The sequence below is a fragment of the Bos javanicus genome, chromosome 5 (genome assembly GCF_032452875.1).
Source record: "Bos javanicus breed banteng chromosome 5, ARS-OSU_banteng_1.0, whole genome shotgun sequence".
In the NCBI taxonomy this organism is placed as follows: Eukaryota; Metazoa; Chordata; class Mammalia; order Artiodactyla; family Bovidae; genus Bos; species Bos javanicus.
The window spans coordinates 26,785,200-26,907,095 of NC_083872.1; the positions used below are offsets into that span (position 1 = coordinate 26,785,200).

The 121,896-nt window shown below is 46.9% G+C and overlaps 3 protein-coding genes and 1 pseudogene across 6 annotated transcripts; 2 read left to right on the top strand and 2 right to left on the bottom strand.

The window, feature by feature from the left end:
- Positions 1-46,748: 46,748 nt before the first annotated feature.
- CALCOCO1 (calcium binding and coiled-coil domain 1) lies at positions 46,749-60,909 on the top strand. Of its 2 annotated transcripts, XM_061415860.1 has the most exons (16): positions 46,749-46,857; positions 48,985-49,164; positions 49,505-49,607; positions 50,544-50,734; positions 52,179-52,337; positions 52,771-52,919; positions 54,570-54,660; positions 55,615-55,770; positions 55,973-56,227; positions 56,686-56,811; positions 57,296-57,391; positions 57,738-57,846; positions 58,046-58,248; positions 58,796-58,902; positions 59,326-59,379; positions 59,877-60,909. In XM_061415860.1, exons 2-16 carry the CDS (start codon positions 49,009-49,011, stop codon positions 60,052-60,054), a joined length of 2,133 nt encoding a protein of 710 aa, XP_061271844.1. In that variant the 5' UTR covers positions 46,749-46,857; positions 48,985-49,008; the 3' UTR covers positions 60,055-60,909. The 2 variants fall into 2 exon arrangements, with proteins under 2 accessions (XP_061271844.1, XP_061271846.1); XM_061415862.1 differs by lacking the exon at positions 59,326-59,379.
- Positions 60,910-72,541: 11,632 nt separating this feature from the next.
- LOC133247289 (uncharacterized) lies at positions 72,542-89,873 on the bottom strand. Of its 3 annotated transcripts, none has more exons than XR_009736359.1 (2): positions 74,110-77,984; positions 72,542-73,420 (listed from the first exon to the last, which is right to left on the bottom strand). XR_009736359.1 is itself a non-coding variant. In XM_061415863.1 (2 exons), exons 1-2 carry the CDS (start codon positions 89,397-89,399, stop codon positions 72,786-72,788), a joined length of 816 nt encoding a protein of 271 aa, XP_061271847.1. In that variant the 5' UTR covers positions 89,400-89,873; the 3' UTR covers positions 72,542-72,785. The 3 variants fall into 3 exon arrangements, 2 of the variants coding, with proteins under 2 accessions (XP_061271847.1, XP_061271848.1); XM_061415863.1 differs by lacking the exon at positions 74,110-77,984 and adding an exon at positions 89,219-89,873; XM_061415864.1 differs by lacking the exon at positions 74,110-77,984 and adding an exon at positions 88,757-89,873.
- ATP5MC2 (ATP synthase membrane subunit c locus 2) lies at positions 88,594-96,898 on the top strand. The gene is made up of 5 exons (XM_061415865.1): positions 88,594-88,672; positions 93,095-93,164; positions 94,236-94,313; positions 94,820-95,019; positions 96,632-96,898. The coding sequence occupies exons 2-5, from the start codon at positions 93,126-93,128 to the stop codon at positions 96,744-96,746; spliced, it is 432 nt and encodes a 143-aa protein (XP_061271849.1). The 5' UTR covers positions 88,594-88,672; positions 93,095-93,125; the 3' UTR covers positions 96,747-96,898.
- A 5,095-nt stretch (positions 96,899-101,993) lies between these two features.
- On the bottom strand, positions 101,994-102,724 carry LOC133247290 (large ribosomal subunit protein eL19-like; annotated as a pseudogene).
- Positions 102,725-121,896: the final 19,172 nt, after the last annotated feature.

Here is a 121,896-nt window from a genome sequence, read left to right on the forward strand (position 1 = left end):
TGCAATTTTACATTTAATTACAATTCCTACCCACAACTCTAACCCATATCCTCTAGTTTGACTTTTAATGGAAATATATAATAGGATAATATTAATACATCTATGTGCTTAGTCACTCAGTCATGTATGACTCTTTTCTACCCATGGACTGCAGCCTGCCAGGCTCGTCTGTCCATGGGGATTCTCCAGGCAGGAATATTGGAACGGGTGGCCATGCCCTTCTCCAGGGGACCTTCCTGATCCAGGGATCAAAGCCAGGTTTCCCACATTGCAGGCGGATTCTTTACCAACTGAACCATGGAGGAAGCCCAATACATCTCTAGATGTCTATATGTCACCCTTCTTTTTTTTGTTTGTTTTAGTTAGTTTTTTTTTTTTTTTTCTATTTTTCAGCCATGCACGGCATGTGAGATCTTAGTTTCCCCACCAGGGATCAAACCCATGCCCCCTGCAGTGGGAATATGGTGTCTTAGCCACTGGACTGCCAGGGAAGTCCCTATGTGTCACCTTTCTGAGACTCCTTTTATCATACTATTCCAAATCTTTTCTGTTTACTACCTCATTCTTGAGAAGAACAAAACCATCTTCAGTTCAGGTTAGGAAGAACTAGAGAAAGAAATGAAACCTTATTCTCTTTGGCTAAAGGAAGATGAGGGTGGGGAAACAGACAATTTTTAAAATGGGAGCCCAATGGCAGGAAGATGGTTGCAACTTCCCTGACAATCTAAATACCTCCAGATTTGGCCTTCCTAAACCTCAACCGTCACCCAAGGCTTCCAGATGCTGCCGGCACACACCATTAAGAAACATCTGTCACAAAGGACAGCCCCAACTGGGACAAAGGAGAACAGGAAGGCAGACGGTGCCAGTTTAATGAGGATGGTTTAACAAAACGTCTTTTAAGCTTCCTAATTCACTTGGCCATTTGCTCCCTAGACTTGGCTGCCAATCAGGAGCAGACTGGAAACGTTTGCCAGAGAACAGCAATCTCTTCCTTATCCTTAACCCAGAAGAACCCAGGATTACAAAAATGTCAACATGTCGGTCACTCTAAAACATGATTAACCCCACTCCAGAGCTACAAATTCATGATGATTCTGGGGGAAAGGACTTCAGCTACATCACCTTGATCAGGACAGTTAGACTGTTGGTGACCAGAGATCAGACTTGGTAAAATATAAAAATGAGCATTAGTGTTCCCATCATAACCCACGTCTGTGCCCAGCTCTGAGCTCATAATACCTAGAACATTCTTAATACTTATTAATCATCCATAGAAATAAGCACAAAGGCCGATGGACTTCAGACATCAGCATAGACCTCTTGGTCTTTATATGGATCTCCTCATGATTTTGTAAAGGTTATTATAGGGTATGGACTCCAGATGAGAAATAATGGGTATATGGAAATGCTATGAGTATAGGAAGATCAACAGAGAAAATAAAGGACTGTCTTTCCATTTTAGTTTCACAAGGAAGAAGGCGCCAGATATGCCCAAAGACAGGGCATTGGCAAAGCAGCATCTAAGGATCCTAATTTTATTCAGGGAAATTGCATTAAAATTTAGATTAAACCTAAGGAATTTTACCCAAAATCACTGGTTTCAGATATTTGGGGATCACCAACCTAGCTGTCAATTCAATTCAGCTAACATGAAATCACTTAAATACTCAGCACCTTGTCCCCACTATCTATCCAGTAGGTTCCTATAGCTGGCAAATACTGTGTATCCAGGGCCAGCCTCCTGCCAGACTCTCTGGTCCACCCTCCTGGTCCATAAAATTGGTCCTTCTAAACGATGAGCTGCTCTCAGATCCCACTCAGATTCCCCCAGCAGCCATCAGAGAGTGCTGCCCTTCCTTGAAGCAGACGACAGCCCTAAATCACGACTGCCCTGACTGCTGCATTGCAGCAGATAACTGAAGTGTGAGTGCCCTCTACCCTCCTTCTAGAAAATGACACGTTCTTCAAGTCTTAAAAAGACACACACACACACACACACATACACACCCCTTCTCCCAACCAGACCTGCAGTTTCCTGATCTCTGCTAAATCTGAACTTCTATAATGGTATTTTCAGGACTTTCTTTTTGTTGTTCTTCTATCATGTAGTCCTACTATTAACCTTCTCCGTGACTCTCTACTTGAATAGGACAAACCTTTCCCACACATGAACACTTCGCTGTCACTCGCAGGACTGCCCTCGCACAGACTGTCCCTCTCTGCCTCTGCACAGAATACCCTCCTTCCAAACCTTTTTCAACATGACCCTTCTTCAGGAAGCTTCTCTAGCCACACCTACAGGCATTTGATCTCACCAGTATGTTCTCTTTGCCCTGTCTCTCCCCTCGTTAGGGTCCAGCAGTATAATTCACTGGCCTAGAACTTGGCACTGGGAGAACACCCAGTTGGGGGAAAGAGCAGGAGTCATGAATGGTGACATGGAATAGAGGAGCACAGCTTCTGCCTGAGGAAGCTTTCCGCTGACTTCTCCTTCCCGCTAAAGCCTGAGGTACAGTCAACTGGGCACTGGCAGGGAAAAGTGAATTCCCATGACAAAGTAAAAGTGCAAAGGGAATAACCCAAATTATCTGAGACAAAGCATATTATCTGTGACGTTTTTTATTTGCTCCAGTGTCATCCCCTTGATGTCCAAAGACTGAACAGACAACGGAGTTTTATTACTTTCATTGCTTTACTTAATTTGGAAAATAAGTCATCTAGTGCTTTGCCAGCAAGCAGCATGATATGATACTCAAACTGTAATAACTAAGTTTAATATTACACTATAGTAGAGAGGAGTGGTCTAGTAGTCAAATGGCTGGATATTGTTTAGAATAGATTTTCCTTGTTTCAGGAGGATTGTGGAGGTATGCACAAAAACCCATGTGTTGTAGGCTCCCAGAGAAGAGAATGTTCTGAATTGGCTATCATTTATCCCATACTGTCTGCTTATTAGTACACAGATGGATTCTGTTACTTTGGGGTTGGGTCTAAAGTGAAAAACTGGACAAATCCTATATGGATTTTGGTTTCTTATAGAAACCACAAAAACTTTCCATGTGAGAAAGACTGTTTTCAAACTATTAAAACCCAGAGTTCAACTAAGTGTAAATGAATACAAAGACAAATTGCAAGTTAGAAAACTCAGGCACCAGAATGATTCTTTGTGCAAAAGAATTCAGCCAAAACCAATGTCTTTTTCCCCCTAAATCATTAACAGAACCTTCATCACCTCCAAATCACCACACACTCATTTATACACAGTGCGAGGCAATGGTGACAGAGGATTCTCCCCTCTGGGAATGCACAATTAGAGGCAGTTTATAAATGTTTCCCCAACTCCCAAAATAAGTAAAAGATACATAAACCAGAAACCGGAAAGGGTATTCCTAAATCAGAAATGAACAGTATGATATTTACATCAGAGACAAGGGCATGTCAAGACCCCAGTCAATGTTACAGCTGACAGAAGATAACAGTCGTAGGGCTTCATTCTCCAGTGTTGGCGAGATTAGGGTGTCTCTTCTGTCCATCAAGGCACGTCTGAGAAGGCTGCATGTAAGAGGGGGAATTGCTCCATCTTGGCCCTTTGTTCAAGTTTTCCAGGGAAACATCAGTTCAAACTACATCTTCATAATGGTGTGAAGCCTGGGCTATAATTCAATAAATCCAGCCTTATTGAGGCCTTTCTTTCATGCCTCCCACCAAAAATACAAGACGAAACAAAGCAAACTCAACAAAACAAACAAATCCAGTTTGCTCAACTATTCAGATCCAGTTTAATATACACACACGAATACAGACCTCAGTACTAAAATACAACAATAATTTTTTAAAAAACCTCAGTCTTGGTCTGTGAAGAAAAGTAAGAGTCTATCAGGGAGAAACCATTTCAGTGTAATAAGTCTGTTACATCTCCCCTGAGGAGAGAAAAGTCAAGCTCAGGAAGTTCCCCCTGAAAGTTTGGAAAGAAAGCCAAAGTGACCAAATTCAACTCTTACCGAGGGAAATACATATGCAGTCTTCTCTCCCAGAAGTCTTCCAAAAAGCAGCCTCACCAAACTGATCACTTGTCCCATGCATCTTCCCTCCACCTATGGGCTTACTCTGTGCTGCAGTCTGATTGAATGCTACTTGGGAGAATACTCTGTCTCCCTTTCTAAAATAGAAACTCCTTAGGGTAGAAGCTGCTTCATGTTCTCTCACTGAGGCTAGAAACCATAATTCTGCAAGTAAATATTGCCAGTTGCAACCAAGACTTGAACTTGAAAGCTGTGGCAGCCCCCAAACAGCTACCTCATCCAACTCAACTAGCTACCCCACCACCCACAGCACTACCCCTCACAAATCCCATCCCAGTCTGACAGAGGCTGAATTCGAAGTAGTGAAAACCTATCCTGATATAGACCAAAACATTCCAAATTTATACCAACCTGGTGTTGACAAAATCCACCTACCCAAATATAATCCAAAATCCATGTAGATGTAGACCAAAACATTTTGCTTCCTTCCCTCAATATCCATGGAGCCAATACTACGTGCAGACACTACATGAGTATCATTATACCACTCTTTGGGTAAACTGAGAGCCAGAGCCGCCAATGTGAAATCCAACATTCCTCAGCCATGATTTGACATATTTTCAGGTTTAATTTCGGTCAGAATCCATAATAATCCATTCTTAACCTTTCTATCATATCAAATAAGATCATCAACTTGACAAATGCAAAAGCAAAAGCAGAAGCCTCAATCCCAAAGAAGGACAATACCAACGAATGTTCAAACTACTGAACAACTGTGCTCATTTCACATGCTAGCAAGGTTATGCTCACAATCCTTCAAACGAGGTTTTAGCAGTATGTGAACCGAGAACTCCCAGACATACAAGCTGGGTTTAGAAAAGGCAGAGGAACCGGAGATCAAATTGCCAACATTGTTGGATCATGAAGAAAGCCAGAGAATTCCAGAAAAACATCTACTTCTGATTAATTGACTATGGCAAAGCCTTTGATTGTGTGGATTACAACAAACCGGAAAATTCTTAAAGAGATGGGAATACCAGACCACCTTACCTTCCCTGAGAAACCTAAATGCAGGTCAAGAAGCAACAGTTAGAACCAGACACGGAACAACAGACTGGTTCCAAATTGGGAAAGGAGTACTCAAAGTTGTATATTGTCACCCTACTTATTTAACTTATATGCAGAGTACTTTATATGAAATGCCAGGCTGGACGAATCACAAGCTGGAATCAAGATTGCTGACAGAAATATCAACAACCTCAGATATGCTGATGATATCACTCTAATGGCAGAAAGTGAAGAACTAAAGAGCCTCTTGACAAGGAAAGCTGGCTTGAAACTCAACATTAAAAAAACTAAGATCATGGCATCTAGTCCCTCACTTCATGTCAAATAGAAGGGGGGAAAGTGGAAGCAGTGACAGGTTTTCTTTTCTTGGGCTCCAAAATCACTGCAGATAGTGACTGCAGCCATAAAATTAAAAGACCCTTGCTCCTTAGAAGGAAAGCTATGACAAATCTAGACAGTGTACGAAAAAGTAGACATCACTTTGCCAACAAAGGTCCATATAGTCAGAGCTATGATTTTTCCAGTAGTCATGTATGGATGTGAGAGTTGGACCGTAAGGAAGGCTGAGAGCCGAAGAACTGATGCTTTCAAATTGTGGTGCTGGAGAAGATTCTTGAGAGTCCCTTCGACTGCAAGGAGATCAAGCCAGTGAATCCTAAAGGAAATCAACCCTGACTATTCACTGGTAGGACTGATGCTAAAGCTGAAGCTTCGATACTTTGGCCACCTGATGCACAGAGCTGACTCACTGGCAAAGCCCCTGATGCTGGGAAAGATTGAAGGCAAAAGGAGAGGAGGGCAGCAGAGGATGAGATGGTTGGATAACATCACCATCAGTTTTGAGCACTCCAGAAGGCAGTGGAGGACAGAGCAGCCTGGTGTGCCGCACCATGGGGTTGAGAAGAGTCAGACACAACTTAGCGACTGAACAACAAGAATCTTTCTATCATATCAAACAAGATCATCAACAGGACAAATCCAAAAGCAGACGCCTTTGCTTCTGGAGCTCTTCAGTGACTAGATGGGCTACTACAAAGAATCAGATTTTCCAAACAGGATTCAGAAAGAGAGCTGCAAAAAGCCAAGAAGGATATGAAAAGGATTAAAAGGTGATGTGATATGTTGATGTCAAAAGTGAAAGTCAGTTCCTTCTCTCCTTCTCCCTGCGATTCTCTATTTCCCTTTTCTCAACCTATCAACCCAAAACTTCTAATTACAGTCCTCAGATGAAAACAGGGGAAGGAAATCCATCTTCCTGTCCACCTTATTTTCCAACCTACAACTGTAAGACAGGAAGGCTTTTGTCTCAATAGGCACTAATCCACACTCATTTTTTCTAAGAAGCCTTACTAAACAGCTTTAGTTTTGTTCCCCGCTTCCCCAAACCTTCCTTTTCCTGTACACATAGAATCTAGAAATCCAACCAGGGATCCCATGTATCACTGTATGCTGTCTCTACTTTGAGACTAGCAGTTGTGAGTAGCCAGAGCCCACAGGCCCTTCTACCACAGACTTCCTCCCAACACCCATGATAACACACTGCATATGAAGTGGCTTAGGAAATACCAACTACCTCTCTGGTTATCTTCTGTCATATCTTTAAAGGTGTCCTCTGTCCACCCCATGTAAGTAGATGACCACCTCTCTCTCTCTGTCCTCTCTCACCAGACTTTGCTGAGTTCCTCTTATAGCCCTAGGTTGCTACTCCACATCCCACCATCTCCCTTGGAGAGTTAATTTGTTTTAGAAAGACACCAGATCATCCGAGTTATAAGAAGGTTGTATCATACCTCAGAGTCCTGAGTTCTTATCCAAACATAAATCAGTGTGACTTCTCCACCAAGACCCACCCAGCTCACGCCATTAGCATCTACAGCAAAGAACCTTCACCACCATGCTTTTTAGGAGATACATTCATTCCCTGATCTCTTCTTGCTTTTTTTTTGACATGCCTCCTGCAGTGGAAGCACAAACTGCAAACATCTAGACTGCCAAAGAATTCCCTCCCTGGTTCTTGCTCCAGACTGCCTTGTGACTTCTGTGATAATAAAAAGGACCAAAGAATAGAATCCAAAAATAATTTTTATGAATTTGGAACAGAGTTTTCAAAGGAAGCTAGCCTTCCCACATGATTTTGCTTACACTAAAGTTAAAATGAATCTGCCTTCTGGGGGCATGCGTCACATGTCGATTAATAACAGAGAGAAGCTGCCCAAGAGCTGCTGGAGGGCAAGAGAAGACAGTTTAGAAATAAACACTTGCCACAGCCAATCAATAAAACAGGTGTCATGCATGGGTAAGTGTTGTCTGAGCTTCTGGTGTGGGTGGCAAGTGGGGGCTTCTCTCTAGTTGCAGTGGTTTCTCTTATTGTGGAGCACAGGCTTTAGGGCACTCGGGCTGCAGCAGTTGCAGTGCACAGGCTTAGCTGTCCTGTGACATACGGAATCTTCCTGGACCAGGGATTGAACTGGTGTCCCTTGCATTGCAAGGCAGATTATTAACCACTGAACCACCGGGGAAGCCCCTACCTCAGCTTTTTTAAATTAGATAAGAAGGGGAAAGAGATTACCTTCAGCAGTTGTAAAAACGTCTGTCCAGCTCCTTGAGCATCCAGGAAGAAGCCCACCCAATCCTCTCTCATTCGTGTGGACCACCTTGTCAAACTGGACTAATGCTCTGCAGAGTCCACGTAAATGTCCTCCCTGAGATGATGAGATATGGAGACTTTCAGAACCACAAGTGAGAAAGGTGAAAAACCCGAAGGAGACAGCAGACCCAGGAGGAAGAATCTTCATTCATTCAAAGGTCGTGTCTAAGTACACTATGTGGCAGGCCATGCTGCAATAAAGCAAGGCCCTCACCAGTCCAAAAGGCCAGGAGCAACAGCGTGGCAGAAGAGGGAAGGATGCTGAGGAAAAAGAGCCAAGGACTAACTTCCCCTAACATATTTTCCTAGGACCCATCTACTGAGGACTTGTCTTGTTTGGTGGAGAATGGAGTGTAGGCCTTCAAATCACTCTGGCTCTAGCAAAGCTACCCATCCCCTCAAGCTCCCAAGGCCTCTGATCTACACCCCCTCTAATCTAAAGTCCTACCCTGGCACCATGGAATACTCTCTGCTCAAACCCCACAGAACTTCTGTGGCCAGCAGCTCTCTGGGCCCAGGCTTCTTCCTTTCTGGCTCTGGCTATTTTCTTACCAAGGCTACAACCACAGAAAACCACTTACCCATGGCCTTTTTCTACCTCAGAGGAGAAAAAACTGAGAAGAAAAATACAAGCCAAACCCAGGGAGAGGTAAGGACGGGACTTGGCCAAGCAGCATCAGGAAGAAGGCCAGGGTGCCCAGAGGCGGGGCTTTGGGAAGGAGTGGGAAAGTGTGAAAGAGATGGTTTAGCCTGGAATCCAGGAGGAGCTGGAGGTGGGCAATGGAGAGCAAGATGAAACCAGTCATTCCTAAAGTGAAAAGATGGTTTAGCCTGGATTCCAGGAGGAGCTTGAGGTGGGCAATGGAGAGCAAGAAGATGAAACCAGTCACTGCTAAAGGACATCAACTTTGAACATACATTGGAAGGACTGATGCTGAAGCTGAAGCACCAATACTTTGCCCACCTGATGCAAAGAGTTGACTCACTGAAAAGACCATGATGCTGGGAAAGATTGAGGGCAGGAAGAGAAGGGGGTGGTAGAGAATGAGATGATTGGATCACTCATCCAATGATGAGATGTATCACTGACTCAATGGACATGAGTTTGAGCAAACTCTGGGAGATAGTGAAGGACATGGAAGCCTGGCGTGCTGCAGTCCATGGTGTCACAAAAGACTGGACATGACTCAGCAGCGAATGAACAACAATGGAAGCCAACCAGGGCCCTGTCTGTGTGAGGAGGCAAAGTGTGTTAAACATTCAGTCACGTCCAACTCTTTGCAACCCATGGACTGTAGCCTGCCAGGCTCCTCTGTCCTTGGGAATTCTCCAGGAAGAATACTGGAGTGGGTTGCCATGCCCTCCCCCAGGGAATCTTCCCAAGCCAGGGATCAAACCCAGGTCTCTCACATTGCAGAGATTCTTTACCATCTGAGCTACTAGGGAAGCCCAAGAATACTGGAGTGAGTAGCCTCTCTCTTCTCCAGGGGAACTTTCCGACCCAGGAATAGAACTGGGGTCTCCCAAATTGCAGGCAGATTCTTTACCAGCTGAGCTATCAGGGAAGCCCGGGGAGGCAAAATGAAACTTTAAATGGAGATTGGCTGGAGACTGAGCAAGAGGCTATGGATTAAGAAATAAACATACTTTCTAGGGTCCTGTGTAAGCAAGGGGGGTTGATTGATTGGAGGAGAGTCTGGGGAGGTGGTGGAGCCCCACATGTGGAGATGTGGGAACCAGTCCCAAATCCAGTTAAAGGACCTCGACTCAAGAGTCCTCTAAACAAGGATAGGAGAAAACAACCCCACCAGCCTCTCCCAAAATCCTCCCACCAGGCTGCTCTATGCCCACGACCCATCCGAGCCCCCATCATCCATATTCCCCATCACTCCAGAAATAAAACTAAAAGGAAACTAGTTTAAGCTTTATAACAAAGTGAAAACTGAAACAGTCATTCAGTCAGTTCTAGAAAGACTCAAAGAAATATCTGGAGTCAGAGAGACAGACAGACAGATGGACAGATATACTGACTATATTACAGCACTGACACTGGGGCAGAAAGAACTGTTCCAGATCTCAGAAAGGACTCCCAGCTGAAGAAAACCTCAAAGCCACCGACCCTGCCCTAATACGTCTCCATCAGGCATAGAGCATTAATTGAACACCTCCTTTATTCCAGACACTATGCCGGGTAGTGGACAAAGGGGTCCCAGTCAAGGGTACAGAACCCAAATTCCTAGAGGCAAGGGAGACAGGCAGGAACTGGAAGGATGGCTGCAATGACAGAACAGTTGGGGAGGGGCTTCTGGGTGTTTGATTTATGTCTGTTCCAACAGTCCTAGGCTGTCTTCCCCTGCTGCAAGCTGGGGTTTTCCCAGCTGTGCATCTGCTGGAGGGAAAGAAGGGCGGGTACAGGGGGAGGGTCCACGTCCTTGCATCTGGTCCCAAGAGCAATCCCTTCTCCTTTCTCCCCGGCTATCCACTGCCTGCTGGGCAGAGGGTGGGGGCTGGGGGAAATGCCAGGGCCCGAAGATAATCACCAGGTAATGAAAAGTACTGGCCCAGGGCTGGGGGGAATGCAGAGGATGCGGAGTTGGGGCCATAAATCTCTCTGGGAGGAGGGGGTACAGAATGGGGGGGGGACATGACAGTTGGAGCCCATCCAGGTGATTTCACATGAAGTATCTGAACCTTGAGGGGTGGGAGGAGGAAAAACGAGAGGTGGGCAGGGGTAGGAGCCAGAGACAGGGGAAGAGGCTGAAAGAGACCCAGATAAGAGAAGCAAATGAGAGATGGAAGGGCAGGCGAGAGATGGAAAACAGTGATGGGGGAGGCAGCACAAGGAGCCAGATGGGAGGAGGAGGAGATGGAGATACTAAAAGGCACACACGGTGAAACTCGTAAAGATGTGATGGTCCGAGCGACCCTCAGAGAGAGGCAGGATGGCACGAGGGGGAGAGGGAGAGAGAGGAGCTGATGGCAGAGTTCTAGAAAGACTCGGACCAAAAAATACCTGGAGTGAGAGAGACAGACAGACAGACTGACAGACAGTCAGTCAGATCTGCCTGACAGAGATGAAGGTGAAGGAGGCAAAAAAGAAACAAAGAAAACAGGGATGCGGTGAGGAGATGGGAGGGAGTGAGACAAAGAGAGAGCAGAGGCAAGTGTAGAGCAGGAGGAGGGAGCGAGGCCGAGGAGGAGGATATATATTTTCTTTATGATCCTCTTCAATCTCACTCGGCTCACTGCTGAGCCGGTTCCCCTCTCAGGTGCTGCTTGGTGGTGGATGTGCCCAGAAAGCTGATCAGGTGAAACCGCTGCTATAGCTGCCCCCGGGCTCCCTCCCAGTGCCAACTTGGGGGATCTCAGAGACCCCTGCCCGAATGTGAAAACCTGGCCTGCCTCTCCTTCCTACTTCTCCCCCTAAATACTGCAATCAAAAGAGTCCTGAAGCTTGGCCAGAAATTCTGCAGAGCTAATGGACCCTCACACAACCAGTACGAGGGCTAGTGGGGCAGAGGAGAGAGAGAAATAGAGGCAGGCAGGCAAGATCCAGCAGAAGGGACATATTTTGGTCACGTGTCGCTTGGAGAAGAACCAGTAGAGGGAAGGACTGGGATGATGTCTGCCTTTGAGAGCTAAATGAGCAGAATGCAAAGGATAAGTAAAATAAGATACTAGTGACTGTCCATCAATTTGGGGTCGACCATTTAGACACCTTCTGAGCAATTACGATCAACCCCTTCAAGCAACTCTCCACTATAAAAGGCCCCCACAAATATACACAGGAAATATGAAACCCACAAAGAGGAGAAACTGAGACACAGAATAAAGATCCTGAGGCTAGTGTATATGCATGAATCCAGATTTTAAGGGACCAGTGATGGAGCAACCAGCCAAGCTTTGAAGACCTAAGACTTAGCACTGCAAGCTGGACCCTGCCTTGAGCTGAGCTCTGCAGACACGAGCTCCCCCAGCTTCTCTCAGGGCAACAACAATCTGAAGGGGAACTGTTCTCCCCAACCCCTTCTCTGTCAGCCACCTTTAAAGGTCCCAGAAGCCAGATGTCTGATTATAGGTAGAGCCCAAAGAGTCTCTTTAGCAGCAGGAGGAATCTTATCCCAGATTGTTTGGGTCTCCCAGAGGTAAATTCAGAGGCCGCAGGACAACAGCTGAGGTCACCTAACTCTTCCTACAGCCATCTCAAAGAGGTATGGGTGGATGGCCACTATGGGACAGGAAGGGAGGGACTTCACAAACCCCGGAAAAGGAGGACCCAATACCCAGAGTGTCTGTCAACAACTAGGTAGGTCAGTACTTCTGGTATAGGAACCAAGGCTGGGCAGCCCAGGCTCCCAATCAGCTTAGGGACCCCGGAGGCAGCTCCAGGTCGGTGTCTTGGCTGGGTCAAGCAAAGCTGCAACTCGGAAGCTCTGCAGTACTAGAGGGGACCGCTAGGGAGTGCGCGCCAGCAGTCAGGCTCTAGAGAGGCCGAGTCGGCTGACGTGGAGGAGACCGGAAGGCAATCGATCAGAGTCGCCCTGGCAACCGGGCTGAGCCTGAGACAGACAGCACGTCGATAATGAAATCATCGTTAAATGACTTCAAGCCCTAATTAATAATCCGGGCCAACCGAGGCCATGCCTGACTGGGGTCGGGGGGAGGGGATGTCATTGTTGGGGGAGCATTGGAAGCTTCTGGACAATTAATCAATTAATCCACTCACTCAATAATTGGCTCCTTTGTCCTCTGCTGTGCCCCCTCCCCCACCGCATCCACCTCTGACTGTGGAGAGGGTAAGAAGAGATGTAGGGCTAATCATTTCCAAGGCTCACAGTCCCTCCTTCTCTTTATTCACACGTCTGTTTCCTGGACCATCTCACTGAAACCTTCCCCAAGGTTGGACGTTCCTATGCTTTTATTAGACTTTACCAAAGGGTGAATATTTCAGGACCTGGAGCCTTAGCTATCCAGGGACTTCCCCATAACCCTCTACTCCTTATCCTATTGCATCCTCACCCACCCCACCCCACCCCCCCCACACACACACACACCCCGCGCGCGCACACACACAGGTGCACAAACAGACTAATCACCCACCCACAGCCCACCCTGACTGAGGAAAGAGCCCTGAACTCCAAGCCAAGAGTCAGGTTTATCCCAGCCACACAGGCCCACCTTTAAATATGTGCCCTTGGGCAGATTACATGTCCTCTCCAAAGATAATCAGTTTCCCCATCTGTTACATGAGGGGGTCCAACTGATTCGCAAGATTTTCTAAGATTCCTTCCTGTCCTGTATGCAGTCTCCTATGATGCTAATAATGGCACCTGGATCACCTCCCACTCCTCTCTACTCAGTTTCTTTACCTTTGGGAGATAAGGGAGATTGGAAGGAGTGCCAGGCACTGATTTATCAAATTCCCCATCCCCAAAGAATTCACCTTGAGACCTGGATAAAGGGAGATGGCAGAAGAGTGTATGGAAGAAAGCTTCCCCCAGCCCATCCCCCACCTGCCCAGTCTGTCTGGTCCCCGCGCCACCCACCTTGCTTATTGCTCTCCACAACCCCCAGCAGGAAATGAAAAAGGTACAGGAAATTGCACTTTAAATCCCCCAGCTCCTGGCTCCATCCACCAAGCCAGGGAGCTCGGGACTGACTAACCTCACAAACCAGGCTCTCTCTGTTTGTAATTAGTAAGCCACTTAAGAAGGGAGGGGCCTCCCTGCAGAAAGAGCCCCTCCCTCCACCACAACCAAGTGGGCTATTCAAAAAAAAGGGAGTGTTGGGGACAGCACATGGGTTTGGAGAGAAGGAACCAGGAGATATAAGAAAGAGTGTCAGTGAGGCACCTAAGACTGGGCAGCACAGGTCAAAGTTTCTGGGAGAGCTGGTTTATAGCGCCACCTGTAGCTGGGTGACCCGGGGTGTAGCCAAAGGCTGGGATGGGGATGGACGGTGAAGAGGGAACCCTCCAGAGAAACCCTGCAGAGAAGACCAGGGAACAAAACCCACCAGGTCCACCCCACCCCCATGGACACTCAGTAGTTTAATAAAGTTCAGAATGTCCAGGGCTTATGTGTAATTAAAGCCAGGAGCTGGGTAATTACATTTCTTCTCCGAGTTCTACCCTTGACCTGCTTCCTCCCCCCACATACACACATCTTTTATGAAAGACACTGAACTTTAGAAAATATCTCCACTAAAGAGATGGGCTTCATTTCAGCAAAAGAAATTGAGAGTACACTTTGAAAAGAATTTCAAAGGGGAGGTAAGTGCTAGAACAAATGAGAAGTACAAGCGCACACGCACAGAAGTACATACCCCCAACAGGAAAAGGAAAGCCTGCTCTTGACTGCCATTTCTTTTCATGTGTGATTGACCTCCAGATGATGTGTCTCATATCATGCACCAAAATACAGTCTCTCTAAACAGGACAATAATTCCCCCAACCCCTATCTCCAGGAAGCCAATGATTGTTCCCCTTGGGGTCATGGCTACCATGCCAGCAGAAGGGTTACACAGGCCACAGGCAAGAGCCCCAGGTGGAGGCACCTAGCCTGGTGTCCTATCCCCCAGGCCCTCCGTCTTCTGTTTTATCTCAACCTCTTTGTACCTCTCAGCATCCATTCTTTGAACTCACCCTGTGAACCCCGTTCTGGGAAAGGGAAAGGGTCCAAAGAGAGGAGAAGAAGGGCTCTGATCTCTGGAATGTGAGAAGAGAGACACACAAGACAGGCGATCCAGACAGAAAAAAAGTGCATGTAAGTTAATAGAGTGTAGCCAGATCCTTCAGGTGCCGATGGGCCTATGGAAAGGGGAGAGGAAATAAAGAGTGAGACTCTAAAGCAAGATCAGAGAGGAGTAAATGCCAGGTTTAGAGGCTAGAAGGTGCAAAGGGCTTGGGAGGCAGGAGGCTGACGTGCCCAGTGGGTATGGAGAGAATAAGCTGGGAAGACATCAAAGATGCGGATGAGGACGATTTAAATGCCGAGTACATTCATAGTTATAAATCTTTACAACTGTACACAGTTATTTTGCATAAATTTCATTTTATTCTCAATAATAGGCCACAGGCAGGTACTGGTATCGCTATTTTATAGACAATGAAATTAAGGCACAGAGAGGCTGAGTAACTTGCTTTGGTTCACAGAGCTGGTAAGTGGCAGAGCAAGAAATCAAATTGTGTGTATCAACTCCTGCTGGTTCTGCTTCTTGGGCAAGTAGTAAAGGAGAGACTACCTCCCAGAGGGCAAAAGACCTGCCTCCTGGTGCCCTTCTCAGCATGTTCTGCGCAGGAGACTCTGGGTAAGTTAGTCAACTTGTCTAGGCCTCTTGCGTGAAACGAGGAAGTAATATCTTAACCTCTGAAGATGGAAGGTTAAACCTGGTAACTGACTGAAGATTTTTAGCTTTAAAATGCATAATTCAATCCACGAAAGGGGTGCGCTTCCTCTCCTTCTTTCACTGATCCCCAGAGGCCTCTTCTCCACATTTCACAGTTTGAGCAGCTGTCTCCACCCAGCCATGTCTCACTAGCCCATGAAATCCAAGCTCATCGGGCTGTAAGAGGACATATCAAGGTCAGGGAAGTCAACCTGACTTCCCAGCATCTCGCCCATGCAACCCAGGGTCACTGTGGAGCTACAGCGTGGGACATTCACACTGCCGTCTCACAGCCCACCACCACTGACACCCTCAAAACATCCAGCCCCAGAGGGATGGTCCCCGGGACTTCTCAGCCCAAGCTCTCCGGCCAAACCCCTCCCTCCAGCAACCCTGCCCTCCAAACGCTGCCTCCTCCAGCCCTCTGCCTCCCCAACACACACTCCTTAAGCACACATCCACATGCACAGACGCAGACACACAGACACACACACGTCTACACATTTCTTCCTCATCTGCCTCCTGGGTTCACATTCCCTACCCTAAGATAATGCAGCTCCTGAGAGTTGCCTCTCCTCTCCTTTCTACTGCTCCCTACTAACTAAAGGAGTGCCATTTTCCTTGTCTTCTAGGAAGTCTTCTGGACCTCCTCCTCATCTTCCTCCATCTTCCCTCCTTCAGTCATTCCCAGTCTTGTCATCAGAATCACAAGAAGGTATGATCCAGTAGCTTTTGACCAACTCAACTCACAAGCTCTTGCTGAGGGGGGGTGCCCAGCAGGCCCCTAGGCCCTGGCTATTAGCCTCACGTTACCATCAGCCTAGGAGTGCCCCCAGGGCAGGGCCCAGGGTCTTCCCCTCTGGGTCTCCCTCCAGTCCATTCAGGCAGTGTGTGACTCCCGGTTCTGCTCCCTAGGAGTGAGGAGCAAAGTCAGAGAGAGCAACCCAAACAGGGATAGAATTCTGTGCCCACGCTTTGCCCTGTAAGTGTTAGTGTCAGAGCACAGGCAGCTGGAGGGGACTGATCTCCAGTGTGGTGCTGCTTTCCTTTAGCAATCCAGGGCTCCTTTGAATGCGTGTGTGTGTGTGTGTGTGTGTGTGTGTGTGTGTGTGTGTGAGAGAGAGAGAGAGAGAGAGAGAGAGATGTGAACCTGCATGGAGCGGAGAGGAACATGCAGGTCTGAGGCTCCAGGAGTCTAGTTCCTGCCTGGGGTTGGAGTATTGGGGAAACTGGACTCCTAGGCTCACTGCAGCCTCTCAGCAGATCTAGTCCCACACCTGCATCTACAGAGGGCGGCAGCTGCAGGACTGACACAGCTTAGGCTCTGGGCATGCCTCCATACCCCCTGGGTTTGCATCTGCTCAGTTCAGTGCACCAATCCACATCGTTTCCTATGCTCTGCGGTTCAGTGCGGTCCCCATCTTCCCTTCTCGTCCACACTCAGGGCTCGGAGCTTAGAGCATCTGTTAGGATGAACCATATAAAATTCCTGATATTCGATTGGTTTGGGGCCTATAAAACCTGCTTTGGGTCTTCTGTCCTCAAAACATTTTTTTTTTTTTTAACTCCAGGCTAAGGAGACAGAGGAGCAGATTGAGGAAGGGTGAAGAATAATAATGGTCTAATATTTATTGAGCACATACATTGATTATAGGTGTGTTACATTTATAATCGCAGCGCTAATCGCATCTACGGTTTATTTCCCACATTTTACAGGTGAGTAAGCCCAGCTTAGAAGGTTACACGGTGAGGAATTAGGGCTGGGATTCAAACTCAGCCCAAGAGCCACCGCTTCACAACTGCCACCCGCAACTAGGGAAGTCCAGGAAGAGAATGGGAGCCAGCGATCCTTGCGTGCAGCTTCACAAAAGGAAGGCAGGGGGAAAAAACAGACCAAACTCAAACTGTCTCAGACCAGAAGAGCCCCAATCAGAGGGGGGCGGGTCAAAGCCCCAGGGACCACACCTGAAACCTAAGGTTAGACGGGTCAGAGAGACAGAGGGCCCGGGAGGAGGCTGGGAGACTCCCGCCGCCGTGGGCAGAGCGCGGGGGAGCGGAAAGACAACGTGGAGGAGGCCAAAACCGGTGCAGATGAGCTGAAGGACAACGGCGCGGAGGAAGCGGGCTACGTTGTCTGCGAAGCGAAGCAGAGATCGATGGCGGCAGCAGGGGGAGGAAAGATAAAGTTCAGGCGAAAGTGTGGAGAGTGGGAGGGAGGGAGAGACCCTGTGGAAGAGACACAGAGACTGCGGCAAAAAGAGGACCCGAGGGTTAGAGACAGAGCACGGAGAAGGGGGAGCCGGACTCAGCCGCAGTGAGAGCGAGTGGGAGGGAAGGAGGCAGAGAGAAGGGAGGACGAGATAGACCCGGAAAAGAGAGCCAGAAGCTCACTCTGGCCGTCTGGTGTGAGAAGGGACCTTCATCTCAAGGACACCGCAAAAGACAGATGGATGGTGGAGAAATGGGGGAGCCACGACCCCGGCAGGGCGGGCACCGGCCCAACCGGCCGCGCCCAGCGGCGCGGTCCTCGCCCCCGCCGCCCCCGCGCCGCGCCCTCCGGACCGCGAGCGCCCCACTACCCTGCCCACCCCCGCCAGGCCCAGCCCGTGCTCTGCGCGGGCATGAAATTGGCTGCAGCCGTAATGAGTCCGCGCCGCGCGGAGGAGGCTGAGGGCCCGCCAGGGAGCCCTGCGCGCCTCGTTTAGCTTGTTTATTGTTCAGGCCTAATTAAAACGTTCCACCGCTCTGCGTTTACATCCGCCCCCCGCTAATGAATTCTCGGCCGCCGGGCGATTTCGGAAACTGCCGCGGGCCGGAAGGGGGGTAGGAGGTGGCGGGACTGGGGAAGGAGTGAAGGGGAGGGGGACGCGCACAAACACACACACGCACCAAACACACTCGCTGCACACACCCACACCCCTCCACGGCCAAAGAAGCAATTAGACATCCGATGATTGACTCCGAGGTCCGAGTGAGCGCCCCCAGCCCCGTCGCCCCAAACTCCGGCAAGCAGGCGTTTGGAGGGGATGGAAGGCAGGGTTTGGACGAGGAGTGGGGAGAGGGAGGTCATGAGTGAGTGTGTGTGTCCTGTGCGTGGCAGGCCTGCGTGTGTCTGTGAGCGCACCTGCTCCCGGAAGCGCGACCGGGGAGGGGCCTTGTGCGCACAGGACTCTGTGTCTGTCTGCCTGTCTGTCCGTCCTTCTAGCTGTTCATGCCGGTTTCTGTCCCACAGAGGGAGCCTGCTCTTGGCTTGCAATGTTTCTGGTGGCTCTGGGCGCAGCATTTTGCCATTTTGCTGTTTGCCTCCTTGTCACGACCTCAGCGAAGGCAGATGGAGCCAGTGGAGGGAGAGAGACAGACGGTGAAGCTTGGGCAGCCAGGGCTCCCTGCCGGCCCCTTTCCTCCTGCAGACACACACACACACTCAGCCCTCCACTGCAGGTAGTCAAATAAAACAAAAAAAAGGCAACCGAAATGCCATTCACACTTGACCACATGGAAACACACAAATGAACAAACACTCGCAGACAGAGCAACTTGCCAATCACACATGCAGATTAAAAGACCACCTGTATGAACATGTTCCCCTGCCACGCGCGCACATATACACACACACACAAGACATGCAAACTTGGGTACACACATCTTCAGGCAGTTGTGCGTGAACTGTCACTGCCTGACACATCTGTGTACCATTCAGTGGGCCCCAATTCCTCTCATAGAAAATTCAGATCACCCAGCCCCACCTTCAAAATCTGCCCCTCTCCATTCCCTTTCATCCTGGTTCCCCAAACCAACTTTTTATTCCAGGCCAGCAAAGCTATTCCCTGCCTGGATTATGGTTTGCTCCTGCTCCAGAATCATCAGAGATGTGTTCTTCTGTTTTCCTACTCCATTCCATGCCTCGTTGAGTTTCTCCTTCCACAGCCCACATATAATTCTCCTCCTCCAGGCAGCCTTCCCTGATGAACTGACTCTGAATCTTCCCTGGTCAGTTGCACTTGTTGATCTGTGCAGTGGTGTCACCAGGTTACTTTGATAGTACGTTGTCAGGGAGAGAGACTGTAAGCTCCCCAAGGGCAGGGCCACTTGACCAAATATTTCAGGCCAATGTCAAGCTGAGTGTGCCAGGCTTCAGTGCCAGGCTGGGATGTTCCTGAGAGTCCTATTACCTGGTTTTAACAAACAGAAAAATGAAACTAGTCCTCAAGAAGCCATCAGGAAAGTCTCCTTCTGTCATATCTTGCAAGTATCTCCTTCAGAATGACCTTTCAGTGCCACTTGGGAGGACACACCCTCCACTGGGCCTTCCCACATTCACCTTGTTCTTAACTGGAAATACTGCTTCCCATCTGGGCACTACCTCATCCTCCAGTCTTGGAGAAAACTTGGCTCTTTTGAAAAATTAGATTCATCCTAAAGAATAAAATTTTGCAGTACAGCTCAGAGCTGTACTGCATGCTTTAAAGGTGATTCCCCAAAGAGGAATGTCAGAAAGGACCAGGCAACTGCAGCAGCAGCAGCAGCAGCTGAAGATGCTACTTTGAAGAAGATGGCATGCATTGGATTAATAAGGTTCTTTGTATTAATAAAAAGACAAGGTCATCCTAAAAATCCACTCGTTGACTTCCCCCCCAACTCACCCGAAAGGTTGTTTTATCCCAGCCCAAGCTCTCTGAAGAGACAGGTGCCTGCCTGCTACTCCCCTGTCCCCTTAGTCTGCCTTCTTCTCAACAGCCAAGTCTCTCTCCATGCCCCTCTCCCTCCTGCAGTTAAAGGCTGCCTCCCTCTCCATGTCTTTCATCCAAGCACGCCTCAGTCATATTTCTTTCTTCACCTCTGTCTTTCTCTGTCTTCTGTCAATTTCCCTACTGCTTTTTTCAATATCAGTTTCTCTCCCCGATTTCTGTTGAGGCTCTCCTTCCATTTTCTGTCTCAATCTTTAACTTCCATCTTTGCTCTGCTCTCGCCCCCATGCTGCACCTCAACTGCTCAAGCAGTCACTTGGAGAGGGAGGACGTGTAGAAGTCTAGTTCAGCACCAGATGATTCTGGCATTTTGAACAGAGCTCTGAATTGCTGTGTTCCTACACACACACACACACACACACACACACACACACACACACAGCCTCTCCTCGTAACCGAGTCCCAGGGGGCGAGACACCAGCAGAGTCTAGCCTCAGGGTCTCCATCATGCTCTGGCTTCCATCTCCTCTCTTCCCTTCCCTCTATTACTCTCTCTCCCTTTCTCATCATTCTCTCTGTGATCTTCCCTCCAGTCGCAGGTGGATCTGTCTTTGGCTCTGGGTCCCTGACTTTCGGTTTTCCCCTGGCCTTGGGTCCACTTCCTATCTCTGAGTCCCTGTCTGTGTCGGCTATCTCTACCCTCTGGGTGTCTTGTGTTTTTGTGTCTATCTCCCATCTTTCTCTCTGCTCTCCGCATGCGCCTCTCTCTTCGCTCTCTTCTATCTCTGACTCTGTCTCTCCCCCGTCTCTCCGTTTCCTCTCTGCCAGTGCCTGTCTCAGTCCCCTCTGTGTCTCGGTCTCTTTTCATCTCCAGGGGGCCGTGACCCACTCGGCCCTTTTGGTCCCACAGCGTCGATCTTGGCTTGAATTTACTGGGCCTTTCTGTCCGCGTCAGTGTGTCTGTCTCTCTCTTCTCGGCCTCTCAGCACTGCCCGGCAGTCATGGGTGGGCTGGCGCGGAGGGCTTCGAAGGGGCGGGGGCGGGCGGCCCTTTGTGTGGAAGATTGACGGCCGCGCGGCGCAGCCTCCGCAGCGCTGATTAGGATGCAGCGCGGGCGCCGACTGCAGCATTCTCCTCCCCGCCCAACCTTCTCCGCGGCTCCAAACGCCGGCCCCTCCCTGCCCGCTCAGGGTCGTGTGGCTCATCCCTCCCTCGCCCCAGTTCGTCCACTGGGAGCCACTGGAAATTCTGGGCGGGCACCTGAGGGCCCCCTCTCTCACTCAAGTATCCACATGTCTTGGGTATTTTAAGAGAAAAGGAATGAGGAGAGGTGGGAGGCCTCCTGGAAGTGCTTTGTCCGAGGGGGGCAGGTGTCAGGAGCACGAAGAACAGAAACGCGCCCTGGGACTTGGCCTCAGCATCGTCTCGGATCGAGAATGGCCTCGCAGCTCCTTGCGCCCTTCCGACAGGCACACGCGAAGCAACAAGTCCGGGGAGGAGACACAGATGCGTGCCCCTCTTTCACCTCCACCCCTTCATAGGACCTGTAACCCTTCCTGGTGCCTAGGAAGCTCCCGATAAAATTACTGACATATTTCACCAGTTCTCCCAAAATTAGCACCAACATCTGTGGAGCTCAGTTCCTTTAATTATGCCTCCTCATTCTCTCTGCCCACTCACCCCCCCCCGCCCCCCGCAACTCAATATCTGCTCTCTGGACAATTCCCCCTGCAAAGCCTTCCAAGTACCCCAAGTGATTATCGGACCTCAGCTCCAAATCCCAGTTATTCCAACCACTCCACCCCAGCATCTACATGGTGTTCCTCCCGCCTCCTCTCCCTCCCTCATCCACCCCAGTGCAACCTGGCCCACTGGGTTTCTCCCCAAAGACAGTCAGTCACTAACGAGCACTGAGTACTAGAAGGGGGAGGGCCAAGGGCAGCCTGGTGGGTGGGAGAGGATTCCAGAGCTAGCAAATAACGAGCCCTGTCAGCATCTGTCAAATATGCCATCTCCCTCCATCATCCCTGCCTCCTGCCTCCTGGCTCCTGCCAATCCATCTCCCTGCTGACGACCGAGCTCAGGTGCAAATTCGCCGAAGCCCACACGCATAATGCCTGGTCCACTCCAAACCCATTTTCTCCAAGAATATCACTAGACTCCGATGTCGTTCTTTGAAAACTGACGATCCTAGGAAACTGAGTTGTAGATGAAACCCAAAGAAAAAGAAATTGTCCTCTCTGATCAAAATCTTACCCTCAACCCCTTGTCTCCACCGCACACCCCCAGAAACAAAACTTAAAATATCAGGCAATGGTACGGAAGGTCAAATCTCAGGAAGACCTTCCCAGCTTTAAGGAAGTCCTGAGGGCCTCAAGAAACTAGGGAGATGGTGAGGGGGTAGGGGGCAGTTCTTGGACAACCCCAAATCGCTTCTTGTAATATAGTCAATTTCCACCAGGGGGCGAAGGACGCGGCTCTGCGTATTTAATAGGAACCGTCTCAGCGGAGACCTGCAAAGAGTTCGGCGGCCACAGGAGGGCGGCAGAGAACGGCGCTCCCTGCCGAGCCAGACCCCGGCCCTGGGTTCTGAGATGGGGCTAGACTGAACAGGCTGGGGGGGAGTCTTGCTCCAGAAAGAACCCTTGAATTTCCAAATTCAGGAAACCCCTCTTGCCTCTCTCTCCACCAGCATCTCTTCTCTGGCTCTCAGGCCCCTGAAAGGCTATCACCCACCCTGGCCCCCTTCCATTTTCTGATCCCCCAGCACTGGGTCCACTGGCACAGAAGGGGCCTGTGGCTTTTCCATCACGATTGTACAGCGAATGACTCCAAAACGCAAAGAAGTGATGTTTCATAGGGTTTCAGCTGACAACTCTGAGAAGGCAATGGCGACCCACTCCAGTACTCTTGCCTGGAAAATCCCATGGGCGGAGGAGCCTGGTAGGCTACAGTCCACGGGGTCGCTAAGAGTCGGACAGACTGAGCGACTTCACTTTCACTTTTCATTTTCATGCATTGGAGAAGGAAATGGCAACCCACTCCAGTGTTCTTGCCTGGAGAATCCCAGGGACGGGGAAGCCTGGTGAGCTGCCGTCTATGGGGTCACACAGAGTTGGACATGACTGAAGCGACTTAGCAGCAGCAGCAGCATCTGACAACTGAAGCCAGACTAGAACCCAGGTTTTCTTAATTCTCAATCCAGGGCTCTATCCCATTGTGCTGGTTGCCATTTCTGAGAGAAAAGCATACTCTACAGATCCCAATGGAAAACCAGCTTACAAATCAGTGTCAGAAATTCTCTGGAGGTCCAGTGGTTGGGACTTGGTACTTCCACTGCCGTGGGCCTGGGTTTGATCCCTGGTCAGGGAACCAAGATCCTGAAAGTCAAGTGGCTTGGCCACACACACACACAAAATCGATGGCAAAGCTACACTGTTCCCCCTGTTTACATATGTAACTGGTGCGTATGGGGCTGTTAACCAAAGGGCACAGAGATGTACCTTCTCGTCCTTAGGCATACACACTCCTCCACCCCTCTCTCCCTACTTCTGAAGTACAAGAGAAACTTCTCTTCATTTATAATTTGCAATTTTCATTATATTTGCAGAGGCTCCTTAAAGTTGAGTCAGAGAAGCACTTTCTCCGTTCTAACCTCGGTCCTCCCTACCACAGCCCTGTTCGGGTGGAGGAGAGGGGACCCTCCAGGTCTCTCCCAGTGATCCTCTGTCCCAAGCCTTTCACTGCCCGCTTGCCTCTCCCACCTCTCTGCTGACTAGCCTCCTCCTCTTCCAGATCTTTCTTGCCACTAGCTCTCCTTCAGCCTCAAGAGCTGAGTCACCTAGGAAGGTGAGCACAGAGAAGGGACAGAAGGAAAGGTGGGAGAGACAAGGAAGAGAACCTAGTCTCGAGTCAGGAGAGGTCTCTGTCCCCCTCCCTTTACACTCAGCTGGAGTACTACCTAGAGTATGACCCCTGCCTTCTGGCCGGTCCTCACTCCTTCCACTCTCCTTGGAGGTAAAGAGCTGATGAAGGTGAGAGGCAGTGAGGAGGGATGGGGCCTGTCGGGGAGGGGTGGGAACTCATGCAAACTCCAAAGTCATGGGCTGAGTATGTGCATACGGGGGTACCACACCCCTACCACTTCCACAGAGCCCCCACATGTGCATTCCATGTCATTCCCTATCCAGGACTCATTCCTTATAAAACAAGAGGAGAAAAACTCCCCAACCTCTCAAACACCTTATTCCAACTTTCATCCTCCAGGGGAGATCTGAAAAGACAAAACCCTTCCCTTGTCTTCCCCGCTCCCCACGTGCCTCCTTGTCCACTCTGGCTTTTGAGATGTCCCCCTAGACTCTTGGAGGCAGCCCCCACCTTCCGCAGAATTGGGGAGGCACTAGCCAGAGCCTCCTCCCCACAAAGGACTGAGACAAACGCCAATCACGTTGGGGCCTCTCACGGTACCCATTCTGCTATGAATTCCCAAGGTCAAAACCATTCTGGTGTTATTAAAAACATAAATGTTGCATACCAGGCAGCAGGGGAAAAAATTATAAGGCAGCCAGACGAGAGGGAGATGGAGGGGCCGGTAATTGTCTTCGTCTTCCCAGAGTCAAGCTCCACGGGGCTGGAGCCGCACACAGAACATTGCTTTTTAATTTAACTCAGTAAGGTCAGCAGCAGCAAATGAGGCAGGGGAGGAATAGCACCTCAGAGGGAGGGCGCCGGGGCACAGCCCCCCACCCGGAGCCTGCAGAGCCAGGGCTCCTGGCCAGGATCTCCAAACAGTGCCAGCAGGAGCAGAGGGAAGATGGTGGGAAGAATTTCATGCCTCTCAGCCCACCACAGAGGGAGAAGGCAATGGCTACCCACTCCAGTACTCTTGCCTGGAAAATCCCATGGATGGAAGAGCCTGGTAGGCTGCAGTCCCTGGGGTCACGAAGAGTTGGACAGGACTGAGCAACTTCACTTTCACTTTTCACTTTCATGCATTGGAGAAGGAAATGGCAACCCACTCCAGTGTTCTTGCCTGGAGAATCCCAGGAACGGCAGAGCCTGGTGGGCTGCCATCTATGGGGTCGCACAACGTCAGACACAACTGAAGCAACTTAGCAGCAGCAGCCCACCACAGAAGGGAGCTGCACTAGGGGCTGCAGGAGAAGGGACCATTGTGAGGGCTTCTGAGGAACTGGGATTTAGGTGCAGGGAAAGAAAAAGGCTCCAGAGGGACCCTAAGTGAAACCTAAGGACTCAGGCCGGTGGAGACAAAACCTTCCCCCAACTTGCCTCCCCACAATACCCACTCTACGGATGACAATAAGGGCCGTGATTGAAACTCAGGGGTTTGCCTTTCCCCAGCACCTGTGAATCCTGAGGCCCAAGCAGAGAGAGTTCTCCTGTGGACCACTTTGTCCCATCACCAAGGGTCCAGTAGGACAGGGGAGTGGAGGATGGAGAATCCGAGGCAGAGTTGCCCTCCCTCAGAACCTTCCTCACAGGTTCCTTTCTCTGGCCACCTTCCCCTCTGCAGCCCTACTAGCTGTGTGGTGGTTCTCTCCATTTCCAGTGCTATAGAAAGGACTGGAATTAGACCACAGAAGGGTCTTTCCAGATTAACCTCTTGGTTATGGCCACAACACAGGCCAGGGTAGCAAAGGCTAAGAAATCTAGGCTTTTCTGAATAGGCCCAATGAACTGAGCATGATGAAATCAGGGAATCCAGAGAAGATGGGCAATCTCCTGGGTATGGTGGGCTTGGAAAGACTATGCAACTATCAGAAGCAGTGACATCCAAATACACATTGGGATTTATTGGGAAGTTCTTCTGAAGGTCAGACCTGAAATCCTCCAGCTTTAGTTTCAGGCTATTTCTCTTTTAAGGCTCTTTCGGGGAGGGAGAATTTGAATAGTAGGTTTGAGACTGATGACAGAGTTTCCATTATCTCTCTCCATCTAGAAGTGACCTTGCCACTTTCCTCCCAGATTTCAACTCCCCTGCCAATTAAGAATCCAAAGCTCCCTGAAGAAACCACCAATGTCAATTAGGAATTCTGAGGCCTGCTACCCTCACAGTGCACACCCCTACCGGCCTTCCCAGCTCTCTTGCCAAGGAGGTCCCATTCTTGGCACCAGGACTCCATCTCTGCAGTTCTCAGTGCCTGCCACAAGGTGGCAGCCGACACATCGACTGGTCTAGAACTAGAGCTGGTGCCTCACCAGCGCCAGGACCCTCTCCTCCACCCAGATCTCCACTCACCCCACCCCCTTCTCCCTAGGCAGGGTGGCATCACAGTGGAGCTTCCTGCCACTCCCCACACCAGGCCCAGCATCCCAAGGGCCCCAGGACAGTAGTGTAGAGGGGCCTGTTAACTGGGCCAGAGGCAACCAAGAACAGGAAGAAGGACAGGAATGAGGGGTGAGGCCTAACCCAGAATAAAGACCAGGAAGGGTCTGTATTGCCACCTCCCTCCTCAGGAGGAGATCCAGTTGGACAGCATTAGCTCTCCCATCCCCAGAGCACAGAAAGGGGACAAGGTTCAGTCAATTCTCCACTGCAGTCCTGACCTTTCTGGTGCATGGAGAGGGGTCCTGGGAGGGAAGAGAAATCAGTCCTGCCATTGAGGCACCTTCCATTCGGAAGTGGGAGCAGGGACAAGGTACACAGCTGGAAAGAGCAGACAGAAGAACCAGGAGAGACTTGCAGCTACCCTGGCAGTGGTTTAGAAGAACATTTGGGATCCAGAAACAGGAGGATTAATCAAGGAAGACTTCCCAGAGGAGGTGAGTATGAGGTGATATTGCAAAGGGTTGAGAGGCTAGTCTGCCAGAAGAGGAGGAGAGGAAATGGTTTAGACTGGGCATAGACCATGAGGCTAGGAGAAGGCAGGGAGGACCGAATGACGTGAGGGCTGCCCCTGGATGCATCTAAGAGAGCAGATGGTGGGGACCTGCGAGGGGATGGGAAACTGAAGGAACAGGTGTTGGCGGGTGAGGGGCCTCGAAGCCCAGCTGGGAAGACTGGGAAGGAGTCGCTGAAGGCTTCAGCAAGAAGAAGGGGGACAGCCTCCCATTAGCTGAAGTATTCCTCCCTCTCTCCCCAACTCCATAAAACCAAGAGAAGAGAAGCAGAGTTCAGGGTTCCCCACCTCTGAGGCTCCAGCTGCTGTCTGTAAAGTAAGTGAGCTGGAACCTATGGTTTCCAAACTCCTGTCTCTGATATTGTCCTGTGATCATTGCCTTCCTCTCTAAGAATGATCTGACCCATCTATGATCCTCCAGGCTTCAGTCCCCCATTCTCTGAGTGTCCCTAAACTTCAAACCCACTCCCCTATCCAGAAGAAGCTACTTCCATGCCAGGGGGTGCTAGGTTCCAATTTCACAAACTCAGCCTGGGCTTACTGGGCACATGGTATAGCAAGAGGAAATAAGGTTAGACCCAGGAAGAACTTCCCAGCACAAGAGGTCTGAAAGCCTCAGCTTGGATGTCTCCAAGAGACAAGGACATTTGTTTTGGACCTGCCTGAGTAGTGCTAACTAGAGAGAAGTGTTCTCACTGTGGTTATGGATCACCACCACCCCCAGAGCCAGAGACCTTCACATGAAGACTTTCGAGGACTCTACCACCCTAAGGCAGAATGGGTGGAGCCTAGAGCTAGGACTTGCAGCCTGGGTAGAAGACACTCCTAAAATCTGGTGGGCGAAGATGTGCAGAGAATAGGCCTGACCCCTCCACTGCCCAGGCCCCTGTCTGGGCCCCACCTCCTCACTGCCCTCCTGGGTCAGAGCAGGGCCTCTGAGCACTTCCAATTCAAGCCTGGAATGAAGACCTCAGGGCCCGGGTCTCCACCCAGCCTCAGACCCGGGACCCTGACACCACCACCCCCATGCCTGGTAGGGCACAGGCACCCACTGTTCAGGCTACCCAACCCCCCGCATCCCTAGCAAAAACAGCCTTCCTCCCCTGGCCTCTCACCTCAGCCCCACCACATACCACATCCTGGAACCTGTTAGAGATTTCAGCAATCGAAAGATATCTTCGGCTGCGAGGCTCCCCCGGGACACGACACGCATTATACACCTATTCACCTGCATAGATGAAGATACACACACACTGAGGCACACATACATACACACAGACACCCTCAAAATACACACACATCCACACATCACATTCTCACACACACGCAACACAGACACATGCTCATGAACTCATACATATACAGACAAGCATATACACACAAACTTACACATATTCCTACACTCACCAAACACATACATGTGTCTCCACTCCTTCCTTCTGGCTAAGGATGAAGAGGCCAGCCCTCTAGATTCTAGAGGTTTAGAATGCCCCAGGGGAAGCTTAGAAACCCACAGGAAACCTATTTCCAGTTTCCTGACCCAAACTGGAGCTCCTATGCTGTGTTCCCTTTCCTGCCTCCAGAATCTCTGGGATTCTCGTCCATTGAAATGGAACCTGCAAAGCTCATTCATTCATTTATACAACATACATGTTTGCGCACCTGTCTGCCACACACATGCCTACGTGCCTGAAATTGAGGTGGACATATACGAGTGAGACCTCCCCAGTGGTGTGGTGGAAAGACCAAGAGTTCAGGAAGCAAGGACCTGAATGCAAATCCTAACTTTGCCTCTGAATAAGCTGTGTTACTTAAGACACAGTACACAACCTCTCTAAGCTTCAGTTTCACCACCTGTAAGGTGGGTTAAATACAATTTACCCAATAATTCTGTGACGATTAAGACAGGGAAAGCCTCCATCAGCATCGTGTCCACTGTGGAAAGTCACCTTCTTTCTTTCCCAGTCCCCCTGGTGAGGGTCTCCCCAACACTCTCCCAGTCCTGCGTCCCTTGAAACAGAAACCCAGCCTCCTTCCGCCTCAGACCCCCAGGTGCGCGAACCTGGGGAAACTTGATCTCGGACTTGGCCGGCTCCATCCGACTCCCCCGCCCCCACCCTGGTCCCCGCCCCTCCCGGTCCATCATGCCTCTCGCCCGTTTGCAGGTCGCGTTTTCCGTAATAACCTTTAATGCGGCTGGCCACGGCCCAAATGTTCGCGATGGAGCGCTGGGCCCCGCGCATCAGATGGACGATGAAGTGTTAATCATCCCCCAGGGAGCAGTCCCGCGGAAAGTCGTCATTAATTTCTCTGAATTACACCAATTCCGAGACATTCTTTATGGACAGACAGTGCGGGAGACAGTTATATGACAGGACTTGCTGTGCTAAGCAGATGTGGGAGAGATTGCGTCGCCCCATGAATACTAAACAATCGCTCGGAAGAAACCCCACCAGCTTCTGCTCTCAGAACTGGGAAGCCGCCCAATACACCCCCACCCTAATTTGCGCACCCAGCAGGTGCCTGGGGCTGGGGCAGGGAACAGGATCGCACCCCTACCCCAGCTTCTTAAGCAGCCTCCTCAACGCCCCTCAAGAGTCAGGCCTCAGCCTCAAAGTGGGAAGCGGCTCTGAAGGTCTGACGCTCACCTTCCTGGGACCCTCCAAGGACCCACAAACACCCTAGCTTTCTGTATCACAGCCTTTGCTCCCTACATTCCTTCCAGAGCCTGACCTGCTTTCTGAACTGCTGTCTGTCATCCCCACTCTGAGCCTCCTCTGGCTCTCCTTCTAGACAATTCACTACACTAACCATATCTGAACTTCCATCAGGCATTGTCCCATCCTGGTTCTTCCACCTCCGCACCCTACCCCATGTCTCTCTACCACTCCATCCTCCTCCATCTGCTCCATCACTCCACCTCCTCGCCCATCTCCAGCTCTCTGACCCTTTCATCCTGCCCACCTCCCACTCTGGCCCCCTCCTCTCCTCCTCATTCACCTCCCCAGCCTGATCACCTGCTTCTCTTGCCCACCTCCCCAAACCACCCCACCTCCCAGAGAGCTCTGCTTTCGCATTACCTCCATCTCTGCAACCTGCTGCATTCTACCATTTTTGCCCCACTTCAAGTTATTGCCCCTACATCTGCTTTCACATCTCTGCCACTCTTCAGAATCTAGAGGTGAAGGGAAAGGTTCAGAGCAGAATAAAACCAAGGGCCGTACTCCCCTACTCCTTTCCTCTCTCCTCAAGCCCTCTGCCTGCCTTTCTCCCTCTCTTCCTTCTGGCAGACAGGACAAGTGTAAATGAGAGCTTAAGAGACTTCTCCCCACGAGTAAAGCAGTGGGCGGGAAGTGGGGGAGGTGGAAGGTGACCAGGGAAAAACCTGCCGAGGCAATTCGGCCACACCTGAGGGAAGCCCCGCCCACTAGGGCGCGCCCCGCCCCCTCCTCAGTGGCCTCGCGAGGCCTGGCCAGCCCGCAGCTCGCCCCGCCCCAAGTCAGAAAGGACCCTGGGCAGCGCTGGGACCTCGGTCGCCCCAAAGCCACTCCTCCTCAGGAGAAGGCAGAAGGAAAAGGGGGACTGTTCCCCCATCGGGTGGTCTCACCACCCTCGCCTTCACTCGGGCTGGAGGGAAGAGCTCCCCCGCTGCTCCTAGCTTGGGATTGGGAGAAAAAGGAAAGTGCGCAGCCTCTGCGTCTTTTCTTCGCGCAGATAATTTATGTCTGAGAGCCGAGCAGATGGCGGGTAATTTAGCAATTACCGTGTGCAGGAATAGGACTCGCGCCTCCACACGGAAGCCGCAGCCTCATCTTCTTTTCTGCCCGTTTTCTCTGTTCTGTCTCCCCTTCCCCATTCCCGCCACACCTTGCTAAATCCCACCGCTCAAGGGGAGAGGATATCCTTCCATCGGTCCATTTTCCTCCTGACCCCTTCCTGGATCGGGCGGAGGATTTCTGCCTCGGGAAACGAGGAGAGCTGGCTGCTCCCTGGAAGTTCTTCCTCTCCTCTCACCTTAGTCTTTCTTGCTGCTATAAATGACCGTACTGTCCCGGGAAATTGTGAGGCTCTCTCCCAACCTTCTCTCCTCCCCCTGTTTCTTTAGGTTTTTCATGGTATTTCTTCCAGGTATCTAGGTTCCACATCTCAGGCTACAGAAGACACTTCTGGGCTCTTAAGATAGACCCAGGAGCTGAGGAGTCTGAGTCTCTGTCTGCATGGGCAGCAAGGAGAAAAGAAGGCAGTGGTTATTAAGATGAGAACAGGAGAGAGCCTTTTGGAGCTCTGTGCACACTGTGAGCGGGTAATAAGTGTGAAATGGCTGATTGAGAAGCTGGGCTTAGTGAGATGCGAGAGGGTAGAGGGGACAGGAATGAGGCTGGAAGGGTCTCGAATGTCTCCTCCCTGTTCCACTCCCTTCCTCTCTGGGCCACCTGGAGAAAGGATGCTCTAAGACAGGCCACGAGCCTGGAGACTGCTCTAAGCTGAAGGGGCTGTCCCCCCTCCATCCACCTCCACCAGCCCAGCCCAGGACTCCAGAACACCCACCACTGAGAGCCCAGGCCGCCGTACCCCACACACCCTCTCTTCAGCCAGGGCTCCCAAGTATGTGACCCAAACCCTGCACACCAGCCTGATGCCCCTATTCTGGCAGAACCTTAGGTGACCTCTGGGCTCTGAACAGCTGGGCTCTTGGGCTTTGAGACACCCCCACCATCAGCTCCCCCAGATCCTCTTCATTCCTCGACACCAGAGGAGCCCTAATTAATTAGCGTGTGCAACCAGCCATAGGCACGATCTCGTTACCCACCACAGGGACCCGCTGTTAACACACCAGACCCCTGAGACGCGGGCACACACTAATTACACAGCCAGCAGCTCAGCTAATCACATCTCCTGGTGACACTGTGGCTCACAGAGGAATCCCCAGCTTTTCTCTCCATTCCCCATCAGCCCCTCCCCCCAACCCCTCCACGCCCGTCCCCACCCCACCACCCCACCCCTGCCATGCTCCTGCCTCCTAGAACAGGAAGCTGGAAAGGAGGAGGAAAAGACTGGTTAGAAAAAAGTTGAAACCTGCTGGAAAACAGGAGGCCAGCCATGGAGTAGCTGCAGGGAGAGTGGGGATGAAAAGTTGGGAGGAAAAGAAAATTTTCCTACTAATCACTTTGGGCTATAAACAGCCACTGTGAAATTAGTAACTACAGCAAGAGGGAGTGGTGGTTAGACTATAAGAAGGACTTCCTGAGAAGGTGCTAAGGTAGAATTGAATCTGGGAGAGAGCAGCTTTCCCAGAGGCAGGACATGATGGCCACTGAGGTGGAGGAGGATGGGAGAGAGGGGCAGTTCCAGGAACTCAGGTATTGGACTCCATCCTGTCTCCAGCTGCAGTTCAAGGGTACAGAGAGGAGGCTGCCTCACTGCAGACGCAGATAGACGGCTTCCCCCCACACATGTCCCATTGACTTTGCCATTCTGCTGTCACTCCACAGCTTCTCCAAGATTTAACATATTGACTCTTCGAGCTGCAGAAAATTGAATTTTCTTCATTACGACTGTCTCCCGACAAAAGCAGCTCATAAATTCTCCCATCTTTTTCAGGCTTCCGACCCCCTCACCACCCAACATTTCTCGAGGGGATTCACATATTTGAACACACGGTTCACATAGGTGGAAAGACAAGGCATAGCCAGCACGCTCCGGAGACATAGCTCCCACCAGACAATCCCCGACTGCCCATGACCAGAAGCAGTCTACACCCGGGCCAAGCCGCTGTGCTCAGAAAAGAGGGCACATGGGTTCCACAACCAGGGGCCAACGATGTGATACTCAGTGCCCCATAGCGCAGACACAGTTGGTCTGTGCCAGGGGACTAAAAGGCCCCATGCCTCTGTCACACGTGTACTTCTCCTGTACCCTAACAGCACTCTCACAGATGTCATTCCCGCATGCAACAGATTCATACAGCCTGACATGCAGTATTCACGGCAGGTTCACATCTGCGCTGCCTGGGCAGAACTAAAAGCCCCTCCCCACAGCATCAGAGCCCTGTGCATGGTCCCATTAGGGGATAAACCCATAAGCAGGAAACATGCACCAGCTCACATGATTTGCACAGACACAGAAAGAAGGGGAACATCTCCCAGGACCTAGAAGGGCGTCTTCCTTCACACCCAAGCAACCAATGCTGTCTCCTCCCAACACTGCCCCAGCCCATCCCTACACTAAGGGAGTCCTCCATGGACTGCAGCCTGGCGTCCACCCCAAGGTCCAGATGACCCTTTCCACTATGGAGGGTGGGGTTGACACTGGTTCCCTACCCAGGGTGCTCTCTCTCCATCTGATTCTCCTTCACTTTGGCCCCAGCCACAGAATTGGGGGAGGGCAGGGCCGAGTAGTAGTTCCTTTGGATACCTGTGCCAGTCTGGCAGCTGAGGCTATAATGGATGGGCAAGAGGCCAGGCTGATGGCCAGCACCATGTGGCTCATGCCCAGGGCCAGATTGGGGCGGGATGTAGTGGGCTGGGTGCCCAGGCACTCCACCCTCCAAAATGCCACACAATCTGTGAGAGGAAAGAGACAGAAAAAGGAACCCAGATAGATACAGACAAGGACACTCCCTAAGACCAGACTAAGCCAATCTCTCCCCCAATCCTGGCCCCTCAACAGCTGCTCCCTCCCCAACAGCTCTGACCCAGGCATAAAGGGAAGTTCCCCTGAACTGGCAGGAGGGAGGCCAGCCAATTCTTTCAGGTAAGACAAGTCCAACCTTACACAACAGGAATTAGGGGTTTGGGGTGCAACCAGAAAAGAGAAGGACAATTCCTAAATTAGGAGCGTGGTTGAGATTTGCAGGGGGAGTCTTGCATAAGCATTTTTATGTGCGCTAATTAATGTGCAAATGTTGTGTATGAAGTGCAGAAGAAAATCTATTGTCTTTGTAACCCCAACCTGCTCCTAATGGTATCTACACATACACACATGCTCTTTATTTCATCTGTGATTGACTCCTGTTTCTGAATTTCTGAACCACCCTCTGTCTTCTCCTTTAAGAGCATGTCTGGAGCAATAGAAAGATTGCCAGAAAGGCCTAGCTCCATAATACAAAGAATGACTCTCTGGAGACCAGGAAGTATTTCAAACCATCTATGTCCAGAAGGAGAACAAATTCCTTCACCCAGCCTCACCCTGACACCTGCTCCTTCCAACAAGTTCCCCATCTCAAGGAGGAACTCCCATCTACTGAGCCAAGAACCCGTGATCAGCCATGACTCTTCCTTCTCCCTTGCTTAGGAATAGGACAAGGGAATCTTTTTTTAAGCTAAAAGTCAAACTTTTTTAGAGTCACATTCCATTGGCATCCAAATGACTTCAAAAATCAAAATGTCCTGCTTCCCTCTCCTTCACCCTCACACCCTGTCCATGACACCTCCTAAAGAACTTTTCTGGGCTGCACCAGATGGTAAAGAATCTGTCTGCAATGCAGGAGACAGGGGGTTCAATCCCTAGGTTAGAGAAGGAAATGGCAACTCATTCCAGTATTCTTGCCTTGGGAATCCCATGGACGGAGGTGCCTGGTGGGCAACAGTTCATGGGGTCGCAAAGAGTTGGACACAACTGAGTGATTAACACTTTTTCACTTTGAGGTATGTGGGATCTTAGTTCCCTGACCAGGGATGGAACCTGTGCCCTCTGCAGTGGAAGCACAGATTCTTAACCACTGGACCACCAGAGAAGTCCCTAAATAACTCTTGAACCTGCCCACTTGGCTCCACTCTCTCTGGCAGATGAGGAGCTCTCAGCAAGATGACTGAACTGCCTCCTTACTGCTTTCCCAGGCTCCGGGGTTAACCCCCTCTATTCTGATGGCACTGGGGAGGCCCAGGAAGCTTAGAGGACATTCCCACCCACACAATTTCCCAGAGAGAAGTATTCTGAAACTGCTAGAAAGGTTATAGAATTGTCAAATGCATGAACTCAATGACTAAAATTATGACTGTAACACACCTTTGTTTACTTTGTGATACTGTAAAAATTTTCAAACTTTTCAGCAGAGTATAAAAATCATAAAAACTACAGAAATAACTCTTTCTTGAGGGGAAAAGACCACTTCTATCACTAGTCACCTTGGGCCCTGATGCTTCACCAACATTTGAAGTTCTTCCCAGAGGCTTCTTTTCTTCCAGGACAACTCTTATCAAATCTTGAATGTTGACTCAACCCCATGTTGATGGAAAGTGGAAATGGCACGTGGCTAAATTTGACCCCCAGCCCCTTTGCAGTGAGGTAAAGTCATAGAACTGGTTATCACCAATGGAATATAAGCAGAAGTGATGTGTTACTTCTGGACTGAAGAGGTTAATAGTGGTTACATTTTCTCCGCATGGTTTCTCTTCCCCATCTGCTGGCAGGATGACACCTCGGCAACCTGAGGCCACATAGTTAAGATGACAGAGCCACAGCATGAACAGATCCAGATTCCTGAGTTACTTGACCACAGACATCCACACTGGATTATGTGATACTGAAGTCTTTATCATGTTAAGATGCTGAGATCGGGGGGTTGTCTGCTACAGCTGTTTTATCTAAAGTTACAAATTAAGGTAACAAGGCTGAAATAGCAAGAAACCAGGCCTAAAGCACCATAGAATTTGCACTGTAATGAATGTAGAAGGTAGAGGGGAACACTTGGGATTCAGAAATTCTTTATTTTGGGGGCGTGCTTTACAGCATGCAGAATCTTAGTTCCCTGACCAGGGGTCAAACCTGTGATGCCCAAAGTGGAAGCGCAGAGCCCTAACCACTGGATCACCAGGGAATTTCAAGGATTCAGAAATTCGTGATTTGAATATTATACCATCTCTGTGACTCTGTGACTCTGGTCAAGTTATTTAGCATTTTAGTCTTTTTGAGCCTTGGCTTCTTCATTGATAAAAATTACACAGTAATAAACAGGGGCTTCCCTGGTGGCTTAGTGGTGAAGCCGCTGGTGGCTCAGTGGTGAAGAATCCGTCTGCCAACGCAGGGCACATGGATTGGATCCCTGATTCGGGCAGATGCCTTGGAGCAACTAAGCCTGTGCACCACAACTATTGAGCCTATGCTCTAGAGCCTGGGAGCTGCAACTACTGGATCCCACAAACCCAAGAGCCTGTGCTCTGCAATGAAAGAAGCCCCCACAATGAGAAGCCCCCACACTGCAACCAGAGCGTAGCCCCTGCTCACTGCAACCAGAGAAAACCCCATGCAGCAGTGAAGACGCAGCACAGCCAAAAGTAAATAAATAAATGTTTTTAATTACATAGTAATAATACAGCCCACTTCACAGTATTGATTGTAAGGATCAAATCAGTCCAAGAAGGTAAAAGCCCTTTGAAACCAGAAAGCTACATTGTCATTGGCTATTATTCCAGCTGTTGACATATAATCCTTATTCAAAATGTTTAATAAATAACTATAAATGAATGAGAATAAATGTATAGGTGAGTTCTCATAGCCACATCTTCTCACCACTAATAAAGGAAGGACTGATGTGATATGAACACTTTCAGATTAGAGTGGGTCTGAGAGTCAATAGAGTGAAGGGGAGCTCCAGGACCTGAGTATTACTGAAAACCCTGGATCACCCTTCCACCTAGCCTGAAGAAATAGCGTCAAAGAACTAAGAGGACAAAAGAAAATGGGCCAGGGGTCCTAAAGAGAAGTCCAAAAGAATCCAACCTTGCCCTAAAATAATGTTTATATTTTCCTGCTGGTATATACTGTTTGTGTCCATTCAAAATTCATATATTGAAACCCTAAACAGCAATGGAATATTTGCAGATGGGACCTTTGGGTGGTAATTAGGGTTAGTTGGTGATGGACAGGGAGGCCTGGCATGCTGCGATTCATGGGGTTGAAAAGAGACATGACTGAGCGACTGATCTGATCTGATCTGATCTGAGGTCATGAAGGTGGGGCCCTCATGATGGGATTAGTGCCCTTATAAGAAGAGATCAGAGAGCTTGTCTTTTCTCACTCTCTTCCACATGAAGACACAGTGAGAACTCAGCTGTCTACTCACCAAGAAAAGAGTCCTCTGCTGCTGCTAAGTCACTTCAGTCGTGTCCGACTCTGTGTGACCCCATAGAGGGCAGCCCACCAGGCTCCCCCGTCCCTGGGATTCTCCAGGCAAGAACACTGGAGTGGGTTGCCATTTCCTTCTCCAATGCATGAAAGTGAAAAGTGAAAGTAAAGTCGTTCAGTCGTGCCTGACTCTTAGCGACCCCATGGACTGCAGCCTACCAGGCTCCTCCGTCCATGGGATTTTCCAGGCAAGAGTACTGGAGTGGGGTGCCATTGCCTTCTCTGAAAAGAGTCCTCACCAGGAACCAAATCAGCTAGAACCGTGACCTTGCACTTTCCAGCTTCCAGAAACATGAGAAATAAATTCTTGTTGTTTGTGCTACTCATTCTATGATATTTTATTATGGCAGCCTGAGCAGACTAAGCAGCAGACTAAGCAGACTAAGACACCTACTTCCCACAGAGTCCACAGTTTGGATACACTAGTAACAGCCTACAATGTCTGATGCACCAGCTGCTTCTGTATGTTTGTAAAGCACCCAGCAGAGCGCCTGGCACTGGCAGGCACTCAGTAAATATTAGCCATTATGATTTTCTGAGAAAGCATCTTGTTATAATGGAAAAAGTATGGGTTTCAGAATAAGATTGTTTTTTGAGATCTTGGGCAAGTTACTCTCAGAGTTTCAGATTCTTGATCTGTAAAATCTGACAGCATCTTGCAGGGTTTTTGTGATGATTCAGTGGGTGAAAGGACTTTCTTACACAGTAGGCACTCAACTAGTGGTAGCTCCTCAAAGCATTCCAAGAGTACAAGACTAACTTCCATTCAACATTTATAATGTATCAGGCACTGGGCTAGATGAAGCAATGCCAGAGTTAGGACTTTTACCAAAGAGAAAAGAGATTTTAAACTTCAGGAATATAGGATTCATTTTGTAGCAGCTCCTTCCACAGCCTCTAGAAAGCCTCCCCAAGATCATGGCAATCTTCCCCCAGCCCAATCAGGAGTCAGCCTGTATTCTGAAAATACCAACAGTCCCAAGATCTCACAACCTCACTCAGAAGGATTCTTCAATCCCTACAACTGTAATTTCCACTGGTCTTTTCTTTTTTTTTTTTTTTTAGGTTGCACTTGGTCTTCGCTGCTGTGCACAGGCTTTCTCTATTTGCAGTGAGCAGAGGCTACTCTTCTTTGTGGAGCACAGGCTCTAGGCACACAGGCTTCAGTAGTTGCAGCTCAAGGGCTCTTTAGTACAGTCTCAGCAGTTGTGGCACATGGGTTCAGTTGCTCCAAGGCACGAGGAACCTTTCCAGATGAGGGATCGAATCCATATCCCTTGCATTGGCAGGCAGATTCTCATCTACTGTACCACCAGCAAAGTCTAAATTGCCATTGGTCTTCACAATATTATTCCCTTTGTTAAAAAAAATTCTCAGTGACTAACTTCTTACTCCTAATGGGAATCAAGTCCAAATCTCTTAATCTGATGGAAAAGACTAGCTACTATCAAACATAAGTCCCCAAATGTTAGTGCTTTTACAAAATAGAAATTGATTTTTTTCATCAAGTGAAATCCAAAACACATGTTCCTGATTCAGTTCAGTTCAGTCACTCAGACCCCATGGACTGCAGCAACCCAGGCCTCCCTGTCCATCACCAGCTCCTGGAGTTTACTCAAACTCACGTCCATTGAGTCGGTGATACCATCTAACCATCTCATCCTCTGTCTTCCCCTTCTCCTCCCACCTTCAATCTTTCCCAGTGTCAGGGTCTTTTCAAATGAGTCAGTTCTTCCCATTAGGTGGCCAAAGTATGGGAGTTTCAGCTTCAGCATCAGTCCCTCCAATGAATATTCAGGACTGATTTCCTTTAAGATGGACTGGTTGGATCTCCATGCAGTCCAAGGGATTCTCAAGAGTCTTCTCCAGCACCACAGTTCAAAGACATCAATTCTTTGGTGCTCAGCGTTCTTTATAGTCCAACTCTCACATCCATACATGACCACAGGAAAAACCATAGCCTTGACTAGACGAACCTTTGTGGGCTAAGTAATGTCTCTGCTTTTTAATACACTGTCTAGGTTGGTCATAACTTTTCTTCCAAGGAGCAAGCATCTTTTAATTTCATGGCAGCAGTCACCATCTGCAGTGATTTTGGAGCCCCCGAAAATAGTCTGTCACTGTTTCCATCTATTTGCCATGAAGTGATGGGACCAGATGCCATGATCTTAGTTTTCTGAATGTTAAGTTTTAAGCCAATATTTTCACTCTCCTCTTTCACTTTCACAAGAGGCTCTTTAGTTCTTCTTCGCTTTATGCCATAAGGGTGGTGTCATCTACATATCCGAGGTTACTGATATTTCTCGCAGCGATCTTGATTCCAACTTCTGCTTCATCCAGCCCAGCGTTTCTCATGATGTACTCTGCATATAAGTTAAATAAGCAGAGTGACAATATATAGCCTTAAGCACTCCTTTCCCAATTTGGAACCAGTCTGTTGTTCCATGTTCAGTTCTAACTGTTGCTTCCTGACCTGCATACAGATTTCTCAAGAGGCAGGTCAGATGGTCTGGTATTCCCATCTCTTTCAGAATTTTCCACAGTTTATTGTGATCCACACAGTCAAAGGCTTTGGCATAGTCAATAAAACAGAAATAGATGTTTTTCTGGAACTCTCTTTTTTTTTAATGATCCAACGGATGTTGGCAATTTGATCTCTGGTCCCTCTGCCTTTTCTAAATCCAGCTTGAACATCTGGAAGTTCACAGTTCAGGTATTGTTGAAGCCTGGCTTGGAGAATTTTGGGCATTACTTTACTAGCGTGTGAAATGAGTGCAACTGTGCAATAGTTTGAGCATTCTTTGGCATTGCCTTTCTTTGGGATTGGAATGAAAACTGACCTTTCCAGGCCTATGGCCACTGCTGAGTTTTCCAAATTTGCTAGCATACTGAGTGCAGCACTTTCACAGCATTATCTTTTAGGATTTGAAATAGCTCAACAGGAATTCCATCACCTCCACTACCTTTGTTTGTAATGATGCTTCCTAACTTGACTTCCACTTGACCTCGCACTCCAGGATGTCTGGCTCTAGGTGAGTGATCACACCACTGTGATTATCTGGGTCGTGAAGGTCTTCTTTGTATAGTTCTTCTGTGTATTCTTGCCACTCTTCCTAATATCTTCTGCTTCTGTTAGGTCCATACCACTTCTGTCCTTTATTGAGCCCATCTTTGCATGAAATGTTCCCTTGGTATCTCTAATTTTCTTGATGAGATCTCTAGTCTTTCCCATTCTATTGTTTTCCTCTATTTCTTTGCACTGATCACTGAGGAAGGCTTTCTTATCTCTCCTTGCTATTCTTTGGAACTCTACATTCAAATGGGTGTATCTTTCCTCCTCTCCCTTACCTTTCACTTCTCTTTTTTCACAGCTATTTGTAAGGCCTCCTCAGACAACCATTTTGCCTTTTTGCATTTCTTTTTCTTGGGGATGGTTTTGATCCCTGCCTCCTGTACAGTGTCACGAACCTCCATCCATAGTTCTTCAGGCACTCTGTCTATCAGATCTAATCCCTTAAATCTATTTCTCACCCCACGTATAATCATAAGGGTTTTGATTTAGGTCATACTTGAATGGTCTAGTGGTTTTCCCTACTTTCTTCAATTTAAGTCTGAATTTGGCAATAAGGAGTTCATGATCTGAGCCACAGTCAGCTCCCAGTCTTCTTTTGCTGACTTGTATAGAGCTTCTCCATCTTTGGCTGCAACTAATATAATCAATCAATCTGCTAATTCCTGATTAGCAGACAGTTCTTTGCTGAGTAGTGATTCAGGGATCTAAGTTCCTTCCAACCTGTAGCCCCGCCATCTTTAACATTTAACCTTTGGATCACTGTGCATAAGGTCCTATGCGTGAAACTAAAAAGGAAAGAACATGAAGGGTTTCCCTTGGGAGGTTTCACAAGCCAGGTGTGAAAGTGCAACACATCAGAGAGAAACCAAAAACTGCGGTCCATCTTTATGTCCAGGAAAAAGAAGGAAAGAGATTCTGATAAATACATAGGAGGCTCTGCTTTACCTGGCATTCAGGGTTCTCCACACCCTGGCTTAAACTTACCTATCATACTTGATACCATTACCTAGACATGTGCATTAATCAGCTTTGCTGCTATAACAACCAATCTCAAAATCTCAGCGACTGACAGCAACAGAGATTTATCTCTAACTTATGTACATGTAAGCCAGCTCTTCTCATCAGGGACTCAGGCAAAAGGAACAGCCCTCATATGGGATATGCCCATTCCAGTGGCAGAGAAGAACAAGAAAGTATAAATTCACACGCTCAAACATGGCATGAGTCACATCTGTTCACATTCCATTGGCCAAAACATGACAAATGATCAAGTCCTAAGTCAGTGAAATGAGGGGACTTCCCTGTTGGTCCAGTGGCTCCATGCTCCCAAAGCAGGGGGCCCAGTTGGGTCCCTACTTGAGAAACCAGTTCCCCCATGCTGCAGCTAAGAGTTCACATGCCACAGCTAAGACCTGGCACAGCCAAGTAAAAAATGTAAACACTAAAAAAGCAAAGTCAATAAAATGAGGCATGTACTCCTTCCACAGGAGATACTGCAAGCCACATGGCAATGGGCAGAGAAGGAGAAAGTAAATAATCTCAAATAATAAAGTCAATCTAATATGGCCATCTTCCACCTAGAGTACCTGACAGACATTACTAATTAATCCTAGCTCTGTTTCCTCAGAACCCTCAACACAACATTTCAAGCAGTCATTACCAATAATCTGAGTTTGGAGGAGAAAAGGTGAAATTGATGTGCAGTTCTTATGTGACTTCCTTGCTGTGCTGTGCTTAGTTGCTCAGTCATGTCCGACTTTTCGGGATGGGGATTAGCCAGGCAACAGTACTGAAGTGGGTTGCCATGTCCTCCTCCAGAGGATCTTCCCAACCCAGGGATCAAACCCAGATCTCCTGCATTGCAGGCAGATTCTTTACCACCTACCAGGGAAGCCCATGTGACTTCCTAGGCTCCAGAAAAAGTTATACATTCCCACTGCCGCATCTTTGCTTCAGCCTGGCATAAGCTTATCCTTTTCAGATCCCATTCTATTCAACAAAATGTACTGAATACCTAGCACACTACCTGACACAGCTGTTTGCTGAATTAATGTTTCACATCACCTCACACCGTGTACACAAATGTTCAGTAACACTTGTCCACTGAATAACAGCACTGTTCATTAGAACCAAGGGAGTTAGTACTCCAGGAGTTGCTGGGGTGGTAATAAGGTGTATCGACTAGTTTTGCTTGAATCCTAGCCCTACCACTTACTAGTTGGATGACCCCAGATAAGTCCCTTAAATTGTCTGTGCCTCAGTTTTTATCATATGGAAAATGGAAAACGGGGATAATAATAAGGTCTATATATAAGGCCAAAAAAGATGTCCTTTTCATTATAGGGGACTGGAATGCAAAAGTAGGAAGTCAAGACACACTTGACGTAACAGGCAAATGTGACCTTGGAATACGGAATGAAGCAGGGCAAAGACTAATAGAGTTTTGCCAAGAGAACACACTGGTCATAACAAACTCCCTCTTCCAACAACACAAGAGAAGACTCTATACATGGACATCACCAGATGGTCAACACCGAAATCAGATTGATTATATTCTTTGCAGCCAAAGATGGAGAAGCTCTATACAGACAGCAAAAACAAGACCAGGAGCTGACTGTGGCTCAGACCATGAACTCCTTATTGCCAAATTCAGACTTAAATTGAAGAAAGTAGGGGAAACCACTAGACCATTCAAGTATGACCTAAATCAAATCCCTTATGATTATACAGTGGAAGTGAGAAACAGATTTAAGGGCCTAGATCTGATAGATAGAGTGCCTGATGAACTATGGACAGAGGTTCCTGACATTGTACAGGAGACAGGGATCAAGACCATCTCCATGGAAAAGAAATGCAAAAAAGCAAAATGGCTGTCTGGGGAGGCCTTACAAATAGCTGTGAAAAGAAGAGAAGCGAAAAGCAAAGGAGGAAAGGAAAGATATAAACATCTGAATGCAGAGTTCCAAAGAATAGCAAGAAGAGATAAGAAAGCCTTCTTCAGCAATCAATGCAAAGAAATAGAGGAAAACAACAGAATGGGAAAGACTAGAGATCTCTTCAAGAAAATCAGAGATACCAAAGGAACATTTCATGCAAAGATGGGCTCGATAAAGGACAGAAGTGGTATGGACCTAACAAAAGCAGAAGATATTAAGAAGAGATGGCAAGAATACACAGAAGAACTGTACAAAAAAGATCTTCACAACCCAGACAATCACAATGGTGTGATCACTCACCTAGAGCCAGACATCTTGGAATGTGAAGTCAAGTGGGCCTTAGAAAGCATCACTACGAACAAAGCTAGTGGAGGTGATGGAATTCCAGTGGAGCTATTCCAAATCCTGAAAGATGATGCTGTGAAAGTGCTGCACTTAATATGCCAGCAAATTTGGAAAACTCAGCAGTGGCCACAGGACTGGAAAAGGTCAGTTTTCATTCCAATCCCAAAGAAAGGCAATGCCAAAGAATGCTCAAACTACCGCACAATTGCACTCATCTCACACACTAGGAAAGTAATGCTCAAAATTCTCCAAGCCAGGCTTCAGCAATATGTGAACCATGAACTTCCTGACGTTCAAGCTGGTTTTAGAAGAGGCAGAGGAACCAGAGATCAAATTGCCAACATCCGCTGATCATGGAAAAAGCAAGAGAGTTTCAGAAAAACATCTATTTCTGCTTTATTGACTATGCCAAAGCCTTTGACTGTGTGGATCACAATGAACTGTGGAAAATTCTGAAAGAGATGGGAATACCAGACCACCTGACCTGCCTCTTGAGAAATTTGTATGCAGGTCAGGAAGCAACAGTTAGAACTGAACATGGAACAACAGACTGGTTCCAAATAGGAAAAGGAGTATGTCAAGGCTGTATATTGTCACCCTGTTTATTTAACTTATATGCAAAGTACATCATGAGAAACGCTGGACTGGAAGAAACACAAGCTGGAATCAAGATTTCCAGGAGAAAATATCAATAAGCTCAGATATGCAGATGACACCACCCTTATGGCAGAAAGTGAAGAGGAACTAAAAAGCCTGTTGATGAAGGTGAAAGTGGAGAGTGAAAAAGTTGGCTTAAAGCTCAACATTCAGAAAACGAAGATCATGGCATCTGGTCCCATCACTTCATGGGAAATAGATGGGGAAACAGTGGAAACAGTGTCAGACTTTATTTTTTGGGCTCCAAAATCACTGCAGATGGTGACTGCAGCCATGAAATTAAAAGATGTTTACTCCTTGGAAGGAAAGTTATGACCAACTTAGATAGCATATTCAAAAGCAGAGACATTACTTTGCCAACCAAGGTTCGTCTAGTCAAGGCTATGGTTTTTCCTGTGGTCATGTATGGATGTGAGAGTTGGACTGTGAAGAAGGCTGAGCACTGAAGAATTGATGCTTTTGAACTGTGGTGTTGGAGAAGACTCTTGAGAGTCCCTTGGACTGCAAGGAGATCCAACCAGTCCATTCTGAAGATCAGCCCTGGGATTTCTTTGGAAGGAATGATGCTAAAGCTGAAACTCCAGTACTTTGGCCACTTCATGCGAAGAGTTGACTCATTGGAAAAGACTCTGATGCTGGGAGGGATTGGGGGCAGGAGGAGAAGGGGATGACAGAGGATGAGATGGCTGGATGGCATCACCGACTCAATGGACGTGAGTCTGAGTGAACTCCGGGAGTTGGTGATGGACAGGGAGGCCTGGTGTGCTGCGATTCATGGGGTCGCAAAGAGTTGGACACAACTGAGTGACTGATCTGATCTGATCTGATATATAAGACTGTTGTATTAATTGGAAAAATCCTTAGCATGGTTTTGTTGTTGCTGTTGTTCAGTTGCTAAGTCAAGTCCAACTCTTTGAAACCCCATGGACTGCAGCACCCCAGACTCCTCTGCCCTTCACTATCTCCCAGAGTTTGCTCAAATTCATGTCCATTGAGTCAGTGATGCTATCTGACTATCTAATCATCTCATCCTCTGCTGCTCCCTTCTCCTTTTGCCTTCAATTTTTCCCAGCATCAGGGACTTTTCCAGAGTCAGCTCTTTGCATCAGGTGGTCAAAGTATTGAAGCATCAGCTTTAATGTCACTCATTCCAATGAATATTCAGGGTTGACTTCCTTTAGGATTGACTAGTTTGACCTCCTTGCAGTTCAAGGGACTCTCAAGAGTCTTCTCCAGCACTACAGTTCAAAAGCATCAATTCTTTGGCACTCAGCCTTCTTTATGGTCCAACTCTCACATCCATACATGACTACTGGAAAAACCATAGCTTTGACTATACAGACCTTTGTCAGCAAAGTGATATCTCCGCTTTTTAATACACCGTCTAGGTTTGTCATAGCTTTCCTTCCAAGGAGCAAACGTCTTTCAGTTTCATGGCTGCGGTCATCATTTAAACACATTGTAAACACCAAATAAATGAAGTTATTATTTCTAGCTCCAGCTAAAACTGAGTTTTCCTATAAGCCTTTATTCTGGGTGGAAGACAAAAACCAAGAACTACTGAGACTTGAGTCCCTGGACAGGCCTCATTCTGCGTCCACCCCAGGACCTTGAGCCATCTCAGCAACCAGCAGCTTGTTCCCTAACTCATAAATCCTGACTAATGACACAGACATGTCACTTTAATGTTTGTGAAGCCCAATGACTTATTGTTAAGTGCTTGGACATCTTCAGATGAAAGGCACCCAAGGGCAAGCACCAGATATCCTTTTCAGTCATAAAAGCAAAATACTACCCCCAAACTTGGAAAAGGCAGAGGCTCCATAACTTAATGCAGGAGAGAATTAAAGCAGGCACCCAGAAAGTGCAAATCAATTCTTAGACTGTAATTCCTTTATACAGAGACAGACACAGAGAGATCATTCTGAATGTCTCAGACTACTTGGAGGGTCCAGAGTGCACAGGGGAAGCAGGATACCCAAGTCTTCAATAAAACTCGGGGTGTGGAAGGAGTGTGAATCTTTCACCTCTCCTAAACAAAAACAGGAGCAACAATATGTCTCTTATCCTAAATTTAAGCCAGTTAAGAGGCTTGGACAAAGTAGTCCCCTAAGTGGCTTTTTCTGGTGTGTGTGGCCCGTCCTGAACTATGCCAGGTTTCCTTTCCAACTTGAACTTCATCTTACCCCCTACTCCCCCAACCACCACGTTAGACAATGGATCCTCCTGGACCTAGAGGCCATTCCAGGGATGCCAGGCCAGGATTGTATTGGCAGACCTCTGGCACTGAGACCTTAAAGTTGGAAGAAAAAAAAAAAGTCGTCAGCGGTGCCCAGCACATAGTTTTTGCGGGGCTGTCCCTGATGTTGAAGCAGAGAAACTACTGCCATAGATATTAGTTTCCTATCCCCTAAACGGTAGGGTCGCCGTGATGTAATGGCAAAGACACTCGGAGTCGTGCAATCCTAACATCTCATAGCTTTGATACTTTAGACCGGTTCCGTAACCATTCTGGGCTTTGGCTTCTACATCTGTAGAGAGTGGATAACAAAACTTCCTATCTCACTTGTTGTGTTAAAAGTAAACGAAAGAGGAAAAAAAAGTAAACAAGACGGTGTACCAGAACGCTTCGGCCGGCTCTCAAGAATTGTACAAGGGGCGTCAGAGCCGTAACTCCTCCCCACCCCCTAAACACGCACATTACCAACCAGCAGTCGCCGCTAATATAGCTTGCCCCCTCCCAAGGCATCTTGGGCCGTGAAGTCCTTTGGTGGCCACACCCTCGTTGGCTGCAGTGGAAGTGAGAACTACGCCTCCCAGGATGCAGCGGTGAGGCAGCCACCAAGGCCGCCCTCTACTCCGCCCTCCTTACGCACAGCCTCTTGGGATATGTAGTCCCAGTTCTGCGCTGGTTCAACAGGAAAAAAAGTGCAGGAGAACCACAAACCCCAGAAGCCCTCGCGCCCACTCGTCTCCCTCCCTCTCGGAGTCCGAGTGCTGTTTTTGTTGTTGGTGAAAGGTGAGGGAACAGCTGATCCGTCTGTGGGGTAAGAAAACTTGGCCTAATTTGGGGGCGATCTTATGGGGGGTCACCCCACTTTCCAATCTGTGAAAGGATCAAAGAAGGGAACCGTAGAAGGGGGAGCAGGAGCGTTTGAGCGTTAACACTTTCCGTACTGGAGAAGCCATCCCCACTGTTTCGGGAGTTCTTGGTCTCATGGGGGGCCTGATCACGGGGGTGCCCTCTTACGGCTCTTGCCTCCCTCTCAGTCCTTCTCTATAAAGCGTGATACGCTTAAGGGAACTCGAGGGAGGCTGAAGTCCGCTCGTTCTCGGCCCAGCAAGACTTGGCCCCACAAACCTTCCCTTTCCCCTTACCCTCTACGCTGCTCCCCTCAACCAGTCCAAAGGCCTTCACTACGCTGGATCCGTGGGGAGGGAAGCCTTCCAAGATGTAGAATGTCAAAGAACTCTAGAGCCCTACAGCGTGGTGGGGGGATGGGAACCCCCCACCCCTACCCCCGCAAACACCTGAATCTGGCTACACATACACACCTTAGGTGCCCATAACTCTCTTTCAAACCTGGGGGATATTTCCAGCTGTTATGAATTTTGTGGGGAATATTGTCTTGGGTGCCCAGGACAATGTCTTTGAGAACAATTCAGCCCCTTTTAGAAAGCCAGAATTGTATTGAAGGGGAAAAAACATAGACTAGTTTTCACTAGGGATTTTTCAGAGATGAAAATAAAGAGACACCTCTTGTCAATTAAGTCTCCATTTTGGAGGGAGAAGTAGCTCCACTTTATAGAGCTGGCCCACCTTCCCTTCTCTACTGAGTTTCTGTCTTTTAAAATCCCTGCCCACCTGACTTAAGCCTGGTGTGGGTTTGTGATGTTTGAGGGTGTGCACATGACTAGTGGCTGTGGTTGACACAAGACTCAGTTCAGTGGGCTGGAGATGAGAGTTGACGAGGGCCATCTCACAGTCCTCCGCTGCAGAGTTCTCTTGATTATTGTTACCTTTCCTCACTCTACCCTCACATTTTCCAGTGAACTCTCCTCACCCAACTTAGAACACCTTTCTTCTTAATCCCATCCTATAGCATGCCTCCAACTACCAGTCCAAGCAGATGGAAGGGTTCAGACATTTAGAATTGAGGCTAAGGGGAACAGAGAAAATGAGGGGGAAGGGGAAAACTAGAGATGGGTTAACAGTCAAACCCGTAGGTTTTGAGCCCTGCTCAAGACCTGAAGAAAAGAATGTGAGGTTCTTTTTGAACTGTTTCTCTTCCTCTCAACATTATGTGTACATTTCCCCGTTCCAAGGGCCCATACTTCCAGGCTGTCTCTACTGGGGGTGGGGCCCCCGCATTCCATCTCCCCACAGCACCACATTCCTACTGAGTGTTCCACCTCACCCTTGAAGCAGCCACCTCCAGAATTCTTGACTTTCTGGAGTAATAATTGAGGGAGAGAACCTGTATTTCCATCCTTTCCCTTTGTCTCTTGGATAAGAGTACAGGCTTTATTATTATTATTATTATTCATGGCATAAGACAGGCAAGAGATGGGAAGAGAGGGTGAGAGTTCACAGGCTTCAGGATTGGTCAGCCACATTCCAGCTCCAAAGACTGGCTTGTTACTTTCAGAGATGGCTGCTGTTTTCAGGTGTCATAAGTCATTTCTGGGTACAGCTGGAGTGAGCAAGGAGACCTGCTCAGGATGAGGGAGGGCCCACACCTCAGTTGGAAGTTGAATTCAAGAGCCAGAAGATGTGAGGGATGGGGTGAGGAGATGGAGGCTGAAGAATTTGGAATATCCAAGGCTATTAAGAAATGGAAAAGAAGGGACTGACTTCAGGAAGCAGATTCTGGGGTACTGAGGCTTGGTCAGTGGGGCTGTGAAAAGGGAGCAGAAATTAGATCTTAATTCTAGGAAAAGCTTATGACTCAGAGGGTGCAGTGTGAGACAAGATGTGTACCGACCACAAAGGCCAGGCCAATGCCCTAGAAACAAAGATTGATACCTTTAAAGAGTCCTGTAACTCACAGGGGTTGGAAACCAGATACACCTTCATCTCTAGGGGCAAGGGCTGTGGGTGGGTAGGGACAGAGTTGTGGGACAGAGAGGTAGAGGGGAGAGACTTTTTAGGATATTAAATCTTTGTTTCACAGGAGGGCAGATAGCTCGAGACCAGAATGGAAGAGTCATCACTAAGCCGGGCACCATCCCGGGGTGGAGTCAACTTTCTGAATGTAGCCCGGACCTACATTCCCAACACCAAGGTGGAATGTCACTACACACTCCCGCCAGGCACCGTGCCCAGTGCCAGTGACTGGATTGGCATCTTCAAGGTATCCCTAGATCCCCTTTGGGCTCAGGTTTATGGGTCCTGGGTGGTTTGGAATAAGGGGAATGACTTGGTTTCTGGATTCGCAACCTCGTAATGATAGGGAAGAAGGGAGAAGGATGTCAGAAATGGCTAAGGCCATCTGTGTAAGCAAAGCCCACCTTCTCCCTATCTTAACCTTGCTCTCCCCTGACACACTAGCATCCCTCCACTTTCCCTGTCTCTCAGCATCCTTGCCACAGCCACACCATCCTGCCCGCCCCCATTCAGTCCCTCAGCCCTTTGCACTATCCAGAGCTGGGAGGTGCATCGCCATACCCCTCTCCCACTGTGGGCTCTGACAGGTGGAGGCTGCCTGTGTCCGGGATTACCACACATTTGTGTGGTCTTTGGTGCCTGAAAGTGTTACTGATGGTTCTCCCATCCACGCCAGCGTCCAGTTCCAAGGTACAAGGAAGAGGAAAAATCGGGAGGGAGGGGTCAAAGGGATAGAGTTTGGAAGAGGGTAATGGGCTCACCAGATATATTAATAGAATCATGGGCTTTTCACAGCATCAGGGGTTCAGACATGAAGGGAACAGTAAAGGGCCAATAACGCTGCCTCCTAAGAAAAAAGGAGGGGACTCCTCCTGTGGAATTAGGAGGTAGGGAAGAGGGGAAAAGTGGCTTCGTATTAAGAAGATGCTCATTAGATTCTAAAAGTGTCAAATCTCAGCTCTAATACTTACAAGCTGTTTGACCTTGGGCAAATTACTTACCCTATCTGTGTCTGTTATCCTAACAGTAAAAGGGGATGCCTGGCTTATAGGAACAATATGAAGATTTAAAATGATACAGATAAAGCTGTTAATACAGTGCCTGGCACATAATGGGTACTCAAAAAAATGATAACTAGTGTTGTTACTGGGTTTCCCTAGTGGCTCAGTGATAAAGAATCACCTGCCAGTGGAGGAGATCTGGGCTCAATCCCTGGGTCGGGAAGATCCCCCGGAGGAGGAAACGGCAGGCCACTCCACTACTGTTGCTTGGGATGTCCCATGGACAGAGGAGCCTGGCGGGCTATGGTCCATGGGGTCGCAAAAGAGTCGGACATGACTTAGCAATTAAACAGCAACAACAGCATTGTTGTTGTTGTTATTAAAGAGGGTAGGTTTGGGCAAGAGAGGAAAGAGAGGGCGAGGCAGAAAGGAGGGAAAGAGTATCCCAGGGATCAGAAATAGCCTGTGGGAGACGGAGAGGAGAGAAAACAGTCTATAGAACAGGGAGCAAGGGGCTGGAGCCAAAGACAGTGGCTAATAAGACACACCAAGGGGAAGAGGGTCTGCTGAGCACCTGAGGGCCTGGCATCATACTGGGGTCCTGGGTCTGTACTTTTCCCCACAGCCAGCTACCTGCCCAAACCTGGAGCCCAGCTCTACCAGTTTCGCTATGTGAACCGCCAGGGCCGGGTGTGTGGGCAGAGCCCCCCTTTCCAGTTCCGAGAGCCACGGCCCATGGATGAACTGGTGACCCTGGAGGAGACTGATGGTGGCTCTGACATCCTGCTGGTTGTCCCCAAGGCAACTGTGCTGCAGGTGAGAAGAGAGCAGCAGAGCTGCTCCCGGGCAAGGGTGTGGGAGGATGCAGGGGGCCCCTCCCACTTCCCTGCCCTCACTGTAGCCTCAGCTGTGACCTCATTGGGAGTTACCCAAAGCCTTGCCTACAGGAAAGTCTCAGTCCGATACTCACAAACACGTAGGATAGGAAAGCAGACCACCCACAGGCCAGCATCACTCAGTATTTCCTAAGAACTTTTTGAACCTCCTCCTTCTGGGGCTTCATCCTTCCCTGGACTCTGGAGGAAGCTGCAGAGGGTGGAGGGAGGCTCCTTGGGGAAGGAACGTTCCAAGGGAGGGAAGGATGAGACCCATTTCCAGGATGAGTGAGGAGGGAGAGCAGATGGGTAGGGCCCCAGACCTGTGGAGCAGCTACCCACGTGTGGCTCTTCAGCACTTGAAATGTGACTGGTCTAAACTGAGATGTTCTGTATGGATAAAATAGACACTGGGTTTTGAAGACCTAGTATTAAAAAAAGAATGTAAAAGATCTCAATAATGGTTTATATCAATTCCATGTTGAAATGATAACATTTTTGATCGACTGGATTAGATGAATGAATTCCATCTGTTTCTTATTATTTTCCTTAAGCGTCTACTAGAAAATTTTAAGTTATATATGTAGCTTGTATTATTTTTCTATTGGACCAAATAGAGAAGAATTAGGGACAGGAGGCAGATGTTAGCAAGGAAGACTTCTGAAGGAAGGGGAAAGAGAGGGCCTGATGGGGAGGACGTCCATGCCCCAGACAAGAGGACAGGCCTGGGGAAGGCTCAGAAGGTGGGAATGAGTAGTTTGAGATTTACGCAAACTCCTGCCCTCTGGAACCCTCTAAGCTTATGGAATCACCAGAAGGATGGGAAGAAGATACTCATATCTTACGTAAGTCAGCGGTGGGTGAACTCCTACCCACTTTCTGTTTTTACATTCATTTTTCTTATTTAAACCTTCCAACAATCCAGGCTAGGGAATCACATGACAGATGAGGAAAGAGACTCAGAGAAATTAAGTACTTTGTTAAGGTCACCTAGCTAGTAAAAACAAAAATCATACTGGAGATTTAAACCCACATCTGTCTGACTCCAGAACAAATAGGGTAAAATTAGGGGAGCCATCCCTTTTGTCTGTGTGGATTGAGAAAGACTTCTGCCAGGTGAGGAGTTCCTGCCATTGCTGGGCAAAGAAGGGGCAAGACCTCGGGGACAAAAGAGAAGAGGGGTGGGCAGTAAGAGTTCGGGGAGCCCATGTGTGATGGGAGGTGGGCAGGATTTGGTAGCACACCAGGCCTCCCTGACTCTCCGCTTTATAGGCTGTACTGATGTAACTTCCCCACCCTGACACGCATCTGCAGAGTGGTGGGGACAGGACCTTGGAACGGGTGCTTTGCAGGCAGAACCCAACTTCTCATCCTGTCCCCCGTAGAACCAGCTGGATGAGAGCCAGCAAGAGAGGAATGACCTGATGCAGCTGAAGCTACAGCTGGAGGGGCAGGTGACAGAGCTGAAGAGCCAAGTGCAGGAGCTTGAGAAGGCTCTGGCAGCGGCCAGGCAGGAGCATGCGGAGCTGGCAGAGCAGTATAAGGTGGGAGCTGGGCCGGTGGGGGGAAGGTCCTGGCTGCCTACCTGGGGTCCAAAATCTAAACCCAGTAAAATGAAGACAGTGAAAGGGAGATGTTAGTGGGCTCTTAATGGTTCTGGCATCAAAGATACAGGCTGAAGGGCTCACAAGTAGTAGTAAACTGGCTGTGATGGGAGACTTGTCCCAAATTGGTAGTGAGACCAGTTCTCTGAGTCATAGGAGTGCTGAGATAGGGTGGAGGTGGCCATCTTCACTGGAAGGGGATGTGTCCTTACAGTTTCTTCTTCAAGGAAGGTGACTTGTAAATGTAAAAGATTTTACATTTACAAGGGTAGATGGGTAGGTAGTCAAACTTAGGATTCTACTCCTAAGCCTTTAGTCCACTCATTGCGAGGTGAGTCTCAGCTTCTCTCTTCTTGGGGAACCTTAATTCCAGGGGCTTTCCCGGTCCCACGGGGAGCTCACAGAAGAGAGGGACATCCTGAGCCGACAACAGGGAGACCATGTGGCCCGCATCCTGGAGCTGGAAGAGGACATCCAGACCATCAGTGAGAAAGTGCTGATGAAGGAGGTGGAGCTGGACAGGTGAGGCACCCTTTCCGCCCCACTACTTCCCTTCGTTTCCTGTGACCCTCAAACCTCAGCCTCCTGTGTCAGGCAGGCAAGACCTGCGTGATGGTTTCTCCTTCCCTTCTCAACTTCACTCAGGGTATTCCAGTTCCTAAAGATATCTCTGTCTGCCAAGCTCTCTTCCATCTTTCAGAATAGGAATACAACCTATTCTGTATTCCTTACCTTTAGAAATAATCATTAGTATTTATTGTGCAGCGAAGGTGAAGCAGGAGCTAGGAGTGCAGGATTTGGAAGAACGGAATGGATAGAATGGTCCAGGCAAGATAAGAGAGGGTGGATTTCAGATTTTACTTCAGCAAAGCATAAGATTAGACTCTGTTCTCATTATTAGGAAATGTTAGAACTGGTGATCAAGAAATGTTATGGGATCTTTGCCCTGAAAACAGATACAAATCATAGAACCTTAGCATTGGGAGAAATGTAATGTATTTAAGAGGGTATGTGAGGGAAGATCACTGCCTCAGAAGGTGGCCTCTTTATCAGAAAGCCATCATTTTTTTTATCTCTTGTGTCATATTTACTCTGCTGTAGCTTTCCTGATTGGTCCTGGTGTAGACCTCTGGAGCCACATAGAATAAATTTCTATCTTCTGCTAGACAACTATTCTCTGTACCATATAGCACAAATATTGGCCACCTCCCTTGCCTCTCCTTCAGATTTTCACCAGGAGAAACACTTCTTTCATCAAATGACATAATTAAGTTTCTTTCATTCAGTGCTGGTAGATTTAATATCTTTTTAAAAACTCTTTGGAGAAAAGCAGCATGCTATCCAAGACCCAGAGTAAAAAGTGAGTTGGTCCCTAAGGCCTCTTCAGTCTAGGATGTGTTAGTCTTGCCCTAGGGAGATACTAAATGTCTAGGTTCTAAATCATGGAATAGAAACGTTGGGATCAAACCAAGCACCTGGAAAAGATCAGGGACTGTCTAGACCAGGGGTCAGCAAACTGTGGCCCACATGCCAAATCCAGCCTACCACGTGGTTTTGTATAGCCCTCAAGGTAAGAATGGTTTTGACAATTTTTAATGCTTGAATAACAAAAGAGTAGTTATATTATGTGACATGTGAAAATCAAATGAAATTCAAATTCCAGTTTTCATAAAAACTTCATTGAGACAGCCAGGCTCATTCATTTACATCCTGTCTATGGCTGTTTCCACACTCCCGTGGCAGAGTTTAGAGGTTGCCACAGAGTCCACACAGCCTGCAGAACTAAAATACTTACTCTCAGGCCCTTTACCGAACACATCTGCTGACTTCTGACCTAAATCAAAAGTTTGTCATTAACGATGACTGGCCCCAGATGTCTACAAAAATCTGGGTTCCAGTCTCTTGATTGAGTGCAGACAACTGGGAAGCCATCAGCAGAGCTTCCCTCAAAGAGACACACAGAGAGGAAGGAACAACTGTCTACCCCCAGACTGCACTCCAAAGCCAGCAATCTCAGATACCTGGGGCTTAGACCTAGAATTTGGGTGTCCCAGAGAGGTGGTGTTCTGGGCTAGACGAGCCCCAGCAGAAGGGCTGATGACAAAGTCTGAGTCTTTTTGTTCCTTCTCTGGAAACCGATAAGTCACCTGACATTGTGTCCACCACTCACAGGGTTAGAGACACGGTGAAGGCCTTGACTCGGGAACAAGAGAAGCTCCTTGGGCAGCTGAAGGAAGTGCAGGCAGACAAGGAGCAAAGCGAGGTAAGGCTCCAAGTTGGTTTGCTCTCTCAGTTGTCCATCCCATGTTTTACTATAAACTTACTTCTACAAATTCAGATGTATAACATTTCCTTATAAAATGATGAAAGCAATTAGATAATTTTGATGGATACCAAACTTTGAAATTGGAGGTTATGGATGACAGTTTTGTTGGCCTCAGCAGCTAACCTGTTTCTGTATCGTGTGTGGTTATACAGTATTGAGTATACCTTGAGTCTCACATACAGACCAGTACAAATGATCATTTTTAAGCTTCTGCCTTGCAATCTCAGTTCACTCTTCACGTCAATAGAAAATACAGTTGAAATTTTATTCTGAGGTTTTCACAAAAATGGATTAACCTGGAAGCACATGTCAGTGCCTGGGGCTCTCCAGTGTGCTAACATGTGAGTCTATACATTGTCTTCCAACATCATTTTTCATAATTTGGAAGAAACTGAAACCAAATATTGAAGCTTCCAAATGGCTTCATCAGAACCCAAGGATGGAGAAGCATCCATCCTGTGGGCTGCTAGGGAGAGAACAGAACTGCACATGGCACCAAGGTGTCCAGCCTGAACGACTTGGGACGGAGTTAGTACCATGGACAGAAACAAGTGGCAAGGACGGGGTGGAATGGGAGGTGGAATATGGCGAGTGTGAGAGCCCACACCACATCCAAGTTGAGTTTTGGTCTAAAAGGAAGCGTAGGGGAGCAGACATGAGGCATGGGATGCCTAGATTCACATAAGACCCCAGGCTGTGCCACTGGAGATGGGACGTTCAGGATTGAGTTGCTTTGTGCTGAGAACCCAGGAAGGGCTGGCCAGAGCTGACAGTTTGAGTTTGTGTTAAATCTGAGGAGTGGAACCTTGGCTTTTCTCATCACAGAGGTCCATCTGCCCAGTCACCCCAAATATGTATTCCCTTTCCTTACCTCCTCTCCACCTCCACCAGGCTGAGCTCCAGATGGCACAGCAGGAGAACCGCCGCTTGAATTTGGAGCTGCAGGAGGCCAAGGACCGGCAGGAGGAGCAGAGTGCTCAGGCCCAGCGACTGAAGGACAAGGTGGCCCAGATGAAGGACACCCTCGGCCAGGTCCAGCAGCGGGTGGTGAGTGAAAGCCCTGGGCAACAGGAAGCAGCAAACGTTCCAGGGCTGGTTGTAAACAAATAGGGGGAAAGGCATGGCTCAAGACTAAAGAACCCAGGCCTGAGGTCCTGATGCAATGGGGGACAGGAAGGAACCTAGTTGTCTTCCTGGCTCAAGAGATGACTGCTGGGAGCCCTGATTCCATCTCCTCCTCTCTCCCGAGGCTGAGCTGGAGCCCCTGAAGGAGCAGCTTCGAGGGGCCCAGGAGCTTGCAGCCTCAAGCCAGCAGAAAGCTGCCCTTCTTGGGGAGGAGTTGGCCAGCGCAGCGGGAGCCCGGGACCGCACCATAGCCGAGCTGCACCGCAGCCGTCTGGAGGTGGCCGGAGTCAACGGCAGGCTGGCTGAGCTCAGTCTGCACTTGAAGGAGGAAAAAAGCCAGTGGAGCAAGGAGCGGGCAGGGCTGCTGCAGAGTGTGGAGGTAGTGGGATGGGGGATCTGCAGGTTCCTGGTCACTACTGCCCCCACCTCAGTGTGGTCAAATCCCCTGGGGGGACAGAAACAAGGGTGAGAACCTTCATGGACTTAGGGGTGAGGAGGGCCCATGAGGGAGGGATATTCACTGTCCCGGTGTGGCCCCTCCCTGCAAGGAGTGTCCAGTTCCTGATCTTCATAGCACCTGCCTTTGTTAACATCTTGATTCAGATACATGTTCCACCCTACGCCCCAGCCCTGCACGATACCCATTCCTACTCAGCAAGGCACCTTGCTCTCAGAGCCCTTCCTTCTTTCAAGGAATGAGGAAGGCAAGAAGGGAAGATGTCTCTAAATGGCTCCAAAACATTCAGTCCAATAAAGAAGAGACACAGTGAGGAATGGCGCTGTTACCAGTGGCATCCCTTACCCTTAACGTCCCGTTTGCTTCTTCGGCATCTCCAGGCAGAGAAGGACAAGATCCTGAAGCTGAGTGCAGAGATACTTCGACTGGAAAAGGCAGTGCAGGAGGAGAAGACTCAGAGCCAAGTTTTCAAGACTGAACTGGCCCGGGAAAAGGACTCTAGCCTGGTGAGGCACCCAGCCTCCCCAGAGCCCCAGGCGGGGCCTCCCAAGGCATCAGTGCCCCTTCCCTCTGCCTTGGCTGTGGGCTCAGAAGTGCTGAGCACTCACTTCCCTGGTGGGCGGCATTCCACTTGCAGGCCTCCCATCCCTCATTGGTCGGAAGCCTGCCATGTGCCTTTCTGCTCTCGGCACACATTCTGGGCCCAGTGGGGATGACTCAGGAGAATTCTAGGGTGGCCCTTCTCTGACCACGGCCTCTGCACCCCAGCCCAGAGGCAGTCCTCCCAGTCCCCACTTGGGAGGTGGAGGCAAGGACTCGGGTGAGTCTCCTGTGGTTGAGACGGGGCTCTCGGAGGAGGAGAGTCAGGCCTCCCGTGTGTCGGGGCAAGCGAGGAGTGAAAGCATGAGGAGTCGTGGTTCCACGTTGTGGCATCCAGGTTCTAGGAGGCACGTTCTAGGCTCCAGATTCCATCTGGCCCTTTCCCCCCAGGTGCAGCTGTCAGAGAGCAAGCGGGAGCTGACAGAGCTGCGCTCAGCACTGCGTGTGCTCCAGAAGGAAAAGGAGCAACTACAGGAGGAGAAGCAGGTGAGAGCCCAGAAGCGCCCCTGGATGCCTGAGAGGAGGACCGAGGGCTGGAAGCTCGGTGTCTTCTTGTCGTCTCTCGACTTAGAGACGGGCATCAGTAAGAAGGGCCCAGAGGCTAAAAATGGGACCATGGCTCCTCTTAGAGGCCTACCTGGCAGGATAGGGGAGGGTTGCTGGGGGAAGCAGGGTGGGCATGGCGGGGTGGAAATCTGCCTTAAACCCTCCCACCTTTTGATGAAGGCATCAAATTCTCAGGAGCTCAGAGATCACCCTGGACGAGGGGAAGGCTTTGTGGGGCTGCCTGGTTCATACCTTCTCAGCCTCTCACACTTCTCCCCACTTCCAGGAACTGCTGGAGTACATGAGAAAGCTGGAGGCCCGCCTAGAGAAGGTGGCTGATGAGAAGTGGAGTGAGGACCCTGCCACAGAGGACGAGGAGGCCGCCGTGGGGCTGAGTCTGTACACCCACAGTCTTGTGACACCCCCACCCAACTCTCCCTCCCCATGTGACCCTCTGGGAGCAGCCTCTGCCCTCCGTGTTTTGCCTTCTTCCTTCCCAGACCCTGGTCCCTGATTTGCTAACTATATTTTTCCTCCAGAGAAGCCAAAGCTGATCCAACCCTCTTTCTTCTCTGCCTGCTCCCTTGCCTACAGGCTGCCCAGCAGCTCTGACAGACTCGGAGGACGAGTCTCCAGAAGACATGAGGCTTCCACCCTACGGCCTGTGTGAGAGTGGGGACCCGGGCTCCTCCCCTGCCACGGGGCCGCGAGAGGCTTCTCCCCTCGTGGTCATCAGCCAGCCAGCTCCCATTGCTCCCCAACTCTCAGGGCCAGCTGAGGACAGTAGCTCAGACTCGGTGAGCAGAGAGGAGAGACTGAACAGGGGCAGGGACAGGGGTAGGCCCAATCCCAAGTGGCCCAGCCTGCAGAGCAGGGAGCTTTAGCTATACAGGGCTCTCTTTCTCTTGGAGGAGAGCAAGGAAGGCCCAGGCTGTCTTTAAGGCCACCCAGTAGACACCACCCCAAAACCCAGTGTGACCCAATAGCTCACTGCTGCCACCCCCTCTTCCCATGCCCGTTTTCTTCCTGTGCACCAACCCCCATCCAAATGCTTCTCCTGGGACTTCCCTGGCAGTCCAGTGGCTAAGACTGCTCACTCCCAGTGCCCAGGTTCCATCTCTGGTTGGGGAACTGCGTCCTACATGCCATGATTAAGGCCCAGTACAGCCAAATAAATTAACAAAAATAAACATTAAAAAAAAAAATGCTTCTCATGCCCCATTCTTACTGCAGCCCTCTTAACAACCTCGGCCTAGTCTGCTCGTCCCTTACCTGCCCCAGCACTCTGCTCCCCCCGTCTTGGGACATTACCCCAAGACTCAGCCCTATCCCTTTGGTGCCCAGGAGGCTGAAGATGAGAAGTCGGTCCTGATGGCAGCTGTGCAGAGTGGGGGTGAGGAGGCCAACCTGCTACTTCCAGAACTGGGCAGTGCCTTCTACGACATGGCCAGGTGAGTGCTCAAGGGGGCAGACAGAGGGAGGATGCCCGTGGAAAGGGCACCCAGGTGAACAGTCCTCATGCGCTTCCACCACCTCCCTCTTCTTGGCCCCAGCTAAGAAAAGGAGATGTAGCTGTGTTGACACAGAGAATGACCCAGCACCCCAGATCACTGGTGCCTTCAGGCAGCCCTCCCCAGTCCTATCAATGCACATGCGCACTCGGGCCCTGCCTTTAACTGGCTTCTGTGTTGTTCTAGCACCGTCCTCTGCAGAGCCCAAATTGCCCTGCATCCCCCCTCTCCTGCCCCTACGCCTTCCCCAGCCACCAGGTAAGTGCCTAGGCTCTGTCAGGGGTTGAAGGGAGGTGACCAAGGCCCCCAGGGACAGGAACAGAGAGAAGACTGGGGTCCAGCATCCCTCTGATCACCCCGCAGATGCTGTCGCTCCTCTCTGACTCCCCTGGGCAATCCTTTGGGTGGCGGATTCAGGTATCAGATTGTGCCCCGCCTGCACCCCCCGCCACCCGCCTTCCCTTTTCCCCCCGCAGGTCAAGAGGGGAAGGCAGGGAGGCAAGAGAGGTTTTATCGTCCAGCCCCCAGCTTCTCCTGGATATGAGATGGGCTCGGGGCAAGGAGGAGGTGATGCTGTCATCCTTCCAGGCTGGAGCAGGAAGATGAAGGACGATGTCAGACTCATTTTCAGCCTCATTAGGCAGCAGACGGAGATGGAGGGAGGAGAGCAGGGGGTTGGGGGAAGGGCTGTGTACTGGAGCAACCAGCAGGGACTAAAGAAAAGAGGGCACGGGGGAGCCTGGAAGCTAAGGCTTCCAGTGCTGTGGGGAGAGGGGACTGTGAGAGGCTTGGAGAGGACGTTAGGAACAGGGTCATGTGGGAGCCCCCGTGTGTGGGTCCCCCTCCCTGAGATCCAAAAGCCGAGAAGGCAGCAGAGCATGCTGACCCTCTCTTTCCCCTCTGTCTTTCTCTAGTGGCTTTGCTGTGGGTCCCTTGACAGAGGCCAGCACTGGGGGCCCTGCCACCCCGCCGTGGAAGGAGTGTCCTATTTGTAAGGAGCGCTTCCCAGCCGAGAGTGACAAGGATGCCATGGAGGACCACATGGATGGACACTTCTTTTTCAGCACCCAGGACCCTTTCACCTTTGAGTGACCCCACCCCCCACTCCCAGTCCACACACAGACACACACTTACACACATACACACACTCATGCATAGACATACACTTAGATTTCATGCCTCTTTTCCAACACCCTCCACTCCATGATATTCTGTTGCCTGAAAACACCCCAGGCTCCCCAACATCATCCTCTCCCAGCTGGCTCTTCTGTCCAGGCAGGGGTTCCTTCTTGGAAGCAGTGGCTGAATTTACTCCCTGAAAGCGGTTTTGGAGGAACCAAGACGGAGGAGGCCTTCTCTAGGGGGAATGGAATCACCCCCTCCTGGCTCCGGTTGCTTCTGTTAGTCACACCAACCACTGCACCACCACCACCACACACACTCACACTCTCTGATGCCCCAAAGCCAATTCCTGGGGCACGCCCCCCCCCCTTTTGTTCGGGGTCTGTGTTTGTTTACCTGAGTTTTCTCTGGGGCCTGCATTGACATCATGACCTCTTTAGGTCTCTTCCGGTTCTGAGCTTCTCTGGTTCCTCCTCCTGTTCCCCCGCTGCCTTCCATACCCCAACCCAGCCTTTTCCATACCATTAGATATAAGTTTGGAGGTTTCTTTTGTATTTTTGAGGTTTTCTGTACTTTATCTCCTGTCCCTCTCCACCACCATCCCCCAGGGTCCTCACATGGAAAGAAATAATGTACTTGTGCCTTCTCTGAGGGATGGGGGAACAAATGGTCCCAGGTGTCCCCACTTGCCAGCCCTCCCTCGCTCACCACATCCCCCCTCAGCAATAAGAGCTCCCCCCACATTGCTCTCCCCCTGCCAGTAGTTGAACAAATATATTTATATGATATGTATAACTATTCTAATAAAATGTGTTCTTATCATGAGGTGTGACTAGAGCAAAAATGCTCAAGACCTCTGGCTCTTAGACCTTGGTGGAGGGAAGAGGAAGGGAGGAAGGGCCACCCCGGCCAGCCCCATGCCTTAGGGAGGAGGCTAGCAGTATTTTTCCATGATGCCTCCTGATACGCTGGCCACCGGTGGGAAGTGAGGAGAGAGGAACCTTTGTCTCAGATGGGGGTCTAGTTGGGGAACACTGCAGTGCAGGAGGGGGCAAACTGAGGGGGAGGGGAGGGTTGTTCCCAGGTGGAGCAATGTGGGGCCTGGGATATGGGCCGAGGTGTGTGTCTCGAAAGTAGGGTGAAGTTTCCACCGCTGAGACCTTTACTCTCCAAAGCAGCCTTCACTGTACCTGAGCCAAAGGACAGACATTACTCCCGTTAAGAGTACACCCCTTTGAGTATCAGCTTGGTAAAAAATGTCCTAAACCTATCTCTAGAATTATTTGAATTTCTCCCAACCCTGCCTCCCTCTCTCCCTCTGTTCCAATCTTCAGATACATGCAGACTCTACAAACACAAAAACACATTCATCCACCCTAACTAGCTTCACAGGCTAGACAGACACACACGCAGCATCACAAAGCATGAATTAAGGACCCACGTGCTCACCAAGGCTCTCGGCAGTACCCGGCATTAGCCGTGTCTACAGCCCACTGTTCTCCACTCCAGTTGCTGTCTTATCAGCCACCCTCCATTCCCTTCAGGGCCCATGGATGGGCCACCCCCACCATTCCCTCTCTGCATCCACCTGAAACCTTCCTTGCCCACCCCCTTCCAGCCCCACCTGGGTGACATCTTACATCCTTCCTTCTCTCACGTTGCTGTCTCCTAGCAACCCCATCTCGTTCCCTGAATCCCTTCCAAGGAAATTAGAGATAATGGATCTCTCCTCTCTCCATCTCTACTCCTCTTTATTGATCCTCCTTTAATGAAAGTTAATTATAACAATGATTTAATTAATAGAATCCCTCTCTTCCTTTATTGCTTCCCGTATTAAGACTATTAATAAATACGAGCTGGGCTGACAGAGGCATCCATCACCCGCCTGGGATTCCCCCAACCCTCCTTTTTTCCTCCCCCTTATCCCCTCCCTCTCTTGGCCTATAAACTTGCCGGGGTAGTGGGGGTTAATCAGAGAGGAATTATGAGCCAACATCCCCAGCAGGAGGTGCATTTAATGAAATCACTTGTGATTTATGTCTGGGGGAGGTTGGAGAAGGAAGAATCTGGAACCCAGACATCCTGCTTCTAGAAGGGTACCGCCCCCCCAGTGCAAAAGAGGAGGAAGGGAAGCAGAAAGAGGGACCCAAGGCCTTTACTGCCACCCCACAGCCCCTGCAAAGCCACACACACCCTGGCAGGAGCCACAAGGGTAGCTGCACAAGGCCATCGACACAGAGGCTGCCAGACTTAAAGTGCTTCTGAGGAGTGTAGTGTAAGTTTCACTCTTTCCCACCTCCACAGCTACATAGGCCATTTTCACCTCTTTCCCTTCTCCCCAGCCCAGTTCTGCTTCACCTTCCCAAGCTACTCCGCACTCTCCTCCTTCATGAGGCTTCCCCAGTCCCTCATCAGACCCCTCAACCTGGGCATCTAGAATTTCCAGCCCCTCCTTTCTCTGCCCTTAGTATGTCTTCTGGTGTGCAGTCTGCACCTTCAGACTAGGAGTTCCCTGGAAATGTAGAATGATTTCTCTTCCTCACTTATGATTTTCCTACCCCAGGTGCCAGTGCCTGACACGGGGCGCTCAGGGGAGAGGAATTGACTGCACAGGCAGGGAAGGAAGACAGCTGGGTTCCCATCAGAGTTTTCTCCAGCTCATGGTGAGGTATTTGGCAACTCAGCCTTCCTACTGTTCCCCTCCTGTAATGGATCGTCTGTCTTCCTCTGCTTCCCAGTACTCTTGCAGAAAGTGATGGACCTGAATGGGCTCAGACCAAGTAGCAGCAAATAGGAACTCAGGTGTCAGTATTTGGGGAGGGATGAATGAGTCCAAACATCACTCCCCCCTTACAGAAGCTCAGTGGCGGCCTGTTACCTACAGCAATGCAATGTGTGCAGTCGGGGCACTTCACCAACTCGCCTTTCCATTTCCTACCCTACCCTGGGGAACCCTGGACTCCAGTTTTACAGAACCACTCCACAGAAATAGGCACTGCTTTTGTATGCCTCTGAGCACATGCTTTTGCCTCAAAAGACACCTCCTCATGAAGCCTTTCTTCATCCCCTTCATTATCCTCTGAGGTACCACATGCTAGCACTTTGTCAAAACTCGCTATATGTGTTTGCAAGTTTTTCTTCTCTCTCGATGATATGCAGCTTGAGAGAAGGGGTACTTAATTAATCAAGACTCGGGGAGACAAAGCTTCCTGTGGATAATGACATGGGGGCTGAGTCTTAATGAATGTGTACTTGTTAGCTTAGTGTATGCAGGCAGACAGGACAAAATAGGGAAGACCGAACTCACTAAGAAATCCCAACCTTCAACGCTAAGAAATCTTGATCCTCACTCAGCTCTGAATGAGGATTGGATATGACGTGGGAAGTGAAGCTGGACAGATGGATCATAGACATCTACTCATACATTTCCTCAACAAACTCTCACTGAATGCCTACCATGTGCTAGGTGCTGTTCTAAGCACTAGGAAGCTGCATGAACAGATAGGAATGTGTACATACACTCAAAGAGCTTACACTCTATTGCAAGATCATGAAAGTCCAAAGAAACCAGTTAGGAACCCACTGTAATAACCCAGGCCAGAACAGTGAGCCTAGAACTAGGGAGTTTCCTGGTGGTCCAATGGTTAGAACTTGGCACTTTCACTGCAGTGGTCCATGTTCAATCCCTGCTTGGGAAACTTAGATCCCAAAAGCTGATCAGCGAGGCCGAAAAACAGTGTGCACTGAACTTAAGCGGTGTCAAGAGGCAAAGAGGCAGAATTCTTTAGAATGCAGAATTAGTGGGACTTGTTAATAATCAGATATGGGAATTGAACAGAAGGAGTCCTGTTGATCCCAGGTTTCTGCTTTCAGTGACCAGATAACCAGTGATGCCATTCACCAAATTAATAATACAAATGGAGAAATAATACATTGGGGGAAAAGGTTATCAGTGCAGTTTTGCCTTGTTGAATTCTCAGTGTCTTAAAGATCTTTCAAAGGAGACAGGACCCCAGTAGACAATTGGATAGATATTTAAGTCCAGAGCTCAGGATGGGTTTAGAGCAGAAGAGAGAAACTTAAGATCCTTGTAAGTAAAGATGATACAAGTGAAGAAAGATTACCCAGGCCTCCCTGAGTGTAGAGTGAGAGGTCAGAGGACCAAGGGCAGCACTCAGGAGACCATCAACATGGAAGAGAAGGATGGGGAGTGCTGAGCCATGGAGAAGATAGAAGAATCAGAGAGGTAGGAAGCAACTCAGGGGAGGTGAGTCAAGGAAAAAGGCCACAGCAGCAGGTGCAACAGAGAAGCCAGGGAAAGTTTCCCTGGAAATAGCTGGTTTGACAGCCAGGAGGTCACTGGCAACTCAGCAAGAGGCACTTAAGGAGAGTGTTTCAGGTAGAAGTAATTGTACAGCTGGACTTCATAGAGCCTGAAACAGATACCCTGCAATAGATATGCAATTCTTCTGACCCATGGGAAGTGGGGACATGTCTCTAGTCTCACAGAAAAACAAGGACTCCTAAGTCAAGGTGTAAGTACAATCAAGGGTGGGAACCAAGATGTCTGGATCCCACATCAAAGATCCTGCTGCCTGTGACCAATCAGATTTAGGCACTCTCTAAGCCTGCACTGACCACATGATGGCCACCAACCACACGCCACTACTGAACACTTGATTTTTTTTTTTTAATTTCTTTTGCTTTTTGGCCTTGCAGCATGAGGGATCTTATTTCCCCAACCGGGGATAGAACCTGTGCCCTGTGCAACAGAAGCTTGAGTCCTAACCATTGGACCACCAGTGAATTCTCCACTAAAACACGCTTGAAATGTGACTAGTGTAGACAGATTTGTCAACTGCAAATCGCATAACAAATTTCATATTTAACACCAAAACTAAAACAAATTTAAAATAATGTTATATTGACTGCATGTTGAAGGGATATAATATTTTGAATAGATTGGGTTAAATAAAATACATTATTAAAGGTAGTTTCACCTAGTTCTTTTTCAAATGTGGCTATTAGAAGATTTTGGGCTTCCCAAGTGGCACTAGTGGTAAAGAACCCACTATCCAACGAAAGAGACGTAAAAATGCCAGTAAAAGATGGGTCCAGAAGATCCCCTGGAGGAGGGCATGGCAACCCACTCCAGTATTCTTGCCTGGAGAATCTCATAGACAGAGGAGCCTGGCGGGCTATGGTCCATAGGGTCACAAAGAATCAGACACAACTGAAAGCGACCTAGCATGCATGCAGGCACTAGATTTTAAATTATGTATGTGACCCATATTAAATTTCTACTGCACAGCATTAGTCTAAGCTCTGCCACTAAATAGGACCCCTACAACGTGGACATCCCTAAATTCACCCAGCCTCCCAACATCCTCCTAGCAGAAAGAGAAAGGCCTGGAATCCCAAGATTGCATTCTGTAGGTACCTGTATGTCTCATGCTCCCAATGCCAGAACCCATAGCAAGAGATTCCAGTGTTCAGTACCCAACCTCCCCAGTTTTTCTGTGCCTGTCCCTTCTTCTCCAGGTACCTGTTGATAATCAGATAAGAGCAGAAATGTCCTATTGTAACTCCCAGAAAAGTAGATTTTTCCCCCTACCTAAGAGTTCCAAATCTCTCTCCCATCCCTAAATTTAAAAGCCATGTCTTCCTGTTACCTCCATTTCTCAACTCCTTCTTTGCCTTTCTGAAACCTTGAAAATCTCTCAAACAGGTAGAAACACAGCGTGATAGCAATCACCAGGATTTAGAGATCTTGGCAAGCCACTCCAGTACTCTTGCCTAGAAAATCCCATGGATGGAGGAGCCTGGTAGGCTGCAGTCCATGGGGTCGCTAAGAGTCGGGCACGATTGAGCGACTTCACTTTCACTTTTCACTTTCATGCAATGGAGAAGGAAATGGCAACCCACTCCAGTGTTCTTGCCTGGAGAATCCCAGGGACAGCAGAGCCTGATGGGCTGCCATCTATGGGGTCACACAGAGTCAGACACGACTGAAGCGACTTAGCAGTAGCAGCAGCAGCAGCAGACTTAGTTTGCCGTATTTCCTAATCACGTGACCTGGAGTGAAACACCTCATCTCTCTGAACCCTCATCTGCAAAACGGATCTGTGATGATTATATGAGATCAGCTGTGTAAAACACCTTGTGCAGAGCCAGTTACTTTGTAACTTGGGGTTTCTCACTTTGCTTCTTACCCCTGAATATCTGGAGAATTAGGAAAAGAAACAGCAAACTCAGTTTCATGTATATGGACTAATAGAATCTTAAAACCAAAAAGGGGCTTAGAGGTATATTTCCAGCTTCCCATTCAGTGCAGAAATCTCCTAGACTCCATCCCTCATTGGTAGTCATCCAACCTCTGCTTAAACATCTCCAGGGGCCATTCACTGGTTCACTCAATAAACAGGAACAAGGCACTGTGGGAGCCACAAAGAAGGGCAGACACAGCTCTCGCTGTTAAAGAGCCTACTTATATAATAGCAAAAAGGATAGAGAAATTACTATCACATAAGATAAACATTGGTATGTGCCAGTCAAGGTACATACAGAGCCAACAACCTTATAGGTTAATATATGTGCAACAAAGTGTAGCTCTAATGTTGAAATCCCTCCTAAATCCCAGACCTCCGTGTTCCCATTCATTTCATGGAAAATGCAGCAAGATCCTTCCACATTAGATCTTGGGTCATTCTCTTTTTTTTATTTTGTTTTTGGCTGTGCTGGGCCTTCATTGCTACATACGGGCTTTCTCTAGATGCAGCAAACTGGGGCTGCTCTCTAGTTGCGCTGTGTGGGCTTCTCACTGCAGGGGCTTCTCTTGCTGTGGAGAACGGGCTCTGGGCATGTGGGCTCAATAGTTGAGGCATATGGGCTTAGTTGCTCTGCTGCATGTGGGATCGTCCCAGATCAGGGATCCAAACCACGTCCCCTGCATTGGCAGGTGGATTCTTAACCACTGGACCACCAGGGAAGTCCCATGGGTCATTCTTAAGGAGGACATTTTTGGTAAAAACCTTTAAAATTCCAGGAGGGTGTGACCATGGAAAAGGCTAGAACAGATAAATGGTAGCACAGGTGTAGGGAGAACTGCAAGATCCTCTGGCCTCTTCTGTCTCAGAATTTCTAGGAATCCCTAGATGTCTACCCTAGATGTACAGTCCCTTACGTACTACCAGCAATTCCTGTCGCCCTGGGAAGCCCTGAACATCCCCACTCTCGGGGCTCATCCAAATGTCTTCCTGTGTGCTCTTCTTTTCTTTTTCATCCCATCCCTCTTATATTTTTTCATCTTTTATCACCATCTCTATGATTTTCTTTGTGTCCATCTGTGCTTCAGTCTGTCCCTCTCATTACTTTGATTTGGCGTATCTGATATTCTCAAGGTCTTTCTGTCTCTCAGTCTCCCTCTCTTTTACTCTTTCATCATTCTCGATTTCTTGGTTGGTTTCCATTTTCTGTCTCTGGCCTCGCTTTCTCCCCAGCTGCCGCAAAGCCATAAACCCAGCCGGCCCTGCAGCAGGCAGCCGCCAATCACTGGGCTCCAGGAGTTGCGGGGAGGGGGCTGCAGAGAGAAGGGGGCTTGGAAAAGCTGGGGCGTTGTTGCTACAGCATGGGAGGGGAGAGGCAGAAAAGAGCAGAGAGATGCCACTCCCAGAAGGCAACCACAGCTTTCCTGCAGGGAGCAGACGCCTGACCCCTCTTTCTGTTGGGAATCAGGGTACCTGAGTCCTTCCCCTGTACTCCCCAAATTGTGATTTCTCATCTAAAACCACAGGTCACAGGTCACTCACTCCACCAGAGATTTGCCGCCTCCTTCATTTTTAGGCTGTCCCAAGATGAAGCAGCTAAGGGACCCTGGGAGTCTCGGGATGTTTGGGACATACGTTACATGAACAATGGGACAATAAATGGATGATCAAGACATGGTGCTGGGAAGACACTGAGAAGAGGCAGACTCTTAATTGGTCAAGGGCGAACCCGAAGGTTGCGCAATCCAGGCTCCTTACTTGCTACCTGCATCCCCAAAGCAGGACTGACAGCCTGAAACCCTGGTCCCTAGTCTAGGCTGGGATTGGGCAGTTTAGGTGCTATATAAGGAGCAACTATCCAGCTTATCAACAGGAAACTACAGGGCCTGGGGAAGGGGAGGGGTGCTAGAAAGGGAAAGCAGGAAAGGGGAGGGATTAGTGAGAGATTTTAGGAGAAGACAGAGGAGGAACTTTCCGTTCTGTTCCGTTCTGTTCGGGCCCAGCGAGTGGTAATTCCTGGTGTGCCGGCGACCCCTGCCGGCTGCGCACCTCACTGCTCAGGAGAAGGGAAGGAACAGCCGGCCTGTGTGGGTCGCAGCGTGGGTTGAATATGACACTGTGTTTTGTGAGGGTGTCACCGTACAGCGGTCACGGTGCCTGTGGTACCCCACCTGAGATTGTATGTGGGCACCCCTGGGTGATGGCAGTAATATGACCGAGCACAAAAGTCACAAAGTTCAGGCTCTGAACTCCTGGCTGCCCCTCAGGGAGTCCAGACTGCGAAGGGGGAGGTCTCTGAGCGCAACAGACGCCTCACTAACGTCATGTATGAACCCACTCGTTGAGGCTCTGCGGGCATCAAAGTAAAATTTACCTGTCCGAGCTTAGGGGGGAAAGTGTGGACTTTGGAAGCAGACTTACCTAGGTTAAAATCCTGATTCCCTGTACTAGCCATCTGACCTCAGGCAAGTTACTTAACTTCTCTGAGTCCAATTTCCTCACTTGAAAGGCATGTTAATACCCATCTCACAGGGTTATTGTGAGTGTAGCCCAGTGCCTGGCAATGGAAAGCGTTTAATAGATGCTAATTTTCTGCCTCCCTTTTCCTTTACCTCCCACCCCAAAGATGCGGCAGGGATTGCAAAAGGCAAATGAACTGAGGATATTGTTGACACTGATGATGGTGGTGGTTTATATTTACATCACTCACGCAAATCATTTTAAACATATTTTTAATACGTGGCTTTTTTCCTTTTTATTAGCCAAGCACATCATGATCATGTTTTATTGGGATAGAAATATCCTGATGTTATGGCAGGTATGTAGAAGGACAGCCTTATGAAGTGATAACAAGGCATGACAAATCTTTCTTTATTGTGATACATTTTCATTACTCAGGTTAATCAGGAATTACCCATTAGAACAAGGGCTTAAGATAAGTACATGACAGTCATCTGTGCAGATCAGAATCTCCTGATTTTCCAATGGGTATCTAATTGTTATTGCTGTTGTGGGGGGATGATTAATGCTTTGATTGAACTGGTCTTAAAACATTAGAATAACTCGAGATATGACAGGCAGTTAGAAACAGTATATTCTGAAATTTAAAAGAGGACAGATTTCAATTCTACCGAAAAATATCTAACCATTACAGCTGTCCAGTGACAGAGGGCAAACTGCTCATGAAGTAAAGAGCTCCTTTTGGGGAGAAATACTGAAGCAGAAGCTGGCTGATGCCCTGGCAGGCTTACTGTGAAAGAAATCTGGGCTGCAGAGGGAGCCTGGATAAGAGGCCCTTTGAGGTGCCTCCACGAATACACTGCCGTGAATAATGAATACTTAGCTCTGTATAAGTGTTGTCCCAAATGACATTACTGCCATACCCAAGGCCATTGTTTGTCACCATGGGGTGGGATGGGGGGATAGTAATAATAACTATATACTTTTTCCATTCAAGACTGTTCTTCCCAAGGAAAGTCAAGATTCCGGGATTGTTCCCTCTTTAACCATCCCCACATTCCTCTAATTCTTTTTTTTTTTTTCTATCTTCAAATATCTTAAAGAAAATTTTGCTTTAAAAAAAAAAAAGACATTTTTCATCTTTTAGTTTTTCTGCCTCCAAGAGGTGGGCAAGCAATAGGTGGGGGCAGAGGAGGAAACAAACATTTATTGAGTTCCTATTTAGTGTAGCTGCTGTCATTTTTGCATTTACGAAGGGTGTATCTGCTCTCATGCAGGTTAAACATGAGAGCAGATACATGTGTATGTGTGTGTTAGTCGCTCAGTCATGTCCAACTCTTTGAGACCCCATGGACTGTAATCCGCCAGGGTCCTCTGTCCATGGAATTCTCCAGGCAAGAATATTGGAATGGGTTGCTATTCTCTTCTCCAGGGGCTTTTCCCAACCCAGGGATCGAACCCGGAGCTCCTGCATTGCAGGTGCATTTCTTTACCATCTAAGCCACCTATAGTCTTTTGTAAATGTGATGGGGCCACACATTTTTTTTTTTTCACTCTTCAGGCTTCTCTGTGGGATTTTGGTTATCTGGCTGCTTGTGGGGGTATCCATATGCAACTCCTCCAAGGATTTCAATTCTTCCTATGTATACACAGGAGTTATTCTTCTGGCTTCAGAATCTTTGTGCAGGACACCAGCTTTGTCCCTATCCTGGGCACAAGGGTGTTACCATATCAGGACTCCTGCCTCCTCGCATTCCGTGTGTGCATGATTTCCTTTTCCATCTTTGTCACAGTGCACGCAGATCCCTGTGCCCAAGCTCCGCCACACGAAGCCATGCGTGTCCCACAACCCCTCCTTCCACCTCTGTGAAGAGTCCTTGGCACCCTCCCCTCCTGGCCACCCCCACTCCCCACTTTCCATGCCAGGAGAGATCTAATTACACAGAAATTAGTACAGAGAAGGATCGTTTGCTTTTATGGCATCAGCGCCAGGGCAGTTGTAAATCTGGGGCTGCTGCTGCAACTGCCTCTGGGCACTGTGCAGGCTGTAGGGGGGCTCTCACCTCTGTACCCCGCTTTGCTCCATCTCTGCCCAGCTGCCCAGGGCTCTAACTCTGCCCAGGACCCCAGAGCCCTATCATATACCCCCTCTCAAAAGGAGGAGGAGGCCTGTGAAAGGGGAGGGGTCAGTCATAAGATGACACATACTAGCTGCTCAATAAATGTTCCCTGAATAAGAGAAGGGTTAATCCTAGCAATGCTAACCACCACTAGGTCCCCAGCTCTGGTGGCCAAGGGATGACTATTCCTACTAAGATTTCTCCCAAAATATTTAACACTCACTAGAGAGTCTTCAGTGTTCTTGCCTGGAGAATCCCAGGGATGGGGAAGCTTGGTGGGCTGCCGTCAATGGGGTCGCACAGAGTCGGACACGACTGAAGCGACGCAGCAGCAGCAGCAGCAGCAGCAGCAGAGAGTCTTCCCCACCTTCTTATAAACTCAAATGAAGTTTATGGGTCATCTTGACTTCCACTTTAGAGCTCTTGAACTCCTTCTCAGGCAGTATCAGATAATGAAAACAGCCCAGTTTACTAGCTAAGTGATCTTAAATTACACACACACACTCACCTGAGCCTTGGTTTCCTCATCTGTAAAATGGCAGTTATGAACCTACCTTTCAGGTTCTTGTGAGACATCCATGAGAAAGCACTGAACCAACAGGAAAGTGGTCCACTAATTGTTATTATCACCACTGATTTCTTGTGAGCTTACACTTCCATTTTCTCACCACCCTTAAACTAGCCTTTATCCCAACCAATGCTCACACAAGTGCCACCACACAATTTGGCTCAATAGGGTATGGAGGCAAGGTTGTGTCCAACCTAGAATGAATGTTTCTTTGGGTTATGAGTCTTGTCCTGAGCCAGGGGTGAGGACAGGTGACTCCCACAATCCTTGGGTACCTGTAGACACTGTTTCACCTGTAACCAACTTTCTCCAAGCTCTTATCTTGACAATGATTATTTTGAGCTCCACTATTCTCATGGAGGTTATGAATTTGTTCCTTGGAGTACCTGTGAGTACTGCGTAGAAAGAATCAAGGACTTAAGGAATTAGGAGAGAGCAAGAGCAAGGGAATTAGGGTAGTGACAGAAGATTTTAACCCTAAAGAGGGAGTAGCAAAGACAGAAGCCAAAGATCCAGGTTTCCAATTTCCTCCCAACTCAGTCTCCAAACCTAGGGACTTGGGGTCTCCTCCTTCTGTCCTCTCCTACTCTGATGTCTCTAGCCCAGGGCACTCAGCCAGGAATTTCTGACTTTCTCTCTATATGGATAACCCTGGAAAGTTCTAAATGGTGTAGGCCAGGAAGTGAAGAGCCAGAGGAAGGAAGGGGTATTCCGCCTTTCTCAACCCAGGTCTGTGCAGATCTCCAAGCACCATTTGGACAAGACCCCCAGCTTCCATCAGTCAGGGGCAGGGAGAGCAGGCTGGAGAAAGCTGAGGCACATCATTGTCTGCGTTTGGCCTCTCACCCCATGATCTGCGTCCCAGGGAGGGTGAGGATTTGGCGTGAAGGGCAGAGTGGCGAGGGGATCTCTGGCCCCCGCCTCCCCCCACCCCCAACCCCAACTCAGGCTGCAGTCTCTCCTCGTTGTAGCAGAGCGAGAGCAAAGGGACGGGCAGTAAAGATGAGTGATGGCGCGGAGACAAGCAGAAATACACCATCATGAAAATGCTAATGACTCCTTGCTCTCTTTCTTTATGGTTGGAGTAATACAGACTTCAATCATAAAAACAATCTCCCAACATTTTAATGGGCTCCATCATGCCCGCACTTGTCGGTATATTTGAAGAATAAATCACCCTCCCCTCTCGGAATGAATTCGCTGTCAAACTCGGCTCCCTCGGAGAAAATGGATGGGGAGCGAGGATGGAGGTTTTTTTGGGGGGAGGTGGGGGAGTCCTCTCCCCCTCTAACTCCCTTCTAAACTGGGCTTTAGATCGTTGTGCGAGGCGCCTGGATCCTGAGAGGGAGGAAGGGGGCAATTGGGAATTTGGTGGAGCTGAGCCCGAAGGGAGGGTTTGAGGCAACAGGGGGCAGGGCCCGAGGGACTCCACACGGAGAGAAGCCGCTCCTTGGATGGACATGGAAGAGAGAAAGGATCAAGAACTGTCATAGCATTGGACGGAAGGGGAAAAATCTTGATACAGAACCGAGAGTAGGCAAAGAAAATGCAAAAAAGTATACAAATTCGCCTTATTTTTTGCGAATTGCTTTCCGACTGGGCCTCAGACAGAGGAGCTGAGGGAAAAGTTTGAGATATCTCTTTGGGGGAAGAACAGGGAGAGAAGGCAGAAAAAAAGCCCAGGAGTTCTGGCTCTGAGCTTGCAGGTTTCAGTGCAGTAAGCCACAGGTCCACGTAGCAGAGAAGGCGCTGAGAGTCCCCTGTCATTCTTATTTCCATACAGGTGGCCGTCAGCCAATGAAAACTTAGGATGCGCTCACCGCCAGCAGCCAATCCCAGTGAAGGATGAGCCGAACTGCCAGGCCTAATTGCATCTTGATTGGTTGTGATGTTGCTAGGCAGAAATGAGGTCCCGGAGATCGCTGCGGGCAAGACCGGAGAGACAGGTGGATATGAGAATATCTGGAAACCTAGACTCTTGGATTGTCATTTTTCTTCCTGAGCTCCTTCATTCTTAAAGGATTAATGGGGTCAGGGGAATCACTCTTCCTTTTCTCCTCCACAGTGGGACAGAGCCAAATAGTTACCGTTTCCCCAAAACGCCTTCAGAGAAATCTGGCTGCCTCGAAGGTGTTCTAATCCAAAAAAAAAAAAAAAAATCCCCCGGAGGTATTCCAGCCTCATACTCAGTCTCCCCATTTAGGAAGTCCTTTCTGAGGCCTCCCTTCAAGCCTCCTGGCTGTAGTTTATGAACCATTTTCTCTAACATACTCAGGAAACGAGAAATCTTGTCCCACGTTCTTCTTTCACATCGCAAGACTCAAAGAGCAAGAGATTTCCCTGCAGAATGGCCCCTCCACAACCACCCAAGGATGCCCTGCAGACCGCGCCAAGGTCGAGGCGGCCATATAGTGGCTATATAGTGGCATTCTCAAACCCGTGGTTTCTGCATCTTCATTTGCATCTCATTTTCATCAGTGCCGTTCTTCCGCTACCCCCAAACTCACCCGCCTCTGCCCGGTCTCGGCCCCTCCTCCCCTCCACCCTACATCTGCAGTTCCCTCTCCGTGTGCCTGACTCGCCCCCTCCTCCTCACTCTACCCCCTCTCACCAGCCCGCTCGGCCCCACTCCGGTGTACCCCCGCCTGCAGCCTCCGCTGCAGGAGACCCGGCTCCGGAGCCTCCCGCGGCTCCTGAGTCACAGCATCCCGGGAGGCAGGAGGGGGCAGTGAGGGGAGCGGCGGGGGCCGCCACCGGGAACTGAGAACCCGCTGGTCTGAACTAGACCGTCCGCGAACAATATGCCACCATTTAAATCTGAACGCGGGCCAGCCGCCGATTGTGATGTTAATTCGGGGATGATTTAGGGGGGCGGGAAGGAGTTGGGGCTGGCCGCCTCTCTGTCAAAGTGCTGTCCGGGGGCTTAATATTTGTAATTGAAGCTGATGAGGACTCTGTCTCTGTTTCCACTGATAAAAAAAAAAAAAAAAGCAGGGAGGGAAAAAGAGCAACTAAATTATGGGGCCGGGAGAAAAACATGATTAATCAAAGGTTTGAACTGTCGTCGTGTTCGAGGCCCAGTAAATCTCGCCCGGCCGGGGCCTATGGAGGCCGGAGGATAAATCTGAGCCGACCGGTGTTTGCCGCCCCTTTCTGTTTGCCTCTCGGTTAGCACGTCAATTAATTCGATAATTGGATTTGAAGAGATATCAGAAGATTATCGAGGGGGAGCTAGGAGGAGTGGATGTGGAGGAAGGGGCCCGGGGATGGCATGCAGGAGGCGAGAGAGCCGGAGAGATCGGTAATGGAGGGAGGCAGACAGCGGACCTGCCCAGAGAGCACCTCACCCAGCTCGCCACCAGGAGACCCCGGGAAAGGCAGCCCGGGTGTGCGTTCCCTCAGCCACGGTTCCCAGGCCCCCTCGCCGCGCACTGCTCCCTCCAAGAAACTTTCCTAATTTTCTCAGTACTGCCCTTGTGCCAACACTCTTTCCCAGTTCTGTCCTCCATTTGAAGCTGTGGGTGCCCTTGCGTGAACTCGTTTGTCATTGTATGTTATGCTGGTTTGTAAACAAAGTTCAAGTGTTCCCTCCTCTGGTTCATCCCATCTGACCCAGAGATCTGCCTCCCAGAAGGCAGGTACCAGGACTTCCCTTGGAATCCCTTTTAAATGATAAGACAGGATTTTAGTCCTCACCAAAATTTCTCTCCCACACTCACAGTTAGAATTATAACCTACAACCAAAGTTAACTTCTGCTTAAGGAAGACATCTTTACAAACCCATAACACACAGGAATACAGGAAAAACTGACAGAAACAGATTCTTCAGAAATTAAGCCCTTCAGTAACCTCAGGTGGATCCCCAAAAGGGGTGCATTCATCTCCTAGAAGAAAAGTGATTCTCTCTTTCTCTGTGTTGCTTTTAGGCTTGGGTTTGGGTTTTGGGAGTGATCTTGATTTGGTATTTGGGAGCATGATAAGGTCAGAAGAGAAATGAAGTCTGCCATACATTCTGTGTGTGTTTGTGTGTGTGAGAGAGAGAGAAAGGGAGAGAAGGGGTGGGGTGGCTGGGGGAGAGATTGATTTCTCTTTAGTAGATATTTGTCCCTGTTCTCTGTAGAATTGTATACAGAGATAGAGAAGGTTGGGAAAAATACAGGTGAACCATGCAAATGATTCTGGAAAACAAGAGGAAATTGGAGGCAGGAAAGGAAGTGAGGGCAGGGACATAAAAACCATCCTGCCAGGCTGCCTGGTGTTAAAGAAGCTCTAGGAAAGGACACTAGTAGGCACCCCAGCCAGAGGCTACCCTGGTGAGAACAAAACACACAGCTACTCTTGATGCACAGACAAAATAGACTAAGCAGAGAGAGCTGAGTCAAATAGCAACATGAGGGGTACAGCAAGCCATTGGTATTTAAGCATACCAATTTAAAACACTGATGCCAGCTAAACAAGCACACTTGTTCAGATAATTATTATCCTTTGTCTGCATACAAGGAAGTAAAAATTCCAGCTATGAAGGGACAAAATGGAGGATTTGAGCAGCTTCAGTTTCTATGTGGAGGCTCCTCAGAGAAATCGACCTTTCAAATCCACTCTTGCCTACTCTTTCATGTTACTTGGTCTCAATCTCTTGCCTGTGTTGATCAATCTCCACGCACAGAAATGAATCAGACCCACCACCTTCCTTTTGATTAGTGCTTGATTTTGGCTGTGTCCTCTGAATGGATTCATGATAACAAGCATCCTAATACTGGGAAATATTTTTACTTAACTAGGAGTTGAGGGATGGAGTCACAGGAAGAAATTGGGTTCAGGGGTCCTTCTGCAGCTCTATCAGCTGCAGCCATGAACCAAGACATTCAAGAAGTCATCAAGGTCTTCATATATAATGTCTCAAAAGGATGCTCCAGTTATGAATAACACAATATCATAAGCTGCATCTTACACTACAAGGAGATGAAAGATGAGATTTAGGGGATCACAACCAGATTTAGGCAATTAATATTGGTGGAGAAGCAGAGGACTTGAATTCAAAAGAGTAGGCTTTAAGATTGGTGATCAGAAGGGGCCGAAGACCAGAGAACTGAGATGATTTTTGCAGGTCACACAGCAAGCACACAGCAGGGCGGGCTGAAGAACTCAGCTCTCCACTCTCCCAATCATCGCCTGGACAGCACAGACTTCCTGGATTCAAGTTCTGTCTTTTCTTGCTTCCTACCTGTACCTGAGTTTCCTCTTCTGTAAAGTGGGATAATAATCATATTTACTTCATAGGGTTGTTGTTAGGATTTAAATAATTCATGTAAAGAAATCAGCAAAATATCTGGCACATAATCAATATTCAATAATAGCTGTTTTTTATTATGAAAAATGCACACAGTTCTCATAATTTACAACCTGAATGACCCAAATTGGCAAAAGGCATTCACCAATGCCTGTAAAATGCTTTGTGTTTTAATCACTAGGCCTTAAGGAAAGGAGTGAACACTGCCTTGAAAAGACAGTAGGCTCTCTGTTTTGATGCCTCTATAGAGCACTTCTCCCCTCAAACCAGTCTCACACCTTTAAGTCTGTGAGAACTTGTTTCATATAAGAGGGATACACCTGGAACAGCTTGCAGGGTTGCTATCCAGTAATTTCATTCATTCATTCATTCATTGAATGCCTAGTCAAAAAGCAGCATGGTTCATCAATCCATCAAACCTCTATTGAGGAACCATTATGTGTTCAACACTTTTATAGGCAGTTATTAAACCATGAGTCCATTACTAGCTTCACTAGTGAAGAGGAAATATATATATTTCATTTTTGTATCCCCAGCACCTGAACCCCAGTTTAGGCACATGGTAACTCAATAAATGTATATTAAGTGAATATATAGACACTATGGGAAATGGAAGAGAAATAGAAATATAGTTCCTTCCCTTAATAAGCTTAAACTCTTGTTGGGGAGACAAGACTTGTGCACATAAAAGGATAAGTGAACAGGACTTCCCTGGCAATCCAGTGGTTAAGGCGCGAGCTCCCACTGCAGGGGGCACAGGTTCGATCCCTGGTTGAGGAACTAAGATCCCACATGCCACTCTGTCAAATAAATAAATTTTAAAAAATTAAAATAATTTTTAAACGATAAGAGAACAAGACTGAACATATTAAGACCATGAATAAATTCCAGGTGATATAGACTAGGGGCTTTCCAGGTGGCATAGTGGTAAAGAATTCGCCTGCCAATGCAGGAGATGTAAGAGATGCTGGTTTGATCCCTGGGTCGGGAAGCTCCCCTGGAGGAGGGCATGGCAACCCACTCCAGTATTCTTGCCTGGAGAATTCCCATGGACAGAGGAGCCTGGTGGGCTATGGTCCATAGAGTCCAAAGAATCGGACACAACTGGAGCGACCTAGTACAGCACAGACAGACTAGGAAGAGCTCAGAGGAAGTGGGGAGGGTCACACTTACCGTAGAGGGAGTGAGCCTGAAATAAAGAGAGGAAGTGGGGAGGGTCACACTTACCGTGGAGGGAGTGAGCCTGAAATAAAGAGTGGAATCTGGAACAGCTGAGAAGCCGCGAAAGGGCATTCTAGCTGCAGGAGTAGAGAGAGTGACAGCACGTGGTAAGAATCTATACATGTTACACAACAACACAAGGTCAACTTAATGAGAGGACCAGGCCATGTCTGAAAGATGGAAACCATCTGTGTTTTCAACCATGTTTCTCTGACCATTTTCCTGGTCTCCAAGACATTACGTTTGGATTTTCTATTCTTTTTCTATTCACACCTTCTTCCCCTGTCTTAACATGAAAACCAAGAATTGAAACAGTAACCAGCTGCTACTGTCAGCAAAACAAACAGATTGTAAAAGCAATTACGCTATTACCATTTCTCATTCATCTACACACAAGACAACTGACTCCCCCTTTCCCACATGGCCCCAGCCTGAGCTGGGATTACTGCTGCCTGGATTGTTACTGTTTCCTTTATAAACTCCTTTTTCCTGGAACCACTCCTCCCAGAAAAAACAAAAAAAGAATTTACCTAGAACAAACTTCATATTTTCCCCAGCCTCCATGATTAGTTTGAGGGAAAGCGGTGATGAATGGGAAGAAAACAATGTAAACTGGGGAGGTGAGGAGGGGAATATTAAATACCAAGTGCTCTGCATATATTCAGTTCAGTTCAGTCGCTCAGTTGTGTCCGACTCTTTGCGACCCCATGAATTGCAGCACTCCAGGCCTCCCTGTCCATCACCAACTCCTGGAGTTCACTCAAACTCATGTCCATTGAGTCGGTGATGCCATCCAGCCATCTCATCCTCTGTTGTCCCCTTCTCCTCCTGCCCCCAATCCCTCCCAGCATCAGGGTCTTTTCCAATGAGTCAACTCTTCGCATGAGGTGGCCAAAGTATTGGAGTTTCAGCCTTGGCATTAGTCCTTCCAATGGACACCCAAGACTAATACCCTTATTTAATTCTCACAATAACCCTGTGAGGTAGATATTACTATTGCCATTTTACAAGGAAGGAAACAGGCTCAGAGAGTTTGCCCAGGTTCAAAGAAGAGTAAATAAACATGAGAATAGGGGTTTGAACCCAGTCTGTATGATTTCAGAGTCTATGCCCTTAGACCAGGCAAGAGTGACCTCTACCCTGGGTGACAGTTTTAGAGGGTCTCTTCCTCTTGCAGGGGGCGGATAACTTTAGGCCAAGGGGGTGTGCCTACCCAGAGCTCACGCCTGCCCACTCCTAGACCATGCTCCAGTGGCCAGACTATCCTGTCAATTTGCCCCAGGCTGACTTCCAGGACCTCTTCCTGGGGTTTGATTTCCTGAAAACACAGAAGGAGCTGCGGAGCTGCTGGGGAGCGCAGCACCAGCCTTGTTGGTGTGGAGTTTAGCGGTGAGGCTGACCCCAGCACGCACTTTGGTGTGAAGCCCCTCAGGTAGTGGGATGGAGTACGAAATGGAGAGAGAACCCGAGGGTCAGACTGGGGCTGGAAGAGTCCCAGGATTCTAAATATAAATCTTCCAACTGATATTGATATATTTGTCAAGATAAGAGGGTAGAACATGTTTTATTTAACAGTTTGTTAACTTTGATTTATAACTTGTACATATTTAGACATTTGGTATGTAGGCTATATTTTTTACCTTGCCCTGGGCCTCACAAGTATCAGGGGTTGGCCTGCTCATCTCATTCTAACCCTCTGACTCTTTTCCAATCAGAGAATGGCACCACTCAGTGACCCAGGCCAGAGAACTGGGCACTGTCTTCACCTCTCTCACCTCCTTCATCCCCCATAACAATCAATCACTGAGGCCCATTGGTTCTTCTTCCTAAACCTCTTGAGCTCTGCCTACTTTTCTCCATCCCAGCTATCACCTCAGAGCTCAGGCCACCACCATCTCCCACCTGGATTCTGACGACAGTCCCCTACAGCGCTCCCTGTCCCCTGTCCTGCCCCCTCTCATCCATTCTGCACACTAGACCTACAATGATTTTTCTAAAATGCAAATCTGAGCTCATTCTCTGGTTTAAATGGCTTCTGGCTGCTTTCTGGATAAAATCCAAACGGCTTGAGTTTGATGCTCAAGATCCCTTCAGGATCTAGCCACTAACAACCAGTCTCTGCACTCTGTTGCACTCACAACTATTCATTCTGACCACGCTGAATTACTTGCCTTTGTGGAAGAGACCACTTATCCCTCTCTTCAAGCTTTGTCCTTACTGCTTTTTCTCTGTGGAACATCCTTCTCTTTCCAGGTCCTTTGAGTTTCTTGTAAATGTCACCTCATCTTGGAAGCCTCCCTTGACTACTAGTTCTCAGGACCGAAATATATGTCCTCCCTATGCATTCCCACAGCATCCAGCGCTTATCCATCTTAGAACACTGTCAAATTGTGTTGAAATTATTTGCCTTTTGCTTCCCTGTATTCCCTGATAGACTAAAGCTTTTTAAGGGCAAGGACTCTATCTGATTCACCATTCAATCATTCACAAAATTTCTATTGAGAGCCTATTAAGTGCCAGGCACTTTTCTAAATGCTGAGGATACAGTGGTGACAAGGTCTCTCAACTAGTGGAGCTTATCTTCTAGTGAAGAAAAAAGCAATAAAAATAAAACTATGGTAAGTGCTAAAAAGAAAAATGAAGGAGGATAATGAGATAAAGAAGGGAAGGTAGAGGAGTTTCCTGGTGGTCCAATGGTTAAGACTCTGAGCTTTCAATGAGCGGGCAGCCGGGCCCTGGAATCTCTGGACCCCTGAACCCGTCCAGGACCCATCTCTGGTCCTGGAATTCAGATATCACAAGCAACGTGGCCAGAAAGTTAAAAGGGGCCGGGGAGTGGCAGCTATTTAGATTGGGTGGTCAGAAAAGCACTCTCTAAGGAGGTGATATTTGAAATGAGACCTAGACGAAATGAGAGTGAGCATAATCTAGGAGAACGATCCAGGCGGAGGAAACAGCAAAGGTTCCGAGCAGAAACAAGTAAGTGTGGTGTGACTGAGGGTCAATAGGAGTCTAGTGTAGCTGAACAATGAATTTTTTTTCTATGAGAACTGGAAAACCATTGGGAAGTTTTAAGTTGCATGATCTGATCTACACTTCATTAGATCACTTTAGCTGCTTATTGGGTGGAGTAGACCATGGCAAGACCAGACTGGAAAAGGCAGAACAGCTAGAAGGCCATAGTAGTGGGTCCACCAGGATATGTCACTGGCTTGAACCCAGATAGATCTTGGAAGTGGTAACTGGTGAGCAAGTGTGGAATATATTCGTATTCTCAGAGTCTAGCATGACGTCTGGCTAGACATTCAATAAATATTTGATGAATGAATTAAGAATTAATTAATCCAACTAAACGAGGACTCTGAGCTGGAACTGAAATCATCCATCCTTTAAGCCTCTATTAAAATCCCAACCCTGCTAAAAACTGGAAGGAGATAACTGATACTGACAAAGAATCAGGACTAGGCTATCTATATTTGTTAATTCCTAAAAATCCACAGGAGATGACAAATAACCCAATAGGAAATGGGCAGAAGACATACATGAATAGGCATTTCACATAAGGAGAAGCATGAGTGGCCAATAAATATATGAAAAGATGCTCAACTTCACTAATAATAAGGCAAATATAATTAAGTATAAATTCAAATCACCATTTTATATCCAACAGATTGACTAAATAACCAAAATTGGTAAGGATAGGGTAGCAATCAAAACTTTTATATACTTTAGTAGGCATAAATATTGGAAAACAATTTGACATTATCCAGAGAGGTTAAAAAATTCATATGCTTCAACCCAGCAATTCATACATATGTACCCTGAAGAAACTCTTACGCATGTATACTAGGAGAAATGTTCTGAGCAGCATTGTTTGTAGTGGCAAACAGCTGAAAACAATCCTAAATATTCTTCAACAGGGAAATTAATTGACAAATTGGTGGGCTATGATGCAGCTGCTGCTGCTGCTGCTGCTGCTGCTAAGTTGCTTCAGTCGTGTCCGACTCTGTGCAACCCCAGAGACAGCAGCCCACCAGGATCCCCATCCCTGGGATTCTCCAGGCAAGAACACTGGAGTGGGTTGCCATTTCCTTCTCCAATGCATGAAAGTGAAAAGTGAAAGTGAAGTCGCTCAGTCGTATCCGACTCTTAGCAACCCCATGGACTGCAGCCCACCATGCTCCTCCGTCCATGGGATTTTCCAGGCAAGAGTACTGGAGTGGGGTGCCATTGCCTTCTCCAATGATACATCAATGAAAGTAAATAAACTATAGCTACCTACATCAGCTTCAATGAATCTTAGAAACATAATGTTGAATGAAAAGAGCAAGTAAAGAAGGATACAAATAATATTATATCACTTTTAGAACAGTAGGGGGAAAAGACCAAAATAAGCAATACGGTAAAAATCTGAGGAAAAATCTTGAAATGATAAATATAAAATTCAAGGATTACTTTACTATAGGAGAGATGCATGGGGGAGGGGGGCTCAGTGGTATTAGTAGGGTTTTTTTTTTCTTTTCCTAAACTGGGGGTCATTTAATGGATGTCTATTTTATTATTATGCTTCATAATTTATATTAAAGTCACCTCTGAGGAGGCAAGGATTTTTGTCTTATTTTATTCACATCTGTGTTTCCAGCACCTAGAACAGCACCTGGCACATAGTAGGATCTCCAAAAATATCTGTTGCATAAATTATACTCATTAATTGCATTCCTTTATGTAATTCAAATACTTTAAATTTTTTTAAAAGAAGGAAAAAAACTACTTTTTAATCAGAGTGCCCCCTTGATCATTCTAAATGGAAATCATACTGCTTCAACTCCTATAACCCATATAAACCATTAAATTTTGCTGCAAGTTATAGTTATATATGTACATGTTTTTCCTACTGATTATAAACTTATGAAGACAAGGGACTGTGCTTTCTCCTTTTTTATTCCTAATCACAATACATGGTTCAGCACCTCACATACAGTAGATGCTCAGTTAATACTGGTCGAATACTTAAAGTCACAGGAGATGAGGGCAAAACAGGAAGAACAGATCTATGCTATTTATATTTAAAGCCAAAAAAGAATTCAATAATCAGCAAGTGTTTTCCTACAATGTGCAGTTAAGAAAACTGAAGTCCAGAGAGGTGAATTGATGTTTTTCAAAGTCACATAATTAAGAACAATCCCAAATTTAGGGCTTGCCTGGTGGCTCAGTGGTGAGGCATCCACCTGCCAATGCAGGAGACATGGGAGCAATCTCTAATCCAGGAAGATCCCACATGCCTTGGAGCAACTAAACCTGTGGGCCACAATTATTGAGCCTGTGCTCTAGATCCAGGGAACCGCAACCACTGAGCCCATGTTTACTATAGCCTGTGCTCTGCAACAAGAGAAGGCACTGCCAACTGGAGAGTAGCTCCTGCTCTCTGCAACCAGAGAAAACTGCACAGCAATGAAGGCTCAGCACAGCCAAAAATAAATCAATTAATTAAATTATTTTTTTTAAGATATTCCCACATCTACATTCAGATCTCTAACTTTCAGTCTTAAGCTCTTACAATGTATCACAATGACCTTTTTTTTTTCAATTGGAGTATAACCACTTTACAATATGTTAGTTTGTGCTGTTCAAGACAGTGAATCAGCTATATGTACATATAAACCCCCTCTCTCTTGGACCTTCCTCCCACCTTGCCCCTTTCCAGCCCTATAGGTCACCACAGAGCACTAAGCTGAGCTCCCTGCGTTATACAGCGGCCCCCACTAGCTATCTACTTTACATAGGGTGGTATATATATGTCAATTATCACAATGACTTTCATTTTGTTTTGTCTCTGTGTGTGCTTTGGCTTGGGAGACAATAAATGGCAGGGACCAAATTTGTTCACATAAATACTTAATCATTGTTTCTATATAAATATGTAGGGCATGTATAAGTTCATCTTACAAATTCAAAAGAACTTAGGTTCTTCCCAGCAAAAACTTGTCCGGCCATCTCTCACCAAGCCTTCCACGATCCCTGTCTTGGAATCCTGGATACCCATGACACTTTTTCTTCTTCCATCTACTTTTTTTTTTTCTCCAAGAGTAGGGAGGTTTACTGATGGCTTAATCCTGTTGTTCTGGGGAACTGATTTAGCAAGAGAAAATAGAAAAATCCATCAGTCAGTGCCTACCAGTCCCAAAAGCTTGAAATTAACAAACTCAAATAAATAGAGGAACATAGCAGCCAAGAATAGTCCTTATTGGCAGTGTAAAGTTACCACTTCAGCTTTAGAAAACAGACTGTCAGAAAGAGAATCAGGAGAGTTAATATTGGATGGAATCTTACTGATCACCTACTTCTCCCCCTGATTTTTCCAAACGGGGACACTGAAACTTTGAGAGATAAAGTAACTTGCATAGCTACTCAGCTAGTTAGTAGCAGGGCTGGGACCAGATTCCTAGTCTCCTGCCTCCAAGACAACTGTTCTTCCCATGCCACGTGCTGGCAACATGTGCATCTGACAAAATGCATCATAAAGTAGCCTCCTCTTAAACCACCAGAAATGAAAACCAAATTATTCAAATCCATCCTCTTTGGCTTTTTTGTTTCTTTCATTTTTCTGTGTCTTAGTCTCTCTCTTTTTACCACTCTTCTGTTTCCCTCTGTGAATCCCTCTCTCTGTTTGGGTTTCACATTGAACTGTAGCATGCCTGCATGACTCTCTTGATTTTTCTTCTCTAAGCTATTGTTTCCAGTCCAAAGGCAAATATGCATAAGCCAGTCAAGACTCTTTCTTGGTGACCTTTGTGGAAAAAGAACTCTCAGAATTTCTACATGAAAGGTGCTGGACCTCCCTCCTAGCCTCTCCAGTCAATTAAAATGAGTCTCTGGCCCCGCTGAGGGTTGTTAACCAATCCTAAGAAAGAAAAGATCAATCTCATTTCACCGTCACCACTGTGCAGTGAGGTGGCTAACCAGTCAGAATCTGCCACTAACAGTCCTTAGAAAAACTGGCCAATCAGGCCAACCTTGTTACATGGTCTGGTAGGAAAAGAAAAGGATTGATTGGAAAGGATAGTTCTGGCTCCACACCCTTTCCTTTCTGGACCCTAGTTTTCCCTCAGTGAAGTGAAGGAAGAACCCTTTCCCAAGCCCTTGGTTAAGAAAATCCCTAGACCCTTAGCTAATGTTCTCTTGGATCATATTTTGCTGTCTTCAAATTCACCCCTCTGCACATACCTCCAACCACGTTTTATAGTCTCATGCCTCCGGATTTAATGTCTGGTTGCAAACCTGGTAGCAACAGCCCTGGGAATTCTCAGCCCTCCCCACAGATCCCCACCCACTTACCTGTCAAGTAACTCCTTTGTGTGATTTATGTAGGTAAATAAGTTCAGTAAGCCATAGTTTAGTTTCTTTCAGGAGCTATCGTTGCAAGACGCTTGCAATAAAGCCTCTAGGAAGCAGAGCAGAATTGAGCTGCCATGCTCCCAACTATAACACTACTACTGCTGCTGCTGCTGCTGCTGCTAAGTCGCTTCAGTTGTGTCCGACTCTGTGCGACCCCAGAGACGGCAGCCCACCAAGCTCCCCCATCCCTGGGATTCTCCAGGCAAGAACACTGGAGTGGGTTGTCATTTCCTTCTCCAATGCATGAAAGTGAAAAGTGAAAGTGAAGTCGCTCGGTCGAGTCCGACTCTTAGCAACGCCATGGACTGCAGCCTACCAGGCTCCTCCGTCCATGGGATTTTCCAGGCAAGAGTACTGGAATGGGTTGCCATTGTCTTCTCCAGATAACACTACTACTAACACCAAAAAAAAAAAAAAAAACACCCAGTATTATTATATTACTAGAATTTATTGAACTGTTACTAAGTTCCAAGCTCCTTGCTAAAAGCTTCAGGTATCTCTGCAGTCAAGTCCAACTCTTTGCAACCCCATTGACTGTAGCCCTCCAGGTTGCTCTGTCCCTGGAATTTTCCCAGCAAGAATACTGGAGGGGGTTACCATTTCCTCCTCCAGGAGATGGTCCTGACCCAGGCATGGAAACTTCGTCTCCTGCATTGGCAGGTAGATTCTTTACCACTGCACCACCTGGGAAGCCCCAAAGCTTCATGTTTATTATCCCAATATTTGCTGCTGAGCAAGCATTATTATCAGGCTTCTCAGGTGGCTCAGTGGTAAAGACATCCACCTACCAAGCAGGAGACTTGGGTTCGATTCCTGGGTCAGGAAGATCCCCTGGAGAAGGAAATGGCAACCCACTCCAGTATTCTTGCCTGGAGATATCCCGCAGAGTAGCCTGGCCGTCTACAGTCCATGAGGTCCCAAAAGGGTCAGATGAGACTTAGTGATTAAACGACTATGAAGAATTATTATCATTCCCAAATTACATAAAAGAAGATCGATATAGAGGGGTTAAACAGCTTGCCCAAGGTCACACAGCAATTTGGGAAGCCAGGTGTATGAATCCAGAGCCTACCACTGAATGGAGGTAAGGGAGAAATAAACATATCAGACACGGGCTCCCCAATTCTCCTTTGGATTGTTAGATATCTGAGAGGGGTCTAAATTTTCGCAACAAACAGCTGTAACAACTGGCTAGTGCTGGCAGCTCCTACGAGCTGTGGAAGTTTTGCCCTGAGGATGTGCAGCCGCGGGCTAAAAGGAATTCAGTGGGCGGGCTTGGGGTGTCTGGGGACCTCAGGAGATTTTTTTTTTTTTTTTTTTGCCAACTGCTTCCAGGCATGAGATATCTTAGCTCTCAGACCAAGGATTGAACCCCCACCTCCTGCATTGGGAGCTTGGAGTCCTTACCGCTGGACCGCCAGGGAAGTCCCCCAGGAGATATTCTTGTAGCCTATTTTCCCTTTCTCCTCTGAGCATCTTACCCTGTGTCTGGCACCGCTTGGTACCTGGTAAATACCTGTTGAGTGATTCCCAAGGATACCAGTTCCATTTCTCACCTACCCACAACCTCACCCTGAGTCAACAACTGGAACTGGAGAGAGATCTGGGCATTTCAGGGGAACCAGTGAGAATCTTCATTCTCGAGCTGGAATCTTAGATTTAGGAAAGGCGGGAAGTCTCCCACTCTTCTCCTCCTCGCCCGCTTCTCCGATTTCTCCCTACTCCTTCCCCTCCCTTTCAGAAGCTCAGGGCCATAAAAATGCAGATGGAGGATCGGTGTGAAATAACGGGCCCATATAAATCCCTCTGCCGCCCGCCTGCAAGATGGATTGGCCGCATTGAAATTCCTCCGCGAGGATAATTAAACTCGGGGCCTCATCCGGGCAAAATTACATTCCTGTAATGGCGTCGCTCGGGGTCCCGGGAAATTGCTCCGTGGGCTTTCAGCGGCGGTTTTTATCGCCGGCCGGGGTGTGCCTGGCTGCGGCTCGCCTCTCCTCCGGGACCGTAAAGCTGCTGCCGTGATTTATCCTCCCCTTCTCCCAAATCCGATTAAATGGAGGAGCTCGGGGCCGGGGCGCCGCGGGGCCCGGGAGCCGGGAGGGGGCGGCGGGAAGGACGGGGCCAAGGAGGGGAGGACAAACGGCCCCTCAGAGGGTGGCGGATTTGGCTTTATTTACAGCCGCGGCCTTCTTTTTATTTTTTATGGGGGTTTGGTGAGCTTTCCCCGTGTTTCTTGTGCTGCGTTCAAGACGATGCCCCTGGACGGCCGAGGTTTGGACGTGAGGGGAAGTGGGTAGGCCTTGTGGACCTCCCTCCAGAGGAACAGGTCAGACCTACCTGGGACATAAAGCAGCCTAGAAGAAGAGGCGAGGGCCAAGAGGCCCCCTACTTTCTCCCATCGAGGAAAGGACGAGCAAGAGGTCAAGGGGAAGAAGCTGAGGGGCCTCCATAAGAGCACCTCCTAGGGGTGGGGGACTGCTTATCTCAACTCGTGTAGATGAAGCCTGAGCAGAGGCCCTGGCATGCCTGGGGTGACCTCCCAACCTCACTGCTGGTCACTGATGCCCTCTATTCCTCGACTGTCTCGGGCCTCAGGGAAGAATGCTTAGGGTCAGGGCTCTCGAGCCCTAATCATCTTTAGCCCCTATCTTCTGGTCCCTGATGCTGATTTTCTCATAGTTGATCACTGGAATAAGGAGAGGGAAATAAAGGTGAAGCCACTAGAGGCAGCCGGGGCTTTTTCCTGACTATCCGCCTATTGAATAAGTTTTGCCATCCGTAAAGCCTGGGTCGATGGCAACAGGCGTCGGGATTCCTGTGACCTCATCTTCCTCCTGCTAGATTTTGGACATTGAACCCCATCTCGATTGTAAGCCATTTAACACTGAAATTCTGGACAGTTGGGTCTTCTTCCCACCCCGCAGTGTGACCGCGCATGCTTGGAAAAGAGACACAAATCCAAGATCCCAGCCGCTGTGCAGAGCAAACCGCAGGCCACGTTACGGATCGGCTTACACTGCGGAGTGCCCTCATTTCTCAGGCTCTGCCTGCAGTTTCTCCTCTCAAACGCCAGGTGGAGTGACCGGCCGGCTACCGCCACGGAGCTGGCAGGCGGCGCTGTGGTGCCTGGGCCCACCCTCAAGTTTGCAATCTCTCTAGCCTTGGCGGAGCGACTCTTTGGTCCGGGCCGCGCCTGCGCTGAGCCTTCCTTTTCCTATTCCCGCCCCCTCCCCGCCCCTCTCTGTCTTCTCTGCACTGGGAGCAGGTAAGGCCTTGGGCCCTCGCGCCCGGGTTGCGCCGCGCACGCGCGCCGGGCGCCCACCTCGCGTGGATGGTCTGAGGCCCTTACCTCGCGTGCTCCCACCTGGGTCCTCACGTCCTCCCTTGCCCCCGTATCCCCGCGCGTTAGGGCTGCCCCTTCCGCGTGCCGGTGACCTCCAGCCGCGCGGGCCTGGCGCCATCTTTGATGTCTCGTGGGTTGGGGGAAGGCGCCTTGGAGCTGTCGAAAGTCAAATCCCAGAGTGCTCATTTTACCTGTCGCTTGCAAACGCTTTTTTCTCACCCTTTTGCCCTTTCAGAGCTGTCCCAACCCCCAGACTCTCCCCTCCTATCTCTGCTTTCTCTTCTCATCCTGACTCGTGCCTGCCTTATCCTGAAACCTCCAGACTTCTGGCCCCAGGATCTCAAGTGTCGAGCAGTGGAGTTTGGTGGGTCGTCTAAAGCCACCAGTCCCTCTAGGCAGCAGCCCTCGATTTAAAAAATAAACCATGAAAGTGGTAGAAATGAACAGCACAGCCAAAGCACCCCCTACCTTCAGGCTGTGGACTGGGAGAGAGCCATATCAGAAAAGAGGGAGGTTTCTTTGGTACCGCGGATTGTCTCCCAGTGGCGTTCTCTTCCTTCCACTGCGGTGAAGCGGGAAAAACACAAGTCGTGGCCTGTGTGAGGTTTTCTTCAGAGGCAACAGGCCTATAAAGCGGAGGGGCCAGCATGGGGTGCTACCCACCTGCCAGCTTTCCTGTCAAGGGGTTTACTGAGAGTCCCCAGACTCTGCCCTCAAGAGGAAAAGAAGGTTAAGGAAAGGGAACGATTAAGTAGCAGCCCTGTAACTCCCTGGCTGACCTCCATTGAGGAAGAAACCCATGAACCTGGGTAGTGCTGTTCCCCAAGGTGATATTGGTGAACAAGTGCAGACTTGGCCAAGTTTAGGTGGCCAGCAGAGGGATCACCGCTTCCTGCAGGCTTCCTTTAGTTCTGCATCAGGCTCTTTCCATATGTTATTTTCATTTCATTCCTCTAAGAACTATATTTTTTAAATGATGATACTGAGGTTTTGTTGCCTTGGGGGAAAAACAGTCTCTCTTTTTTTAAAGCTTAAAAGAAATTTTAGATTTTTGACCTAAGAAAACCTGAATAGCCTGGCAGCAAAATTGGGTTAGTGTTACATATGGGCAGAAACCAGAGTTCTGGAAAGGACAAGAGTTGAAGACATCCATTAATGTAAAAGTAACATTCTGGAATCGGAAGTTAATCTGGGAAAGTATTAGTCCACTTCATTCAAGGAAGTGTCGTTTAACAGGCCTAAGTAATCATTGAGTATTTCAACCGGTACCATATTAGAAAGCATTAAGAGTGCTGCTGCTGCTAAGTCGCTTCAGTCGTGTCTGACTCTGTGCGACCCCAGAGACGGCAGCCCACCAGGCTCCCCCGTCCCTGGGATTCTCCAGGCAAGAACACTGGAGTGGGTTGCCATTTCCTTCCCCAGTGCATGAAAGTGAAAAGTGAAAGTGAAGTCGCTCAATCGCTCAGTCGGGTCCAACTCTTAGCGACCCCATGGACTGCAGCCTACCAGGCTCCTCCGTCCATGGGATTTTCCAGGCAAGAGTACTGGAGTGGGGTGCCATTGCCTTCTCTGCATTAAGAGTGAGAAGAGTTCAAATTCTGATTCTACCACTGCCATAGTTTTAAAACTGTTTTTTAAGACCACGCTCTTCCATGTACCTAAGAATCATTTGGGAAGCTTCATTGAAATACAGAACGTTATTATTTAGTTGCTAAGTCGTGTCCCACTCTTTTGTGACCCTGTGGATTGTAGCCAGCCAGGCTCCTCTGTCCATGAGATTTCCCAGGCAAGAGTACTGGAGTGGGTTGCCATTTCCTTCTCTAGGAATTGAACCTTAGTGTCCTGCACTGGCAGGCGGATTCTTTATTCCTGAGCCACCAGGGAACCCCGAAATAGAGTACTTGGGCTTTATTCCCAGAGATCTTGACCCAAAAAGTCTTAAGGTGAGACCCAAGAATTTGCATTTTTTGTTTTTTCTTTTTGTTTGTTTTTTGGCCACAGCTCATGGTCAAGGGATCTTTGTTCTCTGACCAGGGATCCCTGCAGTAGAAGTGCAGATTCTTAACCACTGGACTGTGAGGGAAGTCCCACATTTTTAACACATACACAGCCCCTACCCTCCTGTAACTAGTTCAAGTGGGACACCAGCTGTACTTGGAAAGACCCTGCCTGGAGATCTTTAACTCACCCACTCTTCTCTCAGTTCTACCAACATAGGTAGCTCCAGGGTGTTAGCATTGTTTAAGCTCTTTTTTTTTTTTTTTTTAAGTCTTTATTTGTTACAACATTGCTTCTGTTTTACCTTTTGGGGTTTTTTTTGCCCTGAGCACGAGGGATCTTAGCTCCCCGACTAGGGATAGAACCCGAACCCCCTGCACGGAAGTCTTAACCCCTGTTTAAGGTCTTGAGGATACAAAATTGAATACCCCTTAAAACAGTGGTGGAAATGAATACTTTAACAGTCATTGCTAATTAGAGTAATGACAGAGTTTCTCCTTGATGTGCCTTATCTAGTTAATTAACATAGGAGATAAATATTTTGACAAATGCTTCCTCAGTCTGTCAGTTTAGTCGCTTAGTTGTGCCTCTGCATCCCCATGGATTTCAGCACACCAGGCTTCTCTGTCCATCACCAACTCCTGGAGCTTATGGAAACTCATGTTCATCGAGTCAGTGATGCCATCCAACCATCTCATCCTCTGTCGTCCCTTTCTCCTGCCTTCAGTCTTTCCCAGCGTCAGGGTCTTTTCAAATGAGTCATCTCTTTGCATCAGGTGGCCAAGGTATTGGAGTTTTAGCTTCAGCATCAGTCCCTCCAATGAATATTCAGGACTGATCTCCTTTAGGATGGATTGGTTGGATCTCCTTGCAGTCCAAGGGACTCTCAAGAGTCTTCTCCAGCACCACAGTTCAAAAGCATCAATTTTTCAGCACTCAGCTTTCTTTATATTCCAACTCTCACATCCATACATGACTACTGGAAAAACCATAGCTTTGACTAGATGGACATTTGTGGGCAAAGTAATGTCTCTGCTTTTTAATACACTGTCTAGGTTGGTCATAACTTTTCTTCCAAGGAGCAGGCATCTTTTAATTTCATGGCTGCAGTCACCATCTGCAGTGATTTTGGAGCCCAAAAATAAAGTTTGTCACTGTTTCCATTGTTTCCCCATCTATTTGCCATGAAGTGATGGGACCAGATGCCATGATCTTAGTTTTCTGAATGTTGAGTTTTAAGCCAACTTTTTCACTCTCCTCTTTCACTTTCATCAAGAGGGTCTTTAGTTCTTCGCTTTATGCCATAAGGGTGGTGTCATCTGCATATCTGAGGTTATTGATATTTCTCCCAGCAATCTTGATTCCAGCTTATGCTTCATCCAGCCCAGCATTTCTCATCATGTACTCTGCATATAAGTTAAATAAGTAGGGTGACAGTATACAGCCTTGATGAACTCCTTTCCCGATTTGGAACCAGTCTGTTGTTCCATGTCCAGTTCTAACTTGCTTCTTGACCTGCATACGGATTTCTCAGGAGGAAGGTGAGGTGGTCTGGTATTCCCATCTCTTTAAGAATTTTCCATAGTTTGTTGTGATCCACATGGTCAAAGGCTTTGGCGTAGTCAGTAAAGCAGCAGTAGATGTTTTTCTGGAACTGTCTTGCTTTTTCGATGATCCAGCAATTGATCCTCTGCCTTTTCTAAATCCAGCTTGAACATCTTTAACAAATCTTTTGACGTGTTTTGACAAATGCTTCCTGGTAATTCAATAAGAGGATTGTCAGAGACCGTTTCAGAGCCTTCACCTTCCGCACGTATCTTCCAAGAGTCTTTTTTATTTTTTTTGACTTGTGCCGTATGGCTTACGGGATCTTAGTTCCCCAGTCAGGGATGGAACCCATTCCCCCTACAGTTGAAGCTCAAAGTCCTAACTACTGGACTGCCAGGGAATTACCCTGAGGGTCTTAAAGGGCAACATTTTGAGATCCAGGAAATGAAGGCTTGAGAAGAGTTCCTTTTCAGTAAGAGACTGGGGGGGGAAACTTGGGCAAAAGATGCTGGGAAAATTCATCTATAACCCCACCTCATGAGCCTATGGAAAGAGATAACATGTCTTAAAGCTGGGACCAAGTGGCTTCTTGTTCAAACCAAGAGAAGTCACTTGATTATAAGGAAAGCTTAAAAGCTGTGTGGAGGAAATCCTGACTTCAGGGTTCTCATTCCATCTCTAAGACTTGAGGTCAGTCACTGCTTTCTGGGCCATTTAAGTTTTCCAGAGCACTTGCTAATACAGCGGTCTTTTGATGAGCAAGAAAAAACATTTACACTGCTGCTTCTGTAATTGCAGCTTTCCTGCCGTAGCCCTTCATCCCCTGAAAATGTACACTTGCGCCAAGTTCGTCTCCACCCCCTCCTTGGTGAGTACCCACCTTTCCCAAGAAAGTTTTTAAGGAGAGGTGTTTTGTCTTTTCCTTCTCAGACCTTATGCGTCACAGTTGGGCCCTTTGCTTTGCTAGCCTGACAAGAGAGTGAATACTTCCTAGGCGTTACTTGCCTTGTGTCCCATGAAGGCCAGTTGATTTTTCTCATGCAGTCATAATAGAAGAGCATAAATGAGCATCTAGGCTAAGACAAGTTATTCGTATCCAGAAACACTGTGTCCTTGTAAACTGGAGCCCCACTAGAAATGGTAAACATGAAATAAATAGCCTAAGTCAGACTGAGTATGCACTGTGTACAGGATCTTGTCCTGAGTGTCAGAGAGCTGTAGCTAGGAGTTCCTCTGGAAGCTTAAATTTGGGTGGGAAGCTAAAATACACATAGGAAAAATATTTGATTCAAAAGCAACAAGATGGAAGAAATGGAAGAGTATTAGATAGTGGAGGCAATCGGTTCATTCACTCGTAAGTGAAAAGGAGTGATGCTGTTAGTTGGTATTATTTATTGAGCACTTGCTATACCTGGCATTAAGTCTACCAGTTGATGTACATAATCTTATTTACTCCTCCAGTCAACCCTGAGATATGTTATTCCCATTTGATAGATAAGAAAGCAGGCTTAAAAAGATTTACATGACTTGTCCTAAGATCACACAACTCAGATAGAGCTAGGATTTGAATCTAGTTATATATGATTAAAGCCCTGGCTGTTAACCACCATGTTGTCTATTTTGGAGACGCTGGCTTGGAGTTAGAAAAGGGCTTCCAGGAGGGGGTACATTTTCAGCATAGGTCTTCATGTCTGTTTTCCAGAACAGTGTGTTCAGGGAAAGATGTTCCAGTCATTCACTTCCTTCTAATGAGCTGGCCATTACCAGTATATGTGTAGATTTCTTATTGAGTGAAGTAAATACTTTAAATGAATGATTCCAGATTCTTTTTTGAGGTTCCAATTTAAGTTCTAGTGAATAAATGGGGTATCTCAGTAATAATTTGCAGTAGTTCTAAAACTCTCCACAGCGTTTCTTGACCTTGTATTTTTCCGGCTAGATCAGGAGAACCTCTACAGTATTGAGCCGATCACTGTCTGCAGTGGTGGTAAGACGACCGGAAACACTGACGGATGAGGTACCTTATGAGTAGAACTGGACCTGTGGGGAGAGGTGAGGGTGGGATGGGGTGGGGAGGGGAGGGTTACTGACAGAACCAGTAGGAGGAGTGCTGAGGACTCATGATACCATATACCATGTGATATATTCCCTGATGTTCCAACTTGTGCCACTGGCAGCACATGCCCCTGTGTGCTGCTTATAACTCCCATTTTACTTGATCTAGTGCGCTGACTTGAGTTGGGAGCATGTAGCCCAGGAAGATGGTCTCCTCAAGGCATCAGGAACAGGCTAGGGCTGTAGTCTTCCATTTCTAGACTGTACCTGAGTCATGAAGATATTTGACATCCACCTCTTGCATTTAAGCGTTCTGCTTGGCAGTAGAGTTTTCTGGGGAGTTAAAAGATTTTTTGTGTGGAGGAGAAACGATGGGATTTGATAGCATAAAGGGATTAAGTGGTACAGAAGTTTTCCAAAGCAAAAAAAGCGTTTCCTAAAAACTTGCTATCTGCTGCTTCTTCACAGAGCCACAGCAGCTTGGCAGTAGTTCCCCGTCCCCTGACCACCTCACTTACTCCTAGCCGCAGCTTCCAAACCAGTGCCATTTCAAGGGACATTGACACAGCAGCCAAGTTCATTGGAGCTGGGGCTGCCACAGTAGGGGTGGCTGGCTCTGGAGCTGGAATTGGGACCGTGTTTGGGAGTCTCATCATTGGTTATGCCAGGTAAGATGGGCCCTCCATTGGCTCTCTAATGTGCTTCCACCGGTCTGGGCAGAAATATTTGGGGTTCTGGAGCTGCAGTATCCTATACAGTAGCCACTAACCACGTAGTGCTATTCAAATGTGAGTTTTAACTAAAAGTACACTGACTTAAGTATACTTTGTATACTTTCAGTGTAGCTCAGTAGCCACATGTGACTCGTGGCTACCATTTTGGAAAGTTCTATTGGACAGCTTTGGTTTAGAGTAGGAGTTAGCAAACTAAGGCAGGAGGTCTGTATTGGGCCAGCCTGGTTTTGTATAGCTGAACTAAGAAGGGTTTTATATTTTTAAAGGGTCATGAAAATAAAAAAGGTAACAGGTTGTATGTGACCCACAGAGACTAAAATATTTGCTGTCTAGCCCTTTACAGAAAGTTTGCCATGTCCACCCCCCAGTCTAAAGCCTCAGTCAGCATAGTAGCTTCGCTGCTGTTTTTCCCCATCCCCGGGAATTCCCTCATCACTCCTGGGAAAACTGCTTCTGCATCCAGCCCCAGTGCTCCCTGACACTTGAGACTCTTTGGTCCCCAACAACTCTGGGCAACTCAGTGTTAGAGCTAAATTAATCCTTTAGAGACCTGCAAGTTCTCTCAGTGCCTTTGGGGAAATAAGTTTATTTCTTAGGATTTGTATGAAATAAGAAACTTCTATGTCCACGATTCTATTAAAAGCTAGTGTTGCTTTACCTTATCCATCAAGTCTTCCGGAGGCGACAGTAAGGGAAATAGAAATTATATATTGATTTTCAGAATTAGGGAGGGATTGGGGGCAGGAGGAGAAGGGGACAACAGAGGATGAGATGGCTGGATGGCATCACTGACTCGATGGACGTGAGTCTGAGTGAACTCCGGGAGTTGGTGATGGACAGGGAGGCCTGGCGTGCTGCGATTCATGGGGTCGCAAAGAGTCGGACACGACTGAGCGACTGATCTGATCTGATCTATCCCATTTTGACTCATATTGTCTAAATGTGTGCCCCCACTCCCCAAGGCAGTTTGTAGCCCAAAATCTTTTGACTATTTTGAAATAAGGGAAGTTATTTGTCCCTCTGATGTCCTTGTCCACTAGAATAGTGTTTCTCTAATTGTGTTACACAAGCCCTAGGGTTCTGAGGGTACACCCCAGAGACTTCTAGAGAATGAAGGGGAGACCAAACAAGACTTCCAACTCCGCCACTCCATTACACTTTAGCAGTTACAAGTTTTGTATTATGGGGTTCTACTGCTTAAAGTTTGGAAACGCTGCTCTGATAGACCCTGCCACCCAGAGACGTCTTCCATCTTGGTTGAGCCCTGGATAGTTAAGTGTCCAGACCCAGGGAAGATGTGGTGATACAGTAGAGGAGGTAATGTTTGTACCTGGGCTGTGTTGGAGAATTTTGGATTGTCCCCTCCCCCCTTCATCTCTGTAGAGACCTTAATGTGTCGGAGCAAGAAATGGGGCATAATGGTATCACCCTGAGAGACTCGTTACTGAAATGTCAGCCTGAGATGGATTCTCCCTGAGCCCTCCTTTAATGTTTGTCTTTTTCTTTATATGGACTAGAAATTCAGTCTTTTCTCTTCCCCTCCCAGGAACCCTTCTCTGAAGCAGCAGCTCTTCTCCTACGCCATTCTGGGCTTTGCCCTCTCGGAGGCCATGGGGCTCTTTTGCCTGATGGTGGCCTTTCTCATCCTCTTCGCCATGTGAAGGAGCCGTTTCCACCTCCCATAGTTCTTTTCCCGTGTCTCATCTGCCCTGTATGTTTCTTTTCCTGTACCTCCCCAGGCAACCTGGGGAAAGTGGTTGGCTCAGGGCTTGACAGAAGGAAGACAAATAAATACTGTATTAATAAGATGTTTCTTGAGTCTCCTGTGTATATTTCTTTTCCACAATTGGCTGAATGCCTTGGTGAAAGTATAAGGCCAGAGGTTAGTGATGGTTTTAAACTCAATGTGGATCTGGGCTCACTTATTTTTCATTCTCTATGTTGGGAAAGCTTTATTCAAATCAGTGCTCTTTTTTAATAATTTTCACTTGGGATGGCCTATTACCATGGAGAATTGGGACAGAAGCAACATACAGAGCTGGTGTAAAATTTTGACTAAAGTGGCTGTCTGTTGCCACTGCCACTGCCCTGGCTGATGCCCTTATTGCCACCCACTGGTCTATTGCAATAACCGGTTAATTGGCCTTCTGCCTGCCGTCTCTACCCTCTGGCATTTACTTCTGCCCACCACTGCCAGGTTAATCTGTAAATGCAGGACTGGTTCTGCCATTGACCAATTCAAAAATAGTCTGATTCAACTTTTCTCAGCTTTATGTCTTGTTCCCATTACACTCTACCCAAAGTGGACTGTTAAGTCATTTTTCACTTTCCTGCTTTCCTGTCCTTACATATCTGCAGGCCTTGCACTTTGTCCATCTCTTGTTTTCTTTGCCTGAATCTTTAGTCACTTTCCTCTTTTTTTCAAACTCTCCCTGTTATTCTGAAAGACTTACTTTAAATGCTACCTCTTATTCCATGAAGCTTTCGTCTGGTTTCCCTCTACTTTCAGTCAAACGAGCATTAGTCCATATAAAGGACTATAAAGCATGCTGCGTCCTTTGTAATGCTTAACTGTGTATGACAAATGTGGGCTTATGTGCCTGTATGCACAAATGTGTCCCTTATCTTCTAAGTTAGATTGTTAGTTTCTTGAGGCAGGGGCTCTGTCATACTCATATCCTTAGAAGTATCTTAGCATGACACATCTCAGCAATATCTTAGTCAAATTTTCAATTTAATTGTCTAAACCAGCCACCTCACTTCACAAGTGAGGGAACAGACTTTGAGATATCAAAGGACTCTCCCAGGAACATTTATTGGCAGAGCTTGAGTGGGAGCAGGGGTCACGTGTTGTAGTCCAGGGTGTACGACTACCGCACAGTTGGTCTCGTTCTCTTCCAGTGTTGCTGGTGACTGCTATTTTCTCAAGCAATCCAAAAAGAGCAGAATAGGCAATGATAAACCTTCCTTAAAAATGCCTCAAGAGGGACTTCTGGACAGGGGTTAGTATAAAGGTAAAGGATTATTATTTTCTAAAGGCTAAATTTTCGGGTCTTTCCTGGTGGTCCAGTTGTTAAGAATCCACCTACCGGTGAGGTGACATGGGTTTCATCCCTGGTCCAGGAATCTGACATGCCTTGGAGCAACTAAGCCTGTGTGCCACAACTATTGAGCCTACGAGCCACAACCCCTGAGCCCACTTGCTGCAACTATTGAAGCCCATGCTCTGCAACAAGAGAAGCCACTGCAATTATGAAGCCCCCGCTCACCACACTAGAGAAAGCCCACGTGCAGCAACAAAGACCCAGTGTAACCAAAAATAAATTAAAAATAATTTTTTTTTTAAAGGGCTAAACTTTAGAACTACCCTAATGGTGCAGTGGCTAAGAATTTATCTGCCACCGCAGGGGACATGGGTTCCATCCCTGGTCTGAGGAAGATTCCACATGTTGCAGAGCAATGGAGCCCATGTGCCACAACTAGTGAGCCCAGATGCCTAGAGCCTGTGCTCCTCAACAAGAGAAGCCACTGCAATTAGAAGCCCCCGCTCGCCACACTAGAGAAAGCCCACATGCAGCAATAAAGACCCAAAATAATTTAAACCAAAATAAAATTAACCAAAAATAAACCAAAAATAAATTTATTTAACCAAAAATAAAATTTTTAAAGGGCTAAACTTTAGAAGTGGATGGCGCAGTGGCTAAGAATTTATCTGCCACCGCAGGGGACATGGGTTCCATCCCTGGTCTGGGGGGAGATTCCACATGTTGCAGAGCAATGGAGCCCATGTGCCACAGCTAGTGAGTCCACATGCCTGGAGCCTGTGCTCCTCAACAAGAGAAGCCATTGCCATGAGAAGCCTGAGCACCGCAACTAGTTGGCCCTGCTCACTGCAACTAGAGAAAGCCCAAGCGAAGCAACGAAGATCCAGCACAGCTAAACTGAATTTTTTCTTAAATCTTTTTTGAAGAAAAAAGTTAAACTTCAAGTAAGACTTATCTTACATATGCTTGAAGTTGGGTATAAAAGTCCTTTCATGATAATGTTGATGATCTTAACAGTTTTTCTTTTGGTTTAATCAGTAATTAAAGCCTAAAGCAGATACTTGACCCCACAATAAACTGATGCTTAGGAAGCAGGTCACCTCGAACTATTCACCCTGTCCTTTCGCTATTGTCATCAAGGATTGAATGGGATCGTATTCTCAGTTTGCTTCTAGATTGCTATACTATTCCAAAAAACTATACCCTACTGCTCTTTGGGGTTCTAGGCGGACCTCACAAGAATAGCTCCTCCAGCCATAAGTAGGTACGGGTATGCACATATCTGGGGATGATCAAAGTGCTCTCTCTGTTTTGTTCATTTAAGTTTGAACCTCTGGTGAGGGCTTCTCTTGCCAGTTCTGTTACCAAATCATCAGATCAGACTCATCTGTGTTTTATTTCTCTCCTTGGCCCTTTCTTTGGGATTGAAACTGACTCCTTAACAACTCAGGTGCTTGGAGAGAGCACATCTGGTGGCCCACGTGTTCTTGTTCTCTCTGAGGTGAATGATGAGATGGTGCTGCAAGACGCTTGGAAGCAAATTTCTTCAGAAGGAGCCGAGGCAACCAGGATCCTCTTAGTTTCAGGTCCCAAGAGGTATCTATTGGCAACCCAAGTTGCCAACAGTTTGGGGTGGAGGAGTGCTTTGTTTTAGTAGAAACAGGGCCCAAGAGCAACTTTTCTGAAGATCTTTCCAGTTTTGATAACATGCAATGAAAGCTATCTATTTGTCCTTGTAATTTCAAAAAGATTGCATGATTTGAAATTAGATGTTATTGTAATCTTTCTTCTCCCTGGGCCACTGTGATGGTGGTCAGATCACAATAAATAACTCTGGGACCTCAGTTTCTCCCCATCTATTAAATCGGGATAATAATTCTCATTCAAAGAATTAAGTGCATGTACACAAAGGTGACCTTGGGTATTTGGAAAGGATGGTGACTTGAAAGATCAATGTATATTGATTATAGTTTTCTTTCTCATTCTCCATGAAACTCAGAGCCTGTTACAGGCATTTCACAGTTTCTCCCTCTTGTGGTTGGCAAGTCTGGCCATAAAGCACCTGGAGGAAAAAAACCCCAGGGATGCTGAAGGCAGCAAGTCTTGGTTTCCCTCTTTTTCTTTTTTTAAATTTTTATTGGAGTATAGTTGCTTCACAATGTTGTGTTAGTTTCAGGTGTACAGTAAAGTGAATCAGTTATACACATACATATATCCACTCTTTTTTATATTCTTTTCCCATGTAGTTGGTCCCCTCTTCTTAGATTTCAGTTTCCCCAAGTTGTGTTTCTTCAGTACCAGGCAAAAGTATCATCCTAATTAGAAAATGATGTTCTTTGAAAACCATCTACATGCTAAATATTAATAATGAGAAACCCTGTTCCAGCCCGCCTTCCAGGATGGATTTATTAGTTTGAGATCTTCTTAGGTCACCAGGATGAAAAAGCAGCTCAGGAACAACCCTGGTGTTTAGCCGAAGTTGGTACACAGGAACATAGAGGCTCCTGTGTGTCTTAACCTTCACTGAAGAGAAATGAGGTGAAGGGATGAATATCCACCTTGAATCCTGAAGTAGAACATGTAAGAGGAGTACTGGGGTGTTATCCTGGTCCTCCGAGTTTTGAGCGGTGAAATTCTCTCTTAGTTGAGCCATATCTAAAAAGCTGCACTTTCCAACGTATATTTTTAGGACAAGTTCTTGGAGGGCTTGGTGTTGACACCATTTGATGAGAAAAAACTAAAGCACGGCAATAGTTTTTTAGTGCCCAAGCATTCCTTAAAATGTCTATTATTGACCATTTACCTCAAGACACTGTGATAGGACATTGTGACCAAAGTAGCCACTCTAGAGGTGGCAGAAGATATAATGGGTAGGACTCTCATCGCAAATGCTTGGCTTCTCCTGTTAGTATATTACTTAGAGAGAGTTTATTCCCACTTCCTTCTCCCCCGCATCCCAAAAGAACTTCCTTTCATCTTTTGAATGAGTGCTGTGGCAGGCAGAATTTCTTAAATGACCCCCTAAAAATAATCCCCAGAACCTGTGAATTTGATTAGCTATTGCACCTGTGGTAATGTTTGTTTGTTTGTTTTTTAACTTGGCTCATAGAGCAGATACTTTATTGAAAATTTTATTGGTTATTACTACCAGATAAGAGGCAAGATAAAACCTACTTCTCATTTGCAAAAAGAGTATAAAGTCAGCTCAAAATGGCTGTGACAAGTGTGTATGTTAGGTGCTTTTATTCCAACTCTTGCCAAGAAAGATTTTTTTTTTCCTTTGGACCACTTTTGATGGTTATAAACTGAAAAACAAAACAGGAAACAGTACTGATAAGGACAGGAAAGAAAAATAGGTTTAGAAATAAAAATAGGGATACTCCAAATGATGGCTTCAGTTCTGTCTCAATAAGGCTGTCTAAAGACAGCTCGGGCAGCAGGTAGCAGTTCAGGTCAATCATACCTTCTGGAGTGGTGGTGGTTCAGTCCCCACTGGCCTGGAGTTCTAAGGCAGCAGACTGCAACCTTGAACCTCAGTGCAGTTGAGGAGTGCAAGCATATTATTTTCTGTTGTTTTTAAATAATGTGACAACTCCCAATTGAATAATAACCAACATCTGAGGCCGCGTCTGAGATCCCACTCATACTCTGCTGTAAAGGGCAGTTTTGAAGCACAGTATCTGAAAGTTGGATAGAAGTCATTCCTGTCCTCCCTTCAAAGTAGGCCCCACACTCCATGGATGGAGGGGGCATGAACCTGACCAGAGGCTAAGAGCCAAGGAAGCAACAAAGCAGGAACCCAGAGAAGGGCCTGTATCCCCATCCTCAGTTCTGGTCCAGTACACAGTGAAGACCCAGCAGGCAGCCAGAGACTTTGGAAGCAGAGAGGTAGGCTTGTTTTTTATTGAATGAGTGATCTATGCAGTTGCCAAAGCCACTATGTACAGAGAAGAGGCGGGGAATTTTATTTCTTGGTCTCTTCCTCCTTGGACAGAGTCTTAATGATTTCCTCCTCCTTGGCCTGAAGCCGCTCTTCACCACGCTTGCGGGTTTCCTCGGTCTTAGACCTGCAGGCCTCAGCCTGTTCCACCAGAGGCTTCTTGCGAGCCTTGTCGCCTTCAGCTTGTGGATATGTTCCATGAGATTCCGTTTGTTTTTGAACACGTTACCCTTCACCTTCAGGTACAGGCTGTGATACGTGTGGTGGTCAATCTTCTTAGATTCACGGTATTGTCTGAGCAGCCAGTGCAGAATTCTCATCCTCTTCATACAGGTTACCTTCTCGGGCATTCAAGTGTTGGCAGTACCCTTTCGCTTACCTATGCCCATATGCCTGCCTTTCCGGCAAGCCAAGGTGTTTTTCCAGCATCAAGCCCGTGAATGGACAGTCACAGGCTTCCGGATGATCAGCCCATCTTTGATCAGCTTCTGGATCTGCTGGCGGGAGTTCGCAGTGGCGATTTTGTTAGTCTCATTGGGGTCCAAACAGACCTTCTTTTTGCCACAGCAGAAGACACTGGAGGCAAGCCTCTTCTGAAGCCTGAGCATACTCATGGCTGCGGCCACAGAGGTAAAAGGAAAGCTATTGTAATGTTATATATGGCACAGCTGACTCAGATAGGGAGGTTACCTGCGTGGGCCTGAACTAATCAAGTGGCCCTTAAAAACAATGAGCTTTCTCAGACTAGTGGCAGAAAGAGAAATCAGATTTGAAGAAAGGATTCGATACACTGTTATTATTGGATTTGAAGTTGGAGGGCACCATATGTAAGTGGCTTCTTATATCTGAAATTGACCCCTTAACCAACAGCCAGCAAGAAAATGGGACCTCAGTCCAACAACTGCAAGGAACTGAATTCTGCCAACAGCCTAAATAAGCCTGGGAAGTGGATTCTTCCTACAACCTCTAGATAAGAGCCCAACTCAGTCAACATCTTCCTTGACTTGGGATTTGTGAGACACTAAACAGGAAACATGGACTTCCCAGGTGGCACAGTGATAAAGAACCCGCCTGCCAATGCAGGAGACACAAGAGACACAGATTCAATCCCTGGGTTGGGAAGATCCCCTGGAGGAGGAAATGGCAACTTGCTCCAGTGTTGTTGCTTGGAAAATTCCATGGGCAGAGGAGCCTGGTGGACTACAGTCTGTGAGGTTGCAAAGAGTCAGACATGACTGAGCACACACGAACAGGAAATGTAATCAAACCTGCCTGGATTTTATGATCTACAGAAAGTAAGATAATAAATGGAATTTGTTTTAAACCACTGAGTTTATATAGTTTGTTATGTAGCAATACAAAGGGAACACAAGTGCAGTTTTCCAGTCTGCAAAAGGAGTGAAGTTTCATCCGAATCTTGTGTTGAAAGGAATTCTAAGGTTGACTTATCTGACGTCTGCCTCCTAACTTCATTGACTCTAACCTAGCTCAAGAAGGCAAAACAAGAAAAAATCTTTTAATTTTATTTACTTACTTATTTGCCTATTTATTTATTTTTTGGCAAGACCATGTGGCATGCAGGATCTTAGTTCCCTGCTGCTGCTGCTGCTGAGTCACTTCAGTCGTGTCAGACTCTGTGCGACCCCATAGACAGCCCACCAGGATGCCCCGTCCCTGGGATTCTCCAGGCAAGAACACTGGAGTGGGTTGCCATTTCCTTCTCCAATGCATGAAAGTGAAAAGTGAAAGTGAAGTCGCTCAGTCATGTCCGATCCTCAGTGACCCCATGGACTGCAGCCTTCCAGGCTCCTCCATCCATAGGATTTTCCAGGCAAGAGTACTGGAGTGGGGTGCCATTGCCTTCTCCGCTTAGTTCCCTGACCAGGGATCAAATCTGTGCCCCCTTCAGAGGAAGCATGAAGTCTTAATCACTGGACCACTAAGGAACTCCAGGAATGACATATAAGCAAAAATTGTATGCCTGTAGCTATTTTTACTACAGCTATTTCATTTGTGTGAGGTAAAAACACAAAAGGGAAGGAATTGAAGCACGAGAAGAATTAACCAAAAGTGACTTGAACCCAGGATTGTGGGACTTTCAATCTGGTCAACTGGGGCACAGATTTGATCCCTGGTCAGGGAACTAAGCGGAGAAGGCAATGGCACCCCACTCCAGAAAAAAAAAGCCATTTTTTTCTGGTTTTAACAAGTGAGAAAACTAAGACTCAGATTCAAGAATCATGACTTTGTTCTAGAGGTCACCCAGGTGGAAACATAGAACAGAACAGAACCCCATGGCCAGAGCTCCTTGCATTATGCCACACCACAAGGTGTGGGGGCCAGGATATCATTGAAGGAGAGGGAAAGATGAATCTGGACAGTTTTTTAGATTTTTTCAGTGAAGGAGACTGATCTGTTTTTCTTATAGTTATCGTCTCTGTGGTTACCTTGCAGATAGTTAGCATTTGCTTACCCTTGTGTTCATTTTATCCACTGCTGGTAATTTCCTGGCCTTCTGGGTAGGCTCAGTTTAGCTGGTTGGCTCAGCTCTTGCCCCAAGATAGATATTTTTTTAACTATTGTGGATTAGAACCTTCTAAGAACTGCGTTGCTGCTTTTAGAGAAACCAATTCTGTAGATCTTACTGGGGAGGGTAGTTGAGGGGGTGGTGTTTATACGTATGTTGTGGAATGATATCTATGCCTAACAGATTTCCATCCCCATTGCACCCCTAAGGCTTTTCAATCCACTTCTTCCACTATCTGAAGCAAGGACTTTTAAGTTTCCAAAACATAGCTGCAAAGGGTAACAAACACCTAGCCCATAACTCCCTTAACAACAGGAGGATAGTCAGTGGGGATTTAGCTCAGGTAAAATCTGTACAATGCAAAAACTCATAAATTTTTCAAAAACAGCTTAGCCTATGGACTTGACCAGATTGAAAGTCCCACAATCCTGGGTTCAAGTCACTTTTGGTTAATTCTTCTTGTGCTTCAATTCCTTCCCTTTTGTGAAATGAGAGGCACATTTTCTTGAGATGTGCCTCCTAGAGATGACATAGAAATAAATGAAATTAGATTTTAAAATTCTTGCTGGAGGAAATTTCCCTGGTGGTCCAGTGGGTATAACTCTGCGTCCCCAATGCAGGGGACCTGGGTTTGATCCCTGATCAGGGAACTAGATCCCACTTTCCAAGACTAGGAGTTTACATTGCTGTAACTAAAGATCAAAGATCCTTCGTACCACACCTAAAACCCAGGACAGCCAAATTAAAAAAAAAAAAAAAAATTCTTGCTGGAGACCTAGATCTTGTAAATTGTCTTTATCTCTTCTGTTTCTTAGTTACCAATTTACCAGGAGTAATTTAACACTAGGACTCTCTGCCAGGGCTAAAATTAGACTCCACCACTCTGGGGCTTCCTTTTCTCCTTCTTGCTTTTGTTTTGGGAGCTGGAGGGAAACATATGTGCTGCTGGAGTTAGTAAACTAAAGACCACAGAAAACTTTTCCTGCTAAAAAAACATTGTTTTCATCCTACCCACCTTAATATCCTTTTAAAGAAAGAACCCAAGTCTGTCCTGGATTTTGTCTATTTGATTCACTCCTAGATATGGACCTGGAAAAGCCTAGGAATCCCTGGGGAGTGAGAGAGAGAGGATAAACAGAATTGGAATGGAGACAAGTTAGGCTCTTGATTGCTCCAGCCAGCCTCCCTTTCCCAGCCAGACAGGCTTTCTGCCACCAAAACTGTAAGGTTCTCTGTCACGTCACCAAAGGGTCTGGAGTTACTCCCATGGCCTGACATCTTTTCTGAGGGTGGAAGGCTTCAGGTATCGGACACCTTTCTTGTCCAGGGGTCTAGGGAAAAGGATCAGGCAAGGAGGGAGTCAATCTTTTCCAACTGTAACCTAGAGAGAAACGGAACAAATTCTTCACCAGGGAAGACTGTGTAAACAGTGCCTTTGGCTGGAGCCAAAGAGTTGGGGAAGCAAAGAAAGGGATCTTTGTTCTCCCCTACCCCAGCCAGAGCACAATCATAGAGCTGGGATTGTTTGCTTTGGCAAGAGACTCCCTGCTTGAAAGGACTAGGCGTTCCAGAGACTGGTGAGGCCTCTGTTAGGTTTCCCCTATGGAGCTGAGAAGAGGACAACCCCCAGCCTAAATCTTTTACCTAAGGAAGTGAGCTGGGAAACCTGGAGGCTTAAGGCATCTGGCCCATTCTTCTCCAGCTTTGTCCGCTTCTTTCCTTCCCAACATTACCACAGCATAGGATGTTAGTTAACCTCAACCTTCCTGCCTTTGAAGGTGTTTTTGGTTCTTGTACTAGTGTTCTGTCCCCAAAGAAGCTACATTTTCACAGAATGCAAGACAATCCCAGGACTCCTTTCTAAGGAGTCCAACAGGAAATAGGGATTCCGAGATCATTTTCTCCAACCTGTTCCTCTTAGGTTGTATTGCACATGACTCTTATAGTTGTAGTCAGTCTTTCCCAAAATGTCCAGAAATGTCCCATTTTCCTTAGATAGCATTGTTGTTGTTCAGTCGCTCAGTCATGTCCAACTCTTTGCAACCCCAAGAACTGTAGCCCACCAGACTTCTCTGTCCATGGGTTTTCCCAGGTGATGATACTGGAGTGGGTTGCTATTTCTTTCTCCAGGGGATCTTCCCCATCCAGGGATAAAACTTGTGTCTCTGTGTCTCTTGCACTGCAGGCGGATTCTTTACCACTGAGCCACCAGGGATGCCCAATGGGTAGCATTGAAAGAAATCTTAGCTGCTCAATCGTGTCCAACTCTTTGTGACCCTGTGGACTGTAGCCTGCCAGGCACCTCTGTCCATGGGGATTCTCCAGGCAAGAGTACTGGAATGGGTTGTCATGCCCTTCTCCAGGGGATCTTTCCAGCCCAGTGATTGAACCCAGGTCTCCTGCATTGCAGGCAGATTCTTTACCATCTGAGCCACCAGGGAAGCCCAAGAATACTAAAGTGAGTAGCCTATTCCTTCTTCAGGGGACCTTCCCAGGAATCAAACCAAGGTCTCCTGCATTGCCGGCGGATAGCATTAGTGTCTCACAAATGTAAAATAGTATTTATGCAGTGCCAGATGTTCTACAAATCCCATATCATTTCATCTCTGTGACCATTTTATCAGGTAGATACAATTGCCTCCATTTTACAGATTAGGATACTGGAGATTAGCAAAATAAAATAATTTGCCTAAGTCACACAGATGGTGTATTAGTTTACTAGGGCTGCCATAACAAAATACCCAAACTGAGTGGCTTGACAGAAATGTATTCTCTCACGTTCTGAAGGCTAAAAGTCTAAGATTCGGGTGTTGGCAGAGTCGGTTCCTTCCGAGGACTATGAGGCAGAGTCTGTTCCATGCCTCTCCCCTCTCTTCTAGTGGTTTGCTGGTAATTTTTGGCATTCTTTGACCTGTAGATCTATGCTTTCATATTTAGGTGGCATGTCTATGACCAAATTTTCCCTTTTTTATAAGGACACCAGTCATATTGAATTAGGAGTCTGCGTTACTCCAGTATGAGCTTATCTTAACTAATTACATCTACAATAACTCTATTGACCAAAAAGGGCACCTCTGAGATACTGGGGGTTAGGACTTTGACATATGAATTTGGAGGGGGACACAGTTCAAGCCGTAGTAGATGGTAACTTGCTATGCCAAGATTTGAACTTGAGTCCCTCTGATTCCAAAGTCATTTGTGTTCTTTCTGCTGTACTATGCTGCCTCCTAAAAATCAGAAAGTTACTCGTAATGTCTGCTGCTTTCCGTTATCTCTCATCTTCAATCCAAACTCTATATGGCTGTTCTCTAACGTGTAGATTTGATCAATCATTCTCTTACTTAAACATCTTTTAGTGACTCCCAGTGACTAACTGGATAAGGACCAGACATTTTATGGTGATAAAGAGGGCCTTTCTTTCATGCCTGTCTTTTCAGTCTACTTTCTCATCACTCTCTCTTCCTATCCAATCACCATAAACTCCAACCATACTGACCTATTTGCAGTTTCTCAAATACGTTATGCTTATACACTCCTTCAGTTCTTGATTTCATTCATCACCTCTCCCAATATATCCCTTTTTGCAGTTATCATCATTTCAACTATTCAGACAAAAAAAAAAACTGTAGGCTAATTTTATTTTTAAATATTTTTTTTGGCTGCACTGCACTGCATGTGGGATTTTAGCTCCCCATCCAGGCATCAAACCCGTGCCCCCTGCACTGAGAGTGTGGAGTCTTAACCACTGGACTGCCAGGGAAGTTAGGCTCATCTTTGATTCCTCTACTTCCTTCACTCTGTACATCCATATCCACTGTCACCACCCTCGTCTCAGCCACCACCCTCTCTTACCTGTACTACCAAATGACCTCCTAACGGTCTCCCTGCCTTCATTCTTGACCACTCCATAGTGAAACGATTACTGAAAGTGAAATTGGTATTGTGATTTGTATTCTTTGGGATTTGTAATCACTGTTCTGAAATTGTGATTCATATTCTTCTGAATAAAACCACCAGTGGCTTACCATTAGACTTGGAATCAAATCTGAAGTCGTCAAAATGCCTGGTAAGTTTTTACAAGATCTTGTCTCTATCTACCTCTCCAACTTTACCTCAGATTACTCCTCTCATCTCAATAATCTGTTTACAATTGTGTAAGAAATTACCCCAGACTTACTGGCTTAAAACAACAAATATTTATTATCTCAGTTTCTGTGGATCAGGAATTCAGAACTGGCTTGGCTAGTTGCTTTTGGCTCAGGATTTCTCATGAGGTTGCAGACAAGAAATTGGCCAGAGCTGTAGCCCCTGTTGACTCAAGGATTGAGGTTCAAAGATCTAACTCCAAGATGTCTCACCTAAATGGTTGTTGGCAAAAGAAGTCACACACTGTCACTCTGCCATCATCTGTTTCTTAGCAGTGTGTCACTAAGTCAATGCAGACTACACCAAAGGAGAGTAGAATTAGGCTCTACCTTTTGAAGTGAGGCATGTCAAAGAATTTGTAGGTAATCAATTCTCAGCCTTCTGACTAAGATCAAGTGTAGAATTTGTGGAAACATTTTAAAACTGCACTTATTCCTATAGGTGATTATTTTTTAATTCAGACCTAGTGAGGAATTTATGTACAATCAAGTTCAGCATTTTTAAATGTGCTGAGTTTTGGTGATGTGTATAGTAATAGAATCACTGCAGTTGAGATGTGTGCATTTCTATGACCTCAGCATCTTCTTTTATGCCTCTCTGTAGTCATTCCCCTCCACCACAACCACCACAGCCTCAAGCAACCACCGAGTTGATTCTTGTCCCTATGGTTTGTCTTTTCCAGAATGCCACTAAATGCTATCATGCAGTATGTAGGGTTTTGTGTCTGTCTGCTTTCCCTTCACGAAATGCTTTTGAGATTCATCCGTGTTGTTGCATGTATTGTTCCTTTTTGTTGCTGAGTAGTATTTCATTATACAGATGTACTATAATTAATGTATATATTCACCAGCTGATAGCCATCTAGGTAATTTCCAGTTTTGAGCTATTATAATAAAGCTGCCACAGGCACTCATGTACAAGTCTTTATGTAGGCATAAGATGCTTACTCCTTGGAAGGAAAGTTAGGACCAACCTAGATAGCATGTTCAAAAGCAGAGACATTACTTTGCCAACCAAGGTTCGTCTAGTCAAGGCTATGGTTTTTCCTGTGATCATGTATGGATGTGAGAGTTGGACTGTGAAGAAGGCTGAGCGCCGAAGAATTGATGCTTTTGAACTGTGGTGTTGGAGAAGACTCTTGAGAGTCCCTTGGACTGCAAGGAGATCCAACCAGTCCATTCTGAAGGAGATCGGCCCTGGGATTTCTTTGGAAGGAATGATGCTAAAGCTGAAACTCCAGTACTTTGGCTACCTCATGCGAAGAGTTGACTCGTTGGAAAAGACTCTGATGCTGGGAGGGATTGGGGGCAAGAGGAGAAGGGGACGACAGAGGATGAGATGGCTGGATGGCATCACTGACTCGATGGACGTGAGTCTCAGTGAACTCTGGGAGTTGGTGATGGACAGGGAGGCCTGGCGTGCTGCAATTCATGGGTCGAAAAGAGTCAGACACGACTGAGCGACTGATCTGATCTGATGGGTAAATAACCAAAAGTGGGATTTCTGGCTTATATGGTGAGTGTTTGTGGAACTTTATACTGCTGCTGCTACTGCTGCTAAGTTGCTTCAGTCGTGTCCGACTCTGTGCGACCCCATAGACAGCAGCCCACCAGGCTCCCCCGTCCCTGGGATTCTCCAGGCAAGAACACTGGAGTGGGTTGCCATTTCCTTCTCCAATGCATGAAAGTGAAAAGTGGAAAGTGAAGTCGCTCAATCGTGTCTGACTCTTAGCAACCCCATGGACTGCTGCCTACCAGGCTCCTCCGTCCATGGGATTTTCCAGGCAAGAGTACTGGAGTGGGGTGCCATTGCCTTCTCTGGTAGAACTTTATAAGAAACTGCCAAACTGTTTTCCAAAGGGAGTATGTCATTTTACACTCCTGTCAGCAGTGTGTGAGAGTTCCAGTGGCTCCTCACCCTCCCCAGCATTTTGTATTATCTGTTTTTAATTTTAGCCATTCTAATGGGTATATGGTAATATGGCACAGTGGTTTAATTTGCATTTCCATAAAGTCTAATGATGTTCAGCATCTTTTTATATATTTGTTGGGTGAAATGTCTATTCAAACCTTTTGCCCATTTTAAAAGTTAGACTGTTTTCTTCTAAGTTGTGAGAGTTGTTTTTGTATTCTGGATAGCAGTCTTTATCAGGTATATGTTTTTCATACATTTTCTCCCCATCCATGGCTGTGTTTTTCATATTTTAAATAGGATCTTTTGGAAGACAGAAGTTTTTAATTTTGATGAAGTCCAAATTTATCAATTTTTTAATGGCTTGTGGCATTTGTGCCCTAGATAAGAAATCTCTGCTTAACCCAAAATTATAAAGACTTTCAGTTATATTTTCTCATAGAAGTTTTATAGTTCTGGGTTTCATAATTAGGTCTATATCCATTTCAAGTTGACGTTTTTATGTGGTGCAAGGTATGAGTTGTAAATTCTGCATCATGTGGGATCTTTCGTTGTGGTTCACGGACTCTCTAGTGGTGTGGCCCAGGCTTCTCTAGCTGTGGTGCACAGGCTTAGTTGCTCCACAGTATGTGGGATCTTAGTTCCCAAACCAAGGATTGAACCTGAGTACCCTGCATTGCAAGGCAGATTCTTAACCCCTGGACCACCAGAAACTCCCTATAGTAAATCTCTAAATCAGGTTGTGTGAGTCCTCTAACTTCGTTTTCTTTTTCAAAAGTGTTTTGGCTATTCCAGGTCTTGTTACCAGCAACTCTTGCATTTGAGTGCCCCTCCCTCTCCCCATCTTTTCACGTCTGACTCCTCCTTGTCATTCAATCCTCACCTTAAATGTTTTCTCCTCAGAAAGACCTTCTCTTACCATTTTCAGTTTAGAGTGGACACACACTCATACACACACTCATTACCCTGCTCGGTGCCCCCACCACTTGAGTGTAAGCTCCACGAAAGCCTAGCTCTCCCCCTACTCGTTTATCACTGTATCTTCAGAATTTAGAACAGTACCTGCCATAATACAGATCCTTGATAAATACTTATTCAGTGAAGGAATTAAGTCCTTTGAATATGTCTAATCCTCCACCCTCCAAATCTCATATTTATCCACTAAAATATCTCAGTCAAAAGCCCAAGTTCGTGAACTCACTCTAGAGTTTGTTGTCCCTCTTTTTGTCTGTATATACATTTATTATAGTACTTACTATTCATACTATCATTATATATGTACATGTCAGTCTTGGCCACAAGACTGTGACCACCTATGATATAGTAGCCACTCAATAAATTTTTTTTTAATGGATGAATGAATGAAAGAAATATCCTACATTATGGGTTATCTTACAGTTTATCTTTCTACAAGGTGCATGCTAAATCTCTTGGGGCAACTTAAAAACTGAAAAATACACATACACAAAATTTGAAAATAAAAATACCATAAAGGACCACTCTTACTATCAGATGTAAGTCATAAAAACCAACATTTACCAAGTACTTATTATGTGCCAAAGAGGAGCAGACCCAGATGAGTAGGGCCTGAAGTTTATACAATTTGGGGATTCTCTTTAAGAAAAAGAAAAAAATTAGAAATATAAAATTAATTGCAGGGCCATGGAGGTAGCCTGTGCAAGTGAGATTCCCTGAAACTTAAATATCTTTAGTTTTCAAGGCAAATCCACCTCTAGTGCCAGACACTGCTTTAAGGGTATTGCTTAATCTGCAACCCTGTTATATAGAATTTCCATTTTAGAAATGAAGATGTTAAGGCCTAAAGAGGCTGAGCAGTTTTTGCAAGCTCCCACTACTGGTAAATATGAGAAGGCAGATTGGAAGCCAGTGTGGGTTCAGAGCCCATGCTCTTTTGCACTGCTGCCTTCCTGAATCAGTGTGAAATATTTATCATCCATTATTGGTTCAGATCTGACATCTCCCATCTAAGATAATTCTCAAATCTTACAACTGACTCAGTATAACAAAAGCTGCAGAGCATGGCTTATCTATAAGTGTCTAAGGCATATTCTTCAGCTAGAATAGAAGCCTGTACTTCAGAGCTTAGTCAAAGATGAAAGAGTAATACTGAATGGTAGGTCTCTTGGATCCAACTATTCTATTTTTTTTGTCTCCTTAATTTGCATATGTGGTTATCTGAAACATAGTTCTTTAGGCTATAACTATGTAAATCATTAAAAATATCATGGACACAGATTAACCATACGCAGTTTAATAAAACCTCATTTTCTTTTGGCCACAAGTAAAAGAGCAGCCATCAATACTCCTGTGAATGACAATCCACAATCAAAATGATTGGAGGCTTTTTTCCCCTTAGTTAAAAAATAATTATGAGCCTGCTATCTTCTTATTTTCCTTCCTTTCTTCTTCCTTCCTTTCTTCTTCCTTCCTTTCTTCTTCCTTCCTTCCTGAATAATTCAGCCTAAAAGCCTTTAGGTGGGGAATGTAGGAGTCCAGCTAGAAAGAGTAGCAGCAGTGGCTCATGCAGTATGTTAGAGCCTGAAGAGGGTAAAGAGGGTTCCGATTCCATGTTTGGAAACCACGGTGGGAGTCTGGCATGGAGCATTGGAGCTTAAGCAGGCATCTGTGGTCAGGGAGAGGGAGCGGCAGCAACAGAAAATTGGTTATATATAAGTGGGATTGTTCAAATAAATATATTGAGGACAAAGGGAGCCAGGTTTCTTCTGCCAGATAAAAGGTTCAACTGTGGAAAAAAAATCAGAATGAACCCTGTAACATTAGGTTAGAATTAGAGGTATTTGGGTAAAATGTATATACAAAAAATATTCCCAGATGGCTCTAGTGGTAAAGAACCCACCTGCCAGTGCAGGAGACATTAGAGACACCAGTTAGATCCCTGGGTCAGGAAGATCCCCTGGAGGTAGGGCAAGGCAACCCACTCCAGTATTCTTGCCTGGGGAATCCCATGGACAGGGGAGCCTAGTGGGCTGCAGTCCATCGGGTTGCAAAGAGTTGAACATGACTGAAGCAATTTGTTTTTATTCTTTTTCAACTGAAGCAATTTAGCAGGCACACACATACACACATTTCCCCCCAATTCAGTTCACTGAGAGGACTTGGGAATAGTGATACCCCAAAACATTGATCTATGGTTTCTAAATACTAATTCTCCACTGAAAAGAACCATTGCTCCATGGGAAAATGGTTGTTTCAGGGTCTGGGGAGGGAACTACAAGATGAACCTGAAATATACGGTTGTGCCAGGACAAAGTGCAGAATGCTCAAATAATGATGGGGACATGTCACTTATAAAAGCAGTCACAGATGTGGTGTACAGCATAGGGAGTAGTCAATAATGTACTGTAATAACTTTGTATGGTAACAGACAGCAGCTAGACTTACCATGGTGATTATTTTGCAGTGTACAAAAATATCAAATCACTATGTTGCACACCTCTAATATAAAATTGTGAGTCAATTATATTTCCAAAAAATGATGGGCGCATCATTTCAAAAGGACATAAACGAGAGCTTTAAAGCAACTATTCCAAATTAAAAAAAGTAAAAAAAAAAAGCTTAAAGGGGCTCCCACTGGCCAAATCTGTGATAATTTGAACATCAAACTAAATAATAACAGTAAAAGATTATAATCCACTGAATAAAACAGGAATCTGTGAGTCATTCTGATAGTAATAATTAATAAATAGAAGGGAAGAAGAAAAAGGTTTTCTCAGTAAAATGACAACTAATTAATGTAGAAGCAATGATGGACTTAGAAAATGCCATTTAGAAGCCATCAGAAATAATTAGGCCACAAAACACCAATGAATACTAAAACAAATGAAAATTTGATGAGGGGTAGGATATTTCCATACTCTCAAAGTACTTTCCCACACAATACTCATTAACTAAAAAAGGGAAAAGAATAATTTTACAGTGGAGAAATCTGGAAGACATCACCATAAGGGATGAAAGTTAGTAACATTACCATTAATGGGACAAATCAAAATAATATACAGGCTCGAGAATGCAGTTAGAACATCACTTCCGTTGTAATTCCTGACAAAAATGCATAATCTGAATAGAATCATGAGGAAATATCAGACATACTTGATTGAAGAACATTCTACAAAAAACTATCCTATAATCTTCAAAAGTGTCAAGATCATGAAAATCAAGAAAAGACCAAGACAAATTCCATATTGAAAGAGAATGAATGCAACACATGACCCTTTTGCACTGTGCTACCTCAGTAACACACTCACAAAAAAGGGAATCCTTTTGCACTGAGGAATATTTTTTGGACAACTGGCAAAACTTGAGCAGGGTCTGTGGGTTATATGGTAGTAGTATATCAAATATCAATTTCCAGATTCTGATGGCTCTATTGTGGTTGTGTAGGAGAATGCCCTACTTGATAGAAATCAGACACTGAAGTATTCAGAGCTGATGAGACATCATGTCTCAAAGGCGGGGGAAAAGTTATTTGTACTGTTCTTGTGTTTTTCCTTTAATTTTGACATTTAATTTAGAACATCACTTCCTTTACTATTTAATTTAGAACATCATTTCCTTTACTATTCTTGTGTTTTTCCTTTAATTTTAACATTTAATTTAGAACATCACTTTTGAAGATTATAGTATAGTTTTTTGTAGAATGTTCCACAATCAAGTAGGTCTGATATTTCCTCATGGTTCTATTCAGATTATGCATTTTTGTCAGGAATTACAATGTAAGTGATGTTCTAAATGTCCTTTGAATTTGACATTTAATTTCAAATGTGAATCATTTGAAATATATAGAAATGTACCAAGAATTATAGAGATGTCTGCTTTCACCAGGCTTTCTTGGTGGCTCAGCTGGTAAAAGAATCTGCCTGCAATGTGAGAGACCTGGGTTTGATCCCTGGGATGGGAAGATCCCCTGGAGAAGGGAAAGGCTACCCACTCCAGTATTCTGGCCTGGAGAATTCCATGGACTGTATAGTCCATGGGGTTGCAAAGAGTCAGACACGACTGAGCGACTTTCACTTTTCACTGTTCTCACCACTTGTATTCAGTATCATATTCAAGATTCTAGTCGGTGCATAAAGAAAAAGAAATAACAAGCATACATTTTAGAAAAAAAGTAAAACTGTCATTTTGCATAGGTAACATGATTACTTTTACAGAAAATTCTAGACTCTACTAAAAAAACACTAGACTTAAGAATTTAGTGAGGTTCACAGGATACAAGATCAACATGCAAAAATCAACTGTTCTTACATTGGATTGGCCAAAAGTTCACTCGGTTTTTTCCATAAGACCTTTTTGGCCAACCCAATACATTAGCAAAAATAATCAGATGTTGCCACCCAGCAGACTATAATTGAGTCTCACTGTTCTATCAACCAACTGCTTTTAGATGGTAGAGAACATGGTAAGACCAGTGAATTCCATGAGCACGGACCCACTGCTGCACTTATTCTGCTGTGAAATGAGTTCCTTGATCAGAAGCAATACTGTATGGAATCCCACAACAGTGGATTAAACATTCCATAAATCCATGGATGGTAGCTTGGGCAGAAGCATTGTGTGCAAGGAAGGAAAAATTCATATCCAGAGTATCTATTCCAGTAAAAACAAAATGCTGCCCCTTCCATTGTCCAGGGTATTCAACCTGCCACCAGGTATCTGGCTGATCACCCTGAGGAATGGTCCCAAAACGGGTGCTTAGAAGTGGCCGTAGTCAGGTTGGCTTTAGTGAATGGAAGTCCATGTTGTTGAACCCATGCATAACCTCCATCCCTGCCACCATGGCCACTTTGTTCATGAGCCCACTGAGTAATTACAGGGGCAGCTTGGGAAGGAGGCTGACCGATATCCACAGAATTATTAAAATCCTTCTCTGCTGAGGTCATCCTTTGGTGACCTTTCACAATGTACACAGATATTCCAACTTTTTTCCTGCCTATTCAAAGAAGTCTGAATACATAACTTTGTTTTTCTTTCTTTCTTTCTTTGTTGTTGTTTTAATTTTTTTGATTGGGCCACATGGCTTGTAGGATCTTTAGTTCCCTGGCCAGGGATTGAACCCAGGCCCACGGCAGTGAAAGCACTGAGTCCTAACCACTGGACTTCCAGGGATTTCCCTGTGTACATACTTCTTCCCTAAATTTCCTTGTCCCCAATTTTCCACTTACGTTCTTTCCAAGTCCCTGACCTCCTGGCCAAACCATTAACCACAGCCCATAAATCGGTATATAATCACATGCCTGGCCATTTCTTCTTTCAAGCATAGTGAGCAACCAGGTGTACTGCTTTGAGTTCTGCCCCCTGGGAGGATTTCCCTTCTCCAGTGTCCTTCAAAAATACTCCTGAAAAGGGCTGTAATACTGCAGCTGTCTACTGCAGCCTAATACCTGCACATCACATAGAACTGTCTGTAAACCAGGCCTACATCTCTTCCTTTGTCAAGTGATCACAGGGTACTCTGGATGAGGCCATAGTTTCAGGCTGGGAGAGAGATGGCAGTGTAGCAGGAGTGGGGATCAGGGGCATTTGGGCCATTTCATATAACTTACTGTGCCCTCAAGGCCTGGTCAAGCCCAATCTCATATCTACTACTTCCATCTGACAATAGAGTACTGCTCTGCACACACAACTTTCTCACTTAGTGGGCCAGATAACACCCAGTTCATGAGGCTGGGCAGCTGAGGTTACATGGTAACTTGGTTGCTCAGTGATAAGGATTCAGTTTCTGGAAAGGTCCAATAGCAGACCAAAAACTTTCTCAAAAGGAGAGGATTTATCTGCAGAGATGGCAGGGTTTTGCTCCAAAATTCTAAGGTTCTATGATGCAATTCACCAAGAGGAGCCTGCCAAAAACTCCAAAGAGCATATACACAACTCACATCAAGCACCGTTGGGTCTGCTAGATCATGTGGCCAAGTGCGAGAGCAGCTTGCACAAGACCTGTTGCAGAGCCTTCTTGTGTTCTGGGCCCCTCCCTCCAAACTAGCAACTTTTGAGTCACTTTGGAACACATCCAAAGGAGAAATAAGTTGCCTCCAAAATTCAAAGAGGCCCCCACTAAGCATCTTCCTCTTTACTGGTTGCAGGAGGGGCCAGATGCAACAACTTACCCTTCATCTTGGAAGGGATATCTTGATATGCGCCACACCACTGGATCCCTAGAAATTTCACTGAGGTAGAAGACTCCCGAATTGTCAGATTTATTTCCCACCTTCTGCAATGCACATGTCTCCCCAAGAAATCTAAAATAGTTGCTACCTCTTGCTCACTACATCTGTAAACATTCTGTCAATGATGAAATGAACCAGTGTGATATCTTGTGGAAATGAATGACCTTCAAGATCCCTGTGAACTAAATTAAGACATAGGACTGGAGAGTTAATATACCCCTGAGGTAGCACAGTGAAAGTGTATCACTGGCCTTGCCAACTTAAAGCAAACAGCTTCTGGGAGGCTTTATTGATAGAGAAAAAAACATTTCCCAGATTAAGAGTTGTGTGTTAATTTGCTAAGGCAATGAAACTACACCTCATCCTGCAGTTACAACTGGAGTGATCACCGGGTTAAGCCTATCCATTGTCATTTCCCGAGATCCATCTGTCTTCTGCACAGACCAAATAGGCAAGTTTTATGGGATTATGCATTCTGGAACTGGGTAAATAAGCACTGGATGGGTTTGGGGAAACACTGGGCCTACTGTGAGAAGGACCTGAGCTAAATCTCCATTGATCACCTAACTTCCTACTCTGACTAGTTGGCCACAGTGATGTTTGTGTTTGATTTGAGTTTCTTGAAATTAATGTCAATTCAGAGTCAAGGCACAGTAGTCCCTGAAAGGTCTGATTATTTTCTTTTCCCCAATGCAGTCATCCTGGTAAGAGGCTTTAGGTCTCTTTGGGGAAGGATGAGAGAAAGATTATGAAATTTTTGGTGGTGTACCAGGGTGCTTCCTCAAGGGAAGGAACCCAGCCTCCCCTTCATTCAAGTGGTCCCAAGTCTGTAAAGTAGCTCAAGTGCGGGAATTGATTGAAGGGCAATGACTCTCTGTTTTCAGGATCCAAGTTATGTCTTTGTTTGCCTTAGCTAGAAATTTTCTCCTTATACAGCTCAAGTAGGAAATTTAGTAGGCTTCTTATCTATTTCACTTCTAGGAATGTCATGATCAACTAGCCAATGTCATAGGTCTGCGAGAGTCAGACTATTCAGACTGCTGCTTTGACTCTGCTATTCACTACGGTAACTATGCCTACCTTGCCTTTGGTGTTGAGTGCTGCCACTTGGCCCTGCCACCCCGAGATCCAATTACTCCCACCATATTTAGGTTTCCCAGTTCAGTGACTGTAATGCCCACTGTAAGGTCTGGCCTACAGAGAAGAGTGATCACAGATTCCAAGGATTCTGGGGCTGCCTTTACAAATTTCTCACAGTAGTGTTGAAAGATCTGTCTTCTGGGGACTACCCTGGTGGTCCAGTGGTTGAGAATCTGCCTTGCAATGCAAGGGACACAGGTTCGATCCCTGGTTGAGGAACTAAGATCCACATACCACAGAGCAACTAAGCCCACACTCCACAACCACCGAGCCTGTGGACTGCAACTGGAGATTTCAAGTGCCACAATGGAGGATCTTGAGTGCCACTGCTGGGGCATGGCACAGCCAAATAAATAAATAATATTTTTTAAAAATGTCTGTCTTCTGGATCCTCCCACTATGGTTAAGTCTTAAATGACAGATTCATTCCAGTTTCCCTAAGGCTTTGAGTCCCTTTCTCTACATTAAACTAAGGCATAACTGGTTACTCTAATTTGCTCACTGTGCATCATCTTTTGGTCCATATTTTAGACAACCAACCAAAGAATTTGTTACAATTCTTTCTAATTCCCCTTGCTGTAATATTAAATGCAGACTCTCTGCTTAGTGTGGCCCTGTTAATAAATTTGGCCTGATCCAACTTTAGATTCCTTCTACCATTATCCCACACCATTGGTATATGTAGTTCCTAGCTTTCTGTCTGCCTAAACCAAAAAATTCAAGTAGTTTTTCTGGAGTATAACATGGACCTCATGGGTCCACTTGTTATCTCATCTTCAGGGGTCTGCTGGGACTTGAGTTTAGTTACAGGTCCAGAAGTAAAGAGAGTGACAGTGAGTCTTGAGGAGAATCCACCTTGTCTTACATGGCGAATGTCTCAGGAGCAATCATTACAGTTTCCTCAGGCAATGTAGGATTAGCCCCCTCAGATGGGTATAGGAAGACCAATACCACTGTGTGTGGGAAGCCACTTCTGCTGGGGGTGGGGAAGTCTCTTCACTGGCAAAGAAGACTCATCAGAGTTTAAGGGCTCGACATCCTTACCATCACCAGGTTTTTCCCACATATCCCCATCCCATCTTAAAGGACCCCATTCTCTCCCAATCAATGTCCCACTTTAACAACAGATACTCTGCAAAGCTGGGAATTCAACTTGAGTTGTAATTCAGCTAGTCACGGAATGAAATTCTGGATTTGATTTTCAGCAGTCTCAATCCAGCTTCTCTGAGACGTAAGGGTCTCCCTTAGGGTACACACAGAAGCCTTCAGTCTTTTATGTGGTGATTGAACTGAAAACTTTAATCTCTGAGCTCATCCTTTTCTTTCCACGTTGTCCAGTAGCAGGAGCAATCAGGCAATTTCATTATATTTGTTAGTTTTCTTGAAATGTTTGCCATGTGTAAAATAGACAGCTGGTGGGAAAACTGCTGTACAGTATAGGGAACTCAGCTTGGTGCTCTGTGGTGCACCCCACCCTCTTAAGGTGGGATGGGGGAGGTGGGAAGGAGGTTCAAGAGGGAAGGGACATATGTATACAGATGATTAACTTATTTTTTGTACAGCAGAAACTAATAAAACATTGTAAAGCAAATATACTGCAGTAATAAAAAATTTTAAATAATAATAAAAAATGTTTGAGGTATCACATACACAGTCAACCAGCTTCTTCTTTCTTTCTTTTTTTTTCAGTCAGGCTGTGCATATGGAATCTTATTGTTGTGTGTGTGTGCTCAGTCATGTCTGACTCTTTGGGACCCCATGGACTGTAGTCCGTCTGACTCCTCTGTCCATGGGATTCTCCAGGCAAGAATACTGGAGTGAGTTGCCATTTTCTCCTCCAGGGTATCTTCCCGATCCAAGGATCCCATCCATGTTTCTGATTGATAGCATCTATCAATCTAATTAGATTACAGAGTCAGTTTCAGAAACCCCAGAGCCAATTCAGAACTCATCCTTAACTTTATTTTTTTTTTGCTATGCTGTGCAGCTTGCAGGATCTCAGTTCTCCAACCAGGGACTGGATTAGGGCCATGGCAGTGATCACCTGGAATCCTACCCATTAGGCCACAGGAGAACTCCTTCATCCTTATGTATGAGATTTATTATAAGATGTATTAAAATAATTCAGTACCAGTAATTTGATTATTTGTTGATTTATTATAAATAAATAAATAATTGGCTAATGCAATTGTAGAGGTTATCCCACAATCTGCTTTCTGCAAACTGGAGACCCAGTCCAATGGTGTAGTTTGTTTCCAAATTCAAAGTCCTGAGAACCAGGAGAACAAATGGTATAACAGCCAGTCCAAGTCTGAAGGCCTGAGAACCAGGAGCGCCACTGGTGTGAGTTCTAGTCCATGCGCAGGGGAAGGCTGATATCCCATCCAGAAAACAGCAAATTCTACCTTTGTGTGTGTGTGTGTGTGTGTGTGTGTGTGCGTGTGTGTGAGCTCAGTTGTGTCCAACTCTTTGCAACCCCAAGGACTGTAAGCTGCCAGGCTCCTATGCCCATGGGATTTCTAGGCAAGCATACTGGAGTGCCATTTCCTTTTCCAGGGGATCTTTCTGACCCAGGGATCAAACCTGGGTATCTTCTTTACCATCTGAGCCACCAGGGAAGCCCCTATCTTACCCTACCTTTGTTTTATTCAGGCCTCTAGTGGATTGGATGAGGCTGGCTCACACTGAGGAGGGCAATCTGCTTTACTCAGTCTACTGATACAAATATTAATCTCATCCAGAAACACCTCACAGATACACCCAGAATAATGCTTAATCAAATATCTGGATACCCTATGTCCCAGTCAAACTGACACATAAACTTAACCAGACAAAAATCAACAAATTGGATTTCATCAAAATTAAAATCTTTTGTTCTTCAAAAGACACTGTAGGGCT

Bases quoted from the DNA above. Each gene is read 5' to 3' on its own strand.
- LOC133247289 (XM_061415863.1), bottom strand. From the start codon at position 89,399: ATGCTGGCCCCTCCGCTTTATAGGCCTGTTGCCTCTGAAGAAAACCTC. The intron at 73,421-89,218 runs GTAGGGGGTGCT...TCTTGCCCGCAG, and splicing joins TCCCAGTCCACAGCCTGAAG to CGATCTCCGGGACCTCATTT.
- ATP5MC2 (XM_061415865.1), top strand. From the start codon at position 93,126: ATGTACACTTGCGCCAAGTTCGTCTCCACCCCCTCCTTG. The intron at 94,314-94,819 runs GTACCTTATGAG...GCTTCTTCACAG, and splicing joins CGGAAACACTGACGGATGAG to AGCCACAGCAGCTTGGCAGT. The intron at 95,020-96,631 runs GTAAGATGGGCC...TTCCCCTCCCAG, and splicing joins CTCATCATTGGTTATGCCAG to GAACCCTTCTCTGAAGCAGC.
- CALCOCO1 (XM_061415860.1), top strand. From the start codon at position 49,009: ATGGAAGAGTCATCACTAAGCCGGGCACCATCCCGGGGTGGAGTCAAC. The intron at 57,392-57,737 runs GTGAGAGCCCAG...CCCCACTTCCAG, and splicing joins AACTACAGGAGGAGAAGCAG to GAACTGCTGGAGTACATGAG. The intron at 58,903-59,325 runs GTGAGTGCTCAA...ATCACCCCGCAG, and splicing joins GCCTTCTACGACATGGCCAG to ATGCTGTCGCTCCTCTCTGA.